This window comes from Equus quagga, chromosome 5 (assembly GCF_021613505.1).
Source record: "Equus quagga isolate Etosha38 chromosome 5, UCLA_HA_Equagga_1.0, whole genome shotgun sequence".
In the NCBI taxonomy this organism is placed as follows: domain Eukaryota; kingdom Metazoa; phylum Chordata; class Mammalia; order Perissodactyla; family Equidae; genus Equus; species Equus quagga.
In genome coordinates, this window is record NC_060271.1 from 64,482,174 (window position 1) to 64,623,206 (window position 141,033).

Below are 141,033 nucleotides of genomic sequence, written 5' to 3' on the forward strand. Positions count from 1 at the left end.
TCAATCTTGCTATTTGTTTTATATGTGTCCCCTCTGTTTTTCGTTTTTTTCTTACTTTCCTGGCTTCTTTTTTTTCTAGTAATTATTATTATATCCCATACTGGCTATCACTCTGAGTTAATATTATAAATCTTCACATAGAAGAACCTCACAACATTTCTCTCCTGTGCTTTGTGCTTTTCTTGTCACATACCTCACTTCTACATGTGTTATAAGTCCCCTGATACATTATTGTTTTTTATTTAAATTGTCAGTTGACTTCTAAATCATTTACAGTCATGTGCTGCATAACATCTTGTCAATCAATGATGGACCGCATATAAGACAGTGGTCCCACAAATTAGTACCATATCACCCAGGTGTGTAGTAGGCTAGACCATATAGGTTTGTGCAAGTGCACTCTATGATTTTCTCACAGCATCGAAATCACCTAACAACACATTTCTCAGAACATAGCCCCCTCATTAAGTGGGGCATGACTGTAATACAAGAAAGAAAATAATCTTTTTATATTTACCCATATATTTATCATTTCCAGTTCTCTTTGTTTCTTTCTGTAGATTCTAATTTTCATCTTTTTTTTTTTCTGCTGAGAAAGATTTGCCCTGAGCTAACATCTGTTGCCTATCTTCCTCTTTTTCCTTTTTGCCCGTGAGCTAATATCTGTGCCAATCTTCCTCTATTTTGTATGTGGGTCACTGCCACAGCACGGCTGCTGACAAGTGTGTAGGTCCGCGCCTAGGAACTGAACCTGGGCTGCTGAAGTGGAGCACACCAAACTTAACCATTAGGCCTCAGGGCCCTCTAGTTTTTATCTTGTAACATTTCCTTCATCCTGAAGAATTTCTTCACTTTTCTTGTAGTCTGTGTCTGTTGGCAGCAAAAAGTCTCAGATTTTGTTTACTTGAAAACATCTTTATTTGGCTTTCTAGTTAAAATACGTTTTTAACAGGATACAGAACCGTAGGTTGATAGCTCTTTTGTCTTTAGCACTTTAAATTGATGTTCCATTGTGTTCTGGCCTACCATGTTTCTGATGAGAAGTTAGCCATCATTCCTATCATTAGATCCCTGTATGCAATGTGTATTTTTCCCCTGGTTCCTTATAAGCTTTTTTTCTTTATCTTTGTTAAGTCAGGAACTGTGAAGGGATCTGAGATTTGATTTTACTCTGCTTGCACGCCAGTGAGTTAGCCTGTCACGGTTTTCATAGGTACTGGCAGAATATAAGAAATAGTCCATGACTCACAGCAATAGCAGAGTAACATTGTTGCATAGCTTCCTCTACACCAATTCCCACAGGGTGACATGATGAGGGACGGATGCTGCCTGCACAGACAGTGGGCCACCTTATAGCAGAGGAACCCCAGTATTGGGAGGCCCTGATCTTACATAAGGGAAGCTGACAACCTCGTCCATTTCTCCTCTGGCAGGGAAAGACTGAGGTGTCTCTTCATTCTAGGTAATAAAGAGAGAGATGCTCCCCTCCCTGGAGCAGATTTATTTATACTTCATTTGGGTGTTTATTTTAAAAATAATGGTGATCATATTTCTGCTGAAATTTCCTATTTCTTCCCCCATACCCATATTTTGCTGTAGGTTCTTTAGCATCTTTATCATAGTTTTCATTTTTAATTCCTTATCCTCTGATTCCATCATCTTATTTGTCCATAGGTGTGATATTGTGATATAAGAAGTATATATTTGGTCTTTGCACCCGGTTCCTGACACAGCTCCTAAAAAATCCTTGTAATTTCCTGAATGATAGCGGTCATAGGAGCATCTTTTGCTATAATATTTGTTTTTTTGGTCTCTAGTTCCTGAAATAGCTCTGTAGCCTTAAAGGTGAAAGGAACGTCTTTTGTTATTCATAACCAGCCCATTTCAACAACATTTGAGTTTACGTAAAGGGGGCCTTTTGGAAAGCTCCTAGAGATGGGTGCTGGTTGCCAGGGGAACCAATCATGTGACACAGTTGGAACTTTCAGTCCCTCTCTGGGGAGGGGGGAGGGCCTGGAGACTGAGTTCAATCACCAATGGCCAATGATTTAATCAATCATGCCTACATAATGGAACCTCCATAAAAACCCTAAACAACAGGGTTTGGTGAGCTTCTGGTTTGTGAAGGCATCCACGTACCAGGAGGGTTGTGTGCCCGGAGACGTTATGGAAACTCCACACCCCTTCTCTATCCTTGCCTTATGCATCTCTTTCACTTGGTTGTTCCTGAGTTATAACCTTTCTAATAAACTAGTAATAGTAAGTAAAGCACATTCCTGAGTTCTGTGAGCTGTTCTAGCAAATTATCACACCTGAGGAAGGGGTCCCCGGAGCCCTCGATTTATAGGCAGTAGGTCAGAAGTACAGGTTGGCATCTGAAGTGTGGGGCAGTCTTGTGGGACTGAGCCCTTACCTTGTGGGGTCTGTGCTAACTCTGGGTGGTATCATAATTCCATTGTAGGACACTCAGTTGGTGTCTGGAGAGTTGGAGAATTGCTTAATAGCAGGAGAAAACCTATACATTTAGTGTCAGAAGACTCTAGAGTGTAGAGGAAAACAATTTTGCTTTAATTTGAAAGTTTTTTCCTTTTAGTGGGTCTATTTTAATTGACCGGTTGTTTTCCCTCTTGACTATGGCACATTTTTTGTTTCTTTGAATGTCTAAACATTTGTTTGTTGTTCAGCGGACATTGTGAATGATACAGTGTAGACACTCTGGATTCTCTTATTTGCCTCTGAAGAGTGTCAAATTTTGTTCTAGAAGGATGTTAAATGACTAGGCGTTCACCTTGCTTTTTCGGAGGTTTGGTTTTAGACTTTGGATGGATTTCTTTTGGTTTTGTCCCTAATCCTAGGGGGAATCATTTATCCTGGGATATACGCTTTACCCCTTAAGTGTGGCCATTCTGGGTTTCAATGGAGAGTCCAAAGTGTTCACCAAGCCCCCCAAGATGGCAGGATTGGAACTCCAAATCCCCAGCAGCAGGCAATGAGCTGCTCGAATCTCTGTTCAGCGGTTGTTTTCCTTTGGGTTAGTTGGATCCTTGCCCCATGCGTGTTCATTCAAGAGTCGGCCAAGGATTTGGGGGGAGTTTGTATGCAGATGTTGGGCCTCTCCTCTTTGTGGCTCCCTCCTTCCCCAGAGTCTTTCCCTCAGGCAGCACCCCTCCTACCCCCGCCTACCGGGCCCAGCACCAGTTTACATCACAAAAAACCACTTAGCTCCCCTGCTAGGCTGCAAACTTTTGGAGTATTTAGTTCAAGCTTCTATACCATAGTGCCTAGTCAGTGCCATTAATAAGTTACAGGGTTGCTCACCTAGCATTAGGGCCCCATCTAAAGAAGACAAAGCAGAAGTGTTGTATGGTCATGTAAAGCACGGCTTCTGGGTCCTGACTGACTGTGTAGCCTTGGTCAGGTTACTTAACCTCTCTGTGCCTCAGTTTCCTCATTATATGGAAAGCTTCCTACCTCACAGGTTTTTTGTGAGGATTAAACGTGTTAAGATTGATAGAGAGCTTAGTGCCTGGCACATAGTTAACAAGAAATATTAGCTGTAGCTCTTGTTTGTAGAGGGCCTGGTCAGCTCCATTTTAGGCAGCATCAGATAAAGAGATGGAATTCTCCAGGTTGTCAATCTCTAAGGAAGCTGAACTCTTACTGGATATTTTAGAAATTTGGCATCACTTAATTCACATTTTTCACATATGGTGCCTTACATAGTTACAGAAATAGAAACCAGAGAGTTCCATCAAGTGGGATATTGAAAAATAAGAGTTTTTTGCCATTGCCAAGCTATGTCTGGGATGTGTCAGCTAAACTATGTTCAAATTTCAAAACACAACTATTTGCCACCATGCCGCCAATTCCCAAACCAGCTGTCGAAAGTTCACCGTAAGTCGACACGCAGACAGCGGAAATTCTGAACTCAAATAATGCAATCTTTTTCTTGTGCTCATGAGATAAATAGCAAATAATGGGTTTGTAGGAACTCCAAATTATGACCCTTCTCAAAATGTGCACATAGCTGGGTCTAGCCTCAGTTTCCGGTTTCTGCGCTGGGGAAATAAACCAGCGGGGTCTGGAGGGCCGGCGGCTCGGCGGCGAGAGGGCAGGGCGGCGGCGGCGCGGGTGTGCAGGAGGCGCCCGCCCTACCGGCGGCCCAGCCCCCGCCGCGCGGTCAGACCAGTCGGACGGCTTCGCCCCCAGCCCGCCCCGCCCCGCCCCGCGCCGCCGGGCCCGCGGCCGCCGCCCGCCGCCCTCCCTCCCGGAAACCCAGTCCCTCCTGCGAGCGCCCGCGCTGGACGGGCCGGCCCCCGCGCAGCCGCCGCCCCGCAGCCCTCGCCGGCCCGGCCCGCGCCTGGGCACCGCGCCATGGGGCGCCCGGGCCGGCGGGAGGCCGCAGCAGGAGCCCGGCGGGAAATGGGTAAGGGCACGTGGGAGGGGCCGGGCTGGGGGCGCCCCCGCCGCCGCCCTCGACGGGGACTGCGTGCTGTGCATAGGGCGCGCTGAGCCGGTGGCATGCTCGCGGGGGCTGTGGGGCCTGGACGCTGAGGGCAAGGGGGCGTGAGCCGGGAAGAGGCTGCAGGAGGGTGGAGAGCGAGTGGAGTCCCTGGGAATCCAGTCTTATCGGGCGGCGGGAACTGGGACAGCAAGGGGACGCTCGGCTGTGCCCCACTGGGAGAGTCAGCCCGGCCTGGGGTGAGCTGGCTCCACAGGCTCCTCCAGCCAGGCCGGGTGGATCTGGGCTCCAAGCCCCACTGGAAAGCAGGGACAGCGCTTAAAGCCATCCAGTGTTGGAACTGGGCGACACAGAGGGCTTCACTCCTTATCTCCCATTGCCCTGTGCCTCAGTGGCTCCTGACGCCCATGGCCAGGCTGGGCCCTCCTCCCTGCAGGTTCCTGCTTGATGGGAGCTGGCCGGCCTGGCAGGCTGGCTGCAGGATGGGATGGAGGAGAACCCAGCTCTTCCCCACCCCCTTGGATGCCGGCCCCTCTCCCTGCTTGGCCTTTCTGGGTGTGTCTGGCCAGAAAGCATCCGAGATTCCTGGGAAGGTAAACAGTGTCTGCTCAGCTGACAAACTCACATCCCCTCTAGGATTCCTTTCTGGCCCTAGGATTGAGTCTAGCCTGTTCTTTCAGAAGGACGACGGACTGGGAATGTGAGTTCTTCGTTGGCTTTTTCTAGGCTGCGAGTTGGATTTTGCTGCTCTGGTCAGGCACTCATCCCGACCCCTGTGTCCACGGCCTGCATGTCGAGGTCAGAAGGCCAGTATCAAAGTGAAGGCCTGGGCACCTGGGGGCTCCACCTGCCGTTGAACCTCATTAGGTTCCGTTAGCCCCTAGGTTCCATTAGCCCTTCCCGGACTCAGAGATGATTGAATGTAATTAGCAACTAATTGGATGTCGATGAGCCCCTCTACATGAGAAACACACCCAGGTCAAGTTTAGACAGCGGATGGTACTGAGTGATTCTTTTCTTCCAGATGTGATATTTCCTCTCTGTGGGGAGTATGAAGAAAAGTCATTCATTCATTCAACAAATATTTATCTAGTGCTAGCTGCTAATCAGGCATGTGGGCACTGAGACTTCAACTGCTCTCGCTTACATCTGAGTTGTAGGAGAGAGAGAATAAGCAAGTAAGCAGATGGATTACAGTATGTCGGAGAGTGATAAGTGCTGTTAAAAAAAAAAGAAAACAGAACAGGGTGATGATGGGCATGACCGTGAAATAAATAAGAGAAATTGGCCTTGAGCTAGAAAAGGTAGCAAGCATCTTTCTAAATGGGGGGGGGGGGGGGGAATGGTACCATTTTCCAGCCCTAAAACTCTGGGGGCACGGGATAGGATGTCCTCTGTTACTACAAGCAGGGACTCATGAGCTGCCTACAGGGGATCAGTGAGCAGTGGACATGGGGTGGGTAGCGCCTCTGTGGAATCTTGAGAGTATATTTCTTGTTGGGAAGCTTAAATCTAAGTCAGAGATTTAAGCTTCCCCAGAAAACGTGCTGTGTTGGGTCACTTGTTCATTTGTTTATTCATTCAACAAATACTTGTTGAGGGCCCATAAATTGTAGGTAGTATTCCAGGTGTCATGGATACATCAGTAAACAAGACAGTCCTTCCCCTCACAGCGCTTATTTTCTGGTGGGAAGAAATGGACAATAAACAACAGTAACAGCACTTTTAACTCATGATGGGTGAATGCTATGACGACAAGCCAAGCCAGGGGTTAGCAGGTGATGGGACCTGCTGTGTTCAGTAGAGTGGTCAGGACAGGCCGAGCCTAGATAAGACACAGTCATGTGACGATGTAGGGGTGGAACATTCCAGACAGAGGGAACAGCAAGTGCAAAGGGCCCCAGGCATGAAGGAGGCACATGCTCAACCTGCTGGGGGAACAGGCAGGGGCAGGACTCAGCCTGATGACCAGAGAAAGGAAAGTAGGTGATGCCCCCAGCTGCCGTGGCAGGGAGATTTACATGCTCCCAAGCAAACTCCTGGTCAGGCCTGGTGGTCTCCACCATGGAGGGGGACAGGTGATCACCAGAGATGCAGAGCGCCTCTCTTGGCGGGGGAAGTATCATGGCTATTCTTACTCACCCCAGCATCCGTCAGAACATCGTGGTGCCATACAAGAGAGCTAAAGTGGGAGGCAGACCCCAAGCTTTTCAAATCAGTAAAAACTCGGGAAACTGGAGATGGGGAGAAAGGCTGACATTTGAAATGCCTTCTGGAAAAATTCCAATAATCTTTCATTCTTAAACTAATTAGGTGATCTCACTAGTAGGCTTAAAAGAAAAACAGGAGAGTATATAATAATTGACGTGTATTGTATGCCAGGCTCTCCTCTGAGCACGTTATGTGCAAACATCAGTAATCCTCACAGCACGTCTGTGAGTGTGTGCTATCCCATTCACAGATGAGAAAACTGAGGCCCAGAGAGAGTAAGAAGGTTCCCTGCTTTTACGTAGCTGGGAAGTGAAGTCAGGATTTACAACCAAGTGGTGCCGTTTAGAGACAAGTGCTCAGAGAGGAAAAGGGGGAGGGAGAGAGGGGAGGAAAGGGGAGAGACGATTTGCATGAAGGGACGTTGGTCAGCAGGGAGAAGGGCTCCATTGTCCTGAGAGTGGGGGTGGGGGTGGTCAGAGAGAATATATCTCCCTCCCTCTCCTGTCCTCTGATCCCCAGTTCTCTTCTTCAGAGGCAGTTTCTTGAGAATACTTCCAGAGAGGTATATTCTGTTTGTAAACAAACATATATGAATGTGTACCTTCTCTTTTCTATTTTTTTTACACAAATGGTAATAATTCTCAGGTCTCTATTTTTTTTTTTTTTTTTTTTTGCTGAGGAAGACTTACCCTGAGCTAACATCCATTGCCAATATTCCTCTTTTTTTTGTTTTTGAGGAAGATTAGCCCTGAGCTAACATCTGTGCCAGTCTTCCTCTACTTTGTTTGTGGGTCGCCGCCACAGCATGGCTGGTGAGCAGTGCGGGTCCACACCCAGGATCTGAACCTGCAAACCTGGGCTGCCGAAGTGGAGCACGTGTAACTTTAACCACTTGGCCACAGGGCTGGTCCCTATACCTTATTTTCTTTTTTTTTTTTACTTCATATATTTATTGTTCTGATTCAGGACATAGAGATGTCCTTCACCATTTTTCAGTAAATGTGTACCATCCCATTGAATGGACGTACCATGTTTATCTAGCAGTCCTGCATGGGCTTCTAGGTTGTTTTCCCCATTTTTAAAGTTTGTTTGCTGTGGCAGACAAGAATGCATTAAGCATGGCTGTGTCTACATATTCGCTCCCTCCTGGGGCGGTTCAGCAGGAGAGATTCGTAAACATAGAATTATTGGTTTGAAAGTTACGTGTATTTCAGAGCTTGACGGATGCTGCCCGCCTGCTTTTTGAAGGCCCTGTGTGGCTTATCACTTCTGAGACCGCTTGTTCCCCCTTGGTGCCGCCAACTCTGTGTTTCCAACTTTTATTTCTTGCCCATTTGACAGATAAAAAATGGCATAGTGTTGTAGCTTTAATGGGTATTTCTTTATAGTGAGTGGCGTTGTGAGCCTCATATATGTTTTAAGCTATTTGTCTTTCTGTGGACTATTCATGTCCTTGGCCTATGGTTTAAATTGGATTTTGGTCTTTTTCTCTTTTGGTTATTGACTTATAAGGGGTCTTATTGTTTCCTCTTCATCGCTCATCTCTAGCCTCACTGACGGCCCCTCACCACCTTCCCCCGCGCCTGGGAGCAGCAGCCGCTCTGATATATTTGTATGTTTATCCTGGGAGCTGGACGTATGTTAGAGGAATATATGATGTTGATTTATACATGCATGTGTTTTAAACTTACATAAATTGTGCTGTGCCACAAATCACGATCCTCTTACTTTTTAAAACCGAGCTGATTTTATAAAGATGTCTCTGCTGCGTGAACACTTGGTTTGTTGCTTCTGGTTGCTGCACTGCATTCCATGGTTGGAATATCCTAACAGTTGATTCTTATGGATTGGGCTAGAAAGATTGTTCGATAGATGGAAAGGAGAATGGGGGAGGGAGGGAACAGAGCTGACCAAGAGCGCAGCAAGAGAACACGCCAACGTGCTAGAGTAGCAGGAACATTCAGGAAGCCCTACAGGCTGCTGGGGCCGTAGCTTGGGATGCGGTGTGTGGTCCCTGGAGAGCCTGGGGGTCTCAGATGTCAGTAGGGCTTTCCCTAAAGGCTAGACGGGAGAGGCAGTGGGGTGGGGGCCAGTCAGAAAAGACTTCCATGGGCAGGAGGAGCATTAGGGTGGACTGTAGATGTGAACCCGAGAGGCAGGAGGTCCCTGCAGTTCTCCAGACAAGAGAAGAGCGGGCTCTGTGTGAGGGTGGTGCAGTGGGGCCTCCCTGGGAGGGAGAACCAGCAGGATGGGCAGCTGAGGCGTGAGGGGTCAAGGCTCGTGTCAAGGCTGCTAACTTGGGCAACCAGGCTGAAGTGATGACATAGACGGGACCCAGGAGGGGCAGGCCTGGGGCGCAGGGACGGGGAGGCATGCTCACGGGCACAAGGGCACGTTACCAAATCTGAAGTCCTCACAGAGGGCTGGAGGATTCCATCGGCAGTTAGGACTCGGGGCTGGAGAGGGTTTGGGACTCTTCAGTGAGGAGGTGAGGTCGCCCTGGGAGACAGTGAAGGGCAGGAGAGGCTGTGGGCAGAGCCCGGGGCAGGTATGCAGGGAGAAGTGGATGGACAGGCCCAGCCAGCTGGGGAGACACACTGCACTTTCGAACTCTACCGTTTCCTGGCAAGACAACCTCAGAAAGCATCCTCCAGGAAGGGGACCTGGGCAGGGGAGTGGGGGCCGTTACAAACAGGGACACAGGAGGAGGGCTGCCTGCCTTGCTGGTGTCTCTCAGTGCTGCCTGTGACCATGCATAGGAGTGCCGAGGCCGCCTGGAGGGAAGTGGCCTCAGGAAGCACAGGTGGGCAGGCCCTCTTCCCCAGTGCTGTTCCTGCCACGAGCTACCAAGCCTGGCCGCTCCCTCTGTTCCTGGGGTGACTGTGATAGAGCGTGGATTGGCTCTGCTGGCATGGAGGGGCACTAGGAAGCCAGGGCTTTGTGGCTATGGATGGGGTTAAGCATGGGCACCCCCAGCGGAATCCTCCCCCTGCTCTGAGCTTTGCCTTCCTCCTTCATCTCGTGGGAGCATACCTGTTCTCTGTTTCGTGTAACCCCAGAGCCTTGCTCTCCTGCTAACTGTAAGCCTGAATTCCTGTTCAGCAGTTGATGGCCGATGGAAGCTAATTAGCCTTATAAGGAAGACTCCCAGTTCTTGCTCCAAAGGAGTAAATGCTTGAGAGTTCAGATTCAGCTGTGCAAAGTGTCTACTCATTTACATATCTTGTCATGATTTTTGACATAAGAGTTTTCCACCTATGCTATTTTATTTAATATTTTTCCTTGAATACACATAATTTGGAAAAAATGACATAAAGTTAGGCATTATTTAGTGTGATCCTGAGCAATAACATCTATGAAATCAGTGGTTTGCTGCATCAGTTATATTTTGTACTGCATATTCAAATAAATGCTTAACTATTAAAAATGTTCATTATGTGTACCACATACCTGCTTAGGCAAACACAGCTTTAGATTTGTGGATTCACAGAGGAGGTAATCTTTGCTGTGTAGGAGAGGGAAAAAACTCTTCCTCTACCCTCTTAGGTTTAGGGACTGGGACCTGCGAATTAAACTGACAAAAGACAGATTAACAATAGAAGAAGGTTTATTGGCATGCACACAGGAGCCAATCAAAGAGTAGCTGGCTTGTTAAATGGTTAAAGTTAAAGGTTTGTATACCTAACTTAGTAGAAGAAAGAGAAGGGAGAGAAAAAGCCTTCTATGGGAAAAACGAATAGGTTTCTTTAGGAAAGACAAATGGGTTTTTAGGATAACAAATGAGAGATGAGGACATTTGTGATAATGTGTGTCTTTACTGGTTTGCATGGTCTTCCAGTCTCCCTCAGGGCCATAAATTTTTCCTCGAGAAAGGATTTGGGGTAGATTTTATTGAGTTCTCCCTTCTGGGAGTAAGTCTGCCCTAAGAAGGAATTTATGGCAGCCTTATTTCCCAGAAGTTGCTGCTTTAGTCAGATAAGAGAAGCTCTGAGAAGACTTCTCTTGGCATCTGTTGAACCTCAAATGTCTTCACCCTTAAATAGTCTTCTTACAAGTCTGGAGTTCCAAGTGGGTCCCCAAACCTACATCAGAGAGGTCAACTGGCAGCCACTTGAAGGATGGCAATGGTGAAGGGTCAAAGACAGTAAACGCCTATGCAGACCCCCTTGGGCCTCTCTGGTCCCATGCTGGTTCTCAGTCTCCACCCGCCATGGGGGCCGGGGGTTGGCAAAGAACCTCCCAGCCTTTAAAGTGAGCAGAGAAATTTGATCATTATTTAGTTCAACACAATTAATTTTCTAATACCTTGATTATTTTTGCTGCTGATAACCAGAATACATATTTGTTTTTAAAAATTAGGTACATACCAAAAGCACAGAGAACTTAACATCGTGTGTGTGTTACGGTGCACAGATAACCGCTGTCAACCAATGTTTTGTTATCTTATTGCCTAAATATGAGTTTTTAAAAAATTGAGATCATACTGAGTATATAATCAGCTTCCTTACTTCATAACGTGCTGTGAGCATCTTTCCACTTCATTAAATACTCTTCAAAAACAAGGTAGTTAAAGGTTGCAGGGGTTCACCGAATGGCTCTGTGGCTACACCATAATCTGTTTATCCAGTTCCCCATTGGGATGTTAGGTTGTGAGCATTTGCACGTTATGAGTAACTGCGTGCACGTGAGCTTCAGCGGATGTTTGGCGGCATCTTCTGGGTGCCAAGGGTGCTCAGGACAGGTGAATAGCTAGAGAGCCCTGGTCACTGCTTGCCTGAGAAGGACAGCCCCAGGACACTGGCTGCAGGGAAAGGGGCGAATCGAAAGACACTCTGGGTTGGGAGGGAGCCAAGAAGGCGAGCCTTGGGAGAGCTGGGGTTGGACTCTGGTGCCGAGGAAGAAGAGAGCCAGGGAGCTGTGGCCTGGGCATCTGTCCACGGGCAGGGTAGGGACGGCCTCCCCGGGTCACTGTGCCATCCCTGGGATGGGGCAACCAAGTCGAAGAGAGAGCAGCTTGTCATTCACTTTCACCGTCACTTCCTGCCTTTCTCCAGGAAGCTGCATGGGGTGTTGGTGCCGTGTCTGTGTTGGGAGGCTGGTGATGGTGTTAGCACTGGATTGGGCTGCCTTTCCTCATTGCCCTGCCTTGGAGAGACGTCTACCTCCCGTTCTAAGACCACAGATGTTACAGAGGGCGTGCCTTTGACCCCTGCCGTGGGCTCAGTCACCCTGCTCTCTGCTCCCAACCCCAGGGAGCCCACAGGCAAGCTGGCCAGCAGGATGGTAAACATCTAACCTGGCAGAGGAATGTTTAGGCAGGCGGGTGACCTCCTGTCTGTCCTCCCTGAGGGCCCAGGCTTGTTGAGGTCGCTGAGCTGGGAGGGAACAGAGCCTTCTCTGGAGGAGGGAGCATGGGGCAGCCTGACTCTCAGGCCTCCCTAAAGGACAGAACGTTTACGGAGACAAATTCAGGGCCATGGGAACCTGTTGTGGTGCTTCTGGCCTCTGCTGTCACCTTGCCCGCCAGCTGCTGCCCTTGGAAGGATGGCAGTGAGCTCCATCAGCTCATGAGTTTTTATGAGCTTTGAGCCAGGAGAAGTGAGTTCAGGCTTACACCATCAGTAGCACTGTTTGCTTGGAAAGAACACCTGCTCCTTCATAGCTGCAGGATGCAGGGTAACAGGGCGTAGCAGAAAGTGTGGTTCAAAGTGGGGTTCAGCAGTGCTGAGTTCAAATCCAGCTTTACTGTCCCTGCCTGTGTGGACCTGAGTAACTGCTCTGACCCTCAGTCTCTTCATCCATTCTGTAGAGTGGGGATAGTAACACCCCACTGCCACCCCAGCCTCGTAGGGATTGGAGGTAGGCTTGTAAAGGGCCTGGTGAAAGTCAGCACAGAGGGCCCTTGGACGAGGTCAAGGGTAGTTATAAGTCAGGTGGGCTCCTCTCCTGGAGGGTGGGCTCCACCCCGTTCTGTGCTCAGCTCGTGAGAAGCTGCCTCCCGACCTGTGCTGAGCAGCTTCCTCTGCGGGCAAACAGGAAGTCACTCACCTCAAGGGAGGCAGGAAGGGGCTGCCTGGCAGGGCTGCCTGTCTGGGGACTGTGGTCAGGTCAGGAGGCTCTGTGTCCTCTGGGCCCTGGGGAGGGGGACAGTGGGCTGGGTAGGGTACCCCAGGAGTTGGGGGTCGGTGCATATCAAAGCTCACCACTGGCAGGGGCTCTGGGGGCAGGAACCAGTTTCCCCTCTGCCTGCCCTCATCTGAGTCACACACCCTCCCCAGCTGGAGCCTGGACCCAGGGATCCCCCATCCAGAGTTCTGCTCCGTGCAGTGTTGGGAAGGAGACGAGAGTTGTAGGAGATGGAACAGAGTTGGTGACTACGGGAGTCTGTGAGTCTCTTCCTGAAGTTTGGTGTAAGCGGGAGCCACCCTAACAACCCCCCATAGCGCCACAAACACAACACGCCATACACACATCAGACCCATTGCCTGGGAGGAAAGGGGAGAGAGGCAGGTCCCCCTTCCTGTGTATTGTCTTGAAGTGATCCAGGAAGAGAAGACGAGCAGCTCTTACCCATTCATCAGATGGTTGTGGAGCAGTTATGAGCCAGGTGCTCTGCTCCACAACCTGGGCAGCTGTAAGGGTGTGTGGACCAGTCCTTGCCCTGGAGCATTCACAGTCGGGGGAGGACGTGGACTCACAGACACGTGGAGGAGGCAGATCGCTGGTGTCTCGCCTGACCGGCACCATTCCAGCCACCGGGAGCCGAGCGTGCCCAGCATCCCTGGGGTGGTGTAGAGGCTGGACTGGACGGGGCAGACAAGAGTCGAAGAGGTGAGGATGGAGGCTGACCCCAGGTCCTCACCTCACCTGATCAGTCCTCATGTCGGGGTCTCCTGGCTTCTGCCCCCATTGCTCTCCCGCCCCCCACCTGTCTGTAACCACCGTGTGGCCACATTCGATGGTCACTTTGCTCTTCCTTAGGCTTTCTAGTAGCATTTGACACAGCCAACCACTTCCTCCCTCTAAGGTTATCTCCTCGCTTGTCTCTGTGACGACACGCTCTTTCATGTTTCCCTCGCCTCCCTGACAGCCCCTGCTCACTCTTCTTTGCAGGCTTCTCCTGGGTGGGCCCCACCAGCCGCCTGCATGGACCACCCTTCTGCCGGTCACACACGAGCTCATTTCTCCAGCCCAGCCCCTCCCGTCAACTCGAGGCACGTTTTTCAGTTGCCCGCTTGAGTATCTCAAACCTACTATTTGGAAAATCAAACTCTTCATTTTCTCCCCTAAGCCCCAATTCTTTCCCATTTCAGCAAAGGCCATTACCACCCATCCAGTTGCTCAAGCCAGAAATCTAGAAGTTTCCCCTGACTTCTTGCTCATCTTTACACCTCTTATCTGCTTCACTGGCAGATCGTACCAATCATCCCCAATGCATATCCCACGTCCTCTGCCTCCCCTTCCCTGCCATTTCTGCTCCTCTCCAAGCCACTGTCCCACCTCACCTGGACGGCCACAGAGCCCCCTGACTGGTCTCCCTGCTCTCGCAGAGCTTTGGCTGTCTGTTTTCCATACAGCAGACAGATGATCTTAAAAACTCATGTATACATACTCCTTGACCCCTCATTTCCCCACTTAACATGCACCCTGGCTTACCACTGAGGACCCCCTCGGGACCTGGCCCTTTGCTTCAGCCCCATCTGCTCTCATGCTCCCCAAAGCCCCCAGGCCAGCTGCTCTGGCCACACTGGCTTGCTTTCTGTTCCCTGAACTCTGGAGACCTTTCCAGCCTTAGGTAAGGGATGAGACACATGGTTCCCTCTATCTAAATGCCCACCCCATGCTCTTCACATGCTGGCTCCTCTGCCCCGGGATGCAGAAGCTTCCTGACCTCCCATCCCAGCAGCTCACGCCTGCTCCTCGCTCTCCTTTCTCCCTGCTCCTCCCCTCCCCAGCATTCACCACAATTTATAATCAGGTTTTGATTGATTAGTTCTCTTATTTTCTGTCTCTGTCCCTAGGTTGGAAGCTCCCTGAGGACAGGGGTCGTGTGTTTTGTTTCTGATAAGCAGCTTCTAGTGTAGGGACCAGGTGGAATAGGTGCTGGCTGAGTTGTGGCCACATTCCAGAGATGCCCTGTGAGGCTGAAGGCCTGAGCGGAGGGTTGGCCTTTAGGCCCAGGTGACTGGAGTTTTCTGGCTTACACAGCTGGGAAGAGTGTTGTCAAATCCCAAATACAGAAGGAGGAGCAGCTTGGGGAGGCGATGCACCAGGTTTGTGTTGCATTGGGTTTGAGGTGCTCCTCAGGTAAGGCTGTCCCTAATATTAGCCAGCCCGAGACAGTGAACGGTGGCGGGCCCCATCTGATGCACCCGAGTATGTAAAGGTTATGACTACTGCTGACAAACTGTCATAGAAAGGATACCCTATTCTCCTACCTCCCATCTCAATAACTAGTTAGGATTCTCAGCCTCCTCGGAATGTGGCTGCTGCAGCAGAGCCATCCCCCAGCCCTCGGGGCCCCCCTTGGCCTCCCTCCTGTTTTGCTTCCCCACCCTGGCTTTGTATCACACGTGCATGCGGGTGGGTGCATCCTGCCCACAGGTCCAAGCCCTGTCCACCCCTCTATCCCCACCCACGCCACGTCTAGGGCTGCACAGAGCAGCGATGCAGTGCCCCCATGGGAGGAAGAGGCCATGTGGGCCTGGGAAGCGGAGAATTCCAGGCTCCTGCGTGGCCAGAATGTGGTAGAGAAAGATCTGGTGGGCATGTCCCTGCAGAGGAGTGCAGCTGGAGGAGCCGGTGCTCTAAATGTGGGCCGGGGTGGCCTGCGTCTCAAGGTGCTATGCCTGTGGGGCTTGCAAGTGGAGGGGTCTCCTGGGCAGTTGGATTTATGAGGATTAGAGCTTGGGGTGGGGCGGGGTTCTTCGGATGCTCAGCAGAGGAGTTGGTCGTGGTTGAGGCTGGAGAGGTAGATCATGTAGACAGAGAAGAGAATGCTACAGTGAGTGTGGCTCCCACCAGCCTCAGTCTCACACTCTTGGACACCTGTGACCTGTGTCCTGCGGACATATGTCGGGAATTCAGCCATGGGGATCGGGTGACAGTCTGTTCATGTGGTCAGATGCTCTGAGTTCTAACCCCAGCTTTGTGACTTCCCAGCTGCGCAACCCTGCACCTGCCTATGGATCTGTATAATGGGTATAGTAAAATATAGTATTGGGGGACACTTTGTAACTACAGGACAACTGTATCAGGTGCTGTTATTACCCACACCACATAGCCACACAGAAGTTGAAATGTCCTTTGTTAAAAACAGAAAACAAAAGTCCCCCAACCTGGGGCCCTCCTCTGTTTCACTGGGTGCCCTGCAAGGAACTGAGAGCTGGGGCAGAGATGAGAACCTGGTGAGGGAACCACAGGGAGGAAGGGGTGGCGCCTGTTCACAGTCCAGGGCTCAACATCTTCCCCTTTCTCTCTCAGGCCCTTGACTGGGGGAGAAGGGCCCTGCAGAGGGTAGGGGCTGCCAGGGAGCAGGGGGATGGAGAAGGGGGCCCGTGACTGGGCCTGGGAACGGAGGCTCTTGTCTTGTGGGCAGGAAGTGTGAGGTGCAGAGCAGCTAGGGAGCCCTGGGGAGGCCACGGGGAGCGGAGCGCTAGGGTTGAGTGTGTGGGGGTGAGGGGAGCGGAAGTCGGAAGCTCCAGCCGCCACATTCATCATTCACGGGGTGGGCAGACCGTGCAGCAGGAACTGCTCCTGGGAGCCCAGGCCCACTCAGCCCTTCCTGGGTCCTTAGGAGGTGAGCAAGGTGGGCCTGTTTGGGGTGGGGGCTGGGAGGGAGCTGGGGGGAGCGGCGGATGCGGAGAGTCATGTGTGGGCCCCTGTGGCAGGGGCCGGGCAGGTGGGCAGGAAGGAGGGCGCTGTGGGCCTACTGCGTGTGCACTTGCTGTGGGCCCGGCCTTGGGCTACACCCCCACCCTTCCCCTTTCTTCTCTCAGTCCTGCTCCTTCCTCAACCTACCCCTCCCAATCTGGCCCTTTCTCTGATTCCTACTTTGGCCCCCACTCACCCCAGCCTCCCCAGAGCCCCTGTAGGTCTGCAGTAGTGAAGGGTGAAGGGGCCAAGGAAGCCCCTTCCTAAACCTCTTGTGGGCCTCCCTGGTGACTGCTGTGGCTGTGGTACCTAGTGGGGGCTTGTGTGGCCAAAGGCCTCATTGACCCTAGGCCTTTGAGGGAGGAAGACCCGACTGACTGGGGCTTTGGGGCGGGGGCAGCTTTGGGTGCAGTCACTGCAGGATCTCAGACTCGGCCATTAGGGGGCTCCCAGCACCACCTTTCAGGCCCCACCCGAGAAGCTGTGTCAGAGGGAGGGGACCGACTTGCTGGTTTGCCAGGGCAGCTCTGGTTTAGGCCTGTTGACCTGATGTACGAGAGGAACCTTTGCACTCTGAAAAGTGTCACCGTTTGGGACACTATGAGGCCTTCTGGTTGTTGGTGTTATCCTTGTGCTAAAGGGAGCCTCAGGGAGGGAAGTCCCTCAGCTACTGCCCTCTTATTCTAGGGCCTGAGATCCTGTGATTGGAGTCACTCCTCTGCCAAAAGGCTGGGAGTGGTGCCCTGTCATCAGCTCATGATAATATGTCTCAGGACTGTTGGGCCTTAGCCAGTTTTGAAGGAATGGGCCCCAAATGGGCTTGTCTCCCAGCATCACAGAGCTCCCTCCTTCTACGGATGAGGAACCACCCACCGGTGGGATTAGAACCCAGGCTGCTGAGTTCTTTGTTGAGGGAGGGGGAGATCCAGGAAGGGGTGAGGGAGGCCTGGCCTGGCCTGGAAACCTCCAAGTGGTCCTTGCCCTTCCCAGGCAGCAGCTGCTCTGGAGAGCTGCTGACACTCTGCCCCCATCCTCTTGACCCCCATCCTCTCTGATCTCTCCATTCTCTCTCCCTGCCCGAGTCCTGGCTGAGCCCACAACAGGGTCCTCAGCACCACTGGCACCTCTCTCTCTCTTTGGCTTTCTCTCTCTCTCTGCACATTTGCATGATGACTCCTTTTGTGTGGGCAGGATGTGGGGCCCCCCCAGTCGTGTCTCTCACGGTGCTCCAGCCCCAGGTTCAGGCAGGGGTGTCGGCAGCTCCAGATAGGGGAACTCCATCCTTGACCCGTGCCCTCAAGGAAGACATCTGCCCTCCTGCCCAGGGCTGTGCAGCGACAGGACAGGTCATCTCCTTAATCCCTGGACGGGCCAGGAGACTTTGCTTTTTCCATAGGAAGGAAAAAACTTCCAGGGCAAGAGGAAGGAGTGTTTGCTGAGTCTGGACGCTTAAAGGGAGAGAGGGACAGAGACACACATTCCAGAGAGGAGATTGAGGGCTGACACCTCCAGGAGGCTGAGAGCTGAGGGCACCCTGTGGGCTGAGCCTGTGCACTCAGGGAAGGTTGTTTTTGTTTATTTTAGCTTCTCCAAATGGGCATGCAAATGGCAAAGTTAAATTGGGCAGGACGTGGTATTTCTGAGCACCTAATGAGAGCCAGGCCAGCCTCAGCACTCAGGTCCATTCCCATTTATAACAAACCTGTAGAGTAGCTTCCTTCCATCTTATTTCCTTATTTTACAGATAAAGAACAAGGTGAAGTTTTTGATCAGAGTCAGTGGCTCCTCAGCCGTAGTTGGGATCTGAGTCTGGTCTGTGAGCCCCCAGGTGTAGGCAGTGCTAGGAGGACAAGGCTGTGTGCCCCAGAGTGGGTGAAAAGCAAACCGACTCACAGAAAGTACAGTCTACGTGCCAGCTGCGCTCCTTCCTGGCCCAACAACTAAAGACGTTGCCTCAAAGTGCAGCTTGGGGTCTGGGTGGGAGAGGGAGGGATTCTGTCCTCCTGGTCCCTCAGCCGTCAGTTCTTGTTCCTGTACCTCTCATCCCCTGGACGCAAGCTTAGCCCCTGCTGTGTTCTCCATGGGAAGCCCCCTTGTGGTGAAAATTCCCTGAAATAGTCAGCTGTACTCAAGGTGGGAGCCCTAGGGGGTCGCACATTGGAGCAGACCTCTCTCCTCCCGGACCTCAGCTCCTTCTTCGTTCCCTCCCCTCACTGTCTTCTGGAGTTCATAGCATTTTCTTGGATTCAGCAGAGCCAGTTCCACTTCTCCCAGAACTTATTCTTGAACTTCCGGAGCCATCACGGTGCTTGGAAGAAGGAAGAGCCACTTTATTTTAGAGGTCACAAAACTCCCCTTATGAGGCATGTGGCAGAGACCTTTGCCCTCCTTTGTTCTGTTAGCATACCCGAGACAGGTGGTTTCAAAAGAAATTTCATCGAATACCAGGGGTGAAAAAAAAGTAAACCAAGGAAATTGTAGATGCGTAAGACCTGGGCTCTGCTCCCCAGTTCCTGGTCCACCTTTGCCTAAGAGGTGCCATCCTACCTCCAGGAAACAGGCTGGTCCGCACCCTTGACCCTTGCTAGGTCAGGTGAGTGGGGCACTGCCTTGATGGCCATAAGAAGTGACCTCACCCCTCAGGTCATCCTAGCCCTCCTTTCAGGGAGGAGCAATAGTGGGGGGAGAGAGAGAGAAAAAAAAAAAAAAACTTCTTAAACACGCACTTACAGTGCCCCTTCCACAAGTGGAAAGCACAGACAAGGTGACTGCATGGGTCCTCCTCAAGTCTGCTCTCTGTCCAGCTGCTGCCCAGGAGCCAGGACCCATATGAGCATTTTGGCTGCTGGCCTGCCAGGAGCCTACCTCTGGGAAAGCTCTGTCCTTAGGGTGCTGGGCTTTCTGGGAGGAAGATGTGATTGGTTCATGGGCAGACTGGCCCTCAGGAGGAAGTCATAAGGTCATAAGGATGCTGACTTTCTTTCTCCCAGCCTCAGTCTCCCCAGTCCTCTAGTCAGGTTGTTCAGGAGGAGGCTTTCTGAGGATCCATCCCATCCATCCATCCATCCCCTCATCCCCTCATTCATCCCTCCCTCTGTCCATCTAGCCATCTGTCTATCCCTTCCTCCCCCCGTCCCTCCATCTGTCTTTCTTCTTATTTTCACAAATATTTCTGGAGTGCCACCTCTGAGCCAAGCAGATGCTGCACCGAACAATGGGAAAACAGATGAATTTGAGTGACTCTCTGCCTCACAAGGGAATGGATGAAAGTCCAAGGGAATTGATTTATGGTTGGGAAGAGAGCGATGCTCAAGAGAGCGATGCTCAAGGGAGCTGCAGCCCTGGGTTCAGACCCCAGCTCCCACACTGACTAGCTGAGCTTCCTGGGCACATTTCTGGAGCTCTTTGAGCCTTAGCTGCTTAGTGGGAAGGAGATGTTACTACTCGCTTCGTTCACGGAGTGGCTGGCAAGACAGATGAGCTCATGGCTGTAAAGCACTGAGCTGATAACTGGCATTTTGCAGCGGCTTGGTACATTCTTTATACCTTCCCCATCAGATTTGTTTGCCAGATAAAGTACAGAATGTCCAGTTAAATTTGAATTTCAGATAAACAATGAGTAGATTTTTAGTATAAGCATGTCCCAAATATATGTTTGTTAAATGTAGCAACCCTACCATGAAGTTGTGTGCCATCCATGTGGAACTGCCTACCTGGGACCAGGAGCCTGTCCCATCAGCCTCTGGAACCCCATGTGTCTCATGGGTGGTCCTGGACTTCTCGAGTCAACACTAACCTTTAACTGTCTGACCTACTTGAACGAAAGCCTAACGGCGTGCCCCCGAGAACTTTGTAGTTGGGAGTGGGTGTGACACAGTTAGTCACTAGAGAGATTCAGTCCTTCACCACTTCCGCAGTGAGACAGCGGTGAACAAGGAGCACAAAGAACCCGCCTCCTTGGCACTTACATTCTGGGAAGGGAGGCAAACCAGACCCTGTGAGTGAACATGCTAGAAATGACACATCGAGATAAATGCTCTGAAATCAGAGACTGAGGGATGGAGTGTAGCCAGGTTGAGTTTCATTGGTTCGGAGCCATGGCGCAGTCAAACCACATACCTCCGTCCCCCACTAACTGCTGTCCATCTGTCTGTCTGCATTCACCCCCTCCACTCCCACTGCCTGCCCCGCCTCCCTTAGGTCCCAGAAAGCTGCTGTCTTCTGCGGTCTCTGGAAAGCTGCTGTAGCTTCTCTGATTTTCTTGTCCCCTTTGAATCCATAGAGGAACACCCAGTATCTTCTGGGAAGGCAAATCCAGTACCCATTTGTGTCTAGCAGAGTCATTAACGTTTACCTGTATGGCTGCTTTATTTCATATGCTATTTATTTAGAAACACAAACGTGCAAAGAGGAACATATGGGACTCCCGTCTTATGAAGACTGCAGAACATCCTTTCCACTGGCCTCTGCCCACCATTCCCATTCCCACTATTAGCGTTTGAACTTTTCCTGTCAAGTGAGGTCACTCGTGAGAGCAGGGGATTTGATGCCACCTGGGCAGAATGCTCTGATGCCCACAGGGATGTGCCCCTGAGGCTGGCACCTTCAGACACAATGTGTCAGGGTGTGGAGGAATGAGGACCGGAGAAGGGGTCTTGGGAGGGAAACCAGCTGGGCGCGAATAGACCAGGCCTTGGCAGGGAGGAGGGGGCAAGGGAGGTCGGCCTCGGGGTCTGGGAAGGGAGCTGGGGATGCCCCGTGTTCAGGTTCCTGTAAACCAGGTGCTTCTCTCCCCCTCTGCCCTCTGTCTCCTAGATGGAGCTGGCTCCCCAGTGTTTCCTGTACACTCTGGGCTGGTTGTTTGAGAAGGCTGCAGAGGTGGGATGTCCCACCTCCTTACTCACACTTGGCCATTCTCCAGGCAGGCCTGGGGAGGGAAGTGTGGATCCAAGGGGTTGCCTGAGTCTAGATGATGGATCCTGAGGCTCACTCATCCCTTCCCCCTTGGAAGTAGGACTATAGCAGGCCTGTTACTCAGAGAGGATGGAGAGTAGAAAATGGGCAGCTGCTTAGGGGCAGCAAGGTACCTAGGTACTGCCCCTTGGGCTGACCCAGGACTTAGGGAGCAAGCCATATGAATCCTCAGCCCATAACCTGGGGCAGAGTATGGGGTGGAGAGGTAGGACCTAGAATGATGAGTGAGGCTGAGCTAAATTGTTGGGGTCCCATAGGAGAAGAGTGAAAGGCAAGACCGGTTCCAATTGATTTGATTCAGAGCAGCGCGTACAAGATCCAAAATAAGAAACAGCCCACCCTTAGGGAAGTCACAGTCGATCGGAGAGGCCAACAGAGAACTCGGTGATGGACGGGCCCTGAGGCTGGACGGGGGCCTTTGTGGTGGGTGCTAACACTTCAGAATCGTGAGGCCCGTAGTTCAGCAGTTACAGATTCTTGCTAGGCTAAAGTGAGGGGTGTGGGGGCTGGGACAGAGGAGAGGTGAAATCCCAGAGGGGGATTCTGTTTTTGAGGGGCTTTTAGGAGGGTACTTTCAAAGGAATAAGAAACTGAAATTCATCGTGGTCCTGTCGCATCTCTCAGGCTTCTCCTGAAAGAAGGCACAGTACCGAGCCGTGTTTTCCAGGTGACATCACCTGCCCTTGGTTTTCCAGCTCTGAGGGCTCCCATTTGTTGGCCGTCTGATGGTGGGCCATAAAGTAGGGGAGAGCTGGGTTCGTGGATGTCACACGTGGTTACAACTTGGGAGTGCGCGCGCGTGTGTGTGTTTATTTATACCTTTGTCCCCCGAAATATTTCAATACAGCTTATAAGCACACACACAGTCTTCATGACAGAAATATGTGAATGAGGAAAGGGAGGCAAAGGGAAAATAAGAAAAGATGTGATGAGGCCAGGGGTGCGTTTAATACTGGAAATGCGTGCTGTAGGGGCCTGTGTACTTAACCCTGCCCGTCCTAAGGGTCAGTACCAAGAGGGAAAGTGGTCACGTTACAAATTCACGGTGTCCACAGGATCAAAATAAGCCAGTTCTGAAGAAGCAGGGCCACCCCGAGAGCCATGTAGAGTGGGATCCACACACAGGGGATGCAGACTCATGCTTCTAGAATATACCCTGCAAGATTCAGCCACATCCGATGGGGCCTTACCCAGAGTGCTAGTGTGGCCAATGGACAGGCCAGCTCTGAGCAGATGTGGTGCAGCCCCAGGCAGGCACGGCCACACATCTCCAGCCTTCTCCTCAGAAGGCATTCTGGTCTGCCAGTTCAGCTGAATTGTCCCCTCTCCAGGAGCCCGGGCCAAGCTTAGTGAAGTGCCCTCTACCTGCTTCCACCTGGGTGAAGTTGCATGGCTGTAAATGAGAACCAACCGGTAGCCTTGCAAAGGATGCAGGCCCGGGACAGAAGCTGTAGGAAGTGGAAATAGGGCAGGCTATGGCCTTTGTTTCCTGGGCACTTGCTTCTCCAATGACGGTTCCATTCTCCTCAACTCTAGCCTATGTCTGCTTGGCTCCCACATACTTTGGTTTACATGTCGGTTTTGGCTTGCTGCTGCTTTCACACTGTTTTGAGGCATTTTCATCTTCTGCTCCTGCTACCAACCACCTTGGTCTCTCCATTCTCCAGTCCGAATTCCCACAAGAAGGATCAGGTTTGACCAGTTCATCTTTTTAAGCTAAGTCGCTTGGGCCACCTCCAACCAGCATACGGGTATCTTTGGAGCAGGTGCCACCCTGCTGCAAGCAGTTGAGATCGTGGGGTGGGGCGGCATATATGGCACACTTCTCACCCCCAGCAGGGCTGTGGAGGGCAGTTCCAATTGATTTGAATTAGCCACGGCCATGGATGTGGCCAGCCCTCCAGAAGACATCTGACACACTAGCCGTGTGCTTCCGGGGACTGACAGGCCTTTGCTAACCCGAATTTGCTTTGGGCACTTCCAGGGTAGATGTGGATTCCCAGTTGCCCGCCTGGCCAGCACTCCCCCTGATCCACACAATGGGACTGTGAAGGCAGACACTGCTGGGGGCTCCTGCGCAGCTTGCTCTCTGTGGAGGATGGGTGACGACAGACTCTCTGAACACCGCGAACCCGTGGAATTTCTCAACATCTATTTGGGAGACAACCTGCAGCCCCACCCAGGAGTGCACCTGAGGGAAACATGTGGCCGTCCTGACCCTCCGAAACCTTGTGGAGAACAGATCTGCGCCTCTGACCCTCCTGAGTCCGTGAGGCAAGAAGCTCCTCCCAGGGGCTCCAGCACAGAAGCCACGCACCTGGGGAGCGGCTCTTCCCAGGGGGACTTAAGGCAGAGCCAGAGCACGTCCACTCAGGTGGTGTTCTGGGCGGGCATCCTGCAGGCCCAGATGTGCGTCCTGGACCTGGAGGAGGAGCTGGAGAAGACGGAGGGGCTCAGGGCCGAGCTGAGATGCTGCCTCCCCCCGGCCTCTACAGACCTACCCACTTTCTCCTCCAGCCCTGTGGGCCCTCGGGACTTGGGCCTCCGCCCCGGCCCACCCGTGGAAGAGGCTTTGGGGGAAGACAGCAGCGGGCCTGAGGGGGAGAACCAGAACCTCGTGTGGCCGGGGAAGGGAACCCCAGATTCTTCCCCAGAGTGGGGTGCCGAGGAGGAGAGCGTGTTCTTCGACAATCCCCTCTTCCTGGACAGCCCTTGCTCAGACGCCAGTGCTTCCGAAGAGCGCTTTTCCTGGGGGTTCCCAGACTTCCCAGCAGACGTGAGGACTGGGACCCAGAGCCCACAGACCCTGGAGCCTCTAGTCCCAGGAGGCGGGGTGCCATGGGAGCTGGAAGGGGAGCCAGGTTTAGGGGACGGCACATCTGATTCCAGCGGGCACACCACCCCTCCATTCCCTGTGCCCATCTACAGACCGCACTCCCTCTCCTGGGCTGCAGGGGATGCCGCTGATGGGGCTCCGGCAGTACCTCCTGGGCAGGGGGAGAATGAGGTAAGCCGAGCCCTGGGAACCAACGAGTGCTGTGCACGGGGACACAGAAGGAAGGGCCTTCCTCTGTGGTCACCAGGCCCAGAACACTCTTTTCAGATACTAGGGCCTTTTGGGATCCTGGAGTAATGGAACAAAAAGCAAGATGAGTGTGGCCTTCAGAATTATAGGAGATTTTATGGCTGCCGTGATGTCAGCTGAGCATGGTGGTGATTAGGTCTACAAATGTCACCATCTCGCCAGCTCCAAGGGGCACATTTGGACACATTTGGAGAACAGACAGCTCCTCCAGTTGCAGCATGTTCCAGGCCATTCTCAGACTACCCCACCCACCTCCAAGACATTCCTAAGTGTAACAGGGCAGAGGTCACCTGCCCTGAGGGGAGCTGTCTCTTTTAAGAGTCCCGTCCTCTCTTCTTGAGTGATTTCAGCATTTTGTTACTTTTAGCTCACCATCTTTCATCCCCGACCTCCAGTGTCGATAGGTCAAGCCCATATGACAATGGCAGAGGCCCTTGATATCAACTAGGACAAGTTATATGAGACAATAGGGAGCACAGTTTCCCCAGGGAGGCCTCTGCTTCAGAGATAAGGAACCTCAAGATGGCAGAGCAGGGCTGTAACTTGCCAATCTCTCTGATCCCAGGGAACAATGGAGAAGGGCTGTTAACCAGAGCAGCTTTCTCACCTGACCTCCATTCAGAGGAGCTGCTAAGTATGGTCAGGGCCACCTCCACCCAGGCGGGGGGCCCAGTGTGGGGCGGTGGTGGCTGCCTCCTGTGGAAGTCCATTCTCGGGACCTTCCTGCTTTAGGGTCTTTGGGGTGCTCAGAGGGAAGCTGGAGCCCCATTCTCGGAGCTGGCAGTTTGCTGCCATCAGGGATGGCAGAGCCCAGCCCAGTGCCTGGGGCCGTCACCCTCCCTCTAACACAGACCCTCCTTGGGCTGGTACTGCAGGCAGCAGGACCATCTGGGTGGACTGTGGAGGGAGGGGGACGGGGGACAGAGAAGCCAAGAAGACTAGGCCTAGTGGGGTGTAGGAAAGGCCTAGAGAACAGTTTCCCTCGGTCAAAACTCTCCTCTTCTTTTCTTCTCTCTCCCTAAGTCCTTTCTGGGAGACAGTCTTGGCCCTACCCCATCTACAGCATCCTGTGCGGACAAAGCATTGACCTGGGAAATAGGACAAGTCGGATCTGACCCTAGGCCTGCCATACCTCCTGTGCAACCTTGGGCAAGTTACTTCCCCACTCTGGGCCTCACCTTCTCCACCTGTAGAGGAGGAATATGAATCCAGTGATTTCCAGTGCCCACCAGCACTATTAGGATGTGGGTCTTCTCCCATCCAGGATGGCTGTTCTGAGCTGAGGGCTCCGACTGGGGCTGTGTCGGCTGGGTGGGAGGGCAGCATGGAGGGAGGGCTCTGTGTACTCGCAGTCATTCTTCCCTTCCCCTCTCCCTGCCTGGCCTCCTCCATTCACCTCCCAGTACCTCCAAAGCTCATGGAGATCCCGGGGCCTCTCTCAACAGGCCCTGCCCAGCCCTGAGAGCTCACATCCAGAAGCGTGTCCTTCATGGCCCCAGGTGCCTCTTACCTCCCAGCACAGAGGTGAGACCCAGTATGGGGGCCTGAGAAACTGGGTGGTTGGGAGGCTTTGGGATCTGGAGTGGGGACAAAGGTCATCATTGGTTCCATGGAAGTCATTAAGGGGTCCCACTGTATTGTGTTGGAGCCGGACAGACTTGGGGGGTTAAATCCTGCTTCTGCCTCTGTGACTTCATCAATACAGTGGGTTTTTAAATACTTATCTCAGAGTAAAGGAAGAAATGTACAAAAGACTCAGCATTTTTGATGCCTAGGTCTTAGGGGTTTATCAAGTCCTGAACCCCTGGTTGCCTCAGGCTGGAGTCCTGGGAGGCCGCTGCTTCTGCGTGTGGGAGGTCACTGCCCAAAGGAGGGACAGGACGTGCTGCCCAGCTCCATGGGAGGAGCCCCAGGGAGGGAGCCTGTGGAGATGGCAGCCCAGACTGTTCTGTCTCTGCCAGGCCCCTTGGCCCTCAGCCTGCCTCTCGCCCTGTGCCAGCCTCACTCCCTGCTCTTCCTCAGGTGACAGGGATGCTGAGCGTCCCCAGGAGCCTGCTCCCTGCACCTTGGCCCCTGGCTCCTGGGGGAGCCCAGCCTATTCACCAGAGCCTGGCAGCCCCGAGCCTGAGAGCAGAGGCCGCAGCCCCAGGCCCAGCGCCGTGTCCTCTCAGGAAGGCAGCCCACAGCTCCAGGGCCACCGCTCGGGCAGCATCTCTCCCAAGTGGACCCTAGATGCTTCCCGCCCTTCACTCTTGGAGACAGATGGGGCAGAGCCAAGTTCCTTGGAGAAAGAGGAGGCAGGAGAGGCCCCAAACCCAGGGAAGGAAGTAAAGAGCGAAGGCCCAGCCAGGACCGCAGAGGCTGTAGCCATCCAGCCTGACGTTCGCTTGACTTCTGCGGAAGGGTAAGTGTTAGAGTCACCTGCTCTCTGGCTCCTAGTTATGGTTGCGTTTGAGAATACTCTGGTCTGGATGGAGCGCCAAAAAAGCACATTGGGATTTAACATACTGGTATCTATTAATCCAGGATTATATGACTGGGCACCAGCAGGGTTTTGGGAAAGACGAGAGGGTTTGAATGCATAAGAAACCAAAGAGCAGACAGTCATACATGTGGGGCAGGATTTGAGAGTGCTGAGACAGCGCCTGAGGACGTGTCCGAGGTGGGACACCAGGAGAGGAGGAGCGGGTGTTCAGGGAACCAGACCAGAGCCATGTGCCCAGAAAAAGGGGAGCCATGCCTGGCAGGTTTGGGGAGTGGGAAGGTCAGACATTACACGCTGTTTTGAATCTGAAGAGGTGTCTGGGAGAAATTCATCTCAGAGCCTAGGCCCAGGGTGCTGGCTCGGATCTCAGGGGAAGCCGGAGCACCAAGGGGAGGTTTGTCTGGGACCAAGGGGAGGGATCTTGGGGCCCACAGCAGGATTGAGTAACCCCATAACTATGAGCAGAGGTAGGAATAGGCCAACTGGGAAACCAACCTAGATGTCTGCATGCCCCAGGATGCTGCATGAAGACTGTCAGGCCCTGGGATCTCTCCATGGGAAACAGGTTTTGTTCTCTGGTTGGCTGAATAGGGATCATATTGAAGAGACCAGGAGGAACCAGCGATGGTTCAAGTCAGGGACCTAATGTTGCACTAACTGGAGGGTTAGCCCCACTCCCATCCCGGGGTCATTGAGTGATGGCCACAGAAACTCAGTCAGTGCCAGAAACCAAAGAAGCATCTTCCTTATGCATCTGGAAGACTACGCAGTCCCTGGAGATGTTCAGAGGCTTTGTAATCAGAGGAGTCCCTTAGTATCTAAAAAGAGATGGTTAGGTTCATTCTACCAAAAATTAAAGTTATCTTAACCTAAAATAAAATTAAGTAGATTCACCTAAAATGAGAACCATACTTTCATAGTAAATAATGAAAGAAGTTTTTAATTGGGGCTTTTCTTGGTAAAGGACACTAAATATTATATAATGTTTATTTAATCTTTTATTTACCACAGTACAGGAGGTTTCATTTTCCCGGCATAAGTTTGCTAGCCTGAGATGTCTTTCATTCATGCCTGACTCTCACAGTGAGGTCATAAAGGTCATTTTTATTTCATTTATCTTATTATATTATTATTTATTTTTTAAAATTTTTTTTGAGAAAGATCAGCCCTGAGCTAACATCTGCTGCCAATCTTCCTCTTTTTGCTGAGGAAGACTGCCCTGAGCTAACATCTGTGCTCATCTTCCTACACTTTATATGTGGGACGCCTACCACAGCATGGCTTGCCAAGCGGTGCCATGTCCGTACCCGGGATCCGAACTGGCAAACCCTGGGCCGCCGAATTGGAACGTGTGAACTTAACCTTGCGCCACCAGACTGGCCCCTGTATTATTATTTCTTAACATCATTTTATAACAGACTTATTGAGATATAATTCACATACCATACAATTCACTCACTTAAAGTATACAATTCATGACAATTTATATTTGCATAGCGGTTTTAAATTTTTTTTCCCAAAGGGCCTCCCCATCTAGATATTATTTTAGTAACAACACTAATTGACTAGGTCACTTTTGCAAACATATTTTAGGGCCTCATCAGCAGATTATCCAGATAGTTCTCTTTAGATGGGACAATTGTGTTGTTATTTTGATATTCGCTTCTTCACTTGTTCACTGGACCAACTCTTCCAGGTCCTCATTTGCCAGTGGCTTTCCTTGTGATTCCTGGGGTCTTCCAGCATCACTTTGACAGACTTCATGAAATCTTAGGTTTCTTTGGCAAGATTTATAAGTTTCACTTTTCGGCTGGTTTCCATTGGGCTTGCCCTGCATCCCTGGCTGTGTCTGAGCCTCAGGAGGCAGGGAGATGTTCCCGGCAAAGACACTGACCCACTCAGGGGCAGAGATGGACGTCTGAGTTAAGGGGAGAGAGCTAATTTCACAAGTGGGCATTTTATCTGTCAGTGAGCATTTCCATATTACGATGAGTTTTGCTTCCCTGTACAACTCCCTAACTGTGGTAATGTGGACAATGAATATTCAGATAAGGAGGACACCCCATACCTGGTTGCAGGGGAAACAGAAGAGTCAGGTAGAGATTGCACCGGGTGACTTCTGAGATTCTGAGAGTCAGACTCCGAGTGTCCTCTCAGTCTGCTGGGGGTTGCCTAGGCCTGTGCACACTCATACAGGTCATCATGCAGTCTCCTGTGGTAAGGCCTTTCTTGACCACAGAGCTGCCGGTACAAGAAAGGAGAGATTGGAAACCACCTGACTCCCCCTGCTGTTGCCATTCCGAAAGCCAGTCTAGCTTCCTGTTCTTGCCTCATCCTTGCACCTTTCTTGGCTCTAGCATGGAGGCTGGAGCTGGAGCTGGAGGGCAAACACCACTAATGTCTTCAAAGGGTTGTACCCGCCACCTGAGGTGAACTAGGCTCAGAGCATCCCTGTGGTTGATCTGAGAAAGTGCTGGGTACCAAGCTTGGCTCCAACCCTTGTCAGCCTTGGGTGAATACCACCCTGTCTGGGTTCTCCCGGTGCCCAGCCCAGGCCAGGCCAGGCCAGGCAGGCTGTGATCCTGCATCTTCCCTGGGGGATGCCCTGGTCTGCCTCCTCCCCTCCACTCAAGGCCCAGACTCCAGCTCCCCTCTGAGCTCTGGGTACCCGCTCCACGACTTGACCTAGAATCCCTCCATGTCCACCCCAAGTGGGAGTCTGAGAACACTGATGGACTTTTCCAGGCTTCCTGAGAGCCCCATGCTCCACGTGCAATCCCCAGAGGAAGGCCAAAGGCCACAGGCTGGAGACAAGCTGGCTAATGGCATCAGGACCGACAAGGTGGCCTGGAACTTGGCCTCTCGCCTCTATCATCTGGAGGGTTTCCGGAAGTCTGAAGTGGCTGCCTACCTGCAGAAGAAGTGAGGGGCTTTGAGCCTGAGCGAGGCTCCAGGTTGAGGCAGGACGGGGCTCCCTCCACTAGCCACCCTTCCCATCCCTGCATCCCTCCAGCTCCACTGCTGACTGGTCATCCATCACTCCTGTCCTGGTCCCTGCCCTGTACCTGTGCCAGGCCTGGCTCTTCCTCCATCACACTTGTATCACCCCTTCTCCACACCCTGATGCCTTTTTAGAGCCACTGGACCGGCCACCTTGCCTCCCCCTGCCCTAGCTCCACATGTCCCTCCCATTCAACACTGGGTGGCGGCCAGTGGCAGACCAGACCCTGGCTGCCCCCTGCCCTCTTGGGACCTAGGGTCCAGCCTGGCTGTGCCTTTCCCTGCTCGGACCCACCCCTCTCAGGCCCCAGGATGTCTGCAGCCCCAGCCCAGGTCCCCAGCGCAGGCTTCATCCCTGCTTCTCCTCCGCAGCAACGACTTCAGCAGGGCTGTGGCTGAAGAGTACTTGTCCTTCTTCCAGTTTGGAGGCCAGAGCCTGGACCGTGCCCTCCGGTAACACCTTCAGGCCCGCTCTGGGGAGGAGGGATGGCCGGGGACAGTGGCTAGGGTGGAATCTGGCCCTGAGCTCCAGGGCCTGCTGGCTGCCCGGCCTGGGCCCTGTCCTTGACTCTGGCCCTCTGTCCAGGGTCTTCCTCCAGGCGCTGGTGCTCAGTGGAGAGACTCAGGAGCGGGAGCGAATCCTCTACCAGTTCTCCAGACGCTTCCATCACTGCAATCCCAGGGTCTTCCCCTCAGTAGGTAGGGAGGGCCGGCCCTCAGGGCAGCAAAGGGGGATTTGGGGGTACCTGGGAGAAGCATGGCATGGACGTGTCCCTGGGTCTGGTTGGGAATTCACTTGGCTGGTGGCTGGTGGGAGTGTGTTTGGGGGGCTGTGGAGAACCAGAAGCATTTGGGGGTCACCCCACCCCGTGTGGGCAGAGGAAACACAGGAGTCTGGTTCCAGTGAGCTCTCTCTCCACTCACCTCTCTCCGGGGCAGATTCTGTACACACCTTGACCTGTGCCATCATGCTCCTTAACACGGACCTGCACGGACAGGTGAGAGGCAGAAGGAGTACCTGTGGGATCCGAGGCGGGGGCCAGGATGGGGGGCTGGAAGAGGGGAGTTGAGACCAGAGGCTCGGGAGGGGTCAGGGAAGGGCCCTGGAGGATGTGGGCCTGGGGAACTGGAGAAGGTTCCAGAGTGGCTGGCTGGGGGGTTATTCTACTGGGGTGGGGAGTAGGCGCCAGCTGCCCCACTTCTCTCCGTGGCCACAGAACATTGGGAAGAGCATGAGCTGCCAGGAATTCATAACCAACCTGAACGGCCTGCGGGACGGCGGGAACTTCCCCAAGGAGCTGCTGAAGGTACAGCACAGGGGCCGCTCCCTGTGTGGGGCCTGGAGCTTGAGTCCTTGTCCCAAGGGCAGTACTGAGCTCAAGCCTGACTCTGCCAAAATCTCCTGGAGGGGACAGGGCTTGATCCCTGAAGGTACTTGGAGTGTGGGCCCTGCAGCTGCAGCAGCCTCACCTTGGCCTTGGTTAGTTTGTGCAAATTCACAGGCCCCCCACCCTGGATCTGTTGAATTGGAATCCCTGGGTCTGAGGCCCCCACAATGTTTTATTAAGCTTCCTGGTGGTTCTTAGGCCTGTGCAGTCTGAGAAACACTGACTTTTGGTTCTCTGAGCAAACAGAGGGCGTCGGCGGTGTAAGTCTGGCACTGCGACTCAGGAGCCGATGTCCCAGGGCTTGAGGTCTAGTCCGGGGCAGCTCACCCCTCAGCCAACTCGAGTTCCTCCTGGGGGTAGTAGCCATCTGGCAGTGTTGTTATCACGGTGAAGTCAAATTTATCCAGTGCTTAGTACAGTGCCCGGCCCCTGGTATGCTTTTCCTAGATGGTTACAGCATTCGTTCCTTTGTCTAGCTGGTGTGTGTTTACTGAACACCAGCCATGTGCCGGGCACCCTGCTGGGCTCTGCCAGGGCTACAGAAGCAAGCGAGATGCAGCCACATGAATACTCTGTCAGACCATTTCCAAGGGACAGCACCTCATTTATTCATTCACTCACTGTACGTTTATTGCCCCGTCAGTCAGCCGTCCCTGCTCTGTCACACCCCTTCAGGCAGGCTGGTATGCGGGTGATTCATTTCCCCTTGAAGAGAACTCGTTCAGGCCTCACTAAGCTCAGGTGGTGACCAGGGTTGCTTTGATCATCCCCCGCACCCAGCACAGTGCTCGGCTCATGGGAAATGCTCCATAAACTGTCGCATGCGTGAACGCGTGCATGAATGTGTGCATGGATAGGCGAGCTGCTTCCTGCTCCAGGAAGAAGGGCAGCTGTGTTGGGTGGAGAGGCAGGCTGTGGCATGCCGCTGGCCTACCTCTGCCAGACAGAGTTTGGGCCGAGGCCCAAGGCCCCCCTGCCCACCTGTGTGCCTCTTTTTCAGGCCCTCTACTGGTCTATCCGAAGTGAGAAGCTCGAGTGGGCTGTGTAAGTGAGAGCCTCCCTCCTTTCCCTGCCCCGCCCCATCTCCCCTGCCCCTGGGCCTGTCCTTCCTCTGTCTGCCCACCTGCAAGTTGGAGAAGTTCAGGGCCCTGAACAGTGCTCCCTCTGAGTGGCATGGAGCCTGAGGCAGGGCCTGGTCGGATCTCAGAGAGGGTGGAGGGGCCCAGGTAACACCCAGAGGAGCCAGAGGCGGGGAGTGGGAGGGATTGGCAGGAACTGGCTTTGAAGGAGGACTCCTTTCTGGGGGTCCTGGGGTGTGACTTCCCAGCAAGAGAGAGGGTGGGGGTGCTGAGGCCATGGAAGGGAGTGGGAGCCTCCTGGTGGCCTTTGCTGGGTCAGCACCCCCAGCCCGATTCTCCAATGTCCAGGGACGAAGAAGACGCAGCCATTCCCGAGAAGGCACGGCCGTCTCCCCCAACCAGCAAGTTGAGCAACCCCTTCCTCCAGCTGGCCCAGGACCCCACGGTGCCCACTTACAAGCAGGGCATCCTGGCTCGGAAGATGCATCACGATGCGGATGGCAAGAAGAGTGAGTGTCTGCTGCCCTGCTGCTTGGTGGGGGCACCTGTCTGCCAGTGGACCGGGTGGGGGGGGGGGTGTGGCGAGGAGCGACTCAGCTCAGCGACACGTGCGGACGTATGCATGGGTGTGCAGAGATGGCACAGTTGAGGACGGGCAGCCCATGTGCCTTCCTCAATGGTGACTGCCGCCAGGTGCTGTGTAAGGTGCCAGGGGGCGAGGGTGCAGACAAAACAGACCCAGGCATTCCCTGGCCCAGAGCCCCTGTGGTAAGGCGGAAATTAGACAAGCACATCGATGGGACAAAAGGTAGGAAGAGCTGAGGGGTGTAGGGAGGCCTAGGTCATGTACGGGGTGCAGAGGAAGGCAAGGGTGGAGTTTTTGTTTTGGGGGTGGGATGTGGGGACAGGGATAATTAAGGCTTCTGGGAAAGGATGGTATCTGAGCGGAACCTTGGAGGAAGAGGGTCTGGGTATTTGCAGCTGGGCAGAGGGCATCTCCCACAGAGAAAGGGGCGGGCAGAGTTTGCTCCAAACACTGGCGTGTGAAAGAGAATGATGGGAGAGGCATTTGGGCCTCATTCTGCAGACAGCCAAAGGCTTTAGAGCAGGGCAGTGGTGTGACCAGAGCAGTAGGAAGTCTGAGCTTGGATGGGGTGTGGTGAGTGGCCAGGGAACTAGCATTTGGCTATGAGATGCCACAAGGCGTGAGCAAGGCCAGGAGGTGACCATGGGGAGGCAGGCCTTCTGCCCAAGGACATGAGCCCTCTGCCTCTCTGGATGGGCTCACCAAGTTGAGATCAGCTTGGAGGGACCAGAAAGATGTCTGAGTGGACCTTGCCTGTGGATGGGCACGTTTGGAGAGGGTAGAGCGGGGAGGGTGTGCGTGATCATCCACCTTTGTATGCAGAGAATAGTTCTCTGTCTGTTTTGGTTTCCAAGTGTTAAAAAACGAAATTCAGCTGAGTAAATCTGAAGATCGAATTGGCTTTATTAGGTGATCCATCTGGCGAGCAGAGATATACTCCAAAGGGTTGTACAAAATGGAAGGTTCCTATAGGAAGAATGGTGGGGCAAGGGAGCTATTAGCAAAAGGAAAGAAAGGATTATTTTTGGGCCGAGACGTCCTCCTTTTTGGGGGGGAAGGGACTGCAATGGTTTATCACGGCAGATTGCCTCTTCTTGCTCTGGGGTATGGAGAGGCCCCAGGAGACAGATTAGCTCATTGGTGGTGACGGGAAGATTCCAGACTGGTTAAGATTTACATTTCCAGGAGAGGTTGAAACTGCAATTAGGTTAGGTATTAAATCTAGGTTTGGTATTATGGGCTTTAGCATGAGGGATGCCATTTTGGGCTTGTGGTTTTCTCTTTAATACAAGTACGACTCCTGTGTGTGAGACACGGTCCATGCTTGTTTGTGAATATATGTTTTTTTGTGTTGGTTTGCTTCTGTGTGTTTATGTGAACCCTGGGGAGGGACTGGAGTTGGTGTGAGAGGCGGGGAGAGGGACTGTGTGTGTCTGAGTGTGTCTGGATGGGGGTGCCACTGCCCACTTCCGTGTTCTGCTCCTGGAGCAGCGCCATGGGGCAAGCGCGGCTGGAAGATGTTCCACACTTTGCTGCGAGGGATGGTCCTCTACTTCCTGAAGGTAGGAAGGGAGGCCCTGAATGGTTGGGAGGGTGGGCAACGGATGAAAACCTCTTTTCTGAGCCCCTGTGCCCTGTGGCAGGGAGAGGACCATGGTTCTGAGGGGGAGAGTTTGGTGGGGCAGATGGTGGACGAGCCCGTGGGGGTGCACCACTCGTTGGCCACCCCAGCTACCCATTACACCAAGAAGCCGCACGTCTTCCAGCTGCGGACTGCTGACTGGCGCCTCTACCTCTTCCAGGCACCGTAAGTCCCTGGGGTGGCAGACAAGCGGCAAGGCCCCAGCTTTCCTCTCCCCTGAGCCCCTGCACCCTCTGATGGCTGCTGGCCCTGGTCCTGGTGGGAGCTGCCATCTTGACCAGGAAATCTTAGAACGCTGCACTGGAAGGGGTCCCAGGCTGCATATATGGCTGCTTCTTGCTTCCCTTCCCTGCCCTTGCCCCACTTTGCCAATGCATCAGCCTCTTCCTTGGAAGTCCAGATTGGGCCTCCCAGTTCTGATCAGAGGATTCCAGGAAGTCACTAACAATTGAGCATTTTTTGACGTTTGATATAAAATCCATTGCCTTCCCAGATTTCCCTGCAACCGATGAGCAAAACCACCAGCAGAGGTCAACCACCTCTGCTAGTAGCAGGGCTGTGGCTTTTTGAGGCTCTGAGTCCTGAGCGGCTGGAAGGCTCTGCAGACCACATGAGGTTGGGATGGGGGGTAGATGACCTGACCCACTGTATGGCCCTGGGGACCTACACCCTGCTCTGCCCGCAGCACTGCCAAGGAGATGAGTTCCTGGATTGCGCTCATCAATCTGGCTGCCGCCACGCACTCGGCGCCGCCCTTCCCCGCCGCGGTTGGCTCCCAGCGCAGATTCGTGCGGCCCATCCTGCCCGTGGGCCCCGCCCAGAGCTCCCTGGTACGGGAAGGGGCGGGGTGCACCCAGACCGGAGGACCGGGGCGGGGGGGGAGATGGGAGGGCGGGGCTGCGCACCTGGCCTAGGAACGGAGGTGGGGTGCTGCGCACCTGGACCCGAGAACGGAGTTGGGGGCGTGGGCTGTGCACCTGAGCCAGGGAAGGGGGGGGCTGGGATGACTTCCCCCACCGTCTCCCGCCCCCAGGAGGAGCAGCATCGATCCCACGAGAACTGCCTGGACGCTGCCTCCGACGACCTGCTGGATCTGCAGAGGAACTTACCGGAGCGGCGGGGCCGAGGCCGTGAGCTGGAAGACTACCGCTTGCGGAAGGAGTACCTGGAGTACGAGGTGAGGCGCCGAGGCTCCCCGTCTGCCAGGGCCTCTCCCGCCCCGTCAGCTGACCCTCTTCCGCCCTCTGGCGGCCGCTTTCATCCCTGCAGCCGTCGCCCCCCTCGCTGCTCCGGGCGGGGCTGGCACTTGTGTGCGCTGTCTGTGCACACGCGTGCACAAAGTGTGTGTCGGGTGCACTCAGGGCCCTTCTCCTCTTGCCCTGGGGGTACAGAGCAGCTGCTTGTCTGGAAATACTCACGGACGTTATTTTTCTAATTTTTTTTTCTCCCAAGAGTAGTATATTTGGCTTTTCCTAAATTGAAGGAAAGACTACATTTTGGCTGAATTATTTTCTCTAATCCATAGCTAATAATGATAACCAGTTTTTATGGAACTTGTATGACTTGCATGGGTTATCTTATTTAGGTAGCTAACACCTCGGGGTGGGGACTGTTGGCCTCGTTTTGTAGATAGGAAGCTGAGGCAGGCAGAGATTAAACAATTGGCCGAACCTGATGAGTTTACCTGCTCCTGGTCCCGTCCGTTCCTCATTTATGGTCTTAACTAAGGAATGAACTTCATGAGCTCTGTGATCGAGGCCGAAGTGTTTTATCTCCTAATCCCCCACCACTCACCCCAAATTCTGCTTTGTTCTCACTTGGGTGCACATTCTGGGACCCTAAGCAGGAGGGGTGGGTGAGGGGCACTGTGAGAACAGAGGGGGTCAAAGGCCATCCAGAGGTGGAGACCAGAGAAGGGAGCCTCCTTGTTGCCTCCTGGCCGTGCCCCTTGGCCCTGGCGCTGCTCTCTCTCTCCCCCTTTCTGGCTCATCCCTTTTATTGTTGGTTGGACCACTTCCCAGAGGTCCCTAGTGTGGCCGATAAGACCCAGCTCTGCCTGCAGAATTCCAGCCTCTCCCTGCCACTGACTAGCAGGGACCTGAGCAAGCCACTGGCCCTCCCTAGGTCTCATTTCCCTTTTTATGAAGCAGAGACAATGGTTCATGCACCTCCCAGGGCTGGAGGAGGATCCAGTGGGATGGAGGGTAGGAAAGCAGCAAGCTGGGAACTGTATCCGAAGGATACAGAGGCCTTAGGAGTGTTAAACATGTGAGGGTAGTTAGCATCACGCTCTCCAGATGCCAATTGTTAAAATGCTGTTCAGACTCAATTAGGGTTCAGTACAGATGTGAGCTGTTTGTGTGCAGTGCTGCACAGATCTCAGGCCTCGTGGATTCCAGATCTTTTGGTGTCTTGTAGATGTAGCATGTTCTAGAGAGGTTAGTCATAGCACTACAAGGTGTTGGCTATGAGAGCAGGGCTGAGCTGATAGGTGTTATTATAATCCTACCCAGATAACTGCAGGATTCTGACACGTTACTGCTGTGCTCTGCAAAGTCTAGTTGCTCAAGCACAGTACAGACGCTAGCTGTTGGTCCGGCCCTCTTTCTGCAGAAGTCTTTATCGCCATAGCTTCATAGACCTGTGAGCTGTCTGTCCCTCATGATTCCAGCCTCGTCTCAGCCTGGAGCCAGGGTGGTACTAAGGTGGTAGGGCCTGTGTATTGCAGAAAACCCGCTATGAGACATACGTGCAGCTGCTGGTGGCCCGTTTGCGCTGCCCCTCAGATGACCTGGACCTGTGGGAGGAGCAGCTGGGGAAGGAAGCTGGAGGCACCCTGGAGCCCAAGCCCAGCCTGAAGAAGTCCCACTCGAGCCCATCCCTGCACCAGGACGAGGCCCCCACCACGGCCAAGGTGAAGCGAAACATCTCAGAGCGCAGAACCTACCGGAAGATCATCCCCAAGCGCAACCGCAATCTGCCCTGAGGCTGGTGCCCCCTCACAGCCTCTGGCCCCACGCTGCGGGGTGGACCTGAGATGAAACCCCACGGAGGAGCCTTTTTTCAGTGGGTCCATGATGGGGGACGAGGCCTTTCTCTTCGCTGCTGAACGGCAACCCCCATTTTCCCGTGGTCCTCATTCCCTCCCTCGCTCGCTCACTGGAACTTTCCTAATACTTCGGTGCCCGCCGCTATGGCAGTCCCTCAGCTGCCCCAGTCCCTGAGCACTCCCGGGGGATGAGGGAGGTCACGGATTTGGCTCCACTCCCAGAGTTTGTCCTATGTCACTCTCCAATCCTCCAGGATCCAGAGTGGCTGTGTTTCCTGGGCCCGGGGGCAGCTGAGTGCTTGTTTGAGAATCAGAGCACACATGGGTCTTGGGCTCCCAGGAGAGAGCCTGGGGCAGCAGAGGCCTCTGGGCTGGCAAGCTAGAGGACCCTCAGCCCTAAGGATGGGCTTGCTCTGGGAATCATGTGACCTGTTGGGAGAGGTCCTCGGAGACGCCAACCAGCCTCATGAGACTGAGGGAGCAGGGTGGCTCAGGGCCTGCCCACTGAGTGGGCAGCCTTCTGGGCAGGTGCAGGGACTCAGCAGGCTTCAAGGGCTCAGTGAGGCTGACTCTGGGGCCCCGTGCCTTTGTCTCCTTTTCCCCTACAATCATCCATGCGCCAGGGGCAAATGAGAGAGGCCCCGCCTTACACGCCCAATTGCTGATCAACAGAGCAGAGCCAATAGCGGTCGGTGAGGGTGGGTCAGTGAGGGCCGCAAGGGGCGGGGGCCTCAGAGCTCTGTGGAGAACCCTGGGAACAAGGGGCCTTTGTTTCCCCAGGCAGGGAAGGGGATTCTCCAGGTGCAGACCCCTAGAGGGCTGAGGTGGTGAGGCATCCCCTTGGGATGAGCCACGGCTGAGGAGAGTTGTGAGGGTTGTGGTGGAGGCCTGCCTTCTCTCCACATGCCCTGTCCCTCAGTCCCTCAAAGCTCCATTCCCAAGGGGCGCCAGGACCCCTGCCCTCCCCTGGCCAGCTCACAGGGGGCTTTGCTGCCCTCCTTGGGAAGTCTCCTTTGCTGCCCTCTGGCTGCCTCCCAGCTGGGCATGTTCTCTGGGGGAGGTTCCGGCCACTCACAGACCTGGGGCTCTGCCTGTGGGAAGGAAGCTGGGCTGAAGGAGCAGCCACCATTGTCTCTGTTCAGCCAAGTGTACGAGTAGGCTGCCTGCCAAGAGGGGCCTCTCTGCTGCCCGACTGCTGCCTGCTGGCTGACGCACTGCCTCCCAGCCTTCCTGCTGGGCCCCCTCCTCCCGTCCGTGCTTGTAACCAGCCCTGGGGCCTGGGACTCCACCAAACGGGGCTGGCCCTTGAGGGTCGTGAGGGGTGTCCGACCAGGGCCCAGGGCTGGGCCATGCACCCAATGGGTGCGCAATAAATACAGGCCAACAAAGAAGGTGTGCAGAGTGTGTATATTGATGTCTGTGTGTGTGACTGCATGTGTGGAGAACACGGTGTTCATGTGCCAGAGTCACACATTCAGACGCTATCAAAGCTGGAGGGGACCTCAGAATCATTTATGCATCCACTCATTCATTTATTCATTTCACAAATAATACTGACCACTTTTTATGGGCCAGTACTAGGGGACTCAAAAATGATTTAAGCATACCCCTGACCTCTGAGATGATTATCCTGCCCTCTGGTTCCCCGCTGTTAGTATGGAGACACACTTTGTCTTGCTGGGGAGGGGTGCTGAAGACATTCCCACCCTACGCGGAGGGATCCAGATTCAGTAGGTCTGGGTCAGGGGCACGGAAATGTATTTTTAAAGCTCCTGTGGTAACTGATGGGCAGTGACAGTTAACAGCCACAGCAGAGTCCAATTGTCTCATTTTATTGTGGCAGAAACCTAGCATCAGATGGACGTGACTTGGCCCAGGACTGATGCTTACAAGCTAAATGGCCTTGAGTGGGTTATTTGACCTCACTGAACATGTATCCTTATTTCTAAAACCAGAGTAAAAAGGCAGAGGTTTGCATGCGTGCATTTGTGTAACACTTCGATGCTTCTTTGCTCATGTAGAACCGGCACTTCCCTTTCATCTAGGCACGTGAGGCCTTCAGGACCTGGTGATGGGGCAGCGGGGTCCCACCTGGCCAGTGCTGCCCAGGCACCCCTGTGGAGGTGGAGCCCGGGTTGTTGGGCTGCAGTTATGACATGTGGCCACTGGGGGGCGGGCTTGCATCTTCCGAGCTTCCTGGCTCAGGTGTCCAGCGGCAGGTCTGTGCTCCTTAAAGGCCAGGAAGCCATTCTGAAGGTCCCCGGCCATCACCAGAACCAGGACCCTCCACTTCCCTGAGTGTCCCACAGTGGCCCAGGCCAGGCTGCCCACCATCTGGGGAAGTCTCTACCCAGTAAAGGGTTGGAACTTCGACATCTTGCAGATGGAGAGAAAAGAAATTTCTGGAGCCTTATGGGGACAACATAGAGCTCCCCACAGAATTGTCCCAAGTGACCTATGAAAGTGAAAACTGAGTGAGCCCCAGCCCCAATCCTGGGGTGTGGGACTCCACAGTCTGACTTTCTGGTCCTCACCCCAGCCTCTTTTCCCAGCCAAGGGGTGGCTTGGTCCACCTCTGCAGAAGGGGATGGGCTCAGGCTCCGTAAGGCTGGTGGAAGTTTGTCTTCAATTCCTCCTTTTGCATCCACGGGAGCTCAGCTGCCAGGGCCCTGCGGCTGCTGTGACCCAGGGATACTCTGATGTAACCTCTCCCTGGGCTCTCGTCCTCTCTGCTCCATCTGGCTGTGTGCTGGTGACATTCACTTGTTTCTGTTTGCCAGGCACCAGGGAAGACTAAAGGATCATTAAGGCCTGAGGCCGGGGTCTTTTCATTTGGAGGCTCAGAGTCAGGTGGAGACAAGGTGGGGTGTGTTGGGGTTGGAGGGAGCTAGGTTGGAGGGTTGGGTGAGGCGGGGAGGGAAACACGGCGGTCAGGGTGGGCTGAGGGCAGCCCATGAAGGACCTGGAGTGCAGCCGAGGATTGTGGCTTTTCTGTGAATGTTGCATGTGGTTTTCAAGCAGAAGAGTGACGGCTCAGGGCTTGGGAGGCAGCCTGGAAGTCTTGGTTTAAGAAAATGAGATGACTGGAGTGAGTAGAGCCAACTGGTAGGGCCAGAATACATGCAACTTTTCTGTAAGTCTAAAATAAAAAAGAAAAAGAAAAGGGGGACAAAAGACTGGCCTGGAGCCTTGAGACAACCTGGCAGTCCCACACCTGGCCTTTCCTCCTCCAGTGCGTCCTGTCCCATGTCCACCTGCCTCTCACACATGCATGTCAGGATGGGTTTCCCGAAGGCCACCCTTTCCATACTGGCCCCTCCCCTCCGCCCTCTCTGCCAGCACCTTTGCCCGTGCCCCCTGGCCATCTAACTGGCTCACACCTTCACCTGTTCCCTTCCTCTCCCCTTCTCTGGAGGAAACGATGCTCTCCGCACTCCTGGGACAGACCCCTCCCCCTGAGCTCATCCACGGCCTGCTTCTCCTGCCTGCCAGTGACCTCTCTCCCTCAGGGGTCCCATCTCTGTCTTTGGGCCTGCTCTCTACCCCCTTCACTATCTTGTCTTGCAAACAACTTCAAGTCTCGTCACCATGATGAGAAAAGGAAAAATGAAAGCCTGCATTGGACCCTTTGCTTCCTGGAGCCGAGACCCACAGACATATGGTCTTTGCCAGCTGTTTCTTTCCCTCACCTGGCTACCCTTCATACCTGCCTCCCATTCACACCTTGCAAATTGGCTTCCCTCCACCCTCCCTGAAACGCCACCCTCAGGGGCCACTGATGACCCTCAATCATGAAATCTGGTGTTTTCTCAGCCTTCATCCCCTCACCTCCCAACAATCTTTGACCCCGTCGGCCACACAACCTGTCTGACCCTGCAGAAGGCCCAGCGTGGATCTGGCCTCGGCAGCCAGGCCCTGGAGCGGGCTGCCTGGGATGGAGTCCCAGCCGTCCCTTTCCTGGCCGTCTGACCACGGGCCAGTTGCTTAGCCTCTTGTGCTTTGGTTTGCTTCTCTATCAAATGGGGATAATAACACCGCTTACCTCACAGGGTCCTTGTGAGGATTGTGTGAAGTTATGCACGTAAACATCTCAGAACAATGCCTGGCGCAGGAGGAAAGCTGGGCAGGTTACCTATTAGCACACCGCCCCGCTGGCCTTACCTCATGCGCCCTCCCCTCCTCTGGGCTCCTGCTCAGGTTCGTCCTCAAACATGCAAGTCTTGCTTTGAGGCTGGGCCTCTGCCTGGATGTTGCTACTGACCAATCTCAACTCAAATGGGCTTTAGCAGAAAAGGACATTGATTGGCTCCAATAACTGGACAATCTGTGTCCAGGTCAGGTGAGGCTTAATCTAGACTTCCCACTGAGCCAGGACCCCACTTCTCTCTTGCTCTTCTGGGCTCCATCTTCTGGGCTCCAGGCCTAGGAGGCAGGAGCAACCCTCATGGGACCAAGATGGGCCCAGGAGCTCCCAAGTCTCCCTCTTCTTGGTGCAAATCCAGCACATGGAGAATATGTGTTTCTTGGAAATTTCAAACTAAAGTCTAGGAACAGAGTCTCTTAGAGCAGCCTCCCCTGGGCCATGTACCCATCTCTGAGCCAATCACTAGGGCCAGGGCCTTAAGGTAATCAGAGCCCACCTTCTGAGACAGGACGTGTTGGGGATGGGACCAGCTGCTGAAAAATTCTGAGCACTGCTGGGACTGGGCAGGGGAGAAAAACCCGCTGATGTCCAGATGCCATCTCCTCCAGGAAGCCTTCCTTGAAGCCTCCTCCCCCAGTTACTCTCTGTCACATGGAAGTCTGTCACTCTCTACATCCCTCCCCTCCTGTCCTCTCGTCTTTCTTCTTGTCTCTCTGCTCCCAGTAGAACATAAGCTTCTCAAGGGCGGGAACAGGGCAGGTTGGTTTCCATTGCGTCCCCAGGGCCTTGTCCAGGGCCTGACACTTAAGCTGAAAAATGTAAATCTCAGAACTCCATCCTCCATGCGCTTCCAGCCCTCCACCTCCTCCTGGCTCTCCTCCTTTCTTGCGTGTTCTTTTTCTGTCCTTCCTCCGCTTGTTCCTCTCACGCCTGAATTCCTCCTTTCCACAAAGTGTAGCCTCAGAGAGTGGAGATCGGAGATGGGGCCTGGCTACCCCCAGGGCTTTGGGATGGCTTCTGGGAAAAGTGTCCTAAGGACACCTCCAGCCCCCATCTCCGCTCTGATTTTCAGACCTGGAGTTCTAACTGTCCTCAGGACGTGGCCCCTTCCTGCAAATGGTAAATTTCTGCACAGATGTTACTTATTACACATAAGACTGAGCTTAGTGTCATTTTCCCTAAACCTGTTCCCTCCTGACTCCCCTGCTCTATTAATGATTCTGTGACGGTTCGTCCATTGCTTTGGACGGAAAGACGACACATCAGGCTTATGAGGAGATTTGAGACAGATGGGTCTTTGCCTCACCTTTCCTGTTAGGTAGAAGCTTCTGGTTTTCTGATCTCTTTGTCCCCATCTGGTGTGACACAAACAGGGCCGGAAGGAGGCACATGAACAGAGAAGCGATGACTCCCTTTTCAGTGAATGAGGGCAGTAAGTGACCGTGGCAGCCCCTTCACCTGGCCACCAGGAGACTCAAGGCTGATTGACAGCTCCACTGTGGCCGCTCGGGACCCACTATGCCACCCAGTGTGTGTTTTCTTTGGTCCCGATGCTTTATTTCTTATTTGTATTTTACTAATTTATTGCAGGCATTTCCTGTGAGCTGTCTCAGATCCTCTCAGAACGAGGTAGAGAATACATTAATATTTAAAATAAAATAAACAAAATGTCAGTGTGTATGTGTCTTAGGCTGGAAATTCCTTACGGGCAGGGACCATGTCTGTTTATGTAGCACCTGGCACGGTGTCAAATTGAGGCTTAACAAATGAATTTTGATGAAGACGAGAAAGAAGCTGCCTGCACGAAGATACAGAGGTTTAGACCTCACCCTCCAGCGAACCCTCACCAAAACCCATTTAGCAGAGGGTACGCCTCTGCTAAACCCAAATCCTCACCATTCTCCTCAGCATCCAGGCCCCTTGCCGTCCTCCCTGCCCCGTCCACACTCGCCATAACCAAGCTTCCCTCCTCATACACACAGCCACAGCCACACCTCCCTCAGGACTTCACCCCGAAACACGAAGCCCTTTCACCCACTGCCCCAGCCCCGCAGGCCCCTCCAGGGCTGGGCAGCAGTGCGTGGTGCTAGGAAATGCCACCGGCTGAGCCCTTGGAGTTGCTGTCCCCACTCGTGCCTTGGCCCTGTGAGGGCCTCCAGCCAGGCGGGGACCTGGCAGAGGGAGGGAGAGGATAAGCGGCTTCAAAACTCCAGATGCAGCAGTTAAAAAGAGGACAGAGGCAATGATCCTTCAAATTGCCACATCTGTATAATCTGCCTTTTATTTTCTGCTTCATGAAGTTTTATTTCCTATTATTTATTCACCTCCCCGCCCTCCCCTCCCCTGCCCCTGCTCCTCCTTAGCAGGCGACATGCTCAGATGGGCCCTGAGCCCCGGCCTGGGTCTGGGCCCCCCCCCCACCCAACCCCCAGCCTGGGCTGGCTGCTGGGAGAAGGCACCTGCTCCCCCTTCTATGCTCCCTCTCCCCCTAATCATTGTGTTTCAGCCCCGTACAGGCCCCTCCTCCATCCTCCAAGTAGAGCTGCAAGGAAATGTGCATGGGGCGAAGGGACTGCGGAGGTGAGGTCTGTCCCCAAGGCCAGTATCACTGTCACCACCCCTGAGCTGGAGCTTATGAGGAGGAAGAACCCAAAGACCTAGAACTCACAGCTGGGGGGTGTCTCCAGCTCCATGTCTTCTCTCCGGGGCCTCTCTTCCCACCCTCTCCACCCAGGGCCCTCTTCCTCCTCTTTTCCCTGCAGCTCCTTGGACCTGAGATCCGGGAGCTGCTCTGGTCCCAGCCTGGTGAGGGGGGTAAAGAAATGGGAAGAAGGGGGACCAGCCAAGACCATGCAGGGAGGAGAAGCTTCTGGTCTGTTTTGAGACCCTGGGCACCCATGTCCCCCTTCTCCACCCACTGTAGGAACAAAGAAGGAGTCCAGAGAGAAGCCTAGGCCTGCAGGTTCCAGGCTCCTGTCTGGTACCCAGGCTGGGGCGGGGCCGGCAGACGGTGGCTGGAGGGGTGAGAGGGTGTTTGGGAAAAGATGCTTACATTTTGAGTCTTCTTGCCTAGTGCCTTCCTCATCCCTCCCTGGGACACAGAGGCTCAGGTGAGCAGCCCTTTCCCAGAAAGAGAGGTCTGACTCGTAGGCCTGAGGTTGAGGGTCTGCAGCCCGTGTTCCTACTAGCTGCTCCTTGGAGAAGGTAGGGATGCCAGAGAAGGGCCTGGGTGGGTGCATGAGGGAATTTGCAAATAGAACCTGAAAGCTGACAGCAGTTTGTATCACCTCTCTTATGGCCTTCATCTCTTTCCCACCTTGCTTTATAGTGACTTTTGTAAAAGTCTTATTTCTAAGCTCTGAGGTTATTTTTTTAGGCTGGAGGAGGGTGGTGGGTGGTGGTGGTGGTAAGGTTAATCCTATCAGGTTCATCTTGTTTTCTTCTAAGTGCCTGTCACAGAGCCTGGCACATAGTAGGTGGTTCAAGAACGACTTCTGAATGAGTGAGTGAATCAGTTAATGTGAGGGCTCTGCAGACTTCTCATGCTCCAGCCTGTGGCTGGCTTCTGCCCCAGCCTGGAATCCTTTAGCAGCCCGGCTTTAGCTCAGGGAGCCGAGGCAGGACCCCAGAGCGCTGGGTGGGTGGGGCACCAGGAGCTACCCACTCCCACTCAAACAGAGACAGGATTCCAAATATGGAAACATGGTGTTTGCCCGATGGAAAATTACCTGAGGAATCCAAGAAAAAGAGGGCTTCATGCCTGAACCAGTCAGATGAGGCCTGAAATGCCTCTCACTGACCTGGTGACTATAGAATCACGATGTTAGGGCTGGACATCGTCTGGGCCCAAGCCATGCATTTTGCAGCTGAGAAGACTGAGATATCCCCTGGGGTCACCAATGGGAGGTGACAGTGGTGGTGTCACAGCCCCACCCCCAGGCCTGTGGTCTTTAGCAACATCCCTGGCTGCTTTCTCTGCTTTCTCCCAGGGGTGAGGGGCTCGGGGGGATGATGACAAAGGTGCTGACCGGCCGCCTGGATATGACGACAGTAACCAACAGGCTCCAATAATCTCAGAAATTCAGCTCCTAGGATGGCTGGTGGAACAGGCCCTTTCCCTGACCACCAAGAGCTGGTTTCACCAGGCCTTCTCCCCTCCTGCTTTCTCATCCTTTTCTCTTTCTCTTCCTTTTTCCCTTTGGTGGGGAAATGAGTTTCCATTCAGACCAAGCTCATCCGTTTAAGGACATTTCTTTCCTGCTGCAGTGAAGTCCCCTGGGGAGCGGATGGGCAGGCTGGGCCTCAGGAACCTTTTGGGGATGCCCTCTGGGCCGGGGCCCACTGGGTGCTCTCATCTCCCTGGGGATTTGTGGGGGGGAACGAACGTGGCCCATGGCGGGGCCTCCACTCTGGGGTGGCCCAGGAAGCAGGGGCAAGGCATGAAAAGGAGGGCTGGATGGTGGGGGAAAGATGGGGTGGTGGGGAACAACTATCAGCCTGGGGCTGTTAGTTAAGCTTGTTACCAATGCCGCCCCACCCCAAAAAGCGAACAAACATAAAACAAAGAAACAAAAATTTATTCGTAAATGAACACGTCTCTCATTCCAGGCCGGCTCCTGGAGTTGGGGCCGCATGTGTGTGATTGTGGGCACGCGTGTGGGCTTGGGCTCCCTGACATGGCGGGGGAGGAGGAGGGGGAGTGGGGGGGTCTCAGGGTGGCGGGAGGGAGGTACGGGGTGGGGGAGGGTGCTGGCTTCGTGCTGGCACTGGTTTGATTTATCCCTAATGAGTTCTCAGCACATGGCTGCTCCCGGCTCACTCCAGGGGCCAGCGCGGCCTCCCGCGGGCCCAGCCCGCCCCGACTCCAGAACAGCCACCGCGCACTCAGAAAAGAGCCAATTTCCACACTGCACAGTCCGCTTCACTCAAGGGGAAATCACATTTCCCTGGCAGAGCTGCAGGCAGCGCTTTGCTCCCCAGCCTGGCCGGCTGCCACCGGGCACAGATGCGGAGGAGCTGGGCCCTGGCTGCCCCCCTCCCCAAAGCCCCCCTTCCCGCCATGCCGCCCTGCCCCAAATCGCCAGCAGCCTCTCTACAGCTGGGTCTTAGCCTTTGCTGCCTCGAAAGAGTAGGAGAAAGGACGTGGTCCGGGGGACGAGGCTGACCTGGAGGGGACCCGCCGGAGACTGGCCTTGCCTGCCTCTTTCAGATTCTTCCAGGAAGCCAGGCACCTGGTTCTGTTTGAGGGGCTTAGAGATGTGGAGGTGGGGGTGATGGTGGAAGTGAGGGCGGTGTGAGGAGGGAGTGGTGGGGATGGGCATCTGCCAGCAGGAGATAACCCCCTCAGTGTCGGTGTCCCGAGTCCCCCAAAGAGCCAGAGGAAGAGAGGAAAGTAACGAGAGCAAGAAGCCAAAAGGGAAGGAGATGGAGAGAGGAAGGAGAGGTGCTTCGGGGCTTTTCCTGAGCACAACGCAGGACCCTTAGGCCCTTCCCAAATGTTCACTTCCTCTTTCACGCATCCACCCGTTGGAGACACGAAGGTCTCTGAAATGGTGGCTGGCGAAAGGAATGATTGCTTCGGACTCAGCAGAAGAGGGGCTGGAATGAGAAACTAAAAGAGGTGAAAAAAGGAAGGAGAAAGAGGGGAGAGTGAGGAAGTGGCCTTTGTGGGATGGTGCTTTCACCAGAAACACCAGAGCTCGTGGTCACCTGGGCTCGGGCACTCCCGGTGGGTGACACAAACGGGGGAGAGGGGGCAGGGGAATATTCAGCTCCCTTTCAGATAGAAATGCCTTATGACCCCAAAGATGGGAGAGAGGCTGCCAAGGGGTAGCCTGAGGGGAGGCTTAGGGACAGGGACCAACCCAGCACTCCTGGGCCCGGCCCCACTGCTCCTTCTCCACCTGCAGGCTGACATCTGGGCCTCTCATCCAGGACTATTCGCCAAGTTGGGAGTGTGTGGCAGTGACCTGGTGGCCACGTAACTCTGTTCCCCTGCCAGAATGATGGGCGCTTGAGGTCTCTGCAGAAGCCTGGTCACCTTCAGATATTTCAGGCCTCAGATTAGGGGTCAGGCTGTGGTCCCAGCTCCTCTGAATGACCTTGAAAAAGTCATCTGTCGCTCTCAGTTTCCCCAGGTGCAAAACAGGGCCAACATTCAGAATCAGAAAGAAAAGTGGCTGTGACTGAGCTTCATAAAGAAAGAAACTGAGCCTATGTGAAGGGTTATTATAACTTCTGAGGAGAAGGGAGGGCAGGGGAGGCAGTTAAGTAGGGGGTGAAGGAGGGCCACGAGGGAGCCCCAATCCCCACTGGCGCCCCTCTGCCCCTGGAGCTCAGGCCCGGAGGTCTCTGGCCCCTCCTCCTGCACTCAGTCCCAGAGACAAGGACATCAGGAATCACCTAAAGACTTCAGCTGATACACGTGGGAAAAGCGTGTGTTTTTTGGAGAGAGAAGCAGGACGATGGGGACAGGCAAGAGAAGGGAAACCTTAGCGATCGCCTCAACTTCTCTGGCCTCCTATTTCCCCATTTGTGGACTGTGGCTGCTAACTCCTCTCGCGTGAGCTTGCTGTGAGGGTTGAGTGTGTGCCTGGCACATGAAGGGCGGAAAAATACATATTCTTTAGTAACTCCTCACAGGGCAAGGCAAGGGAAGGATATCTGAGAAGTGAGGGGCGGGGTTGGAACCACCCTGGGGCCAGGCCTTGGAGGCGGAACTCCCGGTTGCCCCTTGTCCCCACCCCTGCAGGCTGTGGGGTAGGGGCCGGAGAGTCACAGCAGCTCCAGCCCACCTAAGAAAGACTGGTTCTGCCCTATCTGGTGGGCCTGGGCCAGGTTCGAGATGCTCTGTGTCCCAGTAGGAAACTGCTGTCATGCAGGGGCTGCCTGGCCCACGTGGACCTCTGTGAGCTCCAGACACCGTGGGTTGGCCTGGCCAGCGCTAGGAGGGCGTGGGGACTGGAAGAGGAAGGGTGAGTGGCCTGGAAAGCTGAGAAGGTCTCTCCGCACAGGCAGTGAAAAGCATTGTTCCAGTGTTCCACGGGCGGGTGGGTGAGGCTGGGCCCTCCCTGCCTTGGGAATGCCTCAGGCCCATGCCCATATTCCAAATTCTGCTGCCAACACACACTCCTCCCACATGTCTTCAGAGAAACCAGGCCCCCAACTCTGCTCCACAGTAAACCAGCCCTGCTTCATGCACAGCCACCCACAGATGCCTCCCACATTCCCACGTGTCTTCCTTATACCCCTTCTGTATCGTGTCCCCCTCATGTGCCACCCTGACTTCTCCCAGTACCACCCCTAATGCTGGGGCACCTCAAATTGCCTCTCACCCCCAGTACATAGATGACTGTATTTTCCGAGCTCCAGAGGGGTACATGTGATTTGACCAGGGACGGCTATCTGGCCAGGACCTGCTGCACTCGGGCCACACCACACACTCACCAACAGCCGCTCTGAGCAGTGTCTTGGGATGCTCAGCTCACCTCAGAGAAAGGGAGTTCTGAACCATGGCTGCCTGCCATGTTCAAAAAGCATGCTTTGCCATGTGCCAAAAGCACAGCCCAAGTCCCTTTGTCATTCAGGGGTTGGAGAGGGCCTGCCAGGCGCACCCAGTGTTCCCAGAGAGGGTTTGCCCTGTGAATGCAAAGGATTGCTTTGCAGACTCCCTGGGGTGCTATGCATCTCCAAGTGATTCTTGGTGGGGGGTTTACTGTAGCCCCAGAACCAGGTTGGGGGGGTTGTCTTAGGGCACTCAGGAACCCAGAGGTTTGGGATCATGAGGAAGCTTGGATTCATGCCTGTCGACATTCTTGTAGCTAAAGGAAAGTCCTGTTATTGAAAAATGAGCCTCATCTCAGATCCTCTCAGAAGAGATGGAGACTGGTTTTCTCTGTGGGAAGGTCCCTCCACGGCTCCACTCTTCTCAGCCATACTCAGCAAGCATCCCTGGCCTCTCCTTTGGGAGGACCAGGGAGGTAAGAGCACCATCTCTCAGCCTCTGTCCACCCAGCCTTGAAGTCCCTGGGTGGGGTGAGGAATCCTCTCTTCCTTCTGACTCAACCCCAGTTGTTGTCTGCCCAGCTGTCAACATCCACCTGGGCATCCAAGTACAGAGCCCTGCCCCTTGATCCTGTGGGGTCCCACATGGAGAGGGTCCATGCAGACACCAGACAGCCCCTGGCAGGCCAAGAACTCTGTTGGGGGCAGAGCCCCTGCAGTCACTGTTGTATTTCCCACCTCGTTCGCTAAAATTGCTTACAAGGGGAGTGTCCTAAGTCCCTACAGGCTCCCTCACCCCATCCTGGCCCTGCCACACCATGCCTCTCTATTGCTCACTCTTGCCAAATCTTTAGAACCAAACCAAAGGAAATTAGACCTGGAGTGGCAGCCCCAGAACCTCCCTTGGGTCTAGAACCCTCTGGCATCCTTGATGAGGGCCCTGTGGTGTTGGGTGAAAGTGCTGGACTTAAGGTAAGAGGACTTGATAGAACCTACCACTTTCTACCTTGGGTAAGTTATTTCATTATTTCTGAGCCTCAGTTTCCCCATGTGTAAAATGGAGCCAGTCACAACTTAATTTATGTGAGGCCCTCCAGACCGCACCCGGCACACAGTAGAGCACTGTAAACGTCTTCTCCCTTCACACCAAGGGCGTCACAAGAGCTGTTTATGTGGGCTCCAGTTATAGCTCTTCCTGGATCTTTCACCAACCCTCCCCATGATTCTCTGGCTTCTGGTTAATAACAATAGCAACTACTTGCCAGGAGTCTATGATCAGCCTGCACCATGCCACGTGCTTGTTTTATCCTCACATTTACTCAGAGTTGGAGAAACCTAAGCTTGGGATAAGTGGTTTGCCCAGCGTCAAATATCTATTAAGGGCAGAAAGCAAATGCTTCGTCGGACTCCCGGGCAGCAGATGGTCCTATAACTCCTGGCCCCAAAGTAAGCTCATTGGCCACTGGGCTCGGAGGTTCTCTGGAGAGAGCCCCATCCAGGGGTGCTTCCTTCCCCAGCTAACCCCAAAGCCTGAGACAAAGAGTAATGGTTTATTGAGTCATGTGGCAATGGTGGCCTGTCTTTAAAAAAAAGAAAGAAGCATCAGGAAAGAAGCCCAACATGGCAGGGAGACAATTCACTGAGAAGCCAAAGTCTAGGGGTGGAAAGAGGGAAGCTTGACCCAAACAGAGCTTCATTTACAGTATTTACAGGCAGGCCTTGGGGGCAGGAGCTGTGGGGGCCAGGAAGGGACTCTCCGTTGCTGGCTTCTGGGGGTTGCCGTGGGCTTGGGCTGCAGGAAGCACACTTGGCTTGGGAGGGGCCGTGGGGAGAGGGAAGCGGGTCTCCAGCAATTCTGCCGGGATCTGCCCAGGCCAGGGCTGCACCTCAGCTCCCAGGAGCCGGGGACCCTCGGAACATCTGTCTCAAGCTGTAATAGGCTGGTCTGGCTGTCGGCAGCTGCCAGAGGGATGCTCCATGGGAGGAGAACCAGAGGTGTGCTTGTACATTCACGGCAGCAGGCAAAAGGCAGGTCCACTGACCACCAGGTGGAGCTTCTGGTTGACTCGACTCAGCCCTCAGCCCGTGGCCAGGAAGGAGGTGCAGCAAGAGCCAAGCAAGCTTGAGTCGAGAAGCTGGCCAGCCAGAGCCTCAGCTCGGGGGCAGGAGGGAGGTGACTCTCAGGGTGGCTGTGGGGTAGTGGCTTCACACCCTGCTGTGGCTCATGGGTTGCATGGTAGTTTGTACAGCCCACTCTACAGCATGTTGATGACAGAGCCACAAAGGGGCCTTTGTGTGCCCGTAAGCCCATCATGGGACCCGTGCGCCATCTCTCTCAAGCTCCTCGGCTGTTTCTCTTCTCTCCATGTATCTCCTCCAGTTCTGTGTCTTTTGGAATGGGACGGCCCTCTCCCTGGGACTTCTGCCCTGCATTAAGGAGTCTTGGAGGACAGTTTGGCCTTCTCCAAAGTCATCCTGTCTTTCATGGTTCGTTAAATCAACCACACAGGGAGTGAACCTCAATGCTGGACTTGTGGTTATTTTTCATGTAATAAATAAAGATTCCTTTGTGTGACTCTCTGGGGCCTGTCCCAGGCTGAGTCCTCCTGCTGCTCAGTCGCTCCCACTGTCCCCATGGCAACTACAGATGGTCAAAGGCCGTGGCAGTGGTGGGTGGCGCGCTTGGCCTTGATGTGGAGCTGTAATAATACGGGGAACCTGAACACGTTAAAAAAAACAACAACAACACTGCTGGTCAGAAGGGGAAATTGCACCATAGCCTTCCCCTGCATCTGCTAACCTTTAAGACAGCACAAGTTAATCATTTATCCCTCTGGCCTATCTGATCATCAAAGATTAACTCCTCTCCGGCCCTATTTCCTCCTTCTCGGGCCTCACCTTTGAGTTTCTGGCCAGAATGAGAACGATTGCTTCTTGCCCCACCCCCCATCATTGCTTTGACCTTCAACACCCTTGTTTCACAGAGAGGGCAACAGAGAGCAGTTACATCTGGAACCCAGGAGAACCAGGCACACTGGGGGATCACTGAGGTCTTCCCTAGCCTTGCTCCAACAGCGCGAGGTCAGAGATCTGGGGAACCAGGGGGATTAGAATCCTGTCTGGTCAAGGAGGGTGCGCATTTGAGGGCCTCCACAGGAGGTTCTGCACACCTGCAGGATGCGCAGTGCCGGGAGGCTCTCGGGGAGGTGCTCCGACCCCCGGCATGTCTCAGAGCCCTCATCCTTTCTGGCTAAACTGAACAGAAAGGCGGCTTGGGGTTGAACCCATCTGGCAAACAGAGCCGAGGTCAGCTACACTCCTGGTCATTTCTGGAATGCCAGGAGGTAATGCGAGGAGAGGGAGATCTTGGGGAGTGGATGGTCCTGCCAGGCCTGTGATGGTGCCCAGCCACACTTGCACCACTGCTTCTCTCTGGCTCAGGTTTGCTCTGAGACCCTCAAGGTCATCACTCAGGGAGACTCTAGTAGGAGTCCTGAAATTCCCCACTTATGGGGCTTGGTTTCCTAAAAGCCTCTCTACCCAGCCCAGGCCCCAGGGGGAGAGAGGGTGAAGAGCAGACCACAGCTCACTCTCTGGACCTCGACCCTGAATGCTGTCCACATCTCAAGCCAAATATCAGGAACGTGGTGGAACAAAGGATTCCTGTGTAAGGGCTTTGGTGCTGAATCATGAGTATTTGTGAGCCACTTAGGCTCACAATGTGGGCAACAGGATGGTATTCTTCGCAATCAGCAGGCTCCCAGGCAGGAGGGCAGCTGGCACTCCTGCAGGGCGCCTGCATCAGTGTCTGCTGCTGCTGGACTGTAAGCCCCTGAAGGCAGGGAGTCCACGCTAAGACTTTTCTGGAGTCCATTCCTGCCCTCCCAAGACCTGAGCCCTGAATCTTAAATAAAACAATGATTTCATAGCCATGGCTTTGGGGAGTAGGAGAATGGTGCAGGGAAGTCTCTGTTTCTGCCCTCTTCCCCTCAACAACCTGGCACGCTGTCTTCCCTCGACCTGCTTGAATTACAAATAACACCAGTCTCCCCAGGCCCTCCATCTAACCCAGGGCCTCCCAGCTTTCAGACACCTCTTGGCCCAGCCTTGCACCCCCACCCCACCCCACAGGCAGAGAGACTTACTCAGCAAGCTGGAGTTGGGGAAGCGCCAGGCCTCGCTGTAGGAGGAGTAGGGGGTGTGGCCGTAGGCATTGCCAGAGTATTCACTTCCTGTTGGAGGCACACAGGTGAGGGCTGTGAGGTGGAGGGCGTCAAGGTAGGGCTGAGGGTGGGAGAGAAGGTCTGGGGGACAGGGGGAGCCAGGGCAGGGACAGTGGAGCTCAGAAGGCCCCTCCATCAACCTTCGGGATCCCTCTGCCTGCACCATTTTGGACAGTGCCTTTTTTGCCAGGTACTGGAGGCACTGCCCTGACAAGCTCAGCCCTCACAGGAACCCCAGGAGGTATATGTCATCATTATGCCCATTTTTAAGATGAAGACACTGAGGCTTGGAGATCTGCAGAAGCTCACAGAGCCAGAGGGTTTGGTGGGGTCTGGAAGCTGTGCTGTGACTCCAGGGCCCAGGTTCTAACCATTTCTACTGCTGCCTGGACCTTCTGAGGAAGGGGCTTTCCAGGAGGGGCCAGTAGGGATAAGGGGGGTCAGAGGTCATAGAAGTAATCAGGATGTATAAACCTGTTAGCCTCCCTAGGTCTGAGTTTGTAGGGAGGGGTGTGTGTGGTGGGGGATGCTGAGGATTAAGGGGAGGAGGGGAGGGAGGGCCCTGGGGGCCACCGACCTCTTGGAGTTTCTGCATCTTGGGACCTGCTCTGAGGGGCTTGTTGTCCCATCCCAAGTCTGCCACTTTAAGGAAACTCAGTGCACGAATTTACACAAAATAAATCAGATCACCTCATCCTGTGAGTGGGTTCTTGGTTTTACCAGAGGAATTATTTACCAAAGAAATGATTTAAGCATTCCCTTGAATAGCAACAACAACGTCAAGCCGACCACCACCATGACCGCTGGTACTTGGTAGGGAGCTGAGAGTGGGCAGAGCGCTTTCCCACCCACTACGCCCCTTTCTTCTCCCAGCCCTCTAACAAAGCCTGTGTCAATACCGCCAATTCACAGAAGGGGAAACGAGTGCAGCTTGATTAAGCAGTTTGCGGCAAATCACGCTACTGGTAAATGGCAGAACAGAACCTGACCTTGGGGCTCTGAACTCTAAATTCCAGATAATCCCTTTATGCACTGAGGAGACAATCCTCTCTACAAAGCCAGGTTGCCACCAACCCTGAGATCCGATGAATGTCCACACTGCTTTTTAGAAACTCATTTGCCACTGTGAGCTAAGTGCCTTCTGGAGCTGCTCTCCTTGCCAGACTCTGGAAGGGAGGTTTGAAACTGCCTGGCCTGGGGCCGGCCTGCCTGGAGTCAAATCCCAGGGCTCCCCACTTCCTGGTTGTGTGACCTTGGACCAGTCACTAAACCTCTCCGAGCTTTGGTTTCCTCATCTGTAAAATGGGGCAAGTTACTGTCCCTGTCTCATGGGGTTTCAGTGAGAACTAAATACACATTGCATGGCGCTAAGCAAGAAATGCTAGCTTTTCTATTATTTTCCCATGAAGCAGGTGCTAAAATAAAGCTCAATGGAGGCTCAAATCAGTCACCTAACCAGTTTTAAAGCCTGGGTTTGGGTCAGTGGAGGCTGCCATCTTGCCAGAGAAGTAGGCATCTGTGCAGGAGGAATGGAAGCGAGGAGGAGGAGCTTAAAGCAGAGGAAGGCTACTGAATGCGTTCCTTGTAGGCAGTCAGTGACAGGCTTAGGGTGTGACCAAGTCTAACACAGATCAGGCACACAAAAAAATAAATGCAAAAGAAAGGAGGGAGAGGGTCCCACCCGGTGGTGCAGCGGTTAGGTTCGCACGTTCTGCTTTGGCGGCCCGGGGTTTGCTAGTTCGAATCCCAGGTGTGGACCTATGCACTGCTTGTCAAGCCATGCTGTGGTAGGAGTCCCACATACAAAGTAGAGGAAGATGGGCATGGATATTAGCTCAGGGCTAATCTTCCTCAAAAAAAAAAAAAAAAGGAGGGAGGAAAGAAGAGAGCAAAGAAAAGAAAACTAAGAAATGAACTCATCCAACCATTTATTTCACAAATGCAGAAACTGCTCCCCAGGGAAGGAGAGATATTTGCCCAAGGCCACATGTTCATTCGGAGCCTGCTGTAGGCTCCGGCCCCCTAGCTCCTACTCCAGTGCTCTTTCTTATATCCCACAGGGCACACTGCCTCGTTTACTGCTAGTGTACCCCACATCTCCTGGTTTCAGTGCACCCGTGGAGGAAGCTGATTCTGTACTGGCTACACAGCAAGGGCCCCTGTGTCTTTATCCCACTCCACCCAATGCCAACCCTCTGCCAGCTCTAAAGGACAAGAAGAGAGGTGGAAAATATAATGAGTTTGCCCTCTCATTTTGTCACTTAGCCATGTACTCACTTGCTCACTCGTACACTCATTTATTGAACACACACTTACCGAGTACCTATCTGCTTCAGTCACACAGAAGTTGGGGTAGGGGATAGGCTCAGGAGGTGGTAGGTACACCCCTGGGTGCGGCATCTTCCCACCACTTGATCTGTCAACCTACTGCAGCCATGGCAGATGAAATGTCCCTGTCCCCAAGAAAGGCCAACCCATCCTCTGCTCTGCATCTAGCCCCACTCACCTTTCCAAGGACTTGGCCCTAGAATTTATCCCCTCTCTTTTCTGCGTCATCAATCTCTCCCCTTCTAACACATCACTCCCTTCAGCCGATGAACATGCTCTGCTATCTTCCCTTTTAAAGATCCTCTTCCTACCCCACATCCCTCTCCAGCTACCAGCCCCTTTCTCTGCTCCATGGTGTTTGCCTTCACCTCCTCATACCCCTCCAGTAAGGCCAGTGCTGATCCCCTCAAACCCTCACAACCTCTATCCCGGTCATTCCAATGGTCACTTTTATGTCCTCCAGCCCATCACCCTCTTAGCCCACTTTGATTCAGCTCATCACTCCCTCTATGCCTTTGGCTTTCCGGATGCCCGCTCTCATGGTTTGTTTCCTAACCCACTGGCCTTTCCTACTGACTCTCCTTGCTGGTTCCTTCTCTGCTAGACCTCTAAATGTTGAAGAACCCCAGGACTTGGTTTGTGAGCCTTCTGTGATTTTCCATCACATTCTCTTCTAGCGATCTTGTCTAATCCCTTGGCACTAAATAACAGCTCTGTACAATGGCTGAAATTTATGCCCTAGTCAGGCATCTTTCCTGACTTCAGACATATATCATGTGCCTAGTGACTTATTAAACTGGGTATCCAGGAGGCATCTCAGCTCTAATGTGGCCCAAGAGGACTCTTGATTCCCACCTACCATGTACTCCACTTCTTCCTTTCCTGGTATCCCACCTATATACTTGCCACCACCATCCACGCAGCTTCCCAAGCCACAAACCTAGGAGTCATCCTGTTTCCTCTGTTTCTGAATCTCTACGGCCAATTCACCAACAAGTTTGGTTGGCTCTACCACCACAATATATCCTAAGTGTCTCTTTTCTCCTCCTTCATTGCCATCTCTCTAGCCCAAGCCACTGTCATCTCTTGCATGAACTACTGAAATTGTCCCTCCCCCAACTGGTCTCTGTGCTTTCTCTCAAACTGTCTACAACCTGTTTCCCAGCAGCCTAAGTAGTTTCAAAATTTGACTCAGCCACTACCAACATCTCCTCATTTTGTGGTGCTTTCCCCGTTCACTCACTATTCTTGGATATACTCACCTTCTTGGTGTGTGCAATCATGCTAAATTAGTTCCTGCCTTAGGGCCTTTGCACTTGCTGTTCTTTTGGGCTGGGGATGGTCTGCCTCAGTTTTATTACTTGGCTGACCACTTTGAACATCTTCTTAGAGAGGCCTCCCCTGATCACTCAATCTAAAGTAGTTATCTCCTCTCCCTGTGGCTCTTTATTACATCATCCCATTTTATTTTCTTCCTAGCACTTATCAGTATCTGAAATTATCTTGTTGATTCATTTGTTGACTTGTTTACTATGTTTTTTTCTCCATTATTAGGTTTTAAGCTCCATGAATAGAGAGAGGCACCTGTCTTGTTCATTGCTGCATCACCAGCATCCCATATGGTCGATCCTCAACCAATATTTTGTTAAGTGAAAAAGTGGTGAATGGATGGAAGGATGCGAGGATGGATGAAAGGGTGGATGTTGGACAGATGGATGATAGAAAGATGGATAGATGAAAGGATTGATGTAGGGAAGGATGGATGGATGGAAGGATGGCTGGATGAGTAGATGGATAGAGAGAACGATGGATAGATGGATGATGGATGATGAATGGAATAAAAGACGGATGGAAGGATGGAGGAATGAAGGAGGAAGAATGGAAGAATGGAATGATGGATAATGGAAGGATGTAAGAATGGATGAGAAGATGCATGGATGTATTGAAAAATGTTTGTAAAGATCAATGAATGGAAAGATGGATAGATGGATGGATGGATCCATCTATCTGGAGCTGTCAGTTCAGCTCCAGAACTGGTGTGAGGGTCATTAACTGTGTTAACGGGGCAGGAACAACAAGAACAACAATTAGAAGGCAAAACAGAAGATGAATGAACAAGAGAAATCCATGTCCTGGTCCTGTGGCTGTGTCGCTCTCCTATAGCTTGTGTTTTTACCTCTGGCATAGCGGGAGGCAGTGTGGAGTAGCAGAAGGAGCCCTAGGTTTGAAATACTTGTGTTCAAACAATTCGGCCAGTTAGTATGGTTATAACCCCGAGAACACCACTTTGCTTTTCTAAGCTTGTTTCCTTATCTATGTAAAACTAGGATAATACTAGCCTTCCAATCTTATGGTGAGGATTAAATAAGAAATAAAGTTATATCTATGAATGGTCAGGTACACAGAAAGGCATAATAAATGATCGCTTTCTTCCTTCCACAATTGACTAAAGAATGTTATTGGCATGCTTTGCTTTAAGCATTTACCATGTACCTAGTATACTGTAGCTTCTCAATGCAGGTTTATTGATTTTAATGGAAGGAGTCCTCATTCAGTCAACTGGGAGATTGCGGCCACTGGTAAGAGATGGACAAATAATTTTTATACAAAACAAATTCCTTAAGAATTCATTTGCACTATTGAGTGTCTAGGAACCAGATGATATATTTAAATAGAACTGCATTTTCTGAAAACTGATTTGCATGTAACTTATTGGGAGCCCATCTATCGTACAAGGCAAGGCTCCTCCCTTTTGCAATTCACTTGCAGTGGATACTGTAGTGTGCTACTTCTTTTTTCCACGACACCCACTCAGGATGAAGTCTTTCTGGAAATAACCCAGGGGCCTTTGATGAGAGGCCCAAGCCTTCCATCTACCTCACAGGCCAGACTCTGGGCCCCAGGAACCCCTTGCCCTGGGCCTGCCCCGGGGAATGATTCATAATTAAGAGAAAAGCCCTGTGCTTTCTGTTCCTTCCTCCTCCTCTAAGCAGGCGGCAGGGGAAGGTGGAGAGGTTGGAAGGGGGATGGGGGGAGCCGACTGAAGCCTGGGATTTTGATTGAGAGGCCCCATTATCCACACTCTTAAAAAAATAACCGAATCTTTTCCTTTTTTATCTTGACCAATCTCATTTCACGCTCCAGAAGAGGAAGGGAGGGAGGGAGGGAGTTCGGGGCCAGGAGGGAGAGAGGAGTCAGTATTCTGTATTTTCAACGCTGCATTAAGCACATCGCCACGGTAACCAGGCAGCAACAAGTGCCAGCTCAGCAGGTTCCCAGGGAGCAGAGAGCCTCCTTCCCTCCCTCTCTTTGCCTTCCCCTCCCTCTGCCCAGGAGAGTCCAGCCCACCTGCTTCAGCACAGGGCACCCAGAATGGGCGGCTGGCAAAGAATAACCCCTGCCAGGGAGGGAGGGAAGGAGGCCTGGGTAAATGTGCTAAGTCTCTGGGGTCAGAGCCAGGGAGGGTGACCCAGAGTTGGGAAGGGGGTTACAGATGCCCTGATTCAGAGCTCCTTCCAGAAGCTCCAGGTCCTCAGGCCTCCCTAGGCAGTGGAAATGGCTCAGTTCTACCCTATCCATCCTTGGGATCTTCCTAGATGGTTCTTAAAAGAGTGAGACTAGCCCAAAGAAATTCTCCTTGTCCTCCTCACTTGTCCAGACCTTGATACCCTGGATCACCGTTGGGTGAGGATCATGCTGGTAGACAAAGAAACCCAAATGACTGGCAGGCAGGATTCCTGGACAGTCCAAATGATGATGGAGAAATACTCCCAGAGCCTTCTCACACTCTAAATGTGGGTCTTGCCCATTCAGGGTTGAGGGAATGTGGGGTGCGAAGGAGGATATATTTCAACCATGTTCATCGTCCTCATCACCAACACCATTCATCTTCAGACTTTACAGAAAGGGTGAACCAAGATTCATCAGACTTAAATAACTAGGTGACCAGAGGTTGCTTAAGGGCCAGGCTTATGTTTAGCTCACAGTATTTTGCCTGCCCCTAGCATGGTCTCCATCAGGGTTCACTGAATCAATGTGAGAAGTGGTAGAGCTTGGATTTGAACATTGGTCTGGCTCAGCCCCTCCTTTTTCATCATGGTGTGTAATGCGGGAGTATCTGGGAAGAAGGAAGCAGAGCTGGGGAGAGTTAAGGAGCCAGGGCTGAACTGAAGTCTTTTCTCCAGGCATTTACAAGAAGATGCACCCTTCTGTCCATCCTTCAATGCCCTTCGGGAAGTCTATGCATGGGACACACCCTATCTCTTGTCCCCTCTTGCTCTACCTTTGGTCAACACCTCCTCTTTTCAATGTTCCCTCTCAGGCCAAACCCTTCCCCTTACCTGCCACCATGCCTGCGATGGCAGAAGAGGCATAACTGCCCTGTCCGCTGGTGGGGATGTGGGGTGGGTATCCGGGCAGCGTGGGCCCCACCATCTCTCGCCCTGGAAAAATACAGCAAACAGTCATCAGTTGGGCCGTAGTGGGCTCTGGTACTTACTGTCTTGCTCTCCTGAGGCTCAGAAAGTCTTCGGTCATGCCATGCCCACTCTCTCCAAAGGCATTCTCCAAACCCACTTCCTCCCTCCTTTGAGCCCAAGTTCCTCTCTCTGTCTGGTCTTCTACAGGACACAGGCTCCCCCATGCAGGGAGCACTTGTTATTGCAGTCCTGGATTGTTCCCTGTTCTCCAATGATTTTATTTATACGAATCTTACTAATCCACAGAAATGTCATGGTATTGGAGGGAGGCTGGGGGCTACGTCTTCTGAGTCTTCATTACCCGCCAGGGCACCCAGCATAGCAGCTGGCCTAGATAAATACATTAGAAACCACTGGATTCAAAGCTCACATCCCTTTCAGCCCCAGCTCTGAGAAGAACCAAGAACAAGGCCCTAGGAAGGGACACATAGGGATGGCCTGTTGGCCCATCACTATCCTTTTTTGGACCTATGGCAGACATTGCTAATCAATCACTGCATCCTTTTCCACTGAGCCAGAGAGGGGGTTCCTACTCCTCAACCTGGGCTCCCAGGTGGATACAACCTATTAGAGCGGCAAGGGACATGAAACCCACTGGCTATCCCTAACCTAGAAAGGAGATGTGGGTGGAGAGATATTTAGCATTTACACATGACCATGAACCACACATCTGTCAATTCCATTCCTGAAAAGAACCATACTCAGCAAAACAGACACCCATCTCTGTTAATCTATAATTTGTGGGTAATACTCTTGCCTTGGTGACATGAGGCAGCTCAGTGAAGTCCCAATTTCCCTGGCTCCACTTTTCCTCTACACTGAAAAGTCAAACATTCCCATTTTGGAGACCCTGCCTGACCTGGTGAGTTTTTCTCCATCTAAACACCATTTGCCAACAACCACATCTTTCACCCATGCCCCTTCTTCCATTGCCCCTATGTCCTGCAGGCCCAGATCAGAGTCTCACTCACCCAAGGATTCTTGGCAAGGTGATAATACATCCTGATTTGCTCAGGTCTGCCCCAGTTACGACCACTGGGACAGATCCAGTGTATTTATTAATGATGCCTATTTCACTCTCAAAATGGCTTTGTGAGGGGCTGTCCTGTGCACTGTAGGATATTCAGCAGCATCCCTGGCCTCTACCCACGAGACACCAGTAGCAGTCCCACTCAGTGTGACAACCAAAAATATCTCCAGATGTTACCATATGTTCCCAGGAGGCAAAATCACCCCTGACTGAGAACCACTATGTTAGATCACAACCATTTTACCCAAATGCCTCTGCCGCTTCCACACTGGGGGCGGCTTTTTCTCCCAGAACTTACCTGGGCCTCTGTGAGCCCCTGTCAAGTCCATGCCCTCTACACCACTGCCTGTCCACCTTCCCTCCCATCAGTCCCCCCAAGGTCCTTCATACTTCAGGGGGTGCCTGGTAATGACAGAAGGGAAGGATACATCCTATAGAACCCTATAAGTTGTCAAGACCACAGTGACTAACTCCTCCTTATTCCTCTTTCTGGAGATTCCTGAAGACAATTCATTCATTTAACAAACACTTATTGAGTAAAGACGATGTTCTAGGCACTTTTCTGAGCATGTGGGGGAACAGTGACAAGCAAAAATGCTAAATTAGCAACGCGTTAAGTCAAGATGGGGCATAGGCTGGGATGGGCATCTGGAGCCAAGCCTAAGGGGTCAACAAACAAGACCAAGCCTCCTGGACCTCTGCCCTTCCTCTGGAGGGAAGGGTCTAGGAATCAGAGGACTGGGGTCCCTATCCTCCTTCTATTGCTAATTTTCCAAGTGCCCTTAGATCAGCTGCCTGTGTGCCCCAAGTCTCAGTTTCTTCACATGAAAAATGGGGAAAAAAAGAAGAGAAGCCTTATGTACCTAATTACTATTACTATGATGTTATCCACATAATTCAGAGCAAGAATTTCATGCTACAGGTGGACATTGATTAGTGCAATGGAAACATTCTATAAAGTGTTACATTTCAAGGGAACCCGTACAGAATAAATCCTATTTGAAATGGGTCATGAGAGCTCATTATTTAAAAGTGTGAATGTTTTGGTAAAAATGAACACACTCGCTAATTTGTTTGACTTTTAGTACAATGTCCAGCTGTGGCTGGTGCTGGACCAAACAGGGTGGAACCCACTGGAATTCTACAGGTGGGTTCAGTTCACTTGATGCAGGGTCCGAACAAATGCAGGTTTGGAAATGCAGGCGAGAAAGGGCACTTTAGTATCTTTCAAAGTAGAGGGAGAAGGATGCAGAAGATACACCAAGGTCTGGTATATCTTCCTTTCTTCTGATCTTTCTTCGAGGAAGACTGCAATATGATCAGCTTTCAGACTCAGCCTCCTTGGCCCTCAGATGAAGCACATGGCCAGGTACTGGAGCCCAAGAGAGGGCAGGAGCCACACAAAGTCTGTGAGGGCAGGAGGAGTACAGAGGGTGGCCAGGGGGCATGTGTAGGAGAGAGATGGAAGAGGGTGGTGGCTAATTCAGGCCTCATGCCTTCTCCCTTTCCTCTTCCCTCCCGATTTCCTCCTCCCTGAGAGACAGAGAGGAGGGAGAGAGGGAGAGTGGCAGAGTGGGAGAGAAGGAGAGAGAATGGGAGAGGGAGGGAGAGAGAGAGAGAGAGAGCGAGAGCAAGCGAGATTTAGACCAGGCCAGACTGTGGCTGAGGGACAAATATTTAATTTCTCTGAATTGCATCTTCTTGTCTGTCTCATGAGGAGCTAGGTTATGACAGATTGTATATTGGGTTCACCTTACTCCTTGACTGATTGGTAGGGACTTCCTGGTGCACTGTGTTGAGTAGGATTCTGAGGCTGCATCTATGTCTACCATGATTGGGGTTGGGGATTTAGAGGTAAGCCTTGGTTCTTGGCCATCTATTTGCCAGGGCTGGCCTAGGTATTCTCCAGGAATCCTTCTGGCCCTGGAGCCCTGTGGTCCCACACTCCCCTTCCTCCTGCTCTCATCCTGTCCCTTTATATCACCTGACTTTTCTGCTTGTTGAGCTTTGCATCTCAGTGGGCAGAGCAGCAGGGCACATGCTCCTCTTAAGCCACAATTTAGCCCCTAAATTGCTCTTAGAAACAGAATTCGTCAGCCTCACAACGCTGTATTCTGGGATTTTAATCTTTGTCTCCCCTTAGCCACCTAATTTTCTCCCAGTGGGGCAGAGGTTTCTGAATCAAATTCTTTAGAACAGCCCTCACCCAGACTCTGGTGTCTTCAACTCTCCTATCAGTCTCACAAACTCTTCGCTTCAATTCCTTAAATATGTGATTTCTTCCAAAAAGCCAAGAACCTTGTAAACCTTCTTAGAAATGAAACCACAGAAGCCATGAGGTGGAGGCACTCCATCACGGCCTGACCATGCTCTTTTATTGACTGACTTATTTTTAAGGCTCTTCATCATAAGTTTACCTTTGGTTTGTAATTCCATCTCCTCTGCATTCAAATATTCTTTTGCTATGGCCCTATTTTTAAGAAGTTGACATAGGCACAGGTCCATGTTGACTGGCTGTGAAGTGGGGTTCTATAGGAAAACACTAGCACTCCAGAAATATTGGTAAATATTCTAAATATTGGTAAGAGACCAAGATCAGAACACCATCACTTGGAGGAATTCAGAGGGTAGAGGTGATTTCAGACAATTTTATTTGTCCCTTTGATGTCTGCCCTCTACGTGACCTCCTTTCAATTCCTTATCTTGTTCTGATAGCAAGGAGAATTTATGGCAATCCAGAAATCTCTTTGGCAGGACTAAACATAATTTTGCAAAAAGGATGGAGGCAGGTAACGACTCTTTGATGATAAAACCAAACTCAGAGCTTTCTCATCATCTGAGCTGGAGTAAGACCTGGAAAAGCCCGGACAAGGACGGCCTCGATATTGTTCTTGGCCCATGTGTTGGGACCCCAGACTGGGGCATGTGAAGGGAACTGGGAGGAATCTTAGGGGCAATCCTACTGTTCCCCAAACCCTGAGATTTCTTCTTTCTTGGCTGATTGGGGGGAAGCTGAGATCCAGAAGGACAGTCACCCTGGAAATTGCTCTATCAGAGGGGCTAGGCTGGGAGAGGAAATAACCCTGGAGAGACTCAGTGGAGCAGACAAGGGTACTGCAGGAAACCACAGGGAGGGTCCTTAGGAAGCCACTCAGAGGAGGGCTCCTGTAGGCGAGGGCTGAGCTGATTTTGGAGTGAAAACTCACCTGGTCCTCCCTCCCTCCTCGCCTGCAGCATTACCTGGGAGTAAGTTAGTCTTGGCTTCCTTTCTTTTCTTTCAAATTTACCTCTTCCTCCCTCAATAGGTTTCCAGCCCCCCGGACTCCCCTCCTAAGCTTCCTTCTCCCCGCTGTGTCCTCCCAGCCCGCTCATGTGACTCAGACACATGGTAAGTATTTAGGTCCAGAGGCTTGACCAGAGGCTAAAGGTGGACAGTCTTTAAGGAGATCTAGGCCCACACCCTGGGCTCAGCATGGACACCAGCCATCGTGGGCTTAAGCCACAGGCTGGTGAACTGCAGCCCTGACCTGTTTCCTGCTCTTAGGACCCTGCCTGCACCCAGTCTCTCTAAGCCTGGGCACTGCTTGCTCTTCTCAGGGCCCCTGCCACTGTGCTGCATGTTCAACCCTCGGGCTGGGCCCCGCAGTCGGCCATCGGCCTTCAGGGGGGTCACACCCTGTCCTTCAGCATCAGCTGAACCTGGCTCTGGGGGCCACCTGCCCGAAGGACATGCCAATGCTGTGTATTTGCTGCCTGCTGCCTGAATGACCACTGGGTATCTGCTGCTGGTTGCTTTGTCCCATAGGGTGGATGAGCTCTCTTCTGCAGCTGGTCCGGAGAGTGGGTATGTCCGCTAAACTAAGAGCTGATACAATTTGGAAGCATCACCTGTGATTTGACTGCATGTCGATGGGGGAGGGGGGATGCTTGAAGCCCTAAAAGGTTGACAGGGAGAGGAGAAGGTATGGGGACTTCAGGGCAGGGAGTTTGCCTTTGGCTGTTCCACCCACGGCTGTGCTCTGATCCCTCTGCTTCCCACTGCCATCTGTCCTTCCCTCTCCACTCAGCTGGTCCTGCCAAACCTTTCCGTGCCACCTCAGCCCTTACCTGCCTAGCGCCGCCCTCCTGGCCCTGGCCTGCCTTTGCATGTGGTAGGCAGGCTCGCCCAGTGACTGGGCCAGTCTTCCTCACAGTGGAGGTGGGCCTCTTCTGCTTGCCCTTCCTTCCCCTCCCCCATGCCATTTTCTCTGGCTGACATCATTCCACTCAGCTCACGGGTTTTTCTCCTTTAATCATTTTGGTCAAAACAAATGACCCATCTCCACTGACTTCACCCTCTTTTGAAATTCTGAACTCTTGCGTCAACCTTTTCTTCTTTGCTTCAGACCCTTAAACACTGCCTCTCTGCCCACACACTGGGCTTCCTTTATTAACCCTTTACCCCTGCACTCGCCCCTTTCAAGGCAACCTCCCACATTAGATGCAGGGAGGCACAGAGAAAAAAACCCTAGGTGCCTGACAGACAGGAAATGTAGCATCAGTTATAAGAAAGGTTTGATAACTTTGAATAAGATGACCTTGTGGTCCCTGTGGGTGGGTAGAGGTCTTCTTCTGGTGTAGTGGTTTTCAAGTCCAAGGGCTTTCGGGGCAGAGCCCCCACTTCAAACAGGGCAGCTCTTCATTTGTCTGATTTGGAAACCTGGCTTCTGTACAGCTTTCATTTCAAGTCAGTGTTGCGATGCCCAACGAGTTTGAAAACCACTGGTCCAGAAGGGCTGGCCCACATCTGGCTTCCTCCATGGGTCTTGGCTCAAGGCCTTGGGCCCACATCTACAATAATCTCATCTCTGTGGAAGCCCTTCTGATGTGTGAAGACTCTCATGGGTCTCTGTCCCCACCTTCACCCCTCTTCAAGTCTTTTCCTGCCCAAGCCAAGCACCCTCAACCCTTTCAGCCGCTGCTCAGGCCCTCGCTGGACGGGCCAATGTCCTTCTGCCAAGGAGCCCCAGCTCTGCAGAGATCTGACCCACAGGGTGCACGCAGGCCGAACCAGGAACCACACCCTGCCAGGAACCACAGGCCCATTCAGGGACCTCAGCCAGGCCCTTCTCCGGGGCCTGTTTCCCATCAGTATAAGGAGAGATTTAGTCTAGATGCCCCAAAGGCACTTCCAGCTTTAAATGTTTGGAGGCCGATGAGGTTCCTGATGGAGGTCCCCCTTCCCCATCTCTCAGGTTGGTGAGTCACTCTGCTTGAGTGTCCTCCAAGGGTGATGCTATTAGGCTGGTACAACCTACCATACTATGGAGACCCAACTGGGACTGACCCTCTGTCTTCTTCAGAAATTGGATCCAGAAACTGGCTCAAAACAGCCAATGCCCTTCTCCCTCCAAAGTTTTCTTTTTTTCCTTCTTTTTTATGTTTTACCCAGACCAAGGGTTCACTGCTTTATAGGGCCTGGCTCCTGACCTTAGGGTCCCGGCTTTTCCATGGGGCCTTGGGGCAAGGTGCTGGAAGGCTGCCAGGCACCCCACTTCCAGGCACCCCCAAAGTGCCTGCCCCTCCCACGACCTGACTTGCCAGCATGGAGAATCGCATCTTCGCACCTCCAAAAGCTGCCAGAGGAATAAGGGAATAGGAGGATGGTGGATAGCGCTGGGGGCCAGAGAGTGGGCTGGACCCAAACCAGGGGACTGGCGGCCGGCCCTGAGGACCCCCCTCCCGCCCCCCGCCATAGCTGCACGGTCCCGGGACCTCCCTGTCGTACCTGAGAGGAGGGCCTGGCCCGTGAACTGCCCGTACACGGAGGCAGCATGGGGAAAGGCATTGAAGGGCGGGACCGAGGCACCGGCTGGGACCCCGGAGCCGACTTGCTGCAGATCCAAAAAGGCGGAGCTAGATAAAGAGGAAGGGGTGGAGCTAGAACTGGACACCTCGGGGGTTTCCTGCTTTATGGCGAAGGGTGAATGAGGATCTGCCAGAGGGAGGGAGACAACAAGGAGAGAGGGGTGTGAGATGATGGGGTGGGAACATGCACAAACCAAGCCATGAGATGCGGGGAGGGTGCGGGCAGGGCTCTGGGGCAGGCAGGCCCGGCTCCTCTGAGTCTCGTTGTGGGCGGGGATTCGCGGTGTTCCTCTGGTTGAGTGAGGAGGGGAGAGAGAAGCTCGACCTCCCTGCTCTGCCTCTCCTGGTGTGGGTGGAGGACTGTGTGTGCTCCGGCGGTAGGGGAGCAGGCGGAGGAGGGCCGAGGATAGAAGTAAGGACCCTCTTGACCCACCTTGAGGCCCAGCCAGCAAAGCCCACGTCTCTTCTCCAGGCTCAGGGCCCTAACATCTTCTTCCTTAAGGCCAGCCACACTCTGCCCTCCAGCCCACCCTCGCAGCTGGGCCACTTGGCCCAGGAGATTCTGGGCATCGTACCTGCCACCACGGGGTAGGTCTGGTGAGTAGAAAGGTTGCGCCCCAGGGGTGTATTGGAAGGGGTCAGGGTGGTCTTCCCGTCGTCCAGGGCGCTGTTGAGCAAGGGCAGTGGGTACAGGCCCTGGAGAACAAAGAGAAGTCAGCGCACAGAGAGGCCCCACGGAGAGGCGTAACTAGTGACCTGGTGGTCCACCTTAGGGCTTTGCTGCCCAGTCTCCCCAGGAAGCATTCCCTTCCTCATTGTCCCCTTCTTCCTGCTCATTCTTGACTCCACCTAGCATGTTTAATAGATTCTTTTCTTTTTTTTTTTTTTGAGGAAGGTTAGCCCTGAGCTAACATCTGCGGCCAATCCTCCTCTTCTTTGCTGAGGAAGACTGGCCCTGAGCTAACATCCGTGTCCATCTTCCTCTACTTTATATGTGGGATGCCTACCACAGCATGGCTTGACAAGCAGTGCCTAGCTCTGCACCTGGGATCCTAACTGGCAAACCCCAGGCCTCCAAAGTGGAACATGCGAACTTAACCACTGCACCACCGGGCCAGCCCCCTAATTGGTTCTTTTTCTCTGACTCACAGCCCTACTGTTCTCTCCCAGCCCCCAGGCTCAGGGCTTCCCCTTCTGCAGTCCTGAAATTCAATGTCAGCTGGTGGCTTGCGAGCCAGATGGAGCGCTCCTTCCAAGGGCCACACCTTGGCTGGAGGGCTGGTCACCTCACACTGGGCCCACAGAGAACAGCATGCAGGGCTGGAGCGGTTGGCTCACAGGACTGAGTGCTTCACTCCATTCAAGAAACTTTTCACACTCCCTTGTGGGGCAGAGCCAGGATTCAAACCTAAGGGTCTGGTCCCAGTGCCCATGCTGTCAACTGCTGCCCTAACCAGATACCATCATGAGCACTTCTTACATTTGCAAAGGGCATCTCTTAGAGCTTTGCCTGTGTTATCCTGATCCATTGTCCCCAACGGCCCTGTGATGTGGGCGAGCAATATTATGTCTGTTTTACACGTGGAGAGTCTGAAGCCCAGAGAGGTATATGTGCCAGGTATATATGAAACAGGCCCTGACCCAAGGGCATCTAATTCTGACCCGGGTGTTCTCTCCTTCAATAAAACGGCAGACATGACACCCCAACAGAACAAGTGGGTTTCTTCCCCCTCTCTCTCCATATCCAGGCAAACATAAATGTGCAGGTTCAGCCTGAAGGTGATACTTGGGGTTAATTTTCTTTGAAAAACTCTTGATCAAGGATCTGAGAGTTTTCTTTGTTAAGACCTCATTTTAGACTCCACCCGGGCTCCCCTGACCTGAGCAGGGCTATCTCCTAAGGTGCTCCCTCCAAAAAGAACTTGTTCAATTAACGGCAAGCGTCCACTGCCCCTCACCAGGACTCCCTCCCACCAGGGGATGGGACAGCACACACAAGCACACGCCTCTTCCCTACATGTGGGTCACACGCGTCACAAACGCGCTATGTGAGAAACAAAACTGAACTCAAGGAATGCTCTGTGGTTACATAACAGCTCTGCTAAAGGCAGTCATTTTCAGTGATTTCCATTGAGCCCTGCTCTCCAAGGAGCCACGGCACTTTCCGGTTGCATGCCGGGCACTTTTGGAAGCTGCAGTCAATTCTGGAGGCCACTGGGGCACCATTATTGTGTAGCAGCAATTACTGACTAAATGGTCCTCTGGTTCCACGCCTTCAGAGGGGGCCGCTTCGAGGCAGGGTGGAGTGGCTTAGAGCCTGGCTTAATGAAATTGAACAAAATACCTAATTTCTAGAGAGAGTAAGAAAAGTTTAAAATGCCTTATGGATGTGTTGATTTGATACCACATATCTACTCAAAATCTTATAGCTTTCTCAAATCCAGGCAGTTCAGTGAAAGAAAAAAACAACCCAAACTTAAGTAGTCAGACATTTGGTGATGTTGCACTGTATGGCTTAAACCTCCCAGTGATGACGGGATTTCTTCCTGGGATTGAACTTGAAGTGGGCTGCAGAGTGGCACAATGCTTTAGAACTGAGCGAGTTTGAACCCTGGCTCTGCAATGACCAACCAAGAGGCTTTAGTCTCTGTGACCTCTCTGAGCCTTGATTTGCTCACCTGTGTGACATGGATGATAGAATCTGCTTCACTAGGCTGATGTGAGGATTAAATGAGATTTTATATGTGTGTATTAAGCGCTTAGCACAGAATGCTTGGTAACACATACTCAATAGCTACCATAGATATTATTATTTTAGAATTATATGAAGGGTCATAAGCTGCAAAATTCTTGGTCTCTATCACAATATTCACATTCTGTTGATCTCTTTCTGGGTGCACTTGTAAAATAGAGGGTCAAGAGCTGTGTGGACTCCCAGCTATGGCTGGCAGTGAAGTAGCAACCAGAAATGAGGCCACATGACGTTGCTGTTGAATGCTTTCCCCCTTGTTGATTTTACGGGGAAGATGGCTGTGTCTTTGCCCCATCCTAAGGTCAGGTGGGAGGACCTGTGCTTCTCTCTCAGCTCCCCAGGCCGGAGGGCCTTCCCGTGCCCACGTGAGAGGACACAGAGTGTTCCTTTGGCAGTGCTGTCAGAGTCACCAGGGGTGTGCATGGACTCAAGGAGCCCCTGCACAGGCTGGGTTCTCCCTGCCCCTCGCCACCAAGCCAGGGAGGCCATGACTGACTGAGGGAGGGAATGCATCATGGATGGGAGCTGCTGAGCCTCAGTCTCCACATCTGTAGCATGAGGGGCTGGGTCAGTTCCATGGTTTTCCATTCTTCAAATAAGAACTCACAAAACTCCATATCTAAAACAGGTAACAGTGGGCCAGCCTGAATGAAACCAGGGCCCGCAGGCCTGAGCTCAATAGCTGTTTGCTTCCCCGAGCCCTCCCCACCCCCCCTTGCCCTGGGTTATCTCCACGCAAATGGGAAGACTGGACTCGGCGGTCCCCAAAGTCCCTCTAGCTCTAAGACTCTCTCCTTCTGCGAGTCCCCATGTAAGTATGCCAGCTTGCTGCAGGGTCTCAGGGTCTCCTTGTATTCAAGCAGGGTCCCTTGGGAGGGGCTCAGGTATGGAGCTGGGAAATGGCTCTCCCACCCGGCGGGGGCCGGGGGGCTCAGCAGCAGGGTTTCTTTATGCTACCAGGACTCTAGGCTCCTTCTCACACAGCAGGCTCACTGCTGCGGCCCCATCTCCCCCCGGGAGCCATGTGCTGACTCTCAGATGAACAACCAGGTCCTCTCCCCAGGTCTGCTGACGGCCAGCTTTCTCTGCACCCCTCGTGGTTGCCACAGCCCAGGCTGATAAAATCGCTGACGCAGATTGCCTGCCCAGCTGCAGCGCTGGCACGGGCCCAGCAGTCCAGATGGTCACTGGCAATGGTTCAGCTGATTATTGGCATCATCGCCATTGTCGTACTCAGATCTTAAAGGCGTATGGGCTTGCCTCACTCCCGGATCAAATGACAGTGTGAGCAAAGAGGGGCAAGCAGACACCACCCTAAAGAAACTCCTCAGCTGGTTGACCCGGTGAGGTGAAGGGGAGGAAGATTGTGACTGTTGAGAGATAATGAACAAAAGGTCTGCAGTCCTGGAGGTTCTATCAGGGTTGTGGAGTCTTTGTTGGGCTCCAGGAGACCTCTGATATCTCTGTCAGCTTTTCACAGAAGCAAACCCAAGATAAACCATTTCACCTGTCCAGTGCACTGGAAATAATAATTCCCTTGTAGCTCGCAATTTATTATTCTGGATTTCTCAACTCATTCATTCCACATACCTCTATTGAGTATCTATTGTGAGAGGGACACAGTGTTAGGTGCTGGAGATAAAAAAGATGCTGTCCTGTCCTGAAGAAACCCACTGTGTCTTTCCACCTCTGTCCACCAGATGATTACGATGCACAGTGTGAAGTTATCGGGAGCCGCATGTCGGACATGCAGAAGCACAGAGGAGGGAGAGATGGAGCATGTCCGAGGGGCAGGGAAGGATTCAGGGGCAAGGTGATGCTTGAGCTGAGTCATAATGGCTGAGTGGTATTTTTCCAGGCAGAGAAGTGGGGGGAAGGCACTCTGTGAGGAGGGCACATGGTGTGCCAGGGCAGAGAGGTGTGAACGAGAGTGGCATGCTCGGGAGTGTGAGTAATGCAGGATCATGGGGTGTGCAGGCATGAGCGGCTGGAGGTGAGGCTAGAAGTGCTGGTTGAGATCATGGTGCACAGGCCTTGAGCTGCAGCTTTAGAGTTGTGGGACCTGACCTGCAATCTGGGGAAGCTACTACCTGTAGGAGGATAGCGCGATGTGGTTGTGTGGCTCTCCCTGAAAGGGCTAAGCGCAGAGGCTGTGGGTGAGGGAAGGCTGAGGAGAGGAGGAGGAAGATGCCAGCATCTGGTGAAATAAAGCATGTGTGGGGCTTAAAGCTGCATGAAGCACGCGCCCGGAGCCCATGAAGCAACTTCTAGTAGCTTTGGTGGCAGGACTGCAGGCTGATTAGGGATTTTTCAGAGACCATGCCTCGCTCCAGTCCCTGCCCACTGCTGCTCACCTCCCACGGTCTGCTTCTCACCTGCTCGCCTTTGGTGTGGCCAGGGGAGGTGTAGGCCTCCGGGTAGGGCTGCCGCTCGAACGGGCACTCGAGTGGTTCGAGGTGGTGCTGGCTGAAGGTGTCAGTGCGAAGGTGCTTGCGGGGCCCGCTGCTGCTGCTCTGGGAGTCGATGCTCAGCCGGCAGCTGTCCTGGTCACCTGGCGTCCCCAGGCAGGGAGAAAGCTTTTAGGGGACCCATCCCCCACCCCCCAGGCCAGAGTGGAGGAGCTTCGGAGGGAGGGAAAGGACCAGGCTCCTGGGCTTTGGGCTGTGGCCATCTTAGAGACAGGCCATGTGCTGCAGGCAGGGAGTTCCGAGCACCCACAAAGTCCTGGGCCATAAAGGGGGACCTCTGTTGCCATCAGAGTCTGAGCAAACTGCCCTCCTGCACCCGCAACCTGCCCTCGGGTTCTCCCAACACTCACTGTCATCCATTTTCCTCTTGCTGTCACTGCCAGGCTGAGCAATGCCCAGGAGCCCATTGATGGAGTAGGTGGAGCCCAGAGAATCCGACTGGGGGGACTCTGGGGGTGTCACGGCTGAGCTGGGGACTGCAGTGGGGTGAGAGAGAGAGGGTCAGGATGTGGGAGTGACACCCCCCAGAGCCTCTGCTGCCACCACGCAGGAGTCAGGGGGCCCGCTGGTGGGAGGGGTTCTTGGAGTCAGGGCTGCCTGATGTGTTTCCACCCCGAAATATTTCAGTGACGCTTCCCTGGAACCCCAGCAAGGCTTTGTCCCAGTGCAAGGGCTCAGTCCACCCAGGTGGGTGTGTCTGTGTGGGCGTGTTTGCGTGTGACTCTGTATGTGTACAGATGGAGGTGTGTGCAAGGGGCCGGGTGCGCCTGCAGGTCCCTCAGCACTCACTCAGTGTGTGTCCTGGGCTCAGGGACTTGGTGGCCACGCAGCTGTCCATGGGGAGGTTGAATGGTTGCTGCACTTTGGTCCGGATGATTCTGTAAGGAAGACAAGAAAGGTCGTAGAGAGAAGAGGAGGAACCAAGAGTTATGACTACCCCAGATTCAATCACCTTTTTGAGATCCCACTTGGGTGTCTTAAAGGCACCTCAAACTCCACCTGTCCACCATCAACCCATCACCTTCCTCCTCACACTTGGTCCTTCCCAGTGTGCCCATTTCATGATTGGTACCATCAGTCACTAGAGGGAGAAGTAGAGGTGGGGCTTAGCATCTGCCTCCCTCCCTCCTCTGTCAAATCCATCTTCAGGTTCGTGGGTTTGACCTTGTAAACCTCTCGAGCTTTGATCCCTCTCTGCATCTCACTGCCAGCACCTTAGTATGTGCCACACCAACTCTCCTCCAGGGTCACTCATTAGCACCCCCCATCTGCTCCTGACTCTTTCTTTCTTTTTTTTTTTAAAGATTTTATTTTTCCTTTTTCTCCCCAAAGCCCCCTGGTACATAGTTGTGTATTTTTAGTTGTGGGTCCTTCTAGTTGTGGCTGGTGGGATGCTGCCTCAGGGTGGCTTGATGAGTGGTGCCATGTCCACGCCCAGGATTTGAACGGGCAAAACCCTGGGCCGCTGAAGCGGAGCGAGCAAACTTAACCACTCAGCCTTGGGGCTGGCCCCTGCTCCTGACCCTTTCTAATGTATTCTCCCTATTGCAGCCAGAGCAGACTTTCTGAAATGCAAGTCAGCCTCCTGCTTAAAGTCTGCCAAGGGCTTCCCGTTGCTTATAGGTCAGAGGCAAGAACACGTAACCGGGCCCCTGGCCCCTGAAGGGCAGCCTTTGCTGACATCTCCACCTCAGCCTACCTCATGCTCCCCTCATCTCTATCTACTGGCTTTCTTTCAGCTTCTTGTATAATTCCTGTTAGCCACAGGGCCTTTGCATGTGCTGTCTCAGAGCTCTCCGCTCCCCTTTTTACCTAGTTAACTCTTAGTCACTGTTTCTTACTCAGGGCCATCTTTTCATAACCTCCCTAAATCAGGCCACCTTATATTAGCTCACATACCCTCATGTTCCCCTTCCTAGCAGGACTTCGAGCTGCATTTTTACAGTTGTTTGTGTGGCCACTTGATTAGTACTCGGTAAGTGTCTGTCTTCCCACTAGACTGTAAGCTCCGCAAGGACAAGAACTGTGTGTCCCCAGGGCCTAGCACATAATGAGTAAATTAGGTATGTATGAATGAAAGAATGAGTGAATAATTGATTGACTGAGGTGGTGAGTGAATAACCAAATGACTAAACAAATGAGTGAATGCTTGAATGAAGGCCGGGTTAGGGTCCTGTGGCTCAGGAAAGGATCAATTCAAGAAGAAGCTTCTTTTATTGAATGAAAGAGGATGTGGTGTATGAGGAAGGAAACTGCAGAAAGTACAGCCCCGGGCAGAGGTGGGGTGGGGGTGGGGATGCCACACAGACTAGAAGAGGCTAGAGGGGTGACACCAGCGAGTGCCTGGGGTGCTTCCTGCCTGGTTCTTCAGCAGGAGGCCCCTTCCCAGGCCAGTCCACCAAGCCGGGCCCTTCTTCAGGTCTCTGTCATGATTCCCCCAACGCCCAGGTGCCCCAGCCCCCGCTTGCTGTCTCTCTCACCTGTTGATGGAGCTGACGCTGGGCACAGTGTCATTGTCGCAGACGCCTTCAGCCAGGAGCCGGTCTCGGATCTCCCAGGCAAACATGGTAGGGTTCTGTCTCTTGTAGTCTCCAATCTTCTCCACCACCTTGGGGGTGGCCACCTTGGGCTTAGAACCGCCTATCACTCCAGGCCGGATGCTGCCAGTCTCGTAGTACCTACTCCAATAGAGAACCCCAAAGAATTACCCAACAAGCAGGTGGGGTCTCTGGGCAGGGACTTAGCCAGAGACCCTCGTTTCCCTCTGGGGCTTCTGGGGAGGGGCCTGGGGGTGAAATGTGCCCCCAAGGCTGGCCTCAAACTCTTGACGTTCCCAGCGCTGTCTGTTTCCCTTGCGTGGGTGGGTCTATGCTGCCGTCAAACCAGAACCCTCTGCTGGAGACATCACCCCGGGATGCCTGGCTTCTCTCTCTCCCATCCCTCTGGCCAGTCTCCTGTGTCTGAGCACCTGCAGGAGCCACCTTATGGGGCACAAAAGATTTCCCTCCTAAGAAAGGAAATTTTCACGTGTGTGCTCCGTGTGAATTGCAGGTTCACAGTTGCCGCTCCGTACAGCTTGTTCCCCATCCAGCTTCCCTTGGTTGAAGCATGACTCACTGTTCTCCTTGGCTATCCTGATTTTACCCCTTCCCAAGAAGCCAGTGGGGGCTACTGGGCCCTTTGCCCCGTCTTGCTGATTCACCTTTGCTCTCCATACCCCGCCCCCCGTCCCGCCTGGCCACTGGTTTTCTCCCAGGTTACATGGTTCAGGTTGAAGCTGCTCCTCATGGACTCTGGGATCCCAGCCTAGCCTAGATCCCCAGCCACGTCCAGCTCCTTAAGCTGAGCCTATTCTCCCAGGGTCTCCACTCCTCCTCTCCCTCTGCCCTCAGCTGGCTGCTTTGGCCGACCAATGACCTACATCAGTATAGGATGTAGAAACTCTCTGGTCTCCTAGTTGTGGAAATTCTCTGGTCTCTTCTGCCGTGAAATAAAATCTGGCTCTTTAAAGCTCTGTTTATCTGTCACAACTCTCCAGGGCTCATGTCCTTTCTGGGACACAGCCCATCTCGGGAACTCCGCTCCTGACCCCAGCCAGGACCACACTTCTCCCTGACAGCTTCGTCAGGAAGCAGGGCCTTCCACGTTCAATGACAGTCCAGGCCCCTTTGCATCATTGGACCAGAACTCCTCTTGAATCCACTCATGGTTGGGGTGTGGGAGACGGATCCCTCGAGCTGATGAAAGCCCGTCATCTCCTGGCGCAGGGGCATTTCTGATGGGAGTTGCTCTCCAGACTAGATTAAGTGGTTCCCTCAGCCCAGAATTGGGGCTCCTGGTCCCTCCTGAACCTTTGGGTCAGTGATTCTCAACTCTGGCTGCAGAAAATTAGAATCACTTGAGGGGACCTTACCACTATTCCCTAACTTGGGCCCATTCCCCTAAAGTTCTGCTTTAATTGGTGTGGGCTGGGGCCTAGACATCAATTCTTTTTCTACTTAAGGTTCCCCAGGGGGCCTCTAACATTCAGCCAGGGCTATGAACCTCCACTGGTCTGGGGTTAGTGTTCATAAGTGTCGCCTGGTCAACTCGTAAAAATCACAGCATCCAGGCCTAGCTCCCAGTGAGGCTGACACTGTAGGTCTGGACTGGGGCTAGGGATCTGCATTTCATCAACAACCCTTGCTTCTCTTCTGGGTGCTCTGGGAGTTATGGTGTGAGGAGCACAAACTCAGACATACTAGTGGAGGGGTTAGACCTCAGGAACCACGTCTGATTACGTGCACCCCCCCTCCCCGCCCCTTAGTGGCTCCATTTTCCTTGGTCTCAGCAGGAGGACTGTTGGGGAAGAGTCTTGTGCTTTAGGAACAGAGGAGCCTATAGAACTTGAGACATGGGGTGAAAGAGAAAAAGGGGGAGGGAGAAATGAAAGGAAGGAGAAATGGACAAAGGAGAAAGGAGGGGCAGGAAAACCCCAGAAGAGCAGTGGATGGGGAGGCCCAGAAGCACCACCACACCCCTTTCAGGTCCTGGGACCAAAGCTGGGCGTCAGGAGTGAACGGAGTCCCCGAGAAGGAAGCAGGCTGCGAGGTGGGCAGCAGAAGGCAAGGTCTGCAGGGCAGGGGGTCTGTGGTGAATTTCGTGCTTACCTGCCAAGGATCTTGCTGACACAGCCATGGCTGACTCGGAGCTGGCGGGAGATGTCGCAGGGTCTCACGCCCTGGTGGGCCAGGTCCACGATGCGTTGACGCACCACTTCTGGCAGGGGTCTGCCGTTCACAAAAGCCCCTCCCAGCTGGTTCAGCCCTCCGTGGCCTAAGAAGACGACAGGCCCAGGGACAGCTGTCAGGGCCAGGCAGGGCAGCCGGGTGGGATAGGCCCTTGAGTGCGGGTGCTCAACCCCCATGATTGAGCCGTCTAGCTCCCTGCACCCACCCCTGCTTCCCGCCTCCCAGGAAGGCTAGCTCCAGTCGGGGAGGGAGGTTGGCAATGCCACAGAGAGGCACATCACCATGGGGGCCTTTTGGGGCTGCTCCATCTCCTCTCAGACCCTCAACCCTTTCCTCCAAGTAACAACCCCACCCCCGTCTTCCGTCCCTCTGAAAAGTGTACACAGAGTTGAAGATTCAGGGTCTTGCTACTCTGATACTGAGCTCTGTGGCCTTGGGGAAAATCCTCTCTTTTCTGAGTCTTCTTTCCTCATCTATAAAAGGAGGGCAGAGGAGTAAATCGTGGTCTTTAAGTTTCTCTTTCTCCTTCTTTTTAACCATAGAACCAGAGTTTTAAGCACCGTCACATGGAGAAACACACACACAAAAGAATAAAAGCTGGCCTTCTCTGGTTAAGCTAGGGCAGAGGGGGCCTGAGCCCAGTCTGTGGGCTCCCAGCCTGAGTGACCCCTGCGGTTCCTTCTCTCTAATGGCCAGAGCACGGTCTGGAGCCCCAAAAGCCCTGGCAGAGACCTCACTGGCACCCGTTCCCAGGGCTTCCAGGACTGACACGTCGGCCGAGTGCAGCTGTGCAGAACGTGGACAAGCCGTGGACATTTGCCATGTTTCCTTAGCTGCCCTCCTGACTCGGCCTCGTGTGCTGGCCCAGCCTGTGTTTCATTCTGTGCATATCCACCTATTCAAACACACATTGATTGAGTGCCCACTCTGTGCCAGGCACTGAGCCAGGCTCCCCGGATGCTGAAGTGAATAAGGCAGAGTGATTCCTGCTCTTGCCTCACGGGGTTTATTAGAGTGAGGGCCCAGACCAGCCAACAGCCAGTTACCATACCACGTGACCACTGCAGTGACCAGGGACATGCAGGGGGTAACGTGAACCCATGGTGGGAACCAAGCCCAGGCTCAGGAGAGCAGAAGGGTTCTTGGAGAAGTCTAAACTGAGACTGAAAATAAAGAGGTGCTAGCTGAATGAAGGGGAGAAGGGAGAAAATTGTTCCAGGCAGTGGGAACAGCATGTGCAAAGGCTTAGAGGTGAGAAAGTGCTTGTCTGTTAGATTTACCAACAAACTCAACTGGCTAAAATCCTTAGGTCCAGGTTGGGCTAATTTCAGGGCTGGGATCTCCATTTTACCATTGAGGAGACTGGGACCTGGAGAGTTTCAGTGGCTTGATGTATATGACTTTTACGACACAGATGACATGAGGATGAGCCAGGATCTAACCAAGGATCAAGGCTCCCATCAGTGCTGCTTCCTAAGGTATTCTACGGCCAGAACAGACCCTGGAAGCTTGGCAGTGGCCCTGTGCTCTTGTGCTGAAGGTGCCGTGGTCCGGGCCTGAAGGACATCATTTCACACCGGGCGCTTGATTTGGTGGTCTGGCTGGGATGGTAGAGCCCTGGGGCTGTAGGGTCCAGGGGAGCGGACAGGTGAGGAGGGAGAGCCAATGTCAGGCCTCTGTGTGAGTCTGTTAAGGACTATTTATGGCCGAGGGTGGAAAGTGCCTCTCCTGGGCACAAAGTGCCCATTACCGCCCACCAACTTAGCACATTCAGAACTGCCTTGCTCTGTCTCCTCTGGGGCCTGAGCTGTCTTCAGCAGAATAGTCAAGTTCTCTTAAGAAAAAAAAAAAAAGAGTCTATAAGCCTCTGGCCTGGGCACTAAGTCAGGAGGAAAAACACCTCCGGCCAAACACCCAGCAGGAGGGACACAATGATCCATCCTCCTGGTGGAGGCAATTGGGTGAGCTTGGGCACAACTTCCACCTGTCCTGTTCTAGGCAACTTGCCCCAGTGCGTGCTTTTCCACCAGGGCTGGGAAAGCAGCCCAGATGGCCAGCAGAGGGGCCCACGCCCATTCCTGGGCCCATTCCGCTGGCTTCTCACTGGCCACAGGCCTTCTGTGGAGAATGGCTGTAGCCATTTGACCCTCTGTCCATCCTTGTCGCCTTTCCGCTCTTTTGGGTCCAGACATTGAACACAAGGGGGCGCCAGACAGCCACCCAAACACAGACAAGACCTGGAGCAGTCCAGCTTTGTCCCCATTTTCCAGAACTTAAGCTGTCACGTCATCCACCGAGGTTGAGGTGTTTGTGCTAGGACCTCTATGTCCAGAAGTGAGATTTCCTACAGGTGGGGGTCTCCACTCTATAAAAGTAGCAGGTTTAAAAAAAACCAAACACAATCTTTGGGTGTCATAAATTGGGTATTGTGCCTTAAAAAAAAAATCTACCCTGTTTCTCCATTCCAGCTGTGTGGGCTATTGTCCTAAACCTTCCTGAAGGATCGAGCAGGCTCCTTAGAAACCCATATCCTCAGGAGCCCTCCGACAGGTTATTTACTAGATCCACCAGCATCCGTGTGAAGAAAAGATGTCTTCATACTTCTGGCTCCTAAACTGAGAATCTCTGGTGCTTTATTTTATTTTACTGGCTTCTCAGTGACTGTGTATTACTGTGCAAAGAGCGTTGGGCCAGATTCCTGCGTTGACTCTGCCTGTTTTTAATTTTACCATTTGAGAAAGTTGGGTTTTTTATTTCAACCTTAGTGTTTTCATCTGTTAAATGGAGCTAAACAAAACTTCTTGTTGGGTCTGCTGCTGACCTCTAATAACTGCTGTAAGAAGATGGGGCATGAGGATGGAGAAGTATTTGGTTAGCTGAAAATGCTGATAGAAGTGTCAAGTTTTTCTAATTTTTAATGTTCACGTGGTTGAATGTAATGGCCCACACTTGGCCCTAGGACTGGGGCGGTGGTTCTCCAACTTGAGCGTGCATCAGAATCTCTTGGGGGGCTTGTTAAAACACAGGCTGTTGAGCCCACTGCCCTGGGTGTCTGAATCAGTGGGTCTGGGATGGAGCCAAGAATCTGTGTTTTTGAGAAGTTTCCAGATGGTGCTGATGCTACTAGTCTGGCGCCACATTGAGAACCATTGGTTTAAGCTGGGCAATGGCCAGTAAGAAAATTTAAGAGGGGGCTGGCCCTGTGGCCGAGTGGTTAAGTCCATGTGCTCCGCTGTGGTGGCCCAGGGTTTCACCGGTTTGGATCCTGGGCGCGGTCATGGCACTTCTCGTCAGGCCACTTTGAGGTGGCCTCCCACATGACACAACTAGAAGGACATACAACTAAGAATATACAACTATGTACCGGGGGGATTTGGGGAGATAAAGCAGGAAAAAAAAAAAAAAGATTGGCAACAGTTGTTAGCTCAGGTGCCGATCTTTAAAAAAAAAAAAAGAAAGAAAATTTAAGAGAATAACTAACTACTTGTACACCTACTCCAGCCCCACCTTCTTCCAAGAATAATGTTCTTACCATTTGTATATTACAGTAATCATTTCTTTTTATCTCAACACACATACACCAAGTCCCTACCACGAGTCAGGTACGAAGCACTGAGGATACCACCTTGAGCAAGACAAGAAACCTCAAGGAATGAAAATCTGAGGGGATGCAACCAGCTAAATGGGGAATCAGCATGTTAAGGGAGAAATTTCCTGAAAGGGGTAAGTCCACATGCCAGGAGAGCCCATAAGTGGCCAAAGGAAGTTGCAGGGAGGAATGACTAGGAGGTAACCAGGTAAAGAAGTTTCCACAGGAAAAAAATCTACATACAAGGTCTCGGTGCTCTCAAGAAATTGAAAGACCTTTACCGTGGCTGTAGGACAGGCAGCAAAGAGAGTTTGGAAACAGCCTGTGGCTGCAGGTGGAGATGGCCCCTATGGTTTGAGGTTTGGAGCTGAGTCCCTGTAACGGAAGGACTTTTGTCCTTCCTGTGTCCGGTGTGGGGGAGTTGACTCCTTTGGGTGAGTCACCACCAAACACTCAGAGGTGGTGCAGCCTTCCTTCCTGCACTGGGGAGGTCTGGGCTGCCCACAGTGCTGACCACCTTTCCATGTGGCTATGGCTTGGATGGGCTTTAAGGCCGGAAGCCAGACATGAGTGGGAGCCCCTGGTCGGGCTGGGGAGAAGGTATGAACCAGAAAGAAGTTTGAAGCTTCCTAAGCAAAGGCCCTTTGTATGGTCTGGAGGGTCATGGGCGGGGAGTGGTGGGTGTGGAGGAGGAAGACAAGACTGCTTGGCTGGACACAACAGGGTCTGAGTGTGAATGTCCTCAGACAGGGAAATGCCAACTGTCCTGGGGCCAGAGAGGACTTATTCTTCTGTAAGGGGATTTGGAGCTCTCCGGGACTGTAGGTGAAGGCTGCTGTCCAGAACTGTACTCTTTGGAAAAGTGACCATTTGGGGAGGTCTTAGGACTTTCTTTGGTAATTTCTTCCTCCACTACAGGGCACTGAGGATAGGGATGGTAGAAGGGAAAGGGAGGGGCTCATTGCCTCACACCCTTATTTCATGCACCAATACCCCAACCCTCAAGATGTGGGAATAATTTTCCTGTGCCCCCACAGTCCTTTGCTCAAGTCTCTGTCGTAGCACTGATGCGTTGAACAGTAACTTTATCTGTTTAGATTATTTTACAAGTTCTCCTCGAGGGCAGTGGCCCTGTCTTTGTCTACCTAGCACCTGCCACAAAAGTTTAATTAATGCTTCAGTAAATCCATGCGGCAAAAAAATGCTTTACAAAGGTGAGGGCCTGTTGCGATGGTTGTTGAGTGGACTCCCCACCGCAGGACCAAGTCCCGTACTTGGATGCTTTCCTCTTTTACCTTCTGTCTGATTCCTTATGCCTCTGCCCAGTCCTCAAGTGACAATGGTTCAATGTGTTGTTCTGGGGATATTTCCATTTAACTCCCTGGGGTTTTGCTTTAGCGCCAAAGAGTGTCAAGGTGAGACTCTGGGCCTTGGCAGGACCATTGTGGGAGGTGGAGCGGCTGCTTTGGGATGCCCTTTAAATCATGCCATGCCTAGTCCCCCTCCATGAAGGAATGGCCTTACCAGTGCTAACCAGTCTCTGTCATTCTCAGCCTGGTGGTGTTGCCCTCCCCAGCATGCTCACTTGCAGGCCTGTGATCTTCCACTGTAACCTCCCAGCTGCTCCCCTTGGCTTGGTGCCTTTCTGGAATAAAGGCCAGGGCCTCTGCCTCAAACCACTCTAAAGAAAATGTTCCACATCATGGAAACTCAGTGTTCCAACCTCTTATTTCACCTTCCACCCCAAGTCTGCATACTGGATTCCTCCAGCATCCATGAGGTTGTGGGTTATCTGGGCACATGAGGCCCTTGGACTAGGACAGAGGGGCTGGCATGCTGAGAAGCGGCATTCTGCATCTGGCTTTTCCCTCAACTGGCTGCGTGACCTTGGTATCTCTGTGCCTTGCGCATCCCCTCCTGAGGGTACTTAGAGAAGAGAGATAGCAGTGAGGCCAACCTGCTGCGTATACTTCTTCATTTCTCATTGACCCCTCATCTTCTGCCTGTTCTGGACCCGTACTCCATAAATTACCCTCCCATTTCTTTTATATTATTTACCTCTCCCTTTCTACTATCTCCTTCCCCCGGACATACAAATACAATTAAATCCATCTAGGCTGCCTCTCCAGCCCCTGTCCACATAATGAAAGAAAGAAACAAAACCAAAAGAACAAAAACAGAAAAAAAAACCCCAAAACATAAACCCCCCTTGACTATGAAACTTTATCTTTCTATTATTTTCAATCAGATTTCTCAAAAAGCAGTCACGCTTGCCGCTCCAATTTATTTTTTAAGATTTTATTTTTCCTTTTTCTCCCAACGACCCTGGGTGCGTAGTTGTGTATTTTTAGTTGTGGGTCCTTCTAGTTGTGGTATGTGGGATGCTGCCTCAGCATGGCTTGATGAGCGGTGCTATGTCTGCGCCCAGGATCTGAACCGGCGAAACCCTGGGCCACCAAAGCAGAGTGAGCGAACTTAACCATTTGGCCACGGGGCCAGCCGCATGCTTCTATTTTTGTCATTTGCTCCCTTCCTCTTCAGTGGTCCCCTCACTATATGCCTCAGGCTTAGCGTGTGCTCAAAGCCTGGGTGCCCGATGGATATGGCTGGTGGGGGATGCTGTGTCCTCCCTCTAGAAGAGGTTTCCATGACAATGCTGTCTCCTGCTTCCTTATACCTTCAGACACGCTTGTTGTTTCTCTTTAATGGGCCTCTCTTCCCTCATTTGTCTCATTGTATCTATTTTTTTCCAGACTTCTCTTAAATCCCAGTGCTGCACTCAATCTACATGGTCATTCTTGGTGATCCCACCCACTTTTATTGTTTTACCTGCTACCCGTGTGCTGATGGCATCATGGGCATCCCAGCTATCTCCAGTCCAGATTTTTCCTCTCACTTTTATATTCAACTTCCTATCAGAAATCTCCTCTTTGCCCATAAAGAGGCTCCTGCTCTAGTGTTGTCTTGGTTGGTAATGTCACCAGCTGCCATGCAAGCATAGAGCCTGCCCCTCAGCTTCATCTCATGCCACCTTCCACCACACCCTCCACACTGTTCCCTCGCTGGCCTTCTGCATGACCTTAGAGCTATCAGTGCATCCTCCTGCTTAGAGGCATTTGTACATGCAGTTCCCTCTGCCTGGGACTCTTGTCTTCTCTTCTTATCTAGGTAACTCTACCAATCCTATATAGTTCAACACAAAGTCACTTCCTCCAGGTGGCTTTGCTTTATCCTACAGAGTAGGTTAGGGCCTCTGTTTAGATGTTCTCAGCATCCTCAGCCTTTCTTACATAGCTTTCATTCAAATCTTAATTATACGTTTATTTGCATGATTATAAGTATGAGTGGTGACTGTCTTCCCCCACCAGACCGAAAGCTCCATGAGGGCAGGACCACATCTGTTCTATTCATTACTAAATTATACTAGGTGTTCAACAAACATATGTGACATGAATTAACTTATGGCCTTTAGCTTCTTTCATTTTCTCCATATGGACTACTCACCAAACCATGGCATTTTTGCCTCCTAGATATTTAGTTAACCAGGACCTTCCTAGCCATCTCTAGCATTCACACATCCTTGAGCTCATCTCTGCATTCAACATATATTTATTGAGCAATTACCACGTGCCAAGCATTTTACTAGAACTGATTACATAACATTCGCCTCTGCTTTCATGCAGCTTCCAGTCTAGGAATAGGTAGCTACTTAAAAAGTAAATACACAGGGCTGGCCTGGTGGTGTAGTGGTTGAATTTGCATGCTCCACTTTGGCAGCCTCGGGTTTGCAGGTTCGGATCCTGGGCGCGGACCTACACACTGCTCATCAAACCATGCTGTGGCAGCATCCCACATAAAATAGAGGAAGATGGGCACAGATGTTAACTCAGGGCCAATCTTCCTCAAGCAAAAAGAGGAGGACTGGCAACGGATGTTAGCTCAGGGCCAATCTTCCTCACACACACACACAAAAGTAAAGACACAAATAAATGTGTAATTGTTGCTTGGATAAGTGCTAAGAAGGACACACAGGGTGTGGTATTAAAGAATAATGAGGTGAAGGATGAGAGATGGAATTAGTTCCTGGTGACCAAAGAAAATCTACATAAGGTATAATCTGAAAGGAAGGTGAGTACCGGTTAACTAGTCAGCTGGTCTCTGCATCCGGTGTTGCACATGCAACCCTTTGCTGGAGAGCAGCACATCCCAAACTCAAGTCTGACCACGTCCCTCCCATGTTGAAGAAACCTTCCAGGGCACAACACCATATCCTACATGATGAGGTCCAAGGCACAAAATCTGAAGGACAATGTCCACGTGAGCTGACCCTGGCTTACCTCTGCAGCCTCGCTTCCTACCTGAGTCTTGAGTCTCATGACCCAGCAACACAGAATGGCTTGCTGTTCTTTAGTAGTATCCAAACCCTCCCCTGTGTCCTTGTTCATGCTGTCCTCCCTGCCTGGAATGCCCTTTCCTTACCAACTCCTGAAGGATTCGTACTCATACCTTGGGTCCGTTCAGGAAGCCACCTCCTACAGGAAGTCTTCTGTGCCTTTCCTGCCTGCTGTCTCTAGTCCTTTCTTTTAAACACGCCAGGGCATAATTTCTACCACCACATGTAGCAGAATATGTGTCTATTTATATTGGCTGTATCCTGCTGCACAGATTGTGTGTTCCTTGAGGGATGATGTGGCTTCTTTATCTGTGAAACCCTAATATCTAGTAGTATAATGCTTGGTGGTCAGCAGTTACCTAACAAATGCTGGTTGAATTAATTATTGGAAGGAAGGAGGGAAGGAAAGAAGGAAGAACGAAAGGAGGGAAGGAAGGAAAGAAGGGAGGAAGGAAGAGAGGGAGGGAGGGAGGAAAGAAAGCAAGTGCAAAACAAGCTTAGTGAAGCCCACACATTCTTTGCCTTAAGCAGAAATCTGTCTTCCAAAGACATAAACTCTTAGACATGAATTGTTTAAAAAAGGAGGTCCAGATATCACAGCTCAGGACGAGAGGGTTGCCCTTCTGCAGGAGCCATGGGATGAGTGCAGAGGCCTTCCTGTGGTTTTTACATCAAAGCTTCGACGTCAATATTAAATGTGTGAGCACTCATGGGCTCACCCTTTGCGAGGAGCAGGTGGTTCACATGCTGCCTCGTTGGTTCTGCAGGAGCACTCTGAGATGAGCACTACTGTCGCCATTTTACACCCATGAGGAGACTCTCACCGCCGTGGGTCTTTGGATTCTGAGTTGAGAAGCCTTTTCCTTCTAACCCTGGCTGTAGAGGCTCTATAGAGAATGATGAAGGCGGACCTACACAGATCGGCCCTCACAGGACTGACAGCTCTGGGGAGATTCCAGCGTGCCTGGAGGGGAAGAACAAAAGCTCCCCCTCCTGCAAACATGGACATCCAAGACTCAGAGGCCCACTTGAGGAGAAGTTTCTGACTCAGCTGCCGGGCAGTACTGCCCCACTGTGTCTGCCAGGGTCCAGTCAGTGAGAAAGAAACTTGATCCCCAGTTCTCACTGCCAAGGAGCTCGGCACTGTGTTCTGTGTTCAAGACCAAGGACACAACCAAGCCAGTCCTGGAATCCTGCTTCCTCAGACCTCCTCTGGCGTTAAGTAGCATATCAGTCAGGGTCCAGTCAGAAAACAGAAACCTGTTCCTAGGTATTTCAACAGAGGGGCTTTAACGTAGGGACTTGCCTATCTGGGCGTTGGAGGACTGTCAGAGCACAAAGAAGATTGAGGTAACCCTGAGCTAGTAGGCGCAGGAAGAAGCCACTGCTCCTAGGGCGGGGGAAGCAAAGGGAAGAGGTTGGAGTTATCTGAACCTTGACACTTGGAGGAGGGGCCCATGGAGCTTGGGCTGGGGCCTCTTAGGTGATGGCACCTCCTGGCTGCTGCTGGTACGTGAGGGGCACATGAGGCCAGTTCCGGGAGAGCTGGAATCTGGATCATCTGCTGCTGCTGAAGCAATGTTGACATGAACCCCATGAGACAAGAGGAAGCCCCTCTACCATCGTGCAGCCTTCTCCCACCTACCAGGTGGCTCATTTATCAGTCCCTCGTAGAAGTGCAAACAAATAAGCAGCTTTTAAATCTGGCCTCCTGCCCTGATGAGTGGGTGATGCTCATTGATTCATCTGTTTTCATCCACTGAAGTTGTATAGGGTGGAGGTTAGGAAAGCAGGCTCTGGAGACAGGCTGCTTGTATTCAAACCCCTGCTCCACCTCTGACTGACCTATGGCCTTGCCATGAACTTCACCTCTCTCTGGCTCTTCTCCTTGTGTGATCTATGCATGCATAGCACTCAGTAGGCACTCCACAAACCTTCTCTATTACTACCTTGACTATCACGCTTCCATGCCAGGCACTGCTCCATGCTCTGGGATATACGGGGATCAAGACAGATGGGTCTCCGCTCTCTTGGAGTTTATAGTTTTATGGGAATGGTTTCAATTTAATGAACTTATTTCTCAGCAAGTGACAAAGCTCTCCCACCTCATCTGCCCCTCTTCTTGCCTGGATTCTTTTCTGCTCTTGCTCTTTCAAAATCTTTAGTGATGAGTAAAGGGAGGAATTCTGGAATGTCCTGAGGGGCAGGAAATAATCCCAGCTCCTTCTTTCCCCTCCTGGAGCCCCTGTCTAGGTGGTTATTCATTGATTCCTGGACCTGTTCTTGTTGATTAGGATGCATTTTAATATAGCCCAAGAGGAGCCTGGGTTGTGAGGCCATGAGGACAAACTCCAGCTCCCAGCCTCCTATACTCTGAAGTCTTGGCAAATACGAGGATTTCCTAGAGGCCCTTGGAACAATAGGATAAGAAGGCTGGCTTCCTTGGATGCACTTGCTTTAGATCAGCCCAGAGGGTGGCAGAGTTTGGCACTATTCTTTCATTACCAACAGGGCGAGAGGGCTGGTAGGGCGGAGGGAGAGAGACCAAGAGTGGATAAACAGATTTCCCCTGGATTAGCCTCCAGCCAGGAAAGAACCAAACTTGGCTGGTAGTTTACCAATGTTGGATTTAAAAGACGAAGAAAGAGGGGAAAGAGGAAGGGAGCAAGGGCTATTTTCAGTGTTCAACCCCTTGCCCACGAGTCAATGCTTGGGAATAACACTGACAGCCGGTGCGGACATGGTGAGAAGTACTTATTCTTGAGCTGGGCTGAGCACTCTAAATGCATCTTTTCATTTAGTTCTCATGTCAGCCTTTGGAGGTAGATAGCACGTTATCCCCGTTTTACAGATGAGGAGATGAGGAGGCGAGACTGCGTGTGACCTGCCCAGGGCTGCATCATTACAAAGGGCAGGCTGGACTAAAGCTGCTGGCTCCCAGGCACTGCTCAGGCCCTGTCCACCGGCACCGGCCCTGGCAGCACGTGGTTATTCCAGGACGGTCAGACCCTTCCCTGAGAGCGTCTTCATGTCACGTCACCTGCCAAGCATGGGTACTTTCCAAAACCCACTTCCAAAGCCTCTCCAGGTTTTCATTTTGTTGGGGTCTAATTTTCCCTTTTCTATGATTTCTTTAGTCAGAGAAGGAAGCTAATTCTCTTATATTTGGCACCACTCTTCCTTGTTGGTTTGCTCTCCTGCACTCTCTTTATTTCCAACTATCCCCACCTGCTTTCTGTCCCATCTTCCCTGCTCCTGGTATTTATTCCTCCGTCCTCAGTCTCTTCCAACCACCTTGCTTTCTCTTAACTCCATCCTCTGCTGATGGCCCCAACTCCTCCCCTTCCCTGACCCCGCCCGTCCCCTCCATTCCCCGTAAAGACAGCAGATGCTCCCGCCACTCTTTCCCACTCCCGCCACTCTTTCCCACTCCTTCACCCTGAGTTTCCCTTCTCTCTCCCTCCCCTCCTGCTCTTCGGACCATCCCCCCTCTCTGCGTCGTCTTGATTGCCTGCATGACTGCTCAGGTTCTTTATCCCATCTTCCCCTCAAAGGCATTCGCAGCTCGGCTGTTATTCTTGTATTAGCATTGAACCCATTAAAGCTAATTTGTTTGCCCTAATCTCCATTTATTTTTCCCTAGTTGATATTAGATTTCCCTTTCTATTGCTCCAGCATGATTTTCTCTTTGTCTTCCTAATGGTCTACCCCCTCTCTCTTCCTCTATTAATCTGGTTGGCTTCACTGTGTGGTTTCAAGGCCTTTCTCCGCCTCCCCCAGCCCTTAGATTAACTCTGTCACCTCCCTCCTAGGAAGGGCCCCAGAGCGAGGATTTCCAGGGATGCAGCTGCTGCAAATGTTAAGACCTCTAAGCTCCCGGAAGAAAAGTCCTGCAGGACTTGAGGCCCTGCCTCATCCTGAAGCTAGGCTGGATGCCTCGGGAACACAGGGGCTGGAGAGCTGGAGGCAAGTGGGAAAATTTGGGCTGTTCTGAGTCCTGAAGGGTCACGAAGACCAAGGGTTCCCTGGCTAGATTCCCCTTTGGGGCTGGCTCAAAGATTTCTGGAGGCCTCTGCAAACCTTCTCAGATGGATAAATGGTATCAGAAGGCCGAATAGTGAAGGGGCACTTTCCCCCGTGACTAAGATTGGGCACTGTTTCTCCTCCATCCCTGTTTCCCAAACTGGAGACACACTCCCTCCTGTTCCCGAAGAGGTGAAGCCTCCTGTCTGTGGGTGTGGCGTTGGGGATGGCTAAGCCTCACTGCCCACTCTGGCCTTCACGTCCCCAAGGACAGAAGCCTCCCTGGACCAGCTCTCTGGAACCTTCACCATCCCTCACCTTCTCCCACACTGACTGCCCCCATCCACAGCCCTCCACCTGAGTCTCATTATTGGCCTTTCTTGGGGCGAATGCTCTGCCTTCCCCCTAGATGCCTTGCGGGGAAGCACACCAAGCAGTGTTTCCGGCCTGGGCCACACAGCTCCTGCCCTGGCTGCACACTAGCATCGTCTGAGGCCTTCAGAAACTTCGCTCCTCTGCTCAGTTCAGCCAGAATCTCTTGGTATGCTGTTCCTGAATCTGTATAGTTTTAAAAAAGCTCCTCTGGCGATTGTCCAGAGTTTATGTCTGCTCAGTAGATGGTCAATAAATATTTACTGAAAGCATTAATTAATTGATTAAACATGAACTTCCACTTGGAGGCTGCAAAAGGAACTTCCCCGTGCTGGCTGGAGGTTTCCTAGAGGTCACTCTTCTCGGCTCTTTTCCCCTGAGCTTCCTAGGTGCCTCCAGACTCCTGGCATTACACAGCTGGGGCTGCAGTAGACGGGGCAGGGCCTCTGCACCTGGGAGAGAGTGGAGGTGAGCGAGGCAGGTATGACAGCACCAGTGGACACGTGCTCAGAAGCCCAGTGTCTGCACAGGTCACCGTGCTGTACCTCTGGGGTCACAGGCCTGTGGATATTAATGTTGCTTTTTAAAAAATGGGTCTGTATTAAAGCAATTTTCAGTTCATTAGATTTCAATTCAATGAGCACCCACTCTATGTCTAATAATATTCCAGGCCCTGTGAATGTGGGGAGATGGATTCTAAGCAGAAGACACAGTCCTTGCCCTTGAGAAACTTGCAAGTTAATAACTCCTGACATGTTATAGAACCTTCAAGTTTCTAAATCCATTCACAAGTACTATCTCCTTCGATTCTTTCCACAACCCTGTGGAATACCTATGGTGCATGTGTGTGTGTGTGTGTGTATCCGTGTGTGTGGGTGTGTGTGGTGGGGATGAGGGTGGATCATAAATAATCCGTGTTCCAATGACATACGCTATAACGTCCGCTAGGTTCTCTAGCTCAAAGTTATAACCTTATAAATGTGGGTTTTGTGGACACTGATTTAAAAATTATCCAGAGATAAGTAGGGGAGGAAACAGAGAGCCATCCAGGAGGGCCCCTGGAGGGGAAGGGATAACATGAAGGTAGGGAAAGGGGAGGACAGGAAGGAAACAGCAGCTGACGGTGGGCTAACCACGTGAGTGACTGAGAGGCCAGGGCTTGAGGGCCTGGTGAATAACAGTGAAATCACAGGAATAGAGAAGAGGGGAATCCTGCCTCACCCAGAGGGTTGAAGTCAATGACCTCTAAGAGTCTAACTGGGTTCTGTTCTTCTGAAATCTTAACTAAAGTGAGAGGTGACTGACTAGCTCAGCAAGGAGGTGGCTGGAATGGGTGGGCTTTGGCCTGAATTTGAGGCACAATTAGAAAGGGGTGTGTGTGTGTGTCTCTGTGTCTCTTTGTGTCTATAGGCGTGTGTGCACGTCTGGGCGTATCTGTGTGTGTGTGACTGTGCATGTGTGTGTGAGGTGCAGAACCCTCAGGGCTGGGGACAGAGAAGGCAGGAGCGGGGCCCGGCCATCTTGAGGAGCGAAACAGGTAGGAAGAAATGAAGAAGAACCGCTTTTTTGAGTCTGACACATGGAGCAAAATCTGTGACAAAACTGCATATCTACGGTTTCTACACCTGTCAACAGTCGGTTCCCCAGAACCTGGCACCATAGCAAGATGGATTAGACACGCTAAAAGCCACACTCACTGCTGCATAAGGAAACTGGAATGGATGGAGGGGAACAGACGAAGCCTGTAGGTGGCGGTTTCAGGGGAGGAAACACAAGCTGCCGAGAACTGGGAGACCTGGGTTCTGCCCTCTCTGTGACCTGCCTGTCTGTGCCTCAGTTTCTTGATCTGGCTTGAGAGGAGATGATCTTTACTGTCCTCCGGGTCCTAATAGCAACAACTCTGGGACTGCCCTCAGGCCTGGGAACAGAGGCCAGAGACCCTCTGAAGAGTGTGCAGAGAAAGCTCTGTGGGCGGACCTTGTACAGCTTCCCCTGAGGCCACCCGTAAGAAGATGAGGGAAAGCACACAGAATGGGCCCCCCGGGCCGCTGCATGCCCTGCCCAACGGCAGAGTGAGAGGCTCTGGCTAACAGACTATTGAGGTAGACGTGAGGTATCCTATAGAGTGCCAGAGTTGTAGGGCAATTCTGAGAGGGTCCCTGGTCAGGAAGCGGAGGCCACCTGTCTAATGTCACAAAACTCATGTTTTCTGATCTAAGTCCCTGCTCATTCCACATCCCAGGAGTCTCTTTGGGATCACAGCGCATCTCGGCTGGGGCCATCTTGGCAGACCGTGAAGGAGGAAGATGACGGGGATTGGGCAGAATGTGCTCGAACCAAGACATGCCCTGACAGATTTGCAGCCCTCTTACCAGCTTGTTTTCTTGTCATTTTACCTTCTTATGTAGTAGAGCCAGACGTGAGGTTCTCTTCTGCGGGTTCTGTGTTTGAGAAGCAGAGTCCCCTCCTTTCTGGGGGCACTGGGGTGGGCATAACAGGAAAGGCTCTGGAGAATGAATATTGGCTTCTCCTCCTCTCTGTGTCAGTCCCAAACCAGGGCTTCTATAGCTGGTGTCACTTAGACCCAAAGCAGCTGAGAATCGAATCAGGGCTGGGTCGGGGTCTGAGCTAGACCAAGAACGTACAACGCTCAGATTGTTATGGGTTGAATTATGTCCCCTCCAAACTCGTAGGTGGGAGTCCTAGCCCCCGGGACCTCAGCATGTGACCTTATTTGGACATAGAGTCTTTGCAGGTGATCAAGTGAAGGTGAGGTCATTAGGGTGGGCTCTGATCCTTATAAAAGGATACGTGGGTCATTATAAAAAGGGGAAATTTGGACACAGAGAGAGACAAAGGGAGAATGCCGTGTGAAGATTGGAATTATGTTGCCACAAGCCAAGGAACACCCAGAATGGCCAGCACACCACCAGAGGCTAGGGGAGAGGCCTGGAAAACAGATCCTCCCTCACAGCCCTCAGAAGGAGCCAACCAGCCAACACCTTGATCTCGGACTTGCAGCTGCCAGAACTGTGAGACAATACGTTTCTGTTGTTTAAGACCCCAGTTTGTGGTAGTTTGTTATGGCACCTCTAGCCAACTAATGCATAGATCAACAGGGTTCTAACTCTGAATTGGACACAGCAGCCTCGGAGAAATCCCCTTGGGCTACTCGCCTGGGATATCTGTGTACCCCTCCAGCTTCCCGTCCAAGTGACTCTTCAGTATAAGTCAGGCTCAGTCAGTCAGGCAGAGAGCAAACACTTTCGAAAATGGAACCCTCTTTAAGTACATCTACTTTTCCTGGCATCACTGTGCTCCCTACGGAGCCGCCATCGTGATCTCCATTCCTGATCTTTCCATCCTGTGGCAAATTCTTATTTAATGCAAGAGTGTTAACAGCACAGCACAGCAAAGCCTCTGTGTAGGTGTCTATCACTCTTGCCCAGCTAGGCTGGGTTTCCTTCGAGTCCACCAGGACTTCCAGGCTTCTCCTCCTTTCAAGAACTTTCTGGATCCAGTCTAAAGGTTGGTATGAACTCACCTAATATTTGCAGAGCCCTTTCAAAGTGCTGTCAGGTAAGTGATTCTTAAATTCAATTCAAATCGACAAATATCAATTGGGCCTTAGTTGCATCCGGGATAGGTTTTCTCAGCAACTTTGTGAAGGAGGTGGGGCTGGCACTTTAAGCCCATTTCGTAGATGAAGGCGCCATCTTGGAAGAGTAAATGGCTTGTGCACAGTCAGTTAAGAGCAGATCTGAGACTGCACCTGAGTCTGATCCACTCCCTCTCGCAGCCAGACAGGAAATCTCTGGGAGGTGGGGGTACGGGGCAGGGGCGAGGGCTGTCTCCCCAGTGGGCTGTCATGAGCAATTCCACGAAGGAAAGACCTCTGGTTGGGCCTCAAGGTGGGCTGCTGGACCTCTGGTGGCCTCTAGATCTGTGGTTCCTAAATGCTTATCTACAGTAAAATCACTGGGAGCATGTGAAGAATACAGATTCCTGGGCCCCACATTTGCTAACAGAGCCCCAAGAACTTCTTAGGTTAAACTAGAGACCACACTTGACAAACATTTGTATAGAGCAAGTTAAAAAAGGATGCTTTCATTTACCAAATATTTATTAAGCACCTAGTATAGAACTACTACGTGCCAGCTATTGTTTGGGGAGTTTTCTTCCCAACCAGCAGAATCTTGTAACCACTGGTCCTCAGAGATGGGCTCTAAATCTGACCAGCCACCCTGCCAGGCCAACACCCAGCATCCACCAGGAACGTCCTCTGTTGGGTCAGGCTTGCCCAGGCCTGGCAGAATTCGCTACTTCCAGTGGTCACTGCTGCCCAGCCTCGTCACCCTGCATCTGAGCCCGGGCCAGCAAGATGCCCACAGGACTAAGGAAGTGTCCCATATATCAGACTCCCTCAAAGGCTGCATTCCTTGTTTCCTCAGTCCCACAGTGGGCCACTTCTTATAAAGAAAATAGAGGGGTAATTACAACAATATCATGTGAACAGATCAAGTGTGCTTCGTATGGGGAAAACTTCAGTTACAAACTTGAACGTACAAGTTAGGTCAACTGGAAAAACAATAAAACATGTTATTGGAGAATTATGTGAAGATTACCATCACGGACATTTGTGGAGCCCTCACTGCACATAGAATTTTGGGTAAAGTGCTGGGAATATAGAGAGAACCTAAGGAGTTCTCACTCCTGCCTAGCTCACAGGAAGGACCTCAGTGCCAGAAGATGAGTGATGTTTGTTGGTAAGGGGTACGAGTGCCAAGTGAGGGAGGCGGAGTAGGTATAGTGGGAAGTCAGACGGGATGGTCCCCAAAGGTGAGGGTGTCAGAGAGGGTCTGGTTAAGGAGGTGGGACTTAAGCAGAACTTTGTCGAGCGGGTGGGAGCGTGGATGGCATTCCAGGCAGCTGCCATTGAATAGGCAAAGGCACAGAGGTGGGAATGTACACGGTGTGTTTTGGAAACAATGACTAGTCGGCTGAAGCATAGGTTTGCATACGGAAATAGAGGGAAGTCCGGTCAGAGAGGTCAGATGGAATCTTCTCGGGTTGTATACCTGTTAATGATTGGATTAAAAGGAAGTACAAGTAGGACTCTAAGATTATTTTGGAAAATCACCAGGCTAGGATTCTCTGGAACAGGGCTGGGAAAGGAGAGAAATCGGAACAATTTGATAATACCAATCATCCAGCTATCACAGATCATTGCCACGCTGTTTCACTTAATAAACACACCACAAAGCCCAAAGAGGGCAAAGTAGGTATGTGGCTCTGGCAAGAGAGCTAAAAGCAATATGAAAAGAGACAATGATGAAAGTGTGAAGTCAAGCCAAGTGAGGATGGAAGTTTCATGCACAGGTGAGTAAAATGCCCGCAAACATGTGCACTGAGTGCATGTGGCCCAGGCTTCCTGATGGCGGGCCGAGAATTAACACCTTAGCCTTCTCTTGGCAAAGACCCCACAGTCTGAATGAACTCCACCTGTCTTTCCATTGCTGTCCCCTTCACCCGGAGCTGACTCTGGTCCCTGGCACCTGCACACACTCTTAAGACTCCATGTTTCTGCTCCTGCTGGTCCCTCCTTAGAGTTCCCTGGTAGGATTCTGCCCCTCTCACCCCTACTCATCCACAGCTCAGCGTTTCGTGTCTATCTGCACTGAAGCCTTTCCTTTCTTGCTTTACTTGTGGCTAAACGTCCAGTCTGCCTTCCTCTCTCTCTCGAATGTCAGCATGAAGGCAGAGGCACGGTCCTTGAGTTCTGTAAGCCCAAAGCCTAACTCCATGCCTGCCATACCAAAGAGCTCAGTAGATGTTTACTTACTGAACTGAATATTAGAGTAGAACTCAAGGATTGTGTGGCCTGGGGACACATGGTTGGGTCAGAGCATGTCACAAGAACTGGGGGTAATTGAGCATTGGGAGGGGGAAGACACAGTGAGAGACTGGCACAGGCACTGCCAGACAGGTGCAGGGATGCCAGAGAGTCAGAATCAGAGAGTGAAGGGACATCAGGTGCTTTGTTAGGAGCTGGAGTAAAACCTGAGGTGATCCAGGCACAGGGTCCAGACTGAGCACCCACTCAGGAGAGAAACAGGCCAGGAAGAGAGGAGATAGTTCATCACAGGGCTGTAGAGGGCTAGAAGCATCTCTGGGGAGTGGACCAAGTGGTCTATGTGCCAAGAAGGAGAAAAATAAATCATAATGTCAGTGGGTGGTGCTATGGGCTGAATATTCCTATGTTGAAGTCCCAACCCCAGGGTGATGGTAGTTGGAGATGGGGCCATTGGGAGGTAATTGGGGTTAGAAGAGGTCATGAGAGTGGGGCCCCCATGATGGGATTAGTGCCCTTTAAGAATAGGAAGACACACTAGACCTCTCTTTCTCTCTCCAGCACATGCACTGAGGAAAGGCCATGGGGGATAGAGCGTGAGGGCAGCCGTCTGCAATCCAAGAAGAGAGCCCTAACCGGACCTGGCCATACTGGCGCTCTGATCTTCGACTCCCAGCCTCCAGAACTGTGAGAAATAAATGTCTGTAGTTTAAGTCACCCAGGCTGTGGCATTTTGTTATAACAGCTCAAGCTGACTAAATTGGGTAGTTGGGATGGAAAGTTCAGGGGTGACAGGATCTTCAGAAGAAATCTCAAGGAGAGGTGTCCTGGCTCTAGGTTTGTACCAGGGAAGCCGAGAACGAGACAAAGAGGCAACTTGTACCCGGTGTGACAGGCAAGTGGAGGCATGCCCAGGGAAGCGGGTAACAGGAGGCCTGGATCCAGCCCACCCTTTCTGTGTTTGTGCTTACAATGCCACAAAGCGATTTGGTTCCTTAAATGACTGATACACACGTGCTATATCATGTGCCTGGAAAGGAGGGAGTTTTGTTGGGAAAAGTAAAGATGAGAGGAGGGGGTGCAGGGACTCGGCTCCTTTCTTTAGATGGTGACAATGTCAATTCTTATGATGGAAATGCTGGGAACGCCTTCTGATGCAGGCATATGGATTTTGTCGTTTCACAGAATTGGGGTGCTGTGGCTGCTATGTGGATGCCAGGCAATTCCAACCACATCAACACTAGCTGTTCTGACACTTGGCAGGAGACGGGCCACCTGTGAGGTCACCCACAGTGTTCTGCCAAGAACACCACAAAACAGCTCAACATAGCGAAAATTAAAATGTGCCCCTAAATCAGATCCTAGGTCCTAAGGGAAATGTGAGGTAGCGGCCATTAAATAAAAAATCTTACACCTTTAACTCGAAGATATTTTATCCACAAATGTACTTTTTCCTGCCTCTATTGCTCAATTTCATTATATCAGTGAGCAAGTCTGCCCAGTCTGCTGGGAAGCACTGTTTGAGAATCACTGATTTATGAAAGTTATACAAGGGGCTGGCCCCGTGGCCGAGTGGTTAAGTTTGCGCGCTCCGCTGCAGGTGGCCCAGTGTTTTGTTGGTTCGAATCCTGGGCGCGGATGTGGCACTGCTCATCAAACCATGCTGAGGCAGCGTCCCACATGCCACAACTAGAAGGACCCACAACGAAGAATATACAACTATGTACTGGGGGGCTTTGGGGAGAAATAGGAAAAAAAATAAAATATTTAAAAAAAAAAGAAAGTTACACAAGTGTTTGTTGACCAAGTGTATGAAATATTCACGATGACACCATACTGTTTGTAATAATCAGTTCGTGCAGCTACTGTAACAAGCAAGGCTTTGCACATCCGTGAGATTGCACTTCCCTGCAGGTTTTAGTGAACAGAGCATGCGTGTTCACAAGGGGCGTAGGGGGCAGGGCCGCCTGGGAATTCTGAGCGAGGGCAGAAGGTGAGAGGGGATATTCTCATGGTCTGAGCAGAGGAGCCCGCCAGTGACAGCCCTTAGCCACCTGCCTTCAGTGGCATCATCCTTGGGGACCAATAGATCCTACAATAGGCAAATCCTGCTGCTGTTGCCCACCTCCTTGTTGTCACCTCCTTGGAAGAGTCACCATGAACCCCAGAGACTGAGTGGTGCTGGCGGCTCTGATACTGGCCAGACGAGTGATCTGTGCAAATAACTGACTGTCCATGGGTCTCATCTGAAACCAAGGTCTCTGCAGGGCCCCATGGCCACTGATGTCACATAACTTACATGAAGGCCTGGGGACAGGGTTAGGGCTGGACACCAGAGTTCTGCTCAGATCTCAAATCATAGGTTGAAGGACAGCAAGGTCACAGGTCGGTGGCCTTATGCCTAAACTGACCTGAGTTGATCCACAACACAGAGTGGATTCCCCAGATGTCTGGGACCTCCTTCTCCCCACCACATCCATTATCGGGGTCGTCTCAGCAACTGCGGACTCAGTTGGGACCTATCAGGTGCACTGGTAATTTCACGGCCGTGGCTCTTGGGGTCTCTGAGAGCAGGGGCTTCTTTGACCTTCCTTTTCTTTCACCCACAGACCTAGGACAGTGTTCTACACACACGTGTACCTTGTAAAGGCTTCTTCCTAGTGTGTTAATGTGTGTGAGAGGGTGAGTATTGCAGGTATGTGTGTAAGTACATGTGTGTGAGTACGTCTCCCACACGTGCATGAGTGTGGGTGTAACTGAGCATGGGGCATGTGGGTCATATAGGGGACTAGGGCGAGGACAGCCAGGCATCCAGAGTACAAAATTTAAGGAGACCCTCACTCTCAGTGCTGACCCTGCTTTTATATGAGACCAAGAGTGAGAGCTTCCTTAAATTTTGCACCCTGGGTGACTTTGTGCCTCCCCCTAGTCCCAGCCTTGGCTGTGTGGAGGTGTGTAACTACATAAATGTGTGTCTCTGTACATCTGTGTGTAAGGGAGTATGTATGCTGCGTGTGCATACATGCGACTGTGTGTTTGAGTACGTGTGTGCATTTGCGTGTCCGTGTATCTTGGCAGCTCTCACTGGGCTTCCCCAGCCCCATCAGCAGCTATGGGGCCCTTCCTCTCATTCCCCTGGATCAGGCTCACTCAGAACAGGCCACAGCCAGTGCTCCCTGGGCTTGGATCAGGCCTCACTCTGCCCTGAGCCATGCTCTGAAAGGCAGCACATTGTCATGGAGAGATCCCTGGTGATGAGCGTGGGGCCCCTGCTCTGCCACAAAGCCTGTGGAGTCTGGGGCAAGGCACACCTCTCTGGGTCTCAGTTTTCCTCGTTGGTAAAACGTGGCAACAGGGCCTCATCTGTGAGTCCTTTTGGCTTTGAACACCTCTGGGTCTAGGTAGACTATTTGGTGCAATAAAAACCTATGAAGCTCCTGTGATGTGCCAGGCATACGTCCTCCTGGGTGTTCAAGGAGCTCAAGTCTGGAAGGTAAGAGCCACAGAGATAGATATTCCCACACAAAGTAGACTGCAAAATATGCCATGAAAGTGAAGTGCTGGGGGCCTTGGGGAGCTTGGAAGACAGAAAGGAATCTCAGAAGGCTGTAGGGGGAGGTGGCGCTTGAGCTGGGTTGGCCCAGGATAGCTGGGATGTGGACAGCATGTGACTGAGGAGGTCAGTGGCCCCCACAGCAGCCTACCGAGGTGGGAACTGTGAGTCCACGTAACTGTGAGGTAAAGGGCTCCCCATCACGCAGGTGTAGGCAGCTGAACAGGGATTCAAAACCAGATGTGTCTGACCTCCAAGGCCCAGCCTCATAAGTGCTCCCTTTTGTCCTCACCCAAGGGGAAAGACAGCCCCCTGGCCTCAAGACAGGCACCATCTACGTGGGGCCGATGGACGAACACATGCAAAACGGCCTCAGACAATAGAAGGCTGTGCACAATTGTGTCTACACTGTGGTACAGAGAGTGACTTCCAGGGGGGTGGGGATGGTGAGTGGCATGGGCATGATGTGCTCCTGGCCTCAGATCTCCTGGGGAGATGGCCGCCTTCCAGCCAGCAGGACCCAGCCAGGCCCCGAGGACAGCAACTGTGAGAAAGCAATCAGGACAGCAACTGTGTCACTGCCTGAGGGACTCTTGAGAGCTGGTCCCATCCCGAAAGGGTGAGCCCAAGGCCTGGGGCAGGCGGGTCCCAGGTAGGGGCACCTGTGCAGACAGCTCTGCGGCCAGCAGGAGAGGGGGGTGTGGAGGACACAGGATCTTCCCGGGATGGGGTGCTGTCATATTGTCACAGAATACAGGGTCTTGTCACACTGTCAAGAAGACAGGAGGCCTAGAGGGGGACGTCTTACCAAGTCTGCAAATTTCTGAAGGCACTGCAGTAGGCATCGGAAGTGCTCAGAAAGTGTTTTGTTTCCGCAAAAGCGGGCGTGACTCCACGGCATTTGCACCTATAGCTCTGCAACGTTTTGCCGTGAGCTGGCCAGTAGCCCCCTTCTGCAGCCCCACTGTAGACCCTCATGGAGCTGGCTGATCCTACACAGCCTCACATGCCGCCTTTCTGGAACAACGAGTGTTCCAGGGATGGATCAGACTCAAGAAGGTCAGATGAGGTTTCTCTGCTATCGGCGACGACTTGGTGGTGCTGGCGTGGGCTGTTCGAGATAGATGACCTTTGGTGCTCCCACCAACCGCGTTGTTAGTTTTCAGTCCTTGTCCCACCACTGAGTTGCTTTGTCTGATTATTTCCCCTCCTGGTGCTGTGGGTCTGTCCCCTTGAAAGGGAATCATGAGACTCTAGCTCCCTGCCCCGAGAAGGTGCCTCTCACCCCCGTCATTTACCCCAACTACCCGGGCAGCGAATGCCGCCATCTCTGGCATGGTGCCCTGCACATGGTGGGCAGCACTCCATGATGGCTTGTTAGATTGACTTAAACCTCTGACCCTCAGATTCCAGGTGGTTACTACTTGTCCCCAGTACCTCTCCTGCCCAACACCCTCCCTCCCAGGCTCTTTCCTCCTCCTGGTTCCCACCTTGAAGTTACAGCCAGATGTCAGAGCAGGTGTCCCCCTCCTGCTGCCTCTGTTTTGACGGGACTCAAAACAATCTCAGTGTTCGAGTGAAGGAGCAAACCAGACTTGGAGTCAGTGATTTGTGCTCAGCTAATCATAGACTTTTAAATGTCAACCAGGGTTTGCTATCATGCCAAAGCTGGATTATTATTATACAAGGTAGGAAAATATAAGACGGGAACGGAGAGGGAGAGAGAAGACAGATTAGTGGGTTTTTATTTTTTTTTAAATAAATGTATAGTTCTGCGTCAATTAATACCAAGTACCCAAGACACATCTTCCTGTGGCCCTGTCTTAGCTACACACACAGCACTCCCACTTCGACTCGTCTTTCCTCTAAAACCAATTCTACTAAAACCCTGGAATGTTCTGGATTCCACCATAAAGTCCATGGACAGCCCATTCTATCACAAGCCTACTGCTTCCTCTATCACTGGGTTTTCCGGTAAAATGAAATAAGGATCCTTTTCCAGAGTGGGCTGTGGTAGCAGCTGTTCAGGGCCATAGGGCTTTCAGTCAGCACTTCCCAGGTACCCTTTCGTTTAACCCAACACCCCCAGGCAGCAGGCCTATTATCTTGTCCATGTGGAATATTAAAAGGTCTGTCTTAAATTTTAGCTGGAACAAAGTTTCAATGCTGTATTTCAAGTCACTCATGGAAGAGTTTCAGAGGAAATACTAAGACAATGTCGTGTTTGTGCATCTGCCCAGGAGAATTTTTGGAGACTCTCCTCCGTGGTGACCACTGTGTGGAGCAGGAAAACATTTCTTGGGTAGCTGCTTTGCGCCAGGTGAGGCTACTGGTTTTACTTTCAGTACTTCCTGGAAGCCCTGCAACATTCCTGTATTTTACGCAGATGAGGAAATTCAAGCTCAGAGAGACTACTGACTTGCCTACGGTCACATAGGGAGGAAGCAGCAAGGTCTGGATCAAGGGCAAACCCTCCAAGGCGTAGCCCCCTCCTTCTGCCTGAAGAGATGGGGAGGCTGCCACATGGCCCTGGCTTCACAGTGACTTCAAAACTTCCTCACCCTCTTGACACCTCACGGCCTCTGAGCTTATCCTAGGAATAAATTCTGCCGTCCCCCTCGAGAAGCTGAGGAATCAAAAACGCAACACACACAGAGGGCCCTGCATGTGTGCAAACACGCAGTTCACGTGACGGCAGCAGATTAAGCTGTTTTCCCTCTTAGATGTGTCACCCAACCAGCTCCCTGACCTCTCTGCTGTGCTGGTCTGACGGCGACAATATGTCCCTGTGGACTAATTAGCATTAACTACTCAGGTCACTCCAAGGCCACTTAGGAGAACAAGTGCAAAAGACGAAACTGATGAGCATTGTGGCTGAAGACTGGAGAGGAAGGAAAAGAGTTAAAAGAAGGAGGGAAGAAATGTTTTATCTTTCTCACTCTCTCTCTCTGCTTAAACCAAACATGAGTTTTCATCCAAGAAATGCAACCAGCCCAGGAGGTGGGTGGCCACTCTCCACACCAAAACGTGAAAACATCAAAATTAAACCCTTTTCCAGCTAATGTTACAAGTTGAACCTTGGTGGAGGCTCTGACGGAGCAGACGACTTGTTTTTAAACTCTTAAGTGAGAGGAACCCTGAGGAAGCAGCAGAAGGAAGGAACCTGAACCTAAACTTGCTGCCCGTGGACAGGCCACCCGTGACGGCCCCTGCCTTTGTGGGTGGGTCTTCCCAGTAACTCTGAAGCTGTTTCCATCACACCCACTCACTCAGCTTCTGAAATGGACGCAGGCAGGGAGGCCAAGTGTGGTTTGCAGGTGCCAACTTCCTTGTAAATTCCTTGCTGGTCTACGATTTATTGAGGTGCCTGAAAATAGCTGCTTTTTTGGGTGCTGGTGGAAACAAGGCAGCCTTGGGGGAATGTGCTCAAAGAACGCCCCCTTTCTCTGCCTTTCCTAGTGTCTGATCATCTCCTTCCTCCTTACAGTGACTTTTAGGAGGAACATCCAGATAGGGACCACTTCTCCCACTTTGCAGATGCGAAGACTGAGAAGTTCCCTGAAAAAGGATCTATTTTAATTGAGCTGGAGAGTTAGGGGTACTGAAAAGGAAAGCAAGCTGATAGACTGATAGTCCTGCCTGTTTCTCTTAGTACAGGCCCTTTGTGCCTTCTCACCAAGGGTTCTGGCTTGAGTTCCCAATGGAGGTGCAAGTGTGAACCATCTATGCTGCAAGGAGTTTTGATGAGCTGGACTTGGGAAGGGAGGCAGTGGAAAGGGGGGCTGGGGTCAGATCAACCTCTCTGAGCATCAGTTCCCTTCTCTTCTGTAAAAATGTCAATAACAATATCTGCCTGCCAGAGTCCTGAGAATTAAATGAAACGATGGATGAAACAACCCTCAGAGATAATAACCACAGCCTCTGTTTACTGAGGGCTCCCTGAGTGCCAGGGTCCGTTCAGCTCTTGTGTGTGGGTTCTCTCTCTTTGGCTATAAAAATGGCATTGGCAGAGCTGCGGGGCTGTAGGCTGGCTGTGCTGAGCCTTGGTGACACTTGGCATCTTCTATGCCATTCAGGACTACAGAATATCCCCAAGAATAAACACAGAGACAGGACCCAAATACCCATGGCGGCCTCCTGAACTTCCCTCCCTTTGATCTGGGGCATGCCTCAGTAAGGAGACTCTGGTTTCCACCCAGGCCCATTCCTGAGGAAGGAGCCCCAGTCCAGGCAAAGCCCAGACTCAGTGACACGACTTGTGGGTTAGAACAGAGACCTTCCTGTGAAGACTTTTCTGATCTGCGGCCCATGTGAGAGATATTTGCTCATCGTGTTTCTACCTGGCCGAGAGAGGGATCCGGAGGGGCTTTCAGAAACCTAAATGGCTTGTCAGCCCTAACTCTGGACCTGAGGAAATGATTATGAACCCTCAAAGGTCTACTTGGAAGTGTCATGACCACAGATAAATAAGGATGGGCAGAAGCCTCTGCCCACCCCATCTGACCCAAAGACTCCATCCTGGGGTCACTGACCATGGACTGGATGAACTGGGATTGGCCTGGGAGGGCGAAGTTTTCAGGAAGCAGGAGATGACTGGATTCTTGTTCTCTATAGTCCTTCCTCCAAAGAGAAGAATCTAGAACCTCTGTTGGAAGCAGTCATTACACACATTTCTTAGGCAGAATGCCTTTGAGCTCCCTCTCCAAAAACACGTGGGCTGAGGTGTTTCCGTCTGGACCCAGAAAGAATCACTCCCCCAAAAACTGAGTGTGGGGGTGCATTCTCCCCTTTTAGAGGGTATTTTACACCCTCAAGTTCTGTCTCTGAAGGGAGGCGGGGCTGGTAGAGGCCAGTGACTCTCCCTTTCCCCACGTTCCCACTAAAACAAAAGCAAACACAGTCCAGAATGGGGGCTCATTCCTCTGCTTCCTCCTTTTAAAATCATCTTTTTTTCCTTAAACAAAATTGTTTCTTTTATCTTTCAGCTCCTTGTGTCCTCAGAACCACAGAGCTCAAAGCTTTCTCAGCGCAACTGAGAACTCAGCACCTCTTGGATTGATAAGTAGAGCAGCTTTAAAATGCTTAGAACTGAAGACAGACCAACTGTGGCGAGAGAAAGTAAACACATCCATGCACCAGTCAACCCTAGCAAGCTCCTCGCTGAGATTACAAACTGCGCTTCCTGCCTGAGCCGGCTAGGATGCTGGGGCAGGCTGGGGGAGAAGGGGGCAGAGCCACAAGGCAGACTCCTCTGCCTCAGTCAGTTGTGCCCCAGAGGAGAGGGGTCGCTTGGGAGTCCGCTCAGGACCGGGTTTGGATGTTCCTAAGCATAGCAGACTCTGCCAACGTGTCCACCATTGGTTTCACACTTGGAAATGTCCCAAGAGAGGACTGGCATCATTCTTCTGATCTGAAAGGGGTTCCTCTCTCTTATCCCCACGTTCTTTGTGCGCAGGTGAAATTCGCCGGTGAGAGAATTGGGATTTTTCACAAAATAGAATGTGATTGCTACATAATTTGATATGAATATTTGAGGAACTTTTCCTATGAAAAATATATACCTTAAACACTCCTCCCCAAACACACACGCACAAATTGTTTTTATGAGAACCAATTAATAAATGCTAATTCATTCAGGCATATCTCCACTAAATTACTGTTTCATTTAATTGCGGGGGAATTTTCCATTACTAAACTCTCCCTTGCTGATTTTTTTTGCATTATTTATATATTTTTTCAGTTTCACTAATAGTGAGGTTGGTATGCGATATTATCTGCTGTTTGTGCGTCTTAAACTTCTTTTTTCATTTAAAACGTTTCCTCATTCTTTCAGCTCCACGTAATCTGGGAGAAACATCATTAAAAGGAGACAAGATTTTAGACATAAATGATTGAAAAAGGCACCAGCTGAAATTAACCCGACAGGAGCGCATCTTGTCTGATGGTGCTTCTCTCATTTGAGGCGTGCAGGAGTGTGCGCGAGTGTGTCTCCGCTTTGGGCTAGTGTGCAAATGTTTTCCTATGTCAATGAGTCACGAGTCTATCTATGAAAAGATTGTGGGTACACAACTAGGGATGAAGATCACAAGGGCTTTAATAATAAAAATAAACAAGACTCAAATCTCTTTCTAAGTCTCAGAGCACAATGCATATTATCTTGCTTTCTTTTTGTGGACTCCAAATTCAGACTTTGACACCTAGACACCCAAGATCCACACCAGCCAGCTCCCTAAGATCTTGCTTCTTTTTATGCACAGGAAAATGGGGGGTTTCTGGTGCTGGTTAGGGGTTGTGTAGGGGCTGTGGTAGAGATTGTGTTCCAAAGGGTGTGTTTTGAAGGAGAATTTCGATTTTCTTATATTGAATGGCAAAGGTTCCATGTACCTGGCTACCTTCCTTTCTGAAATAAGTTCTTTCATTTTTATTCTCTCCAGCCACCTTCTCCCTTTCTCTCCTCCCCCTCTCCCATCGCCTCCTTTCAGAGTCTTTCTTTTTCTCTTTATTCTTTCCCTTCCTTCTCTCTTTCACAGTAAAATATTCTGGAGGATGTGAATGATTAAACTGTTTACTCCGAGGTTTAGGTATGAAAAGGCATGTCACTCGTAAGTAAAGTTTCACCTTTATACCCAGCTCTATCAATAATTACAGAACAAGGATGACCATTAGTAAATCTTTCTTACAATTAGCTCTTACGAAAATGATCCAATTTATTCTGAGTATATTGAGTTCTATTGATCTTACTTTTTACAAAAATTAATTACAAAGCAGACTAACCTACCCCGAAAAGAAGTCAGCAGATAAAGGGATTCTGAGTTTCCACGGGAAAATGTATACCCATCAAACAAGTACCGCACAAAAATTAGAGATTTGAGGCCATAAATAGAAAGTTTTGACATATTGTTATAATAGTAGATGCTCTCCTTTGAACCAAAATATCTCTTAATAATCAAAATTCCATGAGATTGATTTTTGCGTTTTCCTCCACTTCCTTTGTCCTCTTCAGCAAAATTAGGCAGAGTCCTTTTGGGTATAGACGGATAAAATTAATTAACTTTCCTTCCACCCCCAAAAATCCTCCCAAATAAATGCTTCCAATAGACATCAAAAAAGTGTCAATTAGAAATAATTACTTCTTATCAATCAGTGGGGCAATTAAAGTGACAAAGCTTGAAAAGATACTTATCTTAAAACTAATTCACAAGGTAGCTAAATTGTCTCCTAATTAACTTGCACTGAGGAGGGTGGCAGGATGGACCATCTTGAAACAAAGATGAATTGAGGAACCCCAATACCTCTTTATGTTCTTCCAGACTGTGTCCCATCCTGAGAAGACCTTATTTTCAACCCAGGCGAGAAACCTGGGAAGAAAAGAGACCCTTCCCAACTGCATTTGGCGCCCTTTCCTACTTTCTAAAACCAAGAGGAGGGAGGGCGGCTTTACATCTGAGATCTAGGAAGCTAGAGGCATGTTCCTCCTTGATCTTAAACCTCATTTTACCACTTGAATAATCTATTTTCAGGAGCTGGGTTTCGGCAAGTTATTGCACATAACTTTTAATGACAACCTACTTGCTTTTACTAAACTCTCTCAATGATACAGTATTATTGACATTTCATATTTATGTGGTTTCTCAATATTTATCGTTTCTCAATAGCTTGAATATTTTAAAAAAATGTTTTGGTTTCAGAGAATCTTTGTTCCCTGATGCTGCAAAATTCCCAGCGCATTTTACGGAAGGGTCAGCCCAGTGCTGACCAGCGCACGTTAGAATAATTCCTTACTCGCTCTCCATATCCCTTCAGAATAAAGTTGTAGAGAAAAAGGAAGATCTCTCGGCAAAGCCAGATCCGCCAAGAGTGAGCCGAAGGTGAGCTGCGGCGGCCGGCGGCAGAGGCCGCGCAGGAAACTTTTTTGATGGTCTCGGGTTATTAGAAACGGTGCGCTCGGCCTCTCTCGCGCGAAAAGCCCCCGGGCCGCCCGCGCCCCAGGATCCCGCTCCGGAGAAAACTTCCGTGGGTGCTCTCCCGGCAAAGCCGAACTCGGAAATGGAAATGCCTGGAGGAAGGGGGGAAACTGCTAAAACCTAAGAGAGAAATGGGCTTATAAAAACAGGAGGGTCAGCTTATGATTTTAGCTCCAAATATAGGTAACAGCGTCAAGTAAATCGATCAGAAAGACACGGGGTCTCTCCTCCAGGTTTGCCGAGAGAGGAATTAGAAAAGAATCAGGGCACAGCTTTGACCCGTCTGAGCTGTGTTTTAGGCAATTTTCTTCTGCTTTATTAACATTAAATTAGACTAAAGGAGAAAGTCTCATGCTTCCGGGCTTCGGCTGTATTTATTTGCTTTGGGAAGGGTCTAGAAGAAGCCCCTCTACCTCCCCTAGACGGAAAAATACCTCTGCCCCTGGCCCTGCCGGGGGTGGACGGCCCCCTCCCCAAACCCAAGCGCGATTCGCATCTGAACTAAAGGGAAAACGGCGCCTTACCATCTGGGCCTGTTGCTGATTAAAAATAAAGTAAAAATAAATCGTGTCTTTTTCTCTTCCTTCTTTTATTCCCATTTATTCTAATGAGTGCTTCTGGAACGAAAATAAGTAGCGAAAACAAAATCAAGCCACCCCGAGGGGCCGTGACCTCGTCTTATTTGTTGAGCAGCGACAGAGGGAAAGGGTCTGGTCCAGCACGGCAAAATGCAAGGTCCGAGAGCACCCACTCCTACCACTGCCAGAAGGTCAGCGGAAGGTCGGGGTGGGTGAGAGGGGAAAGATCGAACCGGGGAACGGAGCGGAAGCGGCCGGGACCAGCCTGCCGTGGGATCCGGCACCAGACACCGCTCGCTCGGCCACGGAGACGGTCCGGATCCCCAGGCCGGCCGACGTCTGTTATTGTACCCTTTGCTGGCTAAAGACTAAGAGGCTAAAACCTGGTCCTGGCCTCAGAAAGTGGTCAAGGAGCTTGCGCGGTGCCCAAACGCAGTTGGATAGGGGGTGCCAGGCAGTTCCGCTTGGTCCCCTGCTCGCCAACCCCGCCGCTCCCAGGAAGGGCCGCGAGGTCTCTGCTGCGCGCCCCTGAAGCGGCCCCGCACCCGCAGAGGGCAGCCGGGACGGCTGTGACCCCACTCACGCAGGGGAACGGGGTGGGGAGGGAGCGTACTGCTGACTCTGTCTCTGGTCCTAGGGAGAACCGGCATGAGAAACCTTCTGGAGCCCTGGGGGCTTCCCTGCACCTCGTACAGTGGCGCCTCGGCCCCCTGGACCCGAGACTGCGCGGCGCAGCTCGGACCCGCGGCGCTCTGGGCTAAATTGAGATCTCAGCCGCGCGCCGCGCCCGATCCGACCCTCCTTATTATAACAAATGTCCGGTTTGCCGAGCGGGACTTCATATTCGCCGAGAATTCATCTGAAATATTGATTTCCTCTCACTTCGCCTGCCCAAATCGATAGCGCTGCGCCCTGGCCCCATAAATCGCCTTCCCCGCAGCCGGCCCGACTCCATCCATCACCGCGGGCCGGGCCGCGCCTCTGCCTGCTATCCACACTTGCTGTGCGCCAGGGCGGCCATGCCCACCTCGCCGACCGGCGCTGACCCTAGGGCTCCTTCCCAGCACGGGCCAGGAAGTGGGGAAGATCAGGCGCCGCAGCCAGGGACCCCAAGCTCTTTGAAGGCCCTGGGCCCGGGCGCCCCGAGGAGGGGTTTCGGCCCCGGAGGCAGCTCAGTCCTCACAGGCCGGATGCCCCGCGCGCGGCTCCCCGCCTGCCCAGTACTCGGCAAGGAGGAGTCCGGAAGCACCTGAGTGCACTCACGGCTCCCAGGCCCCGGACCACGGGCTCCTTTCCCGTTGGGTTGAGAGGTGCGCGGGGCTCACGGTCCCGCCCGGGGAGCCACGGGCAAGAGCTGCGCGCCCCCGGGGACGAGGGCTTGGAGGTCGCGGGTAGGGGAGCCGTAAGTCCAGCACCGGCGCGGCCCAGGGCCTGAGAGCGCGCAGGATGCCCACTCTAATGGGCCATGCAAAACGGGGGTAGGGCGCGAAGGACACCCCTTTGATCCCCACGGAGAGCTGCTCACCGCTCCGTGTGGTCTGCAGAAACCAAGGCCTGGGGAGGGCGGCTCTGCCGGGCCGAGGGGGACCTCAGGGCCCGGGAGCGGCGAGGCAGCCGCTGTGGACAGCCAGGCCCGAGGCTCCCCCAGCTGCGTCCCCACGCAGGTGGGCCTCGGGAGCCCGGAGCGTACGCTCCCCAGCCCCACCGACCCGAGCGCGCGCACGGACGCACGGCGACGCGGGGGCTCGGGGGTCCTGGCCACGCCGCCTTCTTACCGGATCTGATGGAGTTGTGAGGCATCGCCGGGGAGTCGCTCGCAGCCCGCCGAGGACTCAGGGCTTTCTCACGCAGGTCCCTGCCGCGCCCGCCGCCACGTCGCTGCCCTGCATAGACCCAGGGGAAGGGGCATAAGATTCCATGTCCGTTGCTTAAGACCTCCTCCCTAGGCCCTATCCTTTAGACTTTCGTCGCGTGGCAGGAGCCGGACGATTTTTAGGCGAAGTGTGGCCAACCTCAGCCTGGCCTAACTAACACATGCCTGTCTGGAGGATACGGGATTGGGGGTCCGCCGAGGAAGCCCCAGACTCCAGCCCGTGTGCCCTCTTCCTCTGCCGCCCCAGCCTCAGCCAGCTTCAACTTGGGAGAGAAAAGGCTGCCAGGCTTCCTGGGACCCTCTCCCTTCTCGAATCACCCCCTCCCGCAGTCAGCTGTGAGCCAACCCCTGGGCAGCATACCTGGCCGGCTGGCCGCAGGCCCTCACTGCGTGGGTCCGCCCGCGAGGGTGCCCTGGGCCCCGAGTCTCTCCTGGTTGCGAAGTTTGTTCCCATCCACCCGGCATCGCCGACCGGTTTTATCCCGCCAGGGCCCTGAGAGATGGGTCTGGAGAGGCTCGCAGGCCGCGGATTGGCTGGCTCGGTGCAGGGGGGTGCAGGAAGGGGAGGCTTTTGCAAGGGGGACATGGCTGAGTGGACTCAGGAGTTAGAAACACTCGCTGGAGCTTCTGTTTCCAGCGGAGAAAGGAGAGGGAGGCAGCTGAGTCCTCACTCAGCAGGCCTGGAAATATTCGAGGAGTGGGAGGTGGAGGCCTCGGGGCCTGAGGATGAGGGTCTCTGGGTCCTCCTGGAGTCACCCACCACCAGAAGTGAGAGAAGTGGCCGCCCTAGGACACCCTGTGTCCCTCGTCTCCTGGTCTGCTCATGAGAAAGCGGCTTTTTCTTTTACACTAGGGAACTTTTGTTTTTATGCCTGGTTCTTAAGGTGGAAGCTTGCTCATGGGGCTGGAGGCTGGATGGGCCACCTTCTCACCACTGCTGTGGACCTCTTCCAGGGCAGAACCCGGAACAGTCCCAAACCCATTCCCTCCACATGGCCCAGACAGGGTCCACACCCTCACATTGTTAGGTTAATGAAAGTCATCACATAACCTGTTCCACAGGGACTCCTCTCTCCTCCCAAACAGGCAGCCATCAGCCCTCTTTCCTGTTCCTTGAGGGTTTTGAACTTGGGAGACGAGTTCAGAGGACCAGAGTGAGGGCCTAGATTTCACCTCAACAAGGAGGGGTGTTAGAATAGGACAGGATGAGCTGACCTCTATCTAGCCTTGTCTGCAGGAATCAGCAGCCTCGGGGAAGTGGGGGGCGTGAGTGTGGAGAAGAAGGGGTCTTTTGGGTGGAAAACTGAAGATGGTAGTGGTGGCAAAAACTCCCCCCTCCTTCCTCACAGGTCTTCTCTTCTGTCAGGGAAGAGAGGCTCAGGGAGGATTGTGTGTGGGAAGGCATGTCTGGAGCACCTGCAGGCCAGTGGGGCAAGGCCCGGATGCTCCCCCAATCTCAAGCCAGACTTCTGGACTCAGGATCACAGCTGAGAGACAGCGATGCTCCCTGGTTTGAAGGGGCTGTGCTGCCTGGAGGAGCTGCTCTGGGATACAGTGGCCAGAGGTGTAGGTGAGAGGGAGGGGAAGGGGCAGAGGAAGTGGGGTTATTCAGGGGACATGTGTGTATGTGTGTGTGTGTGAATGTACACAATTTTTCTTAATTAAAAAAGGTTTTACTTTTCAGGTTAATCCCTCCTCTCGCCCGGACTTTCTTGTTTCTCAATTTAGCAGGAATGAATCGTTTTGTGAAAAGAAAAAGAATATGTATGTCCCTAAGTGGATCCTCCACATTTGTAAATGTCTTTGAAGAAAAACAATAGGTGCTTGATTGTTTTAAATATTTCTCCAAAATTCTTATTAAAAATTGCTCTGTGATTTCCAAAGTTCCAGATATTCCACTTCTCTGGTCGGAGTCCCTGGAGAGAGAAGATGGAGGTAGACCTTGGAGTGGGTCCCACCAACCCCACAGGCCAGTTCGCCACTGTGGCCCCTGTCCTGCTGTTGTAGGGGAGTCGCGGCGTGTGGAGGCCGTGGCAGAGACTCTGACCATCCGTGCTGTCCTCCCACCAGGCAGCAGTACCCCAGGGTGAGCCCTCATCCAAACAGTTCTGCAAACCTCCGAGGGCCTACCCAAGTCGAGGGCCTGCGAGGACCGATAACTGTGGAAACTCATGCATCCATTCTCACCAAGGCTTTTCTCCTTCTCAGCAAAACAAACCCCCCTCCTCATTTGTGGCAATAGTTCTCAAAGGGCCAAAATGGCAAGTTGTCAAAACATTCCTGTCCCATTTGTGAGCTCATTTTTTAAAAATTATTTTAATATGAAGGCTTCTGTGCAAAAAACACACCCAAACACCTTGAGAGCACCCCTCCGCAGACTGCAGGTGACATAGCAGATGACCAGGGGGTGCTCCTCAGAGAAGTCCTAGAGCCAATAGGCCAACCAGCCGTAAGAGCACAGTGAGCCCCATGACCTCGTGGTCTGGCCCAGCTTTCTAATTACAGTGGGGAATCAGGCCTGGGGTTCTTGCTACTTTCTAATTCTCTTCAACCAAGGCCAAGAAAGTGGTTATTAACCAGTACCCCAACTCTTTGGGGTCGGTCTCCTCCTCTGCAAAATGAAGAGGTTGAAACGATGACTTTTATCACAATTTTTTCTCTCAAACTTTGAAAATCCATGATTCTTTTAGTTAGGCTTGCAAATCTCAAGCCTTCCTTTGATGTGACTTAAAATTTCAAAGTGAATTCGGCATCATGACTAAGAGACTCTCAGATCAATGGGAAATTCAGAACACACTTTTTAAAACCAACGCCTTCTCCTCCAGCCCTTCTTCTCAGATTTGATGCCCATGATGCTTTCATGCTGAGATTATCAGCTGGCAACCTGTGGTTTAAGCCCAGTTACATTTTTTTTTTTAACTCAAGGTTTTTCCCAGAAAATTTAATTACTTTCCAATATGAAAATAAATAGAGAAAAGAGAATAACTCTGCTTGCCTTTAAAAATTTGACAGATCTGGCCACAGATCTGACTATTTCTCTGTGGAAATGAGTATTCTTTCAGGTTTAACATTCAAAGAGTTTAATACACATCCCGGGTAGCTGCCTCACTCCAGTTGAGTATTCTATGATTTTTTAAGTTCTAAGTTGAGCTGCTGTGCCTTCAGAAGATGGCATTTCTTTCCAGGATTCAGCTGAAATCCTTTGAGTTGGTGGTAGGGTTTGTCAGGGACAAGAAGGAGGGTGTCCCTAGATGTGGGATTTTTGGCGCTAAAACTGAACTGTCTCAGGCAAACCAGGGTAAGTTGGTCATCCTAGCTGATAGAATTGGGAAGGAGGGTGGTTTGGGGTCTTTTATAAGCAGCTCAGAGTTTATACTGACTACCGGGCTGGGTGTTTAATTGCACAAGTGGAATCCTACCAGCTTCTGGCTCAGGCTCCTTGGCCCCTTGAACTCCAGCGTGGTCCATGGGTCTCTCTCCCTCATGCCCATGTACCCCAGGAGAGGCAGCCCGGGACTACCTCCTCCCTTTTGACACGAAGTCTCAGAAGTTTCTCTGTGCAGATTGATGAGAGGCCAGCCTTGGGGGAAGATCCCTGCCGCCAACAACCCTCCTTGCCTAGCTGCCATGCAACCTTCCCCTACATGGTAAACAATTCCTGGGACAGAAGTGCATCCTTTGAGGAGGGAATAGCGGCTCCCTACTTTGAATTAGAAGGTGAGTGCTGCAGCCATGGCTATGTGAAATGAGACCATTTTCCTTCCCTGAGCCTGGGTTTTCTTTTCTGTAGGATGTGGGTGCATGTGGGGAGGGGAAGGCCCATCTCATAGCTTTGTTGTGAGGATGAACAGAATGGTGAATTTTGTGAAAGCCCTTTGAAAACGACAGCTCTGTACAAAAGTTAATTATTATTAGACAACAAAGGCAGGGCAATGCTTCCAAGAAGAGCGGAGTTAAAACTCCTCTAAAATTATGCTGTAGAAGTCAATTCCTTTAATCCTTTCCCAAAAGCACTGTGAGTTTTTCAAACAGCCTTCTGAGCCCCTGGGTGATGGATAAGTGAGCCTTAGGACGGGAAAGGGCCAGCGAGCATGCCCTGTGGGTTTAGGGTGGGTGTGGGGGCCACTGTGGGGGCAGGGGTGTCTGTGCCGGGAGCAATGAATACCCTGTGACCCAGAAAGAGGGCAGCAGAGCCAATGGCAGAAGGGGAGAGCCAGCGCCAGGGCAGAGCTTCCAGCCTCTCTGACTTCACTGTTTGGCAGAGGGCAAGAAGTGCTCAGAACATAGGCAGTTTTCGCTCCACCCTTGCCCCTCACAGACTTGCCCAATGGTGCCTCAGCCACATGGGATTTCTACCCTGTCCCCACACCTCAGGAAATGGCCGACAGCCTGCCCCCAGGCCTCCTGGTGGCTGTTGCAGAGAATCAATCATTAATTACCCCGTGCTCCTCCCTCCTCTCCCAGGCTTTCAAAACACAGAAATAGAAATACAGGTCCTGGCAGGTGAAAGCAAAGGGCCACTGGTTGTGGAAAGCAGTCTGGAAAAAGCCACCTGTGGCATGCGTCCAATTGATTTTGCATTGGAGATGTGTCCTGGGCACCTGTCTCTCTACAGCCCCTTGGTGGCTGCCACCTGGGGTACCAGGAGGAGATCCGGTGTTTCCCGGGTTGGGTGGGAAAGAGCTGTACCGGGGAAGCAGAGAGGAAGGTGACAGATGGAGGGGAAAGAAGCAATGTATAGAGGGGATAATACAGGTCCGTTTCTTTTTTCTAGTTTTAATAGTTTTTAAAAAGTTACAAATAATGAGCTAGGCTCTTTTGCAACCCATTTTGCAGATGAGAAAAAGGAACACGTCTCAATTACTCAGCTGGTAGGTGGATGACTCAGTGTTCAAATAAGCACTAGTGACCCAGGCCTTACCTTAGGTGTTCAAAATTCTGCTCACCCCAGCCTGGTTCCTCCCACTCCCCAGCAGCACCTACCCGCTTCCCATCAGGAAGGAAGGTTCTGGAACCCAGGGAGTTGCCAAGGTGAGGTCAGACCCCCAAGGCCAGAAAACTTTCCTGCCACAGGAGAGGAGAGCAGCTCACTCAGCAGGAATGCCCTCCCCTTGGCTAGGGCCCTGCGGTCCATTCCAGAACAGCAGGAGTCAGGGCACAAGAATCCTCTCAGGCCAATGCCAGGGCACTGGAGGGGGCTGCCTTCCTGACAGCTGTCCCTGGGGAGGCACCGAGGAAAAAACCCACGACTCTTCATCAGACTAGGCTTGGCTTTGTTCTCCGTGGCCAGAGGTTCCTGCTGTTTGCACAAACCACAGAACAGAGCATGGCCTCCCCTAACCCTTGGCAGTGCCCAGGGTCCTGATGAAAGGATCAGAGACCCTGGTGGTTGGGGAGGGGGAAAAGGGGAGAAGTTGAGCGATAGAGAAGGTTCAGGAGATGTAACCTGCCTTTTGCCCCCAGCCTTCACTGCCTGCCCCTGGGAAGGCTTCCAGCGTTCCTAGCAGAGCCATCCTGGGTGCTTTGCCTCACCTTGGGCCTCGGCTCACCCCAAGACTCTCCTGCCAGCTGGACCTCTTGCATGATGCTGCAGACTGTGCAGCCTCTGCCTTCCCTGCGTTTGGAGGAGCAGCCCAGAGGGTTTAGGGTTTTGGGCTCCCATTTCTGTCTCCATGCTCCAGTGCCCCAGGGATGGGGCCATCCTGACTGTTCTATAGCTCCCATACTAGGACGGACTCACCATCATCTTGAGGGAATGCTAAGCATGGCATTTCCTTCTAATAACAACAGCTACCTCTACTATTATTTGCTAAGTATTACTAAATGCTAGGGATGGTTGAGTGCCTTATTACATATAACCCCATTTATTTTCCACAACACCCAATGAAACCGAGTTTTGAGGCAACTGGGGTATCGAGGTTGCTCTGGGTCACCCCACTGCTAAGTGGTAGAGCCAGGATCTGAATTCAGGCTCATCTAAGACACGAGCCAGTATTCTCTCCACTACTCGAGGGAGTGTTTCCAGGGCACGGACAGCTGTAAAAGCTCCAAGAAAGTTATTGGAATAAACTAGAAAGAGTCTTGTTTGTCAGTTTCAGGGGCCACCAGTGGCCTATTGGGAAGAAGCTCGACCCCTGGTAATGAGACTTACACTTCCTAGGCCCTCAGAGAGGACAGGTAAATGAAAGAAGGCAAAGAAATCAAAGGTTGAGGTCACAGCAAGTCCCACTTCTCCCTGATGAATTCCCGCGCTCTTGGCAAAACGCACACACAGAACACGTGCAAAGTGCACACACACAACACGTTTGTGGCAAGAATGAGCAAATCATCCACCTATACATTCTCCTTTTTCTTTTTTTTCAGTTTTATTGAGGGACAATCGACAAGTAAAATGGTAAGATATTTAAGGTATACATCGTGGTGATTTGATAAATGCATACGCTGTGAAATGATTCCTACCGGCTGGTTAATTAACACTTTCATCACCTCACATATTTATCTTTTTTTTCAGTGTGAACATTTCAGTTCTACTCTCCTAGCAAATTTCAATGATATAATGCAGTGTTATCAATTTTAGTCACCATGCTTTACATTAGATCCTCAGACCCTAAACCTATGCGTTTTTCCAAATTTTGTTTTAAAATTTTCCATTTTAGGCACATCATCTTTCATTTGTCCTAAACTCCTCTCCTTTGCACCTCATGGAATGTGCTGTGGCCCTGATGATTTCTGTTTGTCTCGTCCACATTCCCTATCACTTTCTAGACTTTGATCCCATCTGCTCTGAGACTTCATTTGTCCAAGTAGGATCACTTCCCTCTGGCTCACTTGAGAGGAGAGAGTCCAGAGTCCTGGAAAAGGATCTTTTCTCCCTTGAATCCTGGTACTTGCCCTTGCAGAATGCAGAGACCATGTAGGAATCATAACTGAGAGGCTGAGAATCTGGCAGCCAAAGCTGGAATCCTGGCACATTCCTTAACTGGCTGTGTGACCTTGTGCCAATCACCCAACTTCTCTGAGCTGAAGTCTTTGAGTCTGAGAAATGAGACTAATAAGGGTACTTCTCTTGTATTATATTGAGATGATTCAGTCAGATTAAGTGCTTGGGGCACAGTGGGTGCTCAATAAATGTTAGTGTGAAAGTAAAACTAGCCACAATAAAGATGATGGAGAAGTGTTGCTCATAGACCTGGGGGTGGTGTCACTGTCACCATACTCAGGACACCAAGAGACACTCAGAGGTACCAAAGGTGATAAGAGGGTGAGGGGACTGGGAAGAAGGAGAACTGAACTTGGTCCTGAGACAACTGGAGCACCAAGTCTCTGGGCTTATGCGAGCTGCTTCCTCCCACCCCCGTCTCTGGTTGCGCACCCACTGGGGCTCAGGCCTCCGTCCTCCAGAGCGCCCAAGACTGCACTCACGGGCCAGACCCTGCTCTGCCGCCCGAAGGGGCTGCCAAGTTCTTCAGCCTGAGAACTCTCCTCCCAGAGTGTTCCTGTGGCTTTGCGGGTGGAGCCCAGAATATGAGACACCATTCCTGGGAGGGCATGCCATTCTGGACCTGTGATTCTTCAGGCTCAGCTTCGTAGTGGGTGATGTCTGACCTCGCTGCCACTTTCTGATTCACTGAGAAGCCTGTCTTATTTAATTTTCTCCCTCTCTCCTTCCTTCCTTCCTCTTCCTTCCTTCGTGTATTTATTGATAGCTTATATATATAATATATCATAAATAATTCAAACAGTGATGACAGATGCCTCCCTTCTTGCCTTCCCTTTCTTAGCCTGAGGGAACCTTGTTATCTGTTTGACACTTGTCCTTCCAGACCTTTTCTATTCATACCTTGTGTCTGTTACTGGAGAAATCATGGCCTTCATTTTTAGGAGTGTGCGTTTTAGCACACATAGCAGCATACTGTACGTAAGTCTTGCTCTGCAAGTTGCTTTTATTCACTTGACAATGTCTTGAACATCTTTCCACATCAGGACATATAGCTCTACCTTCTTCCTTTTAACTTTTCCATCATAGTCCAAAATACAGATAGAATGTAGTCTAAGTAACTGTCCCCCGTTTGATGAATATATACCTTGCATCTTCTTTTCTATCAAATTTGTTCTGCAATGAACTCCTTGTGCACACGTGTGAATATTTTCCTGGAGAAATTGGAAAAGAGAAATGGAATTGTGGGAGCACAGGGTGGGCACCTACCAAATGGGCATGGACCACTTGACTTCCCACCAGCCTCACTTGGCTTCTTTTCTCATTGCTTGAATATCCCTTTAAAGGTTGAAAGTAAGCAGGTTGGGCAGAGTAAGAAGCTGGTATCTGTGAGGTTTCCTAATCCAGGCTCATTGCCGTTCTCCAGGCAGTGACCAAGGTGTACAGAAGCTCAGGGTGGGCATCCGACTTGGGAACGCTCTTCATCCCGAGAGCATTCTTGACTGCTCAGAACTAACCAGGGAAGAAAGAGAGGAGGAGCTCAGCCCCCTGGGATCCCAAGGCCACCTTCACAGGTCAAATTGGGTGACTGAGTTCTGTGTTATGGTCTCTCCTTCAGGATTCAAGAGACAGCTGGACACCCATGCTTGAGACTCAGTCTCTCCATTCCGGAGCCTGAAGTGGTGTGAACTCAAAGTCAGACAGACCTGAGGTTGTGACACAGCCGTGCCCTGAGCTGTGTGATCTTGGGAAAGTCACTTATCTACTCTGGTTCTCTGGTCCTTCATATTTAGCAAAAAAATGCATATAATATTCACATCCTATCAGTAGAGTGGTATGAACGTGATTTGTAAACTGCTAAGAAATGGAGAAATGTCAGGGATGATGAATTTGAAGAAATAATGATGATGAATATAATGCCAGGGTTACCTCTGCAGCCCTTTCTTTCTCCCTCCCTTCCTTTCCATGTATTTAGTTACACAAATATTTATTTAGCATCTACTAAGCGCTGGGCACTCTGCTAGGACCTGGGCACAGAGTGGTGAGCAAACCAAGAATCATGTACTCAGGGAACAAATCGGTTCCTACAGGGAGGTGTGCTACATGCTGTGATGGGGCTGGACTGGGAGGTATGGGGAGCAGAGAGCAGGGCATCTCACAGAGTCTTGGCTGTTCAGAAGACTCTAGCAGAGTCCAAGAGGAAGAGGTGGAACCAACCAGGCAAATAGAGGATGGGAGGAAGGGAAGATAGAGTATTCTCGTATGGACAGAAAAAAATGCCTTTACATGTGAAGATGCAGAGGCCGGGGGTGCCAGGTACATTTAGGGAACTGAATTCAGTGCAGCGGGAAATAAAGTGCAATTATAGGGTGTGTGTGTTTGTGTGTGTGTGCAGGTCTGGTGAGAGCTGAGAGATGGAAGTGGGAAAGTGTGTAGGGTTAGATCATAAAAGTCCTTATAGGCATGCTAAGGAATTTGGACTTTATGCTGAAAAGCAAAGACAGTGTTTAAATGGATTTTAGCAGGGGAAAGGAATGGCCAGACTTATGTTTTAGAAAGTTCTTCCTGGCTGCAGTATGGAGAATGGAGTGGAGGAGACTAGGTTGCAGGCTGGGGGAGGCTGTGTTACCATAATTCCTGAGGGATGATGAGAGTATTGAGGGTGGAGAGAAGTGATCACAAGGATGCGGTGGTGGAAATGTTGTCACAGTCAGTTGTTGACTCTCGATTTTGTCCTTGGTCTAGCGGTGAGAGCCTGAAGCTCTGTGAAGACCAGATCCAATGTAAATGCTAGCCCTATCCTATCCTTGCGTGTCCTCTGGAGGACCCAGAGCTTGGGTCCCAAAAATGTGGTAGCCGCTGCAGGCAGATCTGGCTTTTCTCACTCTGAAACCTCCCGATGACCCAGGGGAAGTTTCTGTCTGATGACGGTCAGATCAGGCAAGAGAGGCGGGCGATATTGGTCCTGCCCCCAGACTGCCATGGACAGGCTAAGGGGATGGGGAGGAGACATGTGCCTAAAGTTGGCCAGGGTTTAAGATTTCACATCCCAGCACAATCTGGACACTTATAGCACCCCCGTGGCTGAACGACAGAGAGACACTGAACAGGATGAAGGAGGGGGTGAAAAGTTCTACAAGGGTGATCTGCCTCTGTATAGGGCAGTGGTAAAGGAGCACTGGCCGAGAGTCAGGAGGTTAGGTCCCAGGCTTGGGACTGAGGCTGTGGGAACTTAGGGAGGTCACTGAGCTTACCTGGGCCTTGGTGTCCCCATCTTTATAAAGAAAGAGTATGTGGAAGGTGGAAAGTGTACTGGCTCTCAAGGAATCGTCCAGAGGAATATGTCCTACAATTGCGCCCTGAGCAGAAACCACGCAACATCCCTGCACCTGTGTCTTCTCATTTTCAATGCAAATGCTTAAGGACATCTTCCTTTTTAATCTCATTGGGTTGGCTCTTGTGATCCAGTGTGTGAAAGCACTTTGAAAACTCATCAGCTGTAATAATACTGTCGATTGATCTAACTCCTTATAGTGAATAAATGCTACCATAGCCCTTATCTCATTTAATACACTTGTCGGTACATATGTGTATTACTATGTATAGCTATTGTATCTACCATATAATAATATAAAATACTGTATATAATATACAATATAATACTATGTAACATATAATACATAGAGCAGGCATGATATTCTAATATATTCCAATTCATATTCAGCAGCTCCTTTGCTCACTCAGAAAACATGACACGATTCTTACAATTCCTCCCAAGTCCCACTCTATCAGCACAGGCCACCCCATGACTTCCCTTGTGTGTCGCCTACTCTCCCCCTCTTTTATTCTGCTCCAGCCACACTGGCCTCCTTGCTCTCTTCAACTCTGCCAGGCTTACTCTCACTCCTGACCTTTAAGTTGCTCTTCCTTGCTGGTTGGCCTGATGTCACCTCTTCACCTCTAAGTCTTGGCTCAAATCACCTCCTCAATGAACCCTTCTTCAGTCCCCTATTGCAACCCTCTCCCTCACTCTTTATCTTGTTAATCTGCTTGATTTCTCTCCACCATCTGAATGTTATATATGTCACTTGCTTATTTGTTTATCACCTGTCTCCTCTCAGTAGCTGGAAAGTGGCCTGAGGGCAGGGAGTTCTCGTCAGTCTTGCTCACGTCTGTGGCCTCTGTGTCTAGAACGGTGCCTGGAGCACAGGAGGAGCTCAGTAAACATTTGCGCTTGCGTTAGTGATTGATGGAATGAATGTGAGCAGCAAGGATAACACAATGATCTCATTGTGACGGTGTGGTGCTAGGCACTGGGCACAGAGCAGTTAACAAGACAAATGCTGGACCAGTCTCAGCTGTGCATGCCCCTCATTGGTTCTGGGCAGCCAGTGGTAGAAGCAGAAACTCAGCAGCCCTCAACTTTTTACCTGTGGATGTGGCCTGCCTCTCTCTTCTTTGTTCTGGGCAGCAGAGGGCCCTCTGAGTAGAATCGGGGTGGGAGCTGGGCTCAGGCCCCAGCCAGGGTCAGTGAGAGGCGTACAAGGAATGGCCTCTCCCAGATCCCAGGGGCAGTGAGGGACAGCCAGACTACCCTCCTCCTCTTTGGCACTCAGTCCTGCCACCAAGGGCTCCAAATCTTTGGGCCAAGTTCACAGCACCTGCTGCCCAGGGAACATGTGATCATTTGAGCGCTGCTGAGTTGGAACAAACCACACAATCAGGTCATTGTGTTAAACATGCTGGTCCCTTTGCCAAGCCACACCCCATTCCATCACTGCCAGACCTTTTGGGGCCCTGATTTACAGGGGTCCCAAACTGGGCAGGGTATCGTCCCAGTGGTCCTGGGGAAGGAGGGCTCTCTGCTGTGAGACCCATTTACTCTGGCCTGCTCTGAGATCCGGGGAGAAAGAGATGGGAGAAGGAAGCAATAAGGGCCCCATGAGGAGGCAGACACTCAAGAGACCATTACTGTTTGACTCTTGGTGACACTTTGGCATTAACCATTGTCCTCCAACATTTGCTTTGGGTGGTGATGACTATTAATCACTAACTTTGATTTTTTAGCAATCCAAAGGTTTTCCTCCTGTCATGACTGGGCCCAGGAATTCTCACGAAGTCCACTGTTGGAGGGAGATCTTCCTTCACAGAACCGATCCTCAGAAGGCCATTAGACAAGGATTTGGCACTACTGAACTCTGGGTGAACCCTGCCAAACTCAGACAGGGCAGGGCCAGGTGGGCTTCTGGAGAGTCAGACCGAGCTGTCAGGGAGTTGGGCCCAGCTTTTTCACTTCTAAGCCCACTGGCCTTGGGCAAGCCACTTAACCTCTCTGAGCCTTAGTTACCTCATCTATAAAATGGGGATGATGATGCCTATCATCTGTAATTGTAGATGAATGAAATGAAAGGATGTCTGTAAAACACTGGCCTGTACAACAAGACTGTATTTGTTACTGTCCTTCTAGGAGTGAGGAGCCACACAGGACTTTGCACCCTGGTGACACTCAGGCAAAACTCACTGGTAGGTTTTACTCCACAGGCCATTGAGTGATCGTAAGGGATCCTGTCCTGTTTGGGTCATTTTTTTCGTTATAGGTGACTCTAAGGGAAATGACATGATGAGGGAGCATTCAGCTTGGTGGCCACAGCAACCTTGATTTTAACAGGCAAGTGAACAGAGAATATTCCTCAGCCCGGTACACTCCAAGATTCTTGAGTGCCTGGAATGTAGTGAGTGCAAAAAAGAGGTGAATCTGAATCAAGGAGCTCGAGGCGAACCAGGACCACCTTGCATCCTAGATGTTTGTTATGGGTTCAGAGATCCCAGTTCTGCTTTGCCCCAATCCTCAGTGTACCTTTCCACGAAGAGAGAGGAAGAGACAGTAAACAGCACTCACCCTTCTCCATCTTACCCTGTAGGAAAGACGATGGTCTGGAGGCCAGGACCCAGGCACCCAAGAAGCCCTTGCCTATAACCCTGGCTCTGAGGGCGCAGCAGATGATTTGTGTACCATGCTTTGTCTCTCTAGAGTCATCCTCCAGGGGAAACATACTCCCCCCTTCCCCTGCCATGCGAAGGGAGGTCTGGGCAAGGGAGGAGGAGCATTGCAATTATTGAGCACCTGCTTTGTGAGCACTAACGTGTGTTAGGTGCTGTCCCAAGTGCTGTGGGTATGCTGTTTCCACGATTCTGGGTGCCCTCATCCCTAAAGAAAAGGCCCTGAGACCTTGAACTTCGGAGTTTAATAGTCTTGGAGGCTCTGCAGGCACTGGAGGTCCTTCACAAGTGATTTAGCTCTCTTGGGGTTCAGTTGCTTCCCCTGTGAGATGGGCATAATCAGAACACCTACACTTCGTGGGTTGTGTAAGGATTAAACGAGATGAGATAAAGCACACGACACGGGGCTTCTTAAGGGCTCTGCAGATTTTAGGGACGACAATGATGATGATGTGATGATGAAGAAGAAGAAATAGTGTGGGCTCTGAAAGGCTCCCATTGATGTTATCCTCACTGCTGCTTGGAATTTCCAGGCAGGCAGCAGACAGGTCCTGACGCGGGCAGTCCTGGGTGCCTGACTCTATTTCTCGCTTGCCTGGTCGCCTGGGTCGTCACTTCCTCCAGATGCCTTCCATTCTGGGGTCTGAGCGTTGGGTCCCCGTGATGATAGGTCAGCGGTGCAACGTCAGAGCTACTCCAAAGGACACAAGGGACCCTCTCCTCCTCCAGACGCCCAGGCCTCGCCAAGCTGCCTGCTCCTCTGCGTGGGCAGGAGGAAGAGGGTGTGTGAGAATGCGCAACCAGCGAGGAAGGGGCGAGCTTCATGGGGGGTGCGTGTCTCTCCCCCACCCCGCTCTGGGGAGTGGCTGACTCGCTCTAATTCCCTCCTCCCAAAGGCTTCGTCTCCAGGTGCCTTCCTTTAATTAAAAAGACTTAGCCTTCCGCTACACCGGCGGCCTTCGTTTGCATGGCATCCTTCCCTTTCTTGCAGCATCAGTCTCAGAAGGCGCCAGAAGGTTAACAGAGCTTCGTGGCGCCGCGTCCCGGGCCGGCCCAGCTGAGCCGAGCGCGCCGCCCCCAGGCCTCCGCGCGGCGGGCGGGAGCTGCCAGGTCTCGGCCCCTGTCCCCGCCTGGCTCGGCACCGGGCGCGAGCAGAAGCGCCGGCGGCATCCTGGAGGCGGGCACGGGCGTGGTCCCCAGCCTCCAGCTACGACGCGCGTTTACAGACCGCGTCTGCGCTGGTGCTTGAAGCCAGGGCGGGGTCCTGCGCATCTTTGCCCTTCAGGGTTGGTCCTCCGAACTCATCTGAATCCGCGAAGGAGGCAGGCGTTTTCCAGTCACCTCTGCTTGCCGGACTGAGTTCCTGTGGTATTTCAGGAGAAGTCACAATTCCTGTTCCGGTGGAACTAAGAGCTGGTCGGAGAAACTGTATTGGAGATGACACGAGGAACTGATATGGGGAAGATGGTTAGAAACTGCAGGAGGGCTTCTCGAGGTGGGCTGGAGTTCAGAGGAAAGCAGGACGGGAACTCCCAGTCCATGCCTGACCCTTACTTATTAGTATTAAAAAGAAGATTCTGATGCTTAGAAAAATCAGGCAAATTCACCAAGGGCATATAGATGGTGTAAACCCACGCGGGCTAGTCTCCCAGGCTGGCTTTTTCCCAGTCGGGGTGGGGAAGGAGGCGTCCATCTTGGGAAGACTGAACTCCTTTCCTTCTGGGTGCAGCGTGCTGTGGTGAGAAGATCAGACAAGAACCTGGGAGACTCTAGATCAAAGTCTTCGCTTCTGGCCCCACAGTGGCCTCTCTGCGTGGTTCTTTGCTTCCGCAGCAGACCTGAAGTTTTGTCTATAACCTCTCCTCAGCCTGCTCAGAACCCACTCACTCAAGTCTCCTCCATCACCAGGCCAAGACCCACACTCCAGCTGCCCAATGTCTCAAGGCCAGGGAGCCAAGAGCAGAGTCGCCCCTCCTTTAATGGCAGGCCCAATCCCTACAGGTTAGGAAGAGGAAATGCAGGGAAGGCTCTGCTTACGTTTTTACCCCTTCCCTAGATTGTTCTGAAGACCCACCCTCCTGACTTCCATGAACTAGTTCAGCTCTCCCTTTATGCAAATCCCTTTTCATTTCCTTGAACTAGGAGACAGGCACTGTGGGGCTGGGTACTGGGGGTTACTGTGATTTCCTCCATGCAGAGTGTCTGATACAGAGCAGACAACCAATAAATAGTGAACGAATGGGCTCAGAATCAGACTCAGCCTTCCAAGTTAAAGACAGAGGAGGAAAGACATGCCCGAATGTGAAGGGCTTCAGAACCCCTTAGTCACTGGCTTGTTTCCCCATAGTTATATATTCTTCCTGCATGTAGACCCAGGGCTGTCATGACATCAGCCTCTCCTGCAGGATTCTGGAGGAAAGGAGGCAACATTTCCACTCTCTTTATCATTTGGAGCTTCTGGAACTGGGAGCCCGAGGGATTCCTTTACCCTCTGGAGCCAGCCCAGACAGACAGACAGACAGTCAGTTAACACTATTGTAGGTCCAGGAGAGGGCAGGGTGAGCTCAGGACTTCTTTTAGAGGTGTGTTTTCAGTAGCTCATTCACTTCCCTGCCAGATGGTGAAGCACATGGAAGATCAAAGTCTGCCATTAGCATTCTCAGCCATGCATCCCAGAGTGGGGTGAGCTCTCTCTTCTCCATCTCTCTTACCATGGGTGCTCTGCTGAATTGGGGGATGTGGGGAGACTGCCATGAACAGTGGCAGCAACTAACACCCCAGAGTACTTCCCAGTAACATTATTTCATATCATCCACATGAGAAATAGATGAGGTTAGTGTTGATCTGTTTCATAGATGAGCAAAGTGAGTCTCTGATAGACTAAGTGACACACCCAAGGTCACCTAACTACTGAGTGTTGGGGTCAGGATTTGGACCCAGACGCTCTGATTCCAGAGATGAGGGGTCGGGGAGGACCATCTGGAAGGCAAGTAGAGCCTGGACAAGACCCTCGAGTTTCCAGGCTTTGCCCAGGAAAGTGGAATCTTCCTGAAAGGACACTAGGAAGAACATCTTGCTCGAAATGACCCCCAACAAGTCTCTCCTCTAATTAAGGCACTGTGACTCTAGAGATGTATTAAAACACAAATATTTTTGTTGAGAAGAATGTGACAATATTGATCCAAAAGCCCGTCAGACTTATTAGCAAATGCTGGGCCATTGGATTAGCTTGCTGTTACCCAAAAAGCAGAGCGCGTGCCCCTCAGAGGATACATCTTGAGGGCAGGTACAATTTGAAGGAGGTGCAGGGCTGACAGAAAGGTTGTTATAATCTTAGGTGGTTTTAGTAATAGCACATCCAAGATAAAGGTGGTGTTATTCTGTCTCTGTTCCTTCTGAGTCACCCCACACCTAGGTTATGAGTTCACTTCTAAGGACTACCTAAGAAGACTGAGAAACAGAGGTAGAGGGGACCAGAAGACCGTAAAGGTACTTTAAACCACTCCCACTGAGGATGAACTAAGATGATAGAGCATATTTTTCCTAAGAAGAGAAGACTGATGGTGAAGTGGGAGTTGTAATTACAAAGTGACCAAGGGGAGAGAGAATCCATGCTTTTGGTGAGCAATGTGTGGAGGTTGCAGATAAGTCCACTCTAGTTAAGTCTAAGTGACAAGTTTGGGGCATTGATCTGCCTAGCAATGGAATGGGCATTACTTTGAGAAAGAATTAACTGCTTACAGATAAGAGTTGACTTCAAGAAGAGGCTGGATGATGGGGACGCTGCAAGGAGGAGACCTTTGGGATTGGGGATTCCCAAACTTGATCGATCATACTGTCACCTGGGAGAGTTTAAAAAAATTGCAGACTCCATGGAAGACCTGCTGAAGCAGAATCTTAAATTGGAGGGAGGTAGAATTTGCACTAATGTCTAGAATTTCCCTCAGGTGATGCTGATGGGCAATTGGATTTGGGAATCATTGAAGCAGAAGACCTTTAAGGTACCTTCAAACTCTAAATTTTGGTGAATTTATCTCTACCAAGTGTGGTCCCTAGGCCAACAGCATCATCTGGAAGCTTGTTTGAAATGCAGATTCTTGGGCCTCGCTCAAGACCTACTGAATCAGAAACTCTGGAGGTGAGTTTCAGCAATCTGTGTTTTAGTAAGCCTTCCAGTTAATTCTGATGAACCACCAGCCAACAGTATTCACTAGTAATTCTAGTTTTAGTTTTAGTCCATATAATGGAGTGACAAGTTTACCACCTAAAATGTAGCCATCCTCAAAGATGGTCCCCAAATGATTCCTGCCTCCTGATAGTCACACCCTGTGTAGTCCCCTCCCACCCTACATTCGGGCTGGTTTGTATGACCACTGAAGTAATGCAGAAGTGATATGTCACTTTCAATGCTATATTATAAGACAAGGCTTATGTCCTGCTCTCTCTTGGGTCACATGTTGTGGTGGAAGCCAGCTGCCATGTCATGAGGACACTCAGGCATTGTCATGGAGAAGCCCAAGTGACAAGCAACTGAGGCTTCCTGCCAACTGCCAGTGATGAACTGAGGCTGCAGTCAAGAGCTATGTGAGGGACCACCTCTTGGATGTGGATCCTCCAGCCTAAGCCAGGCCTTCAGATGACTGCAGGCCTGGTTGACAGCTTGACTGTAACCTCACGAGAAGCCCTGAGCCAGAACCACCCAGCTATGGAGCTCCTGGATTCCTGACCCTCAGCAACTGTGCGAGATAATAAATGTTTGCTGTTCTAAGCTGCTAAGTTGGTGGTAATTTGTTACTGTTACACAGCAAGAGATAACTAACTCTAGACGCATTCTCCTATCTGTTCTGAGAAATTCTACTCTTGGCCATGTGAGTGTTTTGTCAGCATACTGCTCAGAAAGTATTTTCACCACTAGAGCAGAAAGTAGAATTTTTTCTTTTTTCTTTTTTCTTTTTGTCCTAAATTGACTTCTTTGAGCTTTAAACTTGCCCCTAGCACTGACACTGAGATTTCGTGTGTGCACCTATCAATTCATTCTTGGCATTTTAGTGTGACTGTGATAAAAATTTCCAGGGGGGATCCTCCCAGAAGCTAGTCTGGAGACATCAAAAATGCTTCTCTGAGTCCAGTAGATTCTTTATTCTGCTTTGGCTGGACATTCTGTCTGAGACAAGGGGTTATCCTGGAGGAAAGGTCACATGGCCTTTCCTAGAGTCAAGTCGGAAAGAACGGAGGCAGTGTGGGTAGGCAGCAATTGAGGTCGGTGAGACTCACCTTTCAGAGTCAAAGAAAAAGAGGGGGAAGGCCCACCAACTACAGAGTCTCGGTCCCTCCATTTCACACTTGTGCGTGCGTGTGTGCAGGTAGTCCTTCCATTCATCATCTTGGAAGTCTTCGAAGAATTAGAGGCCAGGACCAGCACTGGCCAAAGTTCACAAGTTTTGTTTGTTACTTTCCCACGATTCCTATTTCCTTTTACAGGAAAGGGAGCTACAAAGTGGAGAACCAAGAGTGAGGGTGGGGATGGGGGGAGGGGCAACAAACACGATGAGTCCCTGAGGACAGAGGCGAAGGAAGAAACAAGTCCATGAGAAGCTGGTCCGGGTCTGTGAAGGAGGTCTGAACACTTAAAATGTCCTTCTGGGATCCCCAGACAGTAAGTGTCCTCTGCTGTTTCTTTCCACTGACTGGACTCTGCCTGTGATTCAGGGAGGTGCCACCAGGTGGAGAAGTGTCTAGATTGCAGCCTCATGACTTACATGGCTTCCCAAGGGTGTGAGTACCTGAGAAGATAGAGGGTTAACCATCTTGTTTAAAACTGTTCCTAAAACACACACACACACAAATCACAAAATACTAAGCACTGAGAGAGGACTCCACTAACAAGTGTTGTAAATTTATGAAAGTTACTTATCATTAATCCTCTCCAGGCCTTTGTTGCCTCATCTTTAAAGTGACAGAGTCAAGCAAAGTGATTTCTAATGTCCCGCTCTGAAAATCTAAGATTCCATAATATAGCATTTATAATAACGCTTCTTTTACTCATCTTTGATTTATTCTAGGTCCTCAAAGCTTTTGGGGTCCCAACTGTGTTCCCCATCCCTTCCTTTCCCATGGTCTACTTGAGCTCTGTTTTCAATAACCGTTCAATGTCAATTTCCTCTACTTTTCTTCACTCTATTTTAAAAATGTCTCTATATCTCCACTGATCCATTCTCCCTTTTCCCCTGGTATATTAGGCACAAACTTTGTATGCTTTCTTGGATTCCTTCAGCTGCCTCCTTTCTCTCTCTTGTTTGGTGCCCATTCCGTTCTGAGTCATCCCTCCACTTCTTGATCATACCATGAGATTTGGTGTTTTGATGGCCAAAGACTGGGTGAAGCAATCTGAAAGTTCAGGGGCATTGCTCACTGTTGGGTAAATCTTGATTGGTGGGAAATAAGAGACAGGAGGAGAATGGTCAGGAAAAGTCCTCTCCCCCTTTCAGTGGATGCTTCAAGGTATGATTTCTCCTGGTGACTCTTAAAGAGAAGCCCAGCATGCCAAGCAAACACATCTCAGGAATGAACCTCTGTGTGTCTTCATGGCTAGTTGTGGAAATGCCACTAGTACAGTAATGTGTTTCATCACAGAGCTTCACAGCTTCCCTTGCCTTGCTTCCATTTCATCCTAACCTTTACTGTCCTGGGCTTACACCTTTCCCCCATAGAAAGTGTCAGCACTTCAATCCTTCCCTCAGGCTCTGCTTTCTATAGGATTGAAGCTAAGACCCTTAGTCTCAGAAGACAAAGTATCTCCCTCCTTTTAAGGCCAATTGTGTCTCTTGGATATCATTTCAAACTCTTTCTGCCTCTTCCATGCTGCATTATTTTTAGTGATTTTTTTGAGATATTATTGACATAAATTCTTCCATTGTTTTGAATCTTCAACTTCTCTCTTCCTATGGAATCCTTTCTCTTAGTCTATGAATATACTCGAGTATTTCCATGAAAAATAGACATTCCTTTTACTAAAAGTGTTTAATTCCATCTCTTCATGAACAAATTTCTTATAAAGTTATTCTTACTGCCTGTATTAGTCTTCAAGGGCCACCATAGCGAAGTACCACAAATTGGGTCATTTAAGGCAACAGAAATTTACTCTCTCGTGGTTCTGGAGGCCAGAAGTCTGAAATGAAAATGTTGGCAGGGCCATGCTTCCTCCAAAGCCTTGAGGGGAGGATCCTTCTCTGCCTCTTTCAGCTTCTGGTCACACCAAGTTATCTCTGGCTTATGGCAGCATAACCCCAATCTCTGTCTTTATCTTCACATGGCCATCTTCCATCTGTATGTCTGCGTCTTCACATGGCATTCTCCTCTCCCTTAAGAACACCCATCATATTGGATTAAAGGCCCATACTAATGACCTCATCTTAACTTGATTACATTTGCAAATATACTATTTCCAAATAAGGTCACATTCACAGGTTCTAGGAACTGGGACTTCAACATATCTTCTTGGGGGATGCAACTTAACTCGCAACACTGCCTAAACGTTCTTGCTGCCAACTCATCCCTTGGCTTCTTGGAACCAGGTTTCTTTCCACACCGTGCTACTCACATGGTTCCCTTGAAGGCTACCAATGCCAAATTCAATGGCTTTTCTCAGTCCCTATCCTGTGACTGCCCTGCAGTATTTGTCATGGGTACCTTTTTCTTCCTCCCTGAAGCCCTCTGCTACCCTGACATCCAGGTCAATGCGCACATCTATGGCACCTTCCATCTTCCAGATTGTTCCATGTATACCTTTTTCTCTGACTTTTCCTTCTCTCCCCATCTCAAATTCAAGGTGCGTTTTAATGTTGGGGCCTTGGTCGTATGCTCTTCTTTCAACACACTCTCTCCTCTGGCCTTCTGCCAACCACCACGCTTCAGTGCTCTCTTCTAAGTAGATAACAAATATATCTCTCTGACCCAAATATCTCCCGGGCTCAGGGCAAGGATTGCCACTTGGAAGTCATGGAAGAGCCTCAAAGATAATATATCCTAAGCACAACATGTCCTCTTTACACACACACACATAGGCACACACCACACATCTCCTGATCAAAGAAACAACTTGTTTCTCTTGTTGGCTTGCCTATTGCTTGTAAGAACACCACCACCCTCCCATTCTTTATTTTTCATGGATCCATATCAGATTTTGTGAAATTGTTGTGATACTTCCAGAAATACTGTGCCACTTTGGACATGGACAGGCTCCCACAAATGTGGGTGGAACCATCCATTGAGATGTGCCTTATTGCCATTATTATGACCCCAGCTTTAGACTTAAGCTGTTGAGGCTTGGGGAAGTCTGGTCTACACCTGAGTCTGTGGGCTGAGACTCTCAAAGCAACAATAGCACAAATGTTTGTAACAGACAACTTAGAAATACAGATCACTCTAGGCCTTATTTCAGACCCAAGGAGGCCCAGGGATGTCCTCTCTCACATAGGTGTTTGTTTTGGAATATATGATTTCCACATTAATGCTGCATTCTTTTCAGAGCCTTTGGTAGAGAGCCTCACTCACAGCTAGCTTCCTCTAAATGTGGTTGAATGATGGCATTTGCCTGGGTGCTTATCTCAGCCATAAACCCAACACACTTGCTCTCAAGGATCTGTAAATAAGAAGCTGATGCTGCTTCTCAGCAACTCGGCTCCCCAGAACCTACACAGTCAGATGCATCCTGATGGTGACATTTAAGATTCAGCCCTGGAGTGGACTGTAGAGATGAACTGCTTCAATCTTTTCATTCCAGACATTCTGAGACATTGAGGGCCTTCCCCATGGCCCCTGTGTGGTCCTCTTATGTGCAATCTGCTTTTATTTACTTTCTCTTTAGAAAGGATCATGTCAGGCTCAGATGGTCATTCCTGGGATGGACATAGCGGGCCTTCTACAACTCACCTGCCTGCAGTGTGTTGGTGGGGAGGGCAGTCCCCTAGCACATTTCCGTCCTGTGATGTCCCACAGCACCGTGTAAATGCCGCCTGGCAGCAAAGCATCTCAGGATAACTTTAGGGATGTTGACTTGGGTGGGTCCTTGGGGTCTAGAGGGCTCAGCAGAGGGAGGGGGAAAATAAGGAGTGTTCAGGGGCTGTCACATACTGGGGAATGTAAACTTTGGGTATCTCCTGTGTTTGTATGTAACCAAAGTATGTGTTCTGTTCTCAAGGACTCTTCTGGGACCTTATGGCCTTTTTCAATAAGAGAAGCCTCACTGGATTTTTGAAAATTGTGTCAGTCACATATTCCACACCTCTTTATTAGGGGCCTGTTACGATGCCTCATCTTGACATAGCAGTTTGTACAGAGCGAGGCAGCCTAGGAGTGCGGCTTTTGTTTTATCTTATGTTTTATTTAATTTATTTTATTCATAGGTGTATGTGAGTGGAGGGGTGATGGGTGCCCAGACAGTGATGCAGTCCAGGCTCAGACTGGGGGCTGACAGCTCCAGGAGACGCTGCGTGGTCTGGGAAGGCCTTTGGAGTGTGGGCTGTTTGTTCAATGAGCCCATGAACAGGTTCTAGGCTGAAGTGGGATCCAGACAAGGGGAAGCATCACAGAGGGATGGGGGGACCCAATCTCCCCAACATTTGGGTCTCGCCTGTTATAAGAAGTCTTCCTGGCCTTGGTGTCTTTGCTCTCTGACACTTGATTCTCATTGCACATGGCCTCACTGGGAAATTGTCACCTAGGCTCTGGCATTAGAGGGACTTTCAGGATACAATAGGAGGAAATGGAGGTTCAGAGAGCTGGAGTCACCAACACAAAATCCCAGGTGTGGTCACAGCAGAGCCAGGATACATATCCAGCCTCTCCGCAACCACATCCTCCCTTGCGGCTGCCTTGTCTCTCCCCTCGCCTGCTACCTGTTTTCTTCCCATCTAGGCTGGCAGTGCTGGGTGGCTATATGGACCCTCCATTTTCTCTACCTTTGTGCTGGAGATGAAGTAAGCAGCAAATCTATTTGGTTGTGGACCTACTAGATGCCAGGTACTTGCTGAACAGTAACTCATTTGATCCTCCCCATGGCTTTGTGAGGTAGGTGCTGATTTCTTCATATTGCAGTTAAGGAGCTTTAACTCAGAGAGGTTAAAGAGCGTCCTCAAGTCACCCAGACACTTGCAGCACTGCTGGAGGAGCCGGGATGTGGAGCCAGAGAGCAAGCACCCAACACTGCATGGGTGGCTCAGTAGCCCACACGGAGAGGCGAACCCTCTGTGCCAGCCCCTCCTGCCCCCCAGACCTGGGCTCTGCCCCAGCTTACCTGGGCAGGCGACAAGAGACTGCACGGCTGGCGAGTGACACATGGAGAACGTCGCCTTCTGCCTGACAGGCAGAAGATAAACAGCTCCCCGTTAAATCTCACTTAATGCTGATATTTATAAATTTATTCAGCTTGTGTTTACTGAATCGAGAGAATGCCTAATAACATAACGTGCTTCATCTCGCATGTTCCTACTAATGAGAATGCAAGTATTGCTTAATTTTTTTTTTTCAACATTTCATTTGCTTTCCACTCCCCCCACCTCCTCCGGTTGTCGTTGGCTTAGATTTTAATCTGTTGCCAAACTCTGGAAAGTTTGGGCTTCTTGGGCCTTGGTGAGGAGAGGGCCCACGTGGGCCCGGGGCGGTAGTGGGACTGAGCCCTGTCCCCATGTGCAGTTCACCCCATGACATCGGTGCCCATGGAGTCAGGGCGCCGGAAGGCCGGAGCCCGCTGAGGGGTCACGGAAGCCTCTGGTCTCTGCAGCAGTGTGGGGTGGCTGCCTGCTTTGGGTCAGAGTTGCAGTATCTTGGGGCTTCAGGACAGGGAATTTAGGGCAGAGCCCAGAGGGGTAGCGTCCTTGGCTTTGGAGAGACAAGGAGATTGGCCAGAATGACCATGGGAATGTAGGGAACATTTGTAGGGTTGTGGTGCAGCTGTGTGGGAGCATGTGAATGTGTGTGTATGTATGAGTCCGTGTGAGGGAGAGAGAGAGAGAGGGAGAGAGAGACACCGTGTTTACTTTCGTTTGATCTGCTCACTCTGGGTCTGTTAAAGCAGAGGCCTTCCCCGGCTGTTTATCCCACTAAGGTCAACCGTGCTGGCTGCTGCAGGGGCGGCTATGGGGTACACGGGCAGCCTTCACTCCACCGGGAGGAGCCCCAAGAGCAGGGCAGGGAGAGATGGCAAAGAGATCAGCAGGGCAACTGGAAATGCATTTTGGCCAAGTGGTGAGGGTGGGAAGAGCCAGGATGATCTGTGCTGGGATCATCTGTGCCGGGCTTCGTTGGGGTTGGGTGGATGGGGGAGGGAGCAGGGCGACAAGCTGCCAGGCCATGGCCTGAGGGGAGGGAGGACACATGTATCAATCTGGAATCAGTGTCGGGCATGTGGGGAGCAGGAGCTGGGAGGAGGACGGCTGAGAAATGCTGACCAGGAGGCCCCGACCAGGAGGGGGCTATGCTGGGAGCTCACTGCGAGATGGAGGATAGGAGGGAGATGAGTCTGATTGAGGGGAGCGGAAACAGGATCTGGGATGAGGAAGAGGAGACAGGAGACGGGATGGAGCCTTACCAGACCTTTCCTCGCCCAACCCCAACCGGCTGCTCCTGTTCTCTGCCAGCTCCACATGGAGCCCTCACACTCTTAGATGTTTTCTTTTTCTTCTCTCCTCTAAGCAACTGTATCACAGAACCGAAACATTCTTTTTAGTTCTAAAAGACGTATAACCTTAAATGTAAAAGTTGAGTGGAATTCTTTATGCTTTCCTGTGAAAACCTCTTACATATCCAAACTTATGGACGGTTGTTAACACTTCTCTTATAATTCTGTTGATTGCCTCCTGCGTGGTCCCTGTGCAAGGCTGCAGGAGAGGCTGTGAGGTAGGAGACCGGTGTTCTGGCCCAGACCCCTCTCACCTTGGACGAGCAACAGACCTCTTTGGGCCTCATGATCTGAAGCTCCAGGTCTTCCATTCCTACTCTGGGTGGTGAATTCTCATCTGGGCACCTTCTGCTGGGCTGGGAGAGCAGGAGGTGGGCTGGGCACAGGTGTTGGCAGCTCTGGGAGCAGTGCTGTCTGCCTTTCTCTCATTTGAGAGGCAGGACAAGGCTGTCTTCTCTGGCGCCTGGTGTCTTATGGAGGCTCAGACCTTTGGGTATTATCCGGGAAACTGGGACTGCCACAGGAACCCAGGGAACAGGGGGAGTCTGGGGTGAGGGTGGAGGCTCAACTGAATGCCAGACGCCCAGTTTCTCCCCAGGGCAGGGAGTGGACAGTGCACGAAGTTCCAGTTCTGCCACAGGGTTTGTGCTTCTCCATGCCTGAGCATCAGTTTTCCTGTTCGATTCAAAGGCAGATTGTCACTGGATTACCAATAGCACCTCTCCAGCTCTATCTATGCCTAATTCCCACGGCCGCCTGCCCAGGCAACCCAAAACCATGGCAGCTCTCCCTACCAGGGCTGGTACATTCTGGTCCATCTCGTTTGCTTCCCTGAGGGCTGGGGGACAGGCAGGTGGCATGGATATCAGAGGTCTTGGGTAGCAGACACCTGTTTTTGGAGTGAGTGAGGAAGCCCATGCTTAGTCTCCTCCTGTTTCCGGTCTCCCCACCTCAGTCCTCTCCACATGCAGCCTGTGTCCCCCTCTGACACCTCTGTGACCTATCAGGAGAGTCAGCCATCCCGGGCTCCTCTCTGTTCTGCAGCAGCAGCAGGAACTTCCGCTTGACACCCGCCCCCCTGCCTCCCTCTGGGCCCAGCTCTGTTTGGGGTTCCTTCAGGGGGAGGGGGAGGGGGACAGGGGCTCATCCCTCTCTTTTGTGCTGCCTCTCCCTCCCACTTCCGCTCCCCTCTCTGCTCCAGGTGACCTTTCACCCCTCCCGTGGACGTCCCTCAAAGGCAGCTCCTGTGGTTAATAACTTTGGCTGGCAGCCCCACACAAAGCCAGGGCCGGAAACCATTGTCCAGGGGACAATGGCTGAGCAGCTCAATAATGAGGCGGCCACAGTGTTGTCTGACATCCTACGTTGCCCTGGCAAAGGAGGAGGGGCAGAGGGGCTTGCCATGCCCTCGCCTCCTGGAGTTGAATTATTCCCCTCGTGCATGGTGGTTCCTCTTTCTGAGGAGGCACCGGGCACCTGTACCCTCCAATTGGCCACATTTCCCTGTGATTGCACGCTGAATTGATGTCACCCAGGGACACCCACCCCCCCCAACATACACCACCACTGTTCTGGCTCATTTTTCTGTTCGCATGTCCAGAGTCAGAGCACCACATAGTTTATAATTGATTGGTTCTGGCAAATCAACAAGGGAGGGGAGATCTCAGCCTGCGGCCTGATGGAAAGCATGTGACCCTCTGGAAAGAGTGTATGCTCTGGAGACAGCAGGTGTGGGTTCAAGGCCTTCCTGCTTCCTTACTAGCTGTGTGACCTTGGGGAATCTGCTTAACCTCTCTGAGTCTCCACTTACTCATCTATAAAAGCAGGGGTAGGATGGAAGCCAAGAAGAGGTGAGTATCTGTGACCTGCCACTCTTGTGGGTGACATGGGCTCCTCTAGTAGTGGGAATGGCCCTGCCTCAATTATTACGGTAAATTACTCAGGGACATAGGGTGTCATTTGCTGTTTCTCCATCTCTCCCTTTGTGGTCCTCTGCACAGTGCTGGGCACTCAGGGGGATCCCGATAAAGCCACAAGAATTGGTGGCTGACACTTGCAAGAGGCTTTTGAGTGGTTCTCAACCCTCTGCCCACTAGAATTACCTGGAAGGGTTCAAAAATTACCAGAAATTTTGACCTAGTTGGTGTGGTCTGTGGCATTGGAACTGTGGGTGTGTGAAAGAGAGAGAGACAGGTGACAATATTGTAACATACAGGTAAAGAAACACTGATTTGTATCTTTAGGAAACGTGCCATCTCACGTTAATGCTTGAGCATAGCCCTTCTTTAGGGGAGAAATGGTCTATGTTGTAAGACATTCTTGATGCCCTTGGATACAGTATCCTTTATTACAGCTTTACTGCAAGTAAAGGATTCAGGTTAGGGAGAGTTTTCTTTCTAAATCGACTTTATTGACATAATTTGAGTATACTGAAAAGCACCCATTCAAAGGATACAGTTCATGAGTGTTGACAGATACATACATCTGCACATCCACTGCCCCAATCAGGATACAGAATAAGCTGTCATCCCGGGAAGGTCCCTCGTGGATGTGAGAATTTAAAAGCTTCCCAGGTGTCGTGGTGCAGCAGAGTCGAGCACTGTGTTGGTCTGCCGTTCGTGGTCTGACCATCTCGGCTTTGGAATCAGAGAGGTTGTTCAGGACAGCGCTTCTCACACCTCAGTGAGCACAGTGTCACCTGGGGATGGCTTCTCCTAAACACTGTCTGTAAAATAAGGGGATGGGTGGGCCTGGGCCTCTGCATTCCTAACAAGTTTGGCTCATGCTTTGTGGCTCTGGTTCTGCGTCTCTCATTTTGCAGATAAGAGAACTGAGGCTCAGGGCATGGATGTGGGTGACTTGCACACCCTGAACTTGAAGCTCCTGACCTAATGACAATTATACCCCGTTGTCTTTCAATCTTTCTCTTTTTGACCTATACCCAAACCCTGAATCCCAAACAAGAGGCATGACCATGATAACATCTCCCTCTTCTTTCCCTTTGAATGTTGTCTGTCCCTTCCAGCCTGCTCCCACCTCCCCTGTACCCACTTGAGTCACTTTCCTGGGAAAAGATCCCCTCCTCTGCCTGTTTCTGAGTGATCTGCCCATTCTCCATTAACACCTACCTTCCCTGGGCCATTCTATTCCTCGGTATGCATCAAGCCAATTCAATGAGCAAGTGTTTATTAGGCAATAGCACTGGGCCAGGCCTGCCTGATCATGCCCTTGAGGAGGAAAATAAACCAGAAGCTGCGATTAAGTGACCCAAGGAGGCAGTTGAGTAACAGAATATACGAGCTGGGGGAGACCTCAGTGATTGCCCCACTCCATCCCCTTATGTTACAGACCATGTTTAGGAGAAGACGTCCACCACCAATCCCTGTGCAGAGAAGTAGGTAGAGCAGACCACGCAGAAAGAGAGGGACTTGAGGAGGACTTGGAAAACAGTCTAGAAGACGCTGTGAGAAGACGGGGCAGGGCGTCCTGGCCGAGGGCAGGTAGGAGCAGTGCTGATGGAGACAGGGCCCCAATTCTCGGAGGACTGGGAAGAGGTCCTGCGGACATGGCTGCCCAGATTGTTGGCCTCACCTCCGGCCCCTGGGGTAGTCGTCACTGCTGGGACATGGAGGTGACAGTTCAGTTCTCCCCTATCCAGGTCCCTCCTGAGCACCGTACTCGGGGTTTGACCTCTGGGAGGTGTGTGCGTGTGCCTGGCATGGTCAGGCGATTAGGTCCCACAAGCACTGGGACCTGGAGATGCTTGGACTAGAGAAGAGAAGGTGTTTGGTCCTGGGGATCTGGGGTCCATGCTGAAACATTGGAAAGACTATCACGTAGGTTTAGTTAGCACTGTGGAATTTAGCGAGAGGTAGGTTTCGCTTCACCCTTGAGAAGAACTAGGTTCCAACACCCCTCCTCTGATGTAGACTGAACCACCTGAGGAGGAAGGCATTCTCGTCACACCCCTGAATGTGGACAGCGGAGACTGATGAAGACAGAGGTGTCAGATGTCTAAGCTCCTCTGCTCACCCCTTGAGAGTCCACCAGGGAACCCAATCTTCCCAGTGGCCTTGTGTCTGAGGGGCAGCCCCCAGAGCCATTTCCCCTGTGGCTGCCTGGCTGAGACATGCTTCCTTCCTCCCAGAGGAGCAGGCACCCTCTTGCCTCCCAGAGTAGATCCACACATGGAGTGTAATGGCCACAGGCAAGGACACAGATGACAGCATAGGTTTAGGAAAGAGGAAGGCAAAAGGGTTCTACCAGGTCTCCTCTGAAGGGCCCTTAGGTATCTGAAAAAAACAGACCTAGAATGTAAATAAGTTTGGTGCTGCAGGTACAGAAATGAGAGTTAAAAAAACGAAGTGAGGCTTGTCCAGAAACATCGTGAGGCTCCAGATCGTTATGGATTGAATGCCTTACAGGGTTTTGGGGAGGATCACATGTAGTGGAATTTGGCCATGACCAGCCCTAGAAATGGGCTCAGCCCTGCCCCAGCCAGCTGTGTGTCCTTGGGTACACCAAGGGTAAGGCTCCTCTTCCCTATAATGGTGAGATTGTCTTGAAGAGAGTTAAGGTTTCTTCTAGCTTAGACACACTGGAATTCAGTGGTTATAGGAGTTCAATCCAAATTCCCATCCAGCAGTGGAAGTCAGGGTTGAGCTGGACTACCTCAGGGGAATGGTGGGGGTCAACGTCCAGCAGGGCCAGCATGGTTACACTGGGAGGATCTGGAGGGAGAGGGGGAGAGGTGGACGATAAGGATGATTTGAGGTGGGTAAGAAAAAATTGGCTTGTCTTCAGTCCCTTCAGTCAAGCATTGCAGAAGCTTCGCTTGCCTGCCAATTGTCTGCCAATCAGACTTGCAATGTCCCCACAGGACCTCGCAGGGGTTGCCTGGTCCGTGTTCCACAAAGCGAGAACAACTGCTGGTTAATTACGCAGACATGAGGTGAGGAGCACAGCTGTCTTTGGAGCCAACTCATAAGGAGCTGCAACTTCTGCAGTCAGCTCCTGGCCAAATGTGGGGGACAGGCTTTTCAAGTCCCAGCGGAATGGTTCTCCAGGGCTTGTTCATCGTGCACCCAGCCTGACCCTTGCCCTCTGCTGGAAGGGAAGAGCTTGCTCCCTTGGCTGGCTCCATTGAACGAGGAGGGAAGCGGCAGACAGTCTGGGCTCCAGTGTTTTGAGACTTTGCTCAGACCGTGCAGCTTATCTCTCCAGCTCCAGTCTTCACCATGGAAAAAGAGCCCAGATCTCAGCATGAATACATTCTTAGGAGACAATGAACAGCTGGAGAACCCTTCTGATCAGTAGACCCGGAGGATGCTGAGATGCAGCCTTCAAGATGAAAAATCCAGGATGCCAAACACTCCAATTGCTCCCAGATCCCAAGGCACACTTTCTCAGTGATCCACACTGGCCCCAGAGGACATCTTAATACAGCACCCTGGTCAATGGAGTTGCCACTTACAATGAACCCTCGACCATCTCTGGACTAGAGGCTTAAACCCAACACTAGCAAATCATTTGGGTTTCCTTATAGGACATGTTCCTCTGACAGCTGTACAGTCATGTATAGACATCACCTCTGCTGGTGGACAGGAGCAGTATGGATAACACAAAGTATCTGATGGTCCCATTGTCACAATGCCTGCACCACGTAAATTCACAAATGGTTAGGTAATAGAAATTGATTATAAATAGTTGCTCATTATCATTTTCTACTTAATTTCCTAAAAGAGCAATTTGAAATCACATGGGCTTTCTACGATTTTGGCGGACAGTCAAGTAAATTGCTTGTAGCAGGTACTTATCAAATACTTTTTTTTTTTTAAAGATTGGCACCTAAGCTAACATCTGTTGCTGATCTTCTTCGTCTATTTTTCTTCTCCTTCTTCTCCCCAAAGCCCCCCAGTACATAGCTGTATATTCTGTTGTGTGTCCTTCTGGTTGTGTTATGTGGCATGCCACCTCAGTATGACCTGATAAGCCGTGCCACATCCATGCCCAGGATCTGAACCAGTGAAACCCCAGGCCGCCGAAGCAGAGTGCGCGAACTTAACCACTTGACCAGGGGGCCAGCCCCTGTCAAGTACTTTTGAGTCAATGAATGAATGAAAAATGAATGGAATTAAAGCTCTTTCAGTTTTTCTCAGCATCATCAACAATCCGCGTTTCTTCCCAAAACCTTAGCATCACTTTGAAAGCCTTTGTCAAGTGAAAGCCATCTGTCTATAAACTGCAATGTGTTGGTGAAGAAGTTTTGTGTGGAAACATTTTCCGTCCCTGCAAACCAAGTCATCTGCCCTCCTTTTCAGGGAAACACATCTCTCTCAGAGTGGGGCTTTGTAAGACGGGTGCACCAGACCCCCATGAGGCCAGACTTATAGCTGCTCCACTTTCTTGTTGCTTCATCTTCCTGCTTCACCTCATCCTGTTGGGCAGAATGTGCTGGTCATTAACTTTGTAAACTGACTTTCTGCTCACCTGTGGTCTATTTAGCTTTGGTGTGCATTCCCTCAGCTTTTTTTCCCAGTCCATCTTCTTCCCTAATTGTGTTTGCTGTGACTGATTGTAAGATCAGGATGCAGCTCCTAAGATGCTCTGTGGGGTGAAACAATTGGGTGTGATGTGAGGCTTGCTATAAATGAACCACCAGCCGGCACATGGGAGCCACCAGCATGGGTGCACACTCACACCCTCCTGGTGAGGCTCTGGCGTGTAGGTAAGCAGCACTCATACACCCACCGAAAGAGAGCTACCGGCATTGGCACATTGTTGCCCAAGGGTTCCAGGGACTCTGGGTGACTCTGAGTTTGCTGACAGTCTTCTCCCTTCCTTTCCTGCCATCTCTGGCTCCTGCCTTGGCCTGCGAGGACCTCAT

At 51.7% G+C, this 141,033-nt stretch overlaps 2 protein-coding genes across 8 annotated transcripts; one reads left to right on the forward strand and one right to left on the reverse strand.

Moving 5' to 3' along the window:
* Positions 1-4,157: 4,157 nt before the first annotated feature.
* Positions 4,158-39,221, forward strand: PSD4 (pleckstrin and Sec7 domain containing 4). Of its 2 annotated transcripts, none has more exons than XM_046661750.1 (17): positions 4,158-4,426; positions 23,505-24,527; positions 25,629-25,754; positions 26,051-26,129; positions 26,628-27,009; positions 29,836-30,012; positions 30,463-30,543; positions 30,677-30,789; positions 31,030-31,088; positions 31,308-31,397; positions 32,479-32,522; positions 32,906-33,066; positions 34,635-34,705; positions 34,787-34,950; positions 35,471-35,615; positions 35,819-35,962; positions 37,514-39,221. In XM_046661750.1, exons 2-17 carry the CDS (start codon positions 23,619-23,621, stop codon positions 37,769-37,771), a joined length of 3,003 nt encoding a protein of 1,000 aa, XP_046517706.1. In that variant the 5' UTR covers positions 4,158-4,426; positions 23,505-23,618; the 3' UTR covers positions 37,772-39,221. The 2 variants fall into 2 exon arrangements, with proteins under 2 accessions (XP_046517706.1, XP_046517707.1); XM_046661751.1 differs by lacking the exon at positions 4,158-4,426 and adding an exon at positions 16,326-16,472.
* Positions 39,222-46,539: 7,318 nt separating this feature from the next.
* On the reverse strand, positions 46,540-110,006 carry PAX8 (paired box 8). 6 transcript variants are annotated; one of them, XM_046663060.1, is made up of 12 exons: positions 109,895-110,006; positions 109,436-109,543; positions 77,257-77,422; positions 75,088-75,285; positions 73,397-73,485; positions 72,958-73,083; positions 72,515-72,690; positions 67,963-68,083; positions 67,308-67,435; positions 60,373-60,474; positions 53,627-53,713; positions 46,540-52,199 (listed from the first exon to the last, which is right to left on the reverse strand). In XM_046663060.1, the coding sequence occupies exons 2-11, from the start codon at positions 109,458-109,460 to the stop codon at positions 53,627-53,629; spliced, it is 1,218 nt and encodes a 405-aa protein (XP_046519016.1). In that variant the 5' UTR covers positions 109,461-109,543; positions 109,895-110,006; the 3' UTR covers positions 46,540-52,199. The 6 variants fall into 6 exon arrangements, with proteins under 6 accessions (XP_046519016.1, XP_046519013.1, XP_046519014.1 ...); XM_046663057.1 differs by having other exon boundaries at positions 67,308-67,514; XM_046663058.1 differs by having other exon boundaries at positions 75,088-75,288.
* Between the last annotated feature and the right edge of the window lie 31,027 nt (positions 110,007-141,033).

What these genes read in the sequence shown, in the direction of transcription:
- PSD4 (XM_046661750.1), top strand. Translation starts at nt 23,619, where the DNA reads ATGGGTGACGACAGACTCTCTGAACACCGCGAACCCGTGGAATTTCTC. An exon ending in CTGGGCAGGGGGAGAATGAG is followed by an intron (nt 24,528 to 25,628) that starts GTAAGCCGAGCC and finishes TCTCTCCCTAAG; the next exon opens with TCCTTTCTGGGAGACAGTCT. An exon ending in TCTTACCTCCCAGCACAGAG is followed by an intron (nt 26,130 to 26,627) that starts GTGAGACCCAGT and finishes GCTCTTCCTCAG; the next exon opens with GTGACAGGGATGCTGAGCGT.
- PAX8 (XM_046663056.1), bottom strand. Translation starts at nt 109,460, where the DNA reads ATGCCTCACAACTCCATCAGATCCG. An exon ending in CAAGAGGAAAATGGATGACA is followed by an intron (nt 72,691 to 72,957) that starts GTGAGTGTTGGG and finishes TGGGGACGCCAG; the next exon opens with GTGACCAGGACAGCTGCCGG. An exon ending in GGGCCAGGCCCTCCTCTCAG is followed by an intron (nt 60,475 to 67,307) that starts GTACGACAGGGA and finishes GTATTTTTCCAG; the next exon opens with GGCGAGAGATGGTGGGGCCC.